Here is a 142,797-nt window from a genome sequence, read left to right as displayed (position 1 = left end):
AACTTTTTTTTTTTCTTTCCAAAAAAAAGCACTCTTTTCGCAGAACTAAAATATCTTAGTAAAATTCTTACTGTCTTTAAAGTTCTCGTCCAATATAGCTATAAGATCATACCTTAAAAATGCCAAAAGTATTAGCTAGAGGATCTCTGCTAGTTAGACACCAAGGCAACAAATTCACTGGTTGAGATTAGAGAGATTAGAGCCACTGGTTTTCTAGCCAGCTTTTAGATAAATCTTAATAAACAAAAGAGGGGTAATTTATTATATGATAAATGATTAAATATGTTAACAAACACAGCAATGCAACATTCTTTTTGCTTAGAGCTCTCTGAGAATAATAGCATACATATATATTAGGATAGTAGATTTGTACAATTTTTCTAAGATGCACAACATCATTATTTAATGTTATTTATTTTATTGAAGTATTGTATCAACTGGATTTAGAATTCAACTATCTATATTTAAAATACTATGAAAAGATTAGTGTGTTTACATAAGTATTTCTTAGTGAAATTTAAAGTATTTCTCCAGAGATGTAGAAAACAGAAAGAAGAGATTTTGCGACATTCTTGATCCCTTACTCCATTAAGGTTTTATCACTTTAAAGTTGACCTGGTGTGACCTTAGCAGTCGTGGTTAATTCTCTAATACATAGTTGGTAACTGGGTAGAGAATAGGCTTATATTAGAGATGACAACCAATAGCAAGACGCATAAGGAGCTAGGAAAATTTATCTCAGTATTTGTCTGGAAAAAAAAAATGCAGCATCTGAAAGCCTCGCATTGGTATGGGATAAGATTTAGCCATTATTTGTTAGCAGATGCCCATTTTCCATTTACTTATTTTTTAAAAGTTGACTCAAACGTCATGGCTGTGAAATCAGAATGTTTTTGTCGTTTTGAAAGGACGTGTACATCAGATTAGATGCAGACTTCAAACAGATCGATGTCTGTCATCATAATGAGCTGTACTTGGGACCTGTTGCTTGGGACCTCAGTGATTAGAGTAGTACATCATCATTCTGTGTTCTGCGAGAGTTTCAGTTTTGGGGTTTTTGAGGATTTTAAAATTAAATGGCTCTAACAGTGATGTTAGATTCCAGATTAGGTGGCTCATACATTGCCAGAGTTGCTCTTCCAGCAATGGAGGAGGTAGATCACAGAACAGAAGAGCTCAGTCAATGTGTCTGGTAGGAGTGGTGCAGGACAGAAAGGTGTGCAGAGCTGGTATGACATTAGAATAGTTTATTGCATGAGACTGATGAGAGTCAATAACAGTATTTACCTTCGATTAGACCAGAGAACTTGCATTATTTGTTACCTATGGCCTTCTTCTGCAGGCACAAATTTTCTGATCTCACTTTCCTCCCCCGATAAAAATATAAAGGCAGGTGATTTTTATATCAAGCTATTATCTTTACACTTTTAGACACATTTTTTGTCCATAATAATTTACTATTGGCTTAAAGATTCATTATGCAGAATTTTCAATGCTTCTGATAAAAGTTGGGCCATTTAGTAGAGACCTAGAGTACTGTCAACAGCCAACGCTGTAGGAAGGCACAGGACTTCACTGTATATCACATTTCTTGTCAGAAACAGAGGAACAATAGTGGTTTAAGGACGTTTTGTTCCATAAAAATCATTGCAAATGTTTCAGACCAAACAGACAACAGGTGATACCCTTGCTCAAGTTTTTGTTATTTTTTTCTTTTTTTTTTTTTCAATAAGACCCATTCTGAACAAATAAATAGCATCATATATATGCAAAAATGCTTACCATTTTTAGACCAAGAATCCTGTTAAGGGTTATATGTTGTCTTTGATATGTGATAGAGCTAACTTCAATTAAACATATTTATATATATGAGAGAGGTCTGTAGTCCGTCGATTCCACCTCTAGAAGGAAAAGTATTCTAGCAGACTTGTTGCTGCCTGCTGTACCCTCCACCCTAGGAAAGGGGGATACTTCACTGAGGCATTATAGCACAAAATGTGTCATTCTTCCTTGTATGCTAGTTTATTTGACCAGGACAGTCTGTTCTGCTTAAATTACCCTGCTCTGGGTTAAGCAGTCAGGGAGAGACTGTTTACCACAACACATTTACCATCTCAGGTCTGAACACTTGTACTTTTCCCACTCAACACCCGTGTTTTAGGCACAGGAATCCGAAGCAATCCAACCTGTGCTCGAAGGAGAAGTGTGTTACCGCCCGGGCTGCCTGCCCGGCAGCCGTGTGTCACACAGCACTGCCATATCTCGTGGCCCACGTGACACAAGCCGCCGCTGGCACCGTGCCCCTTATCGCGTGCTGCAGGGCCAGGGCACGCACAGGAGCTCTGGCAGAACCCAAACCCTGGCCGTGGGGAAGTACGGCAGGGACGGGCCTACGGCAGCGCTCGCAGGTGAAGGCGCGGACTGTAAAGCAGCAGGTGCTTGTTTGCTTGTTTCCTTATTTATTCTAAATGTACCATAGAGGATGTCAAACTTGCATCCAAAGCATATCACCCTAACATAAGCAAGTGTAACAATTACAGCCCCTTCACACTGAAATAGTTTCCCTACCTTAAATTTCTGCTTTGTTTTTCTAGTTCCAATTTCCTGGAGGGAAGAGCAGAATTTTGGAGTGAATTTTGAGTGAAATTTAACACTCGGCAGCTTTCTGAAAAGTTGGATTGTTTTTTTTTTTAATCTCTAACCACTCATGTTAGTTTTTACTTAAACAAATAAAATTGCTAATTTATATTCCTATTGTGTGGGGTGGAAGCAACAGCTAATCTTGAATTCACCTAAAAATCAGAATAATATAAATAATTTTTTGAGCAAAAAAACAAACAAAAAAAGTGATGTAAACTCATGTACAGTATTTGCAAACATTAGTGGAGTGGTAGGATCTAGAAACGTGTAGCTATTAAATCAATAATCCAGACATCGAGGGGATTCCCCAGACAGCTGTTGGATTTTTCCCCCCTAATCAGTAATAATAATCCAATGGTGTTTGAAATGGTGTGATTGTATATCAGAACGTATTTTTGTGCTGGTATTTTCTCATGTGTCTCTAATGGCTCCCTAAAATACAAAGATGACCAAGTATTATTAATAGCCATGTATTTCTTATGAAAAAGCTGTGAGCTGTTTGGATATATGAAGTCTTAAAAAAAAATCTTTAGACCTTACTGACAGATATCCTAAGCTGGTTTACATCAGTATAGGCTGATATCATTTTTTTTCTAGCAGAATGACCCAGATGCATGTCTGTTGCCTGTGTCTAGTTTTGTGTGGCAGAAGCCGGGGAGGTGTGTGGGAACTGAGCACGCAGATTTTGATGGGCAAGCTGACCTAAGAAGCCTATTCTGTCTCCAGTGTCTCCAGTTTTGCTTTCATATGGATGGTGCAATACAAACGTTTATTCTGTTTCTAGTAGCTGTGTAAACATATACAATACCTAGTTTCTAGGCCAGTCAAAGTTATTTTTGTATAGGTCTAACCAGCATACTTAGGCTATCCAGGCTGCTATTTAAAAATACAAATATTTTTCTTTGTTCTTCTCTGCTTTGCTGCACTATTGGGGCTTACTTATTTCAGTGTCATCCTTCCTAACCTAATCCAAACAATAACCTTGGCTCAACAATTTAAACATATTGAATCCTCAGCCAGAGTAGTTTTCCCTAGTAATACTCTGATTACAGCAGCTTTTATGTCTGAACAGGAAAGGACCTTAAACACTAAATCTCATCAGCACTGTAAAAAGTAAGTGGTGAGCATCAGTCACATTTTCTTGAAATACCACAAGTCTTTCTTGAGGCCTAATCCTTTAATCTCTGGATTTTGGGCACTTCTGTTCTGATTACTAGGGATCAAAAGGTTTGGCAAATGCTCTTCAGACCACTTTTCAAGGTGGCCACTGTAATATCACTAGGTTGTTATGACAATTGTATGATTATTTGTTGTAGTAGAACTGGTGTTTGGTTTGTTGTTTTGTTTTGGGGAGTGGGGGTGGCAACAAACAACCAAACCAACGAACACCACACAAAAAAACAAGCAGAGAAGTAAGTTTATCAGTGCAACAGTTTGCCGCATTGAAAAGTACTTTAAAAAGCACATGGTCTTCCAGTACTGTGGTTCAGAGGATTTCAGAACATGGCAATGTCAAAGAAAAAGGGAAATATCCTCCACAGATGATGGAAATTCCTCCTACTGTGTAAGACACAATATTTTTCTAATGGCTGTTACTCCTAAAGAGCTGCTGCAACATATACAAATGCTGTTTTCCCAGCTTGTTCCCAAAGCTGCCAAGTAATAATTCATTTTCCTGAAACTAGAAGTCTTATACCATTTCCTACTTGAAATACTATCATATGTGAAGTTACATTAGAACAAAAGAAAGAACTTGGCATGTCATGCATAGACCAAAATCAATACCTTAGACTCTGCTACCAGACAGTTTTGTCAAATGTTCATTGGTCTGTTCTGGAAGGACAGAGTTTTTCCCTAAATGAGATTATTTCCTCATGCTAGTTCAAAGAAAGTCTACAGACATTGAAGCAAAACAGTGACTCCTCCTACCCAAGTTTCATTGTACTTATGGCAAAATTAGAAATTAAGTCGGGCTAGATATTTTTCCCTATATTTGATCACTAGGACTCCTAAAGCCTGACCATTTACATGTTAGATCTCTGTCTGAAGACCAGAACCCCACCTCACTCAAATTTGAGAGATAAAAAGCTACTTTTAAGAAGAAATCACTCACTTTTAGGTAAGCTATTGACAGGGTAGATTTTGGAAAAGAAACAATCTTGTCACCTGGATGCTGAGCCCTGCAGTTATAGCAGCAGCAAGCACAAATCTGTCCGTACTGTTCCTGTTCATCACAACCTCCGTTACTCGCCTGCGTTTGTTCCCATCCTTGCGGTTGCCAGTAAGAAACCCAATCGCGTATTTAGTACCAAAAGCCTAGAGCCTGAAAGAGCCAAATCTTCTTCTGCTGTTTTCATGAATATTTTATTTGCATGGGTGTGTTATCACTTGTATCCAATTCCTCTTCACTTGGAAGATTATGTTCTGCTACATAGCATAACATTAATTTAGAAAATCCTTTCTTTAAACTGTTGCTTTCATGAGGCTTGCAACATTGTATATCTGAGCATGCATACCAGGAGTGAATGCAGATGAGGCCTTTGGAAGTTACTTCGCTGTGTTGACACCACCAAAACAGATCTGGCCTTTACTATCAACTTGCATATTGTTTATTAATTTTTCATTCAGTGCAGAGTAAGACATAATGGTTCTAAAATATTCAGTGAATATAGTGTGGCATCACCAAGAAAATGAATATTATGTAACAAGTACAAACAAGTTCTAACATTTTAAATGTGTCAATGTTAGCATTCAATGTTAGCCCAAAACCAGAATAACACATGTTTTGGCATTTGCTCATTCTATGTTGCTCGATAAAAGGAATGCTAATTCAGTCTATATTGTCAGCTCAGCCCTTGGCTTCCCTGCTAATGCCTACTCTCTTTTAGAAAACTTGTTCCAGTGTAGTAAAATGGGTTAGAAGTCAACCTACATGCCCATGTGTAAACTGCCAGTATGAACGCATTTGACTTCTTAGTGCATTAAAGTGCACTGGAAAATTATTTCAGCTTAGGAGAGGTAGGAACTTTTTTGCTAACTATAGTAAAAGATGTGGAGCTCAGTGTCAGCTGGGGCGAGACTGTTAGTTTGTTATCTTTTGCCCGTTTTCATAAACAAATGCCAACAGCGATTGTTGTTATTGCAGAGCCAGCAGAAATTCATAGGAGTTTTCTTTTGTTGTTCTGCCACACACAAAAAAGAGATGTTATTTTAACGACAGAATGTTTGATAGCTTTTAAAAATACAAGGCCTAATTTTAGGCATACTGAGCCCCCACAATCGCCACTGAAGTCAGCTCTTGCTGCAGATGCATCACAGCACTCTGAGGAGTCCCTCAGATTAGGGAACACCTCTGATGTGAGGATAGCCACCAGGAAAAGCACCGTGGTTTTTGCTTTCTATACGTGAACTCCAATTGGACTGAGTCTCTTGAAAGGCACCTATGTTGAGTGTGTTCATAAAATCTGCCAAGGTACCATCACAGAAATCAGCCTTAGTAGTGATGAGCAAGTTAGCTGAAATGAGAGCAGGGCTTCTCTGATGGGAATTGCTTTGTGAGAGGGAATGCAGAGGTCAGATTTGGACGTAACCACTGTGGGACAATCAGGTACAGTAAAACATCTGTCCTTTGAAGAAACTACCTGTGGCAAAAATAACCTTGGACTGAATGCTGAGCTACATTTCCAGGCTGGGTCCACCTGTCAGAGATTTAAAGGTTTCTGTTGGGTGGTCACTATATTTTTTTTCCCTTGGAGCAGCTAAGGTTTTCCCAGGATTCATGCCTCAGCAGGTAACGGTTCACAGATAACCCTGAAGGCCTTCTGAAAACAAACAAAAAAACCCCCAAACAATGACAGCCACAAACCAAAACAAAAATTTCAAGTCCCTGACAAAATCAAATACATAAATACAAAATGAATAAATGGCATATACAAAGTGGAAAAATGCCCTTACTTTGGCCCCATCCCTCCTTACTGTCCTCTTTCCCAAAGCTGAATCCCTACTTTAATTTAGGTGTTACGTATCCATTAAGTGTTATAGAACAGATGTACAGACAATGTAGTGGCAGGTAAAAGGCTGTTAATTCCCTTAACATGTATTGCCCACTAAATGATTAGCACTTTTAAATAAATGTCTATGTTCAAATGCTCTGAACTCTTGCTTAACAAGGTAGGAGAGAAGAAAAACTGGCTGATGTTAATTTTGAATGAATCAGCTTTTATGCCTGTGGCTGTCCTGAGTAAAAAGAGCGCTCTAAAGGCATGTAAGTTCAAAGACTAGGTTGTGGGTTCTTTTGCCTAAAAGCTGATCAAAAGAAAAAGATCCATTGGAACATCTATTTTGTTTACTTGGACTTAGATATTTTTCTCCAGTGTTGGCAACTCATATTTTGCAAGATTGTGCCAGAAAGTGGAAGGTAGAGATGAAAGCAAATGTTTGCTATTAAAGAAAAGTTGGATTCTCACTGTAAACATATAGCTTGACTAGTGAAAATATTAATTGTAAAATTATTTCTGGTATCAGTAAATTTAAACATATGCACATAAGCATTACGTGTAAAGTTACATTTAATCATTTTCAAATGCAGAGTCAGCATATTAAACAGCTCTGATTATAAGCATGATTTTGTAGCACTTCTTTTCATTGTATATTGAGTGTTAAATGGTACTTAAGTAGAGTTGAAACTCCAAAGTCAGACTGGGACAGCAAAGATAGGGCCGTTGGGAGTCCAGCACACCAGGTGTGGAAGGGCAATGGGCAGAGTCAGTGAAGGTTTGCCTGATGACTGTCTTTCAAATCAAGCACGTGGAAAGATGAAGAAAAGAATTCACTTAACCAGTACACAGTGGGAAATTAAGGACTGGAAAAATCTTTGTAACATATTGCTTATGAAAGAGAAAAAAAGCAGATAAGGCAGTGAAAAATAAGTTCCATTTTCCTTTTTATCTTTGAAGTTAATGCAGTGAGAACAGCAATCATGTACCCTGTCCCTGTGCTGCTCTGTCGCCATGACTAGGAGCTGGTCTGTACTAGAGAAACCACCTCCACTCAAGTTGTGGTTTATTTTCCATGCAGCTTTTCCAACTGTGTTGCCATTAATTATAAAGCTGCACATAGCATTATTCCATGTCATGTATAGTTGTGTTTTTCCTTATGTGGTCAGCTGTGCAATAGGAGATGAAAATAAACTACCTCTTTTCTGAGCCACATTGAACAACCGTTAGATGAGTGCTGACCGCTCCTGTGTCTGAGCATTCAGTTCTATAAAGCAGTGTCCAGGCTGGCATCACTGGGGTTCTACAAAGTTACCTGTGTGACAATGGCAGCTGCTGATGTGAGTGGGCTATGCTAAGGAAAGCACTACTTGTGTAAAACTGAAAACATATTTTTCCCAACTTGCATAATATTTTTGTAGATCTCGTCTGACAAAGATTTCAGTTTTGTTGGAGATTTTTTCTGATGTTGGAACTGTCAGGAAAGTGGTTAAACTCATGTATGGTGCTAAGCACGTGAGCTGTTATCTAGCTACATTGCTGAATCAGATTTCTAAATTTGTTTTGTCTCCTTTTGAATGGAAATTGATCCATCTTCTGAAATACTGCTTATGCTAATGGAAACATATTTATTTTTTCAGAAAGGCATGCTAGTTGAGTTAATATTTGCCTTTAAAGTTTGATTTCTTCTGGCACAGGGAATAGTTTAAATTATGTCAGGGCTACAGTAGAGTGGATTTCATAATGAATATATAAGAGATGGGAGAAGAATATCTAGCATTCCTGCAAGTAATACGAAGCACCCTATTTTATTGTTTGATCTGTGGCTATGCTGTACTGTTTGAGATTAATAAGATTTCCTCTTTAAGTCTTTTCCTAATGTTTCAATTCCCCCAAAAGTATTTATTCTTTAAATTAGTAACATGGTATGAAACCATCCTGTCAGTTTCCAAGGTCTTTTAGAATTTACTTTTATATACAAGTTTAGCTAGATTTTTTAAAAAGCATTCATGTTAGCCATTTCCAACCTGTACTCCTTCACTTGCCTTGCCTATTTTTCAAGATTTCCTTTTCTGCATGTTATTTTTATGGCAGAGACCATGATGCAGAAACCACCTTTGGGACTGATGCCATGTGGTCTGGAGTCTTCGCAATGTGCATTGCAGTCATTGACACAGGGTAGACCTGATGCTCATTAACTCAGGTTTCCACTTGGGCTGTGATAGTTGTGTCCAGGTGGCTTTAACCTTTCATGCTTAAAATATCTCATTGTTACCACCTCTGGTTCAGCTGCATGAGAGCACTGGTCTACAGACCATGCAACAACAAAGCTTTTGTGTTCTAGGTCAACAAGTATTCAGACATTCATCACAAAACCAGCCAAAATAGTGGCAGAAGTGGTGAGAAATTACTCCTTTGGTTGAAGCAAAAAACCTGAAGAATAGAACCCGTGTTTCGTTATCTCAAACACCAGAGAGTGCTGACACCGAGTCTGTTAGCACATGCACACGGTTTGAGAATAACAGCTATCATGCCCAAATTTCCATGGCATCTATTCATAACAGTCCCTCTTTCTCAGTAAAAAAAGCAAGGTTTTGGTGGCCTTTCTGAATTTGTTTTCTGCTGAAAACTATGTATCTTAAAATCTGGATGCAGCTGAACTCTGGGTAAGGCCGATTCTTTTGTTTGTTTGTACTTTGACTGAAGGATTACATTGACAGCTTCCCAGGATCCAAAATAGTATTTAGTCTGTTTACAGAGCTACATATGTTATTTGAATTAGAAAGAAGGAAATGAAAGTGGCTGTATCTACGTGAGCTGGTTCAGAGGAAGCAGCGATTACTGTCTTGCCTGCTGCCCCGGGAAAGCCCACCCGACTGCTGCGTGGGGCATGGACATGCAACACTGCCCCCCCAAGCACCAAAACAGCATCAGAGAGCAATAACAACTAACACACATGAGCAGAATAACAAGAATTAGAATAATTCCTGCAGGAACATAACTGAAGGTAATTTCACTTGCAATTGTCAAACTCAGCTAAACTGGCAGCTGAAGGAATGTGGATTTGTAATCAGCAGCTGTGCACTTGCAGCGAAGGAGCGACGCGGGCACAGCACGCTCAGGCACTATCACCTCTTTCAAATTCACTCAGCCTCTGCCGTACTCTGGCATTTTTCCTCTTTGCTTTTTTTGGTCACAGCTCACACATCTGTGAATCACTGAAGGGGAAAGTTTGAGAGATGCTATGTGTCAGGTCAATCCAGGTTTATTCACTGTATGTCCTTAGAAAGCGAGAAACACTGGTGTGTAAACAATGGGGGAGGGGAAGGTTTAACGAAACAACCAAGGTTAACCTTTTCTTTCAGTGTTGCACAAAATTTGGTTTTCTGATTACACACTAAACTAGAGTTGCATTTCCTTTAATTCAGTTATACAAACACAGCAGGCAATTAATATTCCTGCACTCTGTGTGTTGTGAAGGATGCACGGAGAAAACCTTTGTTATTTTTCTGGTGCTAAAGGAGCTGTTAAAGTTAAAGCATATCCTCTACACAGCAACAGCAAAGTAAATGACAGAATTAATTCCATCCAGAATGCTTGATAAATTGAGAGGGATTGTTTACCTAGTGTATGAAAATGTCTCTATGGGGATGGGTTTTATTGTGATCTGCATAGTCATCCATCTTCCTATACTGTCTGTGCTCATGTTTGTGAGTAAAACATATACAGTAATTTAGCATTCAGATAATCCCACTGCTATAATCCAGACAGATTTAGCTCAAATTTCTCCAGGATTTCTATTATCTAGATTTAGCAGTGTGGTGTTGACTAGATATTTTAAATTGCTGCAAATGCTTTTTTTCTGCAATAAACAACATATTTTGATGTTCTCATAATTGAGATTCTTTCTGGCATTAACCACATGTAAAAATGTATCTTTGTGAGGGCAGTGATTGCACAGCTGGAGCTTGATTTTAATGAATTCCAGCTATTTGACTACAGACCACATAAGATCATACAATGTTCATGTGAAATTCAATGTAACATATATGAAAGTACTAATGGGGATAACCTGAAGAATGTTTGTCTCCACACCTCACCTATTTGAAAATGAACTCAACTGCTTCAATTTTAATGTTTTACTACAGTATAGAGACAATACTATACTATAGAACCTGGCTCTCTTACAGCACTTTTCTTAAGTAGATCAGAGCTTTTATTGTTTTCCGATTCATCTGATAGGACTTCTAGTCTTCCTCGCTCAGCAGTTTTGAGGAAAAGAGGGAGCCCAGGGGGAGAGAGAGCATCATTATCTGCATGAAATGAGGGGATATTAAGTCCGAGTGCACTGGGCACCTTTCACAGCAGACCACCCTTTGTCATATGTTCATCTGATTAATTGCAAATGTATTCAAGGGAGCAGAGCAGACACTATAGAGAGGGTCCAAATATTCTTGTACCAAAAATGTCAGCCCTCCTACACTTGCTAGCACTGGTGGAGCTGCAAGAGTAAGAATGCTTATGTGGGAGATTTTTAGGAGGGAAGTGTACTGTGAGGAAAATTGTAAAGCTGCTTCTTTTGCTCAAGTAGCATGAGTGAGAGTGTCTGAATTGAGGCAAACTGCAGAGCAGAGCAGTGCATGCACTGTGCTCTGCTTAGTAATTGTGTTGCAAATGCATAAAATACATTATTCACCCCCAGGCCAGATCTTCTGGGAAGAGGCCTATGCGCACTTGGCAATAATTTGATGCTAAGATAATGTCATCCATAAGTGTCTGAGAAATTAAAAATAAGCAAAGCACTTGGAAATGTTTGGAAAACAAATGTTTGGAATGATCTGTGGGGTTTGGGATGCCTTGTGTCATATTTTTGCTCCCTGAACTGGAGGATTCAGATGCCAATTCACTAGGTGAATTCAGGTGCTGCCCATGAAAGCACCTCCATCCTGCTGTGTTCCAGATACCTTCTCTGACTGTGCAATATCGCCAGCACCAATAACTGTAAAAATCTTGAGAGATTTTCTGTGTGAAGAAAGAGGATTCTCATTTAATCAGCTGTGATAAAGCTGTTCCAGGTATGAAATTTATCTGGTTAGTCCCCAAATTACAGATTTGCCAGAACAATAGAGGAAAAAAAAAAAAGGGGGGGGAGGGGGGCATGAATGAGAGTCTTTTGTAGCTAACAATTATGCTTCTGGATAGGAATCTTCGGAAAGAAATATGCTGCGTCTATGTGGCAGTACTTGTGGTTTCATACCCACTCCAAGTTATTCTTTGCTCTACTATAGCAACTGGGTTTCAGAAGCAGCAGTGCTTATGCACTTGCAATGAAAAAGAAAAGAATCAAAGCATTCACATGCCTTGCTCTGATGCCTCTGCCACAGCAGCGGGTCTGCCTCTGTTGCACTGAAAGCTCCCACTTCTGGTCTAAGAAATTATACTTATGTTGAAATATCTATCAATATCCAAGCGTGATCCTGAGTAAGTCAGAACTATGAAGCTGTAATGCCAGTGAGGTGGAAAAGCAATCTGATAGCTCTTAAACTGCTCTTTCTTCCAGACGGTGCCTGGGGCACCAACTGTTTTATTAATAGTTGGTAGTTTTCAAGCCTCAGTTCTCTTCTTTCTGAAAAGGATTTCCTTAGACCCCTAGAAAGTGGTGTCAGAAAACCACAGATGATCAGAAGAGTTTAAGAGCCTAAAATGGACCTGACATGATTATGTCTCAGCTGCATCTTTATCTGAACAGAAGTATTAATCAATTTAAAGTTTTACAGTCAATGTCTGAGGAGGTTGCAAATGCACCCACAGGCCTTCTCATTGCTGCACATAGCTGCTCAGCTGCCTTTGCTTTTTCACTTGCTAATGCAAATGCATCTCAAAATATCATCCTCCTGTTATTAGACCAGGGCTTGATGATGCATACTGGTCTTAGTTGAAGTATCAAACCAGCAAAGAAAGACCAAGAAACAAAAGAGCACCATGTAAATATTGACAGATTGTTTTCATGACTAAGCTGTGATTATTCTTCATTGATTTTTCTATGTTTTCGGAAAGGAAGGGAGGAAATTTGAAAAGCAGAGTAGCATTTTTTTACAACAGGCACCTGTGTTCTGTGATTGTAGAATTTTATATTCAAGAAATTCCTCAAATTCAGGAAAAAAATTAAAAAAAGAAAATATCTTGCAGTGAGGCAAGTCTGGTATGTTTAAAAGTAACACCAGTGTGTTCCATGTCTGCGTCTGTAATTTGAGATTAAATACACTGTGGATAAGGTTAAAAACATAATCTTTTCTAACCACCTACCAGGCATTTCTGCAGTATATTGTTTCATTTTTGACAGTTAAATTACTAGTAGTAATAAAGGTCTGCATCTCTGCCATGACAGCGTTTGTCCTCTAACACAGTTGTGCAACTGCATCATCTGCTATAAGCTGCACCAGCACGAGGGCAGAATCTCAGCCTGTAGCATTCAGTTAATCATTCCACGTGCCATTAGCAGAGCTGACACCTTTGTGCCCCCTCCTCTACCTCAGTGCTGGAGGATAAAGCAACTCAAACTAGTCAACTGCTGCAATTCTGAAAGCAGATTTTCTGTGCAAGAAGTTGCCATCTGCACAATCATCCTTCTCCTCTTTGAGTTGCAAACAGCCAGAAGGTACCAAGCCCCCTTTCTCTGTTGCAGAGGGAAGAATCTCAGACATGGCTTTGGTAGCTGTGCCCTGCTGGGGTTTTTTTAAGCCATTGAGGTATTTTCTAAAGATGCTCTTATTTCCATGTGCTTGGCTGGTGTTATGGTGACCATGAGTGCATATATCAAGTTACTGGTATGGGAGTAGCCTTGCCAGGAAGCCAGAGGGCATGTTCAGTGCAAACTGTTTTTAGAAGCCTAAATAGGCACAGCTCTAAGTTGAGTGCCTGCTATGTTAATAAAATGTCTAAACATTACTTCTCCTACCTCTGAACGTGGACAGAACACAGCCTGTATCTGAGAAAAGGCTTACTCCTGGGTTGGTGTCACACTTGGCTAATTAGCCCTTAAAGCATTGCGTAAATAGCATAAATAGTATTCTTAAACTGGAGTTAGTCAGATTTTTGAGCTTGGGATCTGCTGGAATTTGTGACTTTTTAAAAGCTGAAAGGGGAGAAATTAAGAAAAGAAGCAAACAAACAAATTCCCCATCTGGCCCAACATGGGAAATTTTAATGAACAAAATGTGATCAACTCATTCTAGTAGAGGTTGAAGTAAAAATGAAAACCAGAGAGAAAGCTGCCCCTACTTCCTTTCTTCCTGGTGTTGAAAGAGATCTGTTCCTTGCTTTGTGAAGGGAGGAAAATTATCTGACTCAGGAAAATCAAGTTAGGAAGGTGACCTACTGATTTATTTATTTTACGCTTCTCATAGTGGTATAAAACATCCAGCTGCAAAGTGCGCTGGTTTGTAAACTGAGCTGTTCTGCTAGAGGTTATTCAGATTAAAACTGCTGAAAAACTCTCAGCACCATCCCAAACTGTAAAGTTGAGGACTTTATCAATTATAATCCTTGTGCTTTCCTCCTATTCTCAGATTATATCAGTTGTAAAATGGCAGCTAAATTTCCATAATTTCACTCATAGTATTTATTAAAAAGCTATTTAAATACATAAATAATCTCCTGGGTTCACTTAAGAACAGCAGAAGACATGAAGTGCTCTCTTGTACTGAAGTTTATACCTTAGTCTGTTTTTCTTTTGAATTGTTAGAGAAATGTTAAAAACCTGATAGTATGAGAATGGCTGTTTCTTGGCTGTATGTGGTGTTGGTTTGTAAGAGTAATGATATTGTAATTGTTCAACTAATTGGGACATTGATTAAGCATCTTGATACAGGATGCCATTCTCCTCCTATCTAAGCTGATTTGCTGTTGGGTTTTTTGCCAAGTCAACAATCCAACCCAAACACGTTGGTTAAGACCACAAAGATCCCTGTGGATACGGAGCAGCCTAGACCCACCACTGCTGACTCCTTCCCTGCCACGTTCCACTGCCCTGGGAACCTCTGCCCAGCCTTGCCCTTACACCCCTGTGCCTGCTGCTGTCTGCCCATGGACCAGGGTCCCTCAGCAGCTCTCTGGCTTCATCCCCATCTCAGTGGTACCTTTCCTGATAGCCTAATTTTGGCTCTGAGCTAGATCCAGTGCCTAGGTAGGATAAGATTTCAGCCAGATGGATTATGAACATTTTCTTTTCAATGTTCTTGGCTACAACCCACAGGAGATTGATTTAGCCCAACAGAATAAAACCCCATAGTTCGGGCAGCTGAGCCACTTGCCTCTACCATGCAATGTAATTATCCTATATGTTCCAAATAACAGGCATTCCATTCAGAGCTTCTGTTTTGTACCTGGTGTGCTGCTGAATTCAAGACCACACAGTGTGAATTTCCTTACAAAGGCAGATAGGGGCATTAAGAATCAGGACCCAGTTATAGCATCACAAATAAACAGTCTTTCATTTCTTACATTTCACCCTAATAAGAAAAAATAAAACCCATGCTTCACCAAGCTCTATGCTAGTGAGGAAAACTCACTGTGAAACTTATAAACCTGTTCAATGCAAATAGATAATACACCTTTTTTTTCCCAACTTGATTCAGATTATCAATGAATGCGATTTAGTCCACCTGTCCATACTGAATAATTCTACAATCACATATTCATGCTCAGGGAGACCTTCTAGTGAAATTATTTGCAGGATAAGTCTTTGCTACCTGTTAGAAGTGGGATCATTGCAGAGATAACAACATTTTCCTTCTACTTATCAAATGCAGCACAAATCTGCTTGGCATCTTTGTTAATTATTTAGAGTGTAGAAGACAAAAACAATCTTCTTAGAATTATTACTGCAAGAATTTATGATTTACTATGAAGTGAAAGCGATTTTTATATATGAGCAGTATTGGGAGGAACTGCCAGTGTGAAAACTCAAACCGGATCTGTGTGCATAATATTCTTGTCTCGCAGGAAGTAGTGGGAGTCATATGTAAAATCAGTATCCTTGGGAGCTCTCTAGATGACTTTTCCTGCACTTTGTGATACTCTATAAAAAAAAAATATCCTCTTTTCCCTTCTTTAGCCTTCTTGTGTCACAAACTGTGCACATAAAGCCACAGGCGTAACAACTCACACCATTCTTCAGCAGAGGATGCAGAGTAGGATCAGGTACATAACAAAGGTTCCGGTCCCTTATGGTGGTTACAACTACAAATCTCTGTGCAAAATAATGTTAGTCATTAAAACAAAGGTATTCTTAAAACTGTTTCTACTGGTAAAGCCCGATTTATCTTTCCATGTTATAATGCAATGAATGCCCGACAAGCCTTTGCATTGTCTTCACTCACAGTTTTTCTGGAATCATGAACAGTTTTCCTAACGAAGTCTAAAGCCTGCAAAAGATTTGTATTCCAAGTGTATGCGTAGACCCTGTTGTTCCAGGTTGTACTTCTTTCCTAAAGCATGCACTGACAAGCTCTTCAGTGTGTTTATTACTGTACAACACTGTGAGCCAACTAATGTTTATTACTGGCTGCACATTAGGTCAATCCAGGTTTTTACCACAACAAGGTAGGTTTTAAATGGGTTGTGCCTGAAGGGCACTATCCTTTATGGATCAGCTTAGTGGGGAGAAGAACCTGCATCTTAACAAGGGTGTGCTGAGCTCCCACCTCAGCCTCAGGGGAGAGTAGGTAGCGTGGCAAGTCCTGTCCTTGTATTCTCTAGGTACAATCCCCCTGGCCTTTTTCCAGGGCTCCGAGATGCAGGAAATCCTCCTCATGTTCTGCCTCACTCCGCAGAGCTACACTAAAGCCAACCGCAATTACTGGTATGTGTCTTATTTTGAATAAGTCCATGTAACATCATAAATACATGTGTATTATACCTAAGTTATGTTCATAATGAAGAGCAAAGACGCATCCATAAATACATGTACGAGACTGCTCTGTACATAGAGAACAGATGATATTTATTCTATATTAATTAATATTGCATGCAGAATTGCCTCTCTCTTTAAATATCTTTAACATACTTTTTTAGAATCTATATGCACACATACAGATTCTTTTGCTTTGACAGCTGACCACTGTATTTTATCTCAATTCAACATAGGTGGTCTTGGTTTGTTCTTATAAGTACTGTCTTGTGTATCTTCAGTCTAAATGCCATTATTGTAATTCTACTTTCTACTTAAATCAAGTTAATCAATTGATTTAATTAATTTAAAGATGGAAAGCAAACAATGCTACCAACCCTCCTGAAATCTGGGAGTTAATAGTTCAAGTTTCACAGGATTTGGATCTGCAGGTGTTGGTTTCGCTGGCCATCATCCTTTTGTATAGTTTGTGTTTTCTTAGCCACTTGTTCCAGACTAACATTACACGCAAGGATGAAATGCAGCCACTGCTGGGATTCTACTGTTCCCTGTAACTTGTTCAGAAATACTGCTTGAGACACGTGGTCTTTGCCATTGTAGTCGTACAGTGGAACATTTCTGCCTTACAACTAGAGCCACACATAGATGCGGCTAAAAACAAAAAGCAGTGGCACTATCATGGATATTCAAACAGCATTGCTTTAAGGGACACTTGAAACGAAACTAGGCCAAAAACTTGACCTATTTTAAAAGACATGGCAATCTGTTCTTTTAAAAAATCATTCACACTTCACTGAGTCCTTCTCTCTCTCCTATACCATGAAAAATATCATACAGTAGCAAGATTCAGAATTCTTCTATCTCTGTACAGTTTCCCATACAAACATTGCAAGCTGAATTCTCTGATTTGACAACTTAATTTTTCTCCATCGCTGGTCTTGAGAAAGAAATCATCTTAGAAATTAGCAAATGCATAAATTGAACTAATTAGCTGTAGCTAACTAAAATTGCTACATCACTGTACTTTCTCCCTAGCACTAGCTGCTTGTGGACCCATTTGACAACCAAAAAGTCTTAGGATCCATAAAGGATTTTTGCTCCTAGGAACTTCCCTGTTTTGAATTTGAAAACCAGGAGCAGTGAGCCATATTTCTCAGTTATTTTGTTGTTTGAAATCTGGCTGTGAAACTCTATTTACTTTGTGTTGGACTCCTGCCAGAGGAGGCCTGGTTTCAGCAGATGGTGGTGGAGCGGAGGCCAGACGTTTCCTGCTGCATCCTGATGAGGCACTGATAGCACCACTCCCAGGCACGGGCAGCGCTGCCTGCAGCAGCCACCGGCGCTGGAGGTGCAGGGACCGCTGGCCGAAAGGTTGTGAAGAGTCTGTGACGCAGCCCTGGGGGCAAAAGCCTTTGTGGTCAAGAGGGTCCTGTAGTGGTGCTCAGAGGTGGTGGAGGTGCCAGCCAGAAGATGAGCAGGGGCAGGGCTGGAGTTTTGACCAAGAAGAACTGAAGTGTTAAAACCAGATGGACATATATCAGTAGGAATGAGATGTGATTGCTTTGATCTTTGACAGGACACCTCAGTGCATTTTCAGGGATATAGAGCTACAAGAAGAACAACAAAATGGGAGGCTATGGCGTTTTACTGTTGTGTGGGTTTACCTGTCTGCTCTATGGGCACAGTGTGCAGGTAGCATTTTCCTTTCCCCCCATTTCTGGGGAGCAACTTCTATGAGAACAAAAATCTTCAATGTGTCCTCAGGCTGGTGTTTGATCTTTCAAGACAGTGCCTGCTTGCAAGATGGGGAATCAAAGGGTAGTGCCATAATTGCAAGAGTGTGTGTATTGCTGGATCACTGCCTTGCCAGTTTGCATACAGGAGAAAATGCAAACAAATTTCTCAGGAGGCTGTAGGACTTGGAAATCCTCCAGAATTCCTTCAGGCAGCAGTACGATTAAGGACATTCATAGTTTATCTGGGGATCCAGAGCTTGGACCAGCATACCTGAAATTCGTGGTTCTTGTGCCACATGGCTCCACCTTTGGGGACTGGGTGCTCTCCCATCCTCTGCTATCAGATGCTTGGAGCCACTGCATTACTGCGTGAGGCTTATTTAGCTCACGATTTTGTACAGGTGGCAAGGCCCCTGGGACCTGCAGCTGGCTCCTCCTTGCACTCAAGCCATTCTGCTGGTACACAGTGTTTAGTTTTGAACACCTGTGCCTTTCCAGTTTACCACTGGATCTCAAAAGGAAAAAAAATCAAGGAAAGACTGTAGTGTTGATTTCTTTGTTACATGAAACTTGCATATATTTCTCTCTCCTTGGCCTTAATTCTGTCAGAAACGCCCTAAAACTGAGCCTCTGGGTTAGCACAAGAGACAACTGACGAGATCAAACATGTGCATAGGGGTCTGACTGAAAATATTTTTCCCCTAACTTCTACCTTCAGGAGAATAAAACATTCAACAACACTGAAAATGGAAGGATGTCTCTCTTTAGAACCTCAGTCAAAGATCAAACTTTGGTATTTCTTTCAGTGACAACCCTTCCTTCCTACTCATCAGCCTTGTACAGGACAGTCTGAATCACCACTTTCATGACCTACTGTTCCCTTCTAAGTAGTTTTCTTAGGCTGTGGTAGTTGATGCCTTTTTCTTCCTTATTGACTTCTTCCAGCTTGAAGACAAGCATGCAGTGTATAGGAACATCATACTCATAACTTTTTCAAGCTGAGCAGCTGAGCCCATTTGACATTACATTGACGCAAATATTTATTTTACAGATTAATCAATCTACAGAAATGAAAAGTTTCAAACTACCTGTATCATCAAAGAGCCTCAATGGACCTTGGGAATTAATCTGCTTATCATGACTTATAAAATGCCAATGGTCTGTGTATTACCCCAGCAAAATGCCATACTCCTTGTCTGACCAACCATGGCAAGCTACAGCCAGGCTTGTGTGAGCCTGGGCCATTCCTGTCTTGCACCTGATGATCACCTACATCTGCACAGAGTAAGGGCTCCATACCCGTTTCATTAGTGCCTTAAAACTGCCTTGCAGAGATGCAAATGACTAAATGGATGGCAAAGCAGACAACTGGAACTGTGGTTGCCAAGAAAACTGCTGTAACTAGTTAGAGTGGTAGGACACGTGACCACAGGGCCTAACTCAGCTGTCCCTACCATTTTTTAAAATGTTTCCCATTATTTGCCAGGTCATGAGACTGCCCACCGCACAGCCCTTGCACCCGCTTAAACACATACTGCAAGATCCAGCAAAGCTTGGCAAACTCCCAGTCAAGCAGGCTTTCATTATCATTAAAATAGCTCCCTTCTCACTACCAGGCTTGAAAACAGCCTGGTTTCTCCTGTCAGTTGGTATGATATCAGTTTGACGATTTCCTAGGTAAACTTTTTGGTTTTGTTTTTAATACTCAAAACCATAAAAGCCAAAGTACCCATTAAAATTGGTTAGGTGAATTACTAGTTATTGCATTTTCATTTTACAGGTGCTATGCATGAACAGAGGTAACAAAACAAAGAGAACCAGAGGGAGATGTCTTGGGCACAGCTCAGGATACAAGGAGACAGATACCGCTAGGGAAGGAGAGTTGCAAAAAGGCATCAAAATGGGGTTCACTGAACCAGCGGTTAAAGCTTTTGGAAAGTATATTTCTTTAGCAAGCCTTTAGAGTCAATTATCCTCACAGAATATCTTTTATGTTTGTCTTGAGGATAAAGATAGCGAGATTTCATTATTTATCTGCCTCATACCTCGGGTTAGTCTCTGAGCGTGCAAGTCTCTGGCCCTGTGCTAGACAAGAGGTGGCAGATCCCTCTCCACGGACAGAGGAGTGGGAAGAACTCCCTCAGTCTGGCTGCTTGCTGGAGAAAGGGCAACAAGACATTCCTCCTTGAAAGCCTGAAATGCTGTATTCCCCAACTGTCAGAGACAATTCATAACAGGGAAGAAAGAAAACAAAACAAAGCTGTGCTGAAGTACGGTAGAGAAAATCCTGGAAAACAGGTTAGATAGTATGAAAGCACAACTTTTCCCCACTGAGAGGGCTTATGTTAGATCCTAAGCTCCAGAAATAGAGGGAAAATAAACACAACTTTTGGAATTAACCTAGCAAAATGGAGTTAGCTCCTACCTGTCACAGGACCACATGGTGGAGATTGTTTTCGTGCAGACAGCTGGCTCTTCCTTTCTCTTTTCAAGATCATCCTCTAATGAACGTATCTGTCTGGCACAGCAGGCTTCTAGTGTTTTGAGTTAGAAAAGACAGGAATTTTAGTGTCTAATACAGCAACATCAGCTTCTAGATGAGCAAACTCTGTCTGCAGAAGGGGAGAGGAGGAGAGAAAGCCCCTGGCCTACCTGCTCTGAGCTCAGCTGCTGCGTTCTTCCATCAAAGCATACATTTGGAAAATGGAAAAGAACAAGTAAGATCCTGGTCAGGTTTCTGACAGGCTTAAACTTTCACACCTGCTTTCATTTACAGTAATGTGACTTAATATTAACTCATTTTTATTACTTTTTGTGTGTTTGTTATACAGTGCTGACCAGGAGCTCCACCTCTGTGTCACGCGAAGGTGTTCAGAGCTGTTAGGTGCAAGAACTCCAGCAGATGGTTGTCATGGTCCTCAGTGGTCATTCCCTGCAGGTCTTCAGTCAGTCCATCTGAGTTCAGGTTTGCCAGATGATTCTCCTCAGTGTCTTCAAGTTAATTCTGTCAGCACAAGTTCTTTGTTTACGCAATTATTCTGTTTGTTCTTTGCTTTAGTTGTGTATAATCAATTAAACTGCCTGTAAGATGCAGCCGTTTTTCTTTCAGCCATTTTGCACAGGAGTCAGCTAAAATGCCCTCCATTCATAGGCCTACCTACTGCATAATGGGAAAAATTCCTCAGTTGGCATTAAACGGGCCGGGCCCGTAACAAACCTGTGCCAAACCCCATGCTCTGTTGCACTGAGGGAACACCAGGAAAGCACCAAGGGGGGATTACTCCTAATACAGAAAAGGCTCTTGAAGAGCAGAGTGTGGGCCTCTGCTCTAGCTATACACAACACAGCCCCATTTATTTCAAGTATCATGCTAGGGAGAAAATGTTAAACTTTTCTTTACTGCTAGGCCTGAGAAGGAAATTTCTTTACACAAAATGGGACCCTGATCCTATTTTGGGCCTCTGTGCCATCTTATTTTGGGCCTGCTACTGAAACCCAGTAACAGAAACTGACTAACACTTCAAAGGCTTCACACCAAAAATCCCACAGAAAAAGTAGTGATTTGTTTTGTTTTGTTTTGTTTTAAAGCTGACTTGATGGTGAGATATGGAAGTACAGACATAGCTTTTGAGGCCCAGTGACCACTTCCACCACAAAAATGCAACCTTGAGTCTAGCCCACTCATTTAATCTCTGTGTCAATTTAATCACATTCTAGGAACTAAATTGATTATGAACTAAATAATAAATTTGTCTTTCAATTCCTGGTTTAGACTGAAAGCAACACTGAAATGATGTATATTTTTCCAATTTATTGTAATAGACTATTACCCTGTGACTATGATGCACATCTGTTGAACTTTATTCTGGTATGTAGGCCCCTTCATTTTAGTCTGGGACTGATACACACACTGGCCAGAACATTTTTAGGTCTGGGATCCCCATGGGTTAAGCTCTGGACAGTCAGATGTCACAGGGTCCAACAGAAGATCTCAACAGAGGCAACCCCAAACCCTGGCTGTGTTAATACCATTGGTATTAGGTGGAAATTGCCACAAAACTAGAAAACATCACCAAGGACATTCACCTCTGTCTTCCTGTGCCAGTTAACATGCTTATTGATGTAGTTTTCCTGCAAGAAGCATAGCAGTTAGGGATTTTAAATGGATTACTTTTCTCTATTTACTCCTGATTACAATTTTTACTGGTATTTTTCTCTTACTTTATTTTGGATGCCCTTCAGAAATTTTAAATTTAATTTTAAAAATGCTTTTAACAGGAGGCAGGAACAAGAGAGCTTAGTTTTTGTGATTCTGATGAGAGGTCTTATATGGAGAAGAAAATCATCATTGTCATAGCCATTAATGTTCTGATTTTGGAGCAGTGGAAACTTAAGCGAAGATGTATTTTTGAAGTCTCTCTTTGGTTGGTGACATAGTGATTTACAAATACTTGTCTCCTAAATTTAGCAGTGCCATGTCTCCATGTGTGTATTTACATTATTAGTCATCTTCAGGCCCACATCTATGATCAGCGTACGGAGGTCAGTCCTCCTTCCTTGCGTACCACTGTCAGGAAGGGTACCTGTGCCTCCATCCCTTTGCCATGTGCTGCCCCAGCGGGCTGAGCCCAACAATTGTGAATTCCCACCAGAATGCTACCAGAATTGCAGTGATTGGGAAAAAAGGGGCAACACAGGGAGAGGCTGAGCCGCCTGGGCTGCTCATGAAAGCTTGGGGGTCAAGGCCCGTGGGACTAATGGCACCACCGACCCACTGATGTGCAGGGGACACACAGGAAGGCAGAGGACAAGGGGTGGCCCTGCCCCCACCCCGTGCCATGGCTGCCTCCCTCAGGGTCGTGTGAGCACCGAGGAATTCATTGTTTTTTAACAAGCAAGCACTTCAGGAGCGCTGCCCGAGGTGTGAGGCCGGGGAAGGCGCAGGAGCACCCGGGAGGAGCCGGGCGGCTGCGGTGCAGCCCGCTGATGTAATGCTGCCGCAGCTTCACGTGTCTCCGTGCGCAGACCAGCGCTCGGTGCACTCTATGTAAATCATGCACAACTACGTGTATTATGTATATCTCTATCTATAAAAAACGTACACACACACGTATGTGTTATTTTCGCCGCCAGCGCGCAGCGGGGGCCACCCCCGCAGAGCCGGGCCGCTCCGGGAGGAGCCCACCACCCCGCGGCGGGGGCCCGCAGGCCGCGGCCCGGGGCTATCGGAGGGGCCGCCCCCACCGCCCCGGCCCCGGCTCGCCACCGCCGGCCGCGCCCCCGGCCCCGGCCCCCTCCCCGGCGGCGGCGCGGGGCGGCCCGTCTGCTCGGGCAGCGCCGAGCCTGCGCACTCGGCGCCCGGGCGGGCACGGCGGCCGCGGGGCGAGGAGCGGCGGCGGCGCGGGGCGGGCCGGGCCAGGTGCTGCGAAGCGGGGGAGCGCGGAGCGACCCTGCGCGGGGGCGGCGGCCGGGCCGCCATGCGCCTTGCCGAGGGCCGGGCTCGCCATCCTGCGGCGTAGCGGCGGGACGCGGCTCGGCTCTCCGCCCGTGATGTCCCCCGGGCAGCGGGGGAAGGCGACTCACTCAAGGGCTGCGGCAGAGGCCTAGTGCGCCCAGCGCCGCTCCGCGTCCCCGCGCCCTCATGGCCGAGGAGCAGCAGCCGGAGGGGCAGCCGCCGCGGCGGCTGGCCGGCACCCCCGCGCCCGGCGGGGCCCTGCCGGCCCTGGTGCCGGGGCTGCAGGGCTGCGAGGCCAGCGCGCTGCAGCACAAGATCCGCAGCTCCATCTGGTAAGGGCCGGGCCCCGCTGCGCCCCGGGCCGGCGCTCGCTCGGGTGCACGGGGGGAGCGGAGCGGGGGTGGGGGCGCTGCGCGGGCGCGGGGGGGGCGCGGCCCCTTTGTGCCAGGAAGCGCGGAGCTGCGCGCGGAGCCGCCTGCCGGCCCCGTCCCGTCCCCCCTTCCGCGCGGAAAACACGCGTGGCCGCGGTCAGGTGCGCCGTTGGGCGGGCCGGGGCGCGCGGCGGCTGCCGTGCCCGGTGCTTGTTATTTTCCAGGCGTGAGGCAGGCAGGCAGGCAGGCAGGCAGCCTCCGTGTGCCGCCTGCGTGTGCTCAGCGATAATGGGAGCTGCGGAGCGGCTCTCCTCGGGCGGGCGGGCGCAGGCTCACCTGCTGGAGGCATTTTAATTACTCGGCATCCTATACGGCCCGCTGTTTTTACGTTTTTTTTTTTGACGTTCACATGAGACCCCCCAGCACAATGTTGATGCAGCAAGGAATGCAGAGTGTTGCAGTAAGGGTGCGTTTTTCCAGCCTTCCTGTAAACCTCTGTGCTTCTGAGTGTCCAGTCTGGCAATTGAAATGCAATTTTGACTGAAACTTGTGATGGTGGTTTGCAAGTTTCCGCACAGGAATCCGGTTTGTTTTGTTTTTCTAAAAATAGAAACAAAATTAATAGTAAACCAGCATTTTATTGAAGAATATTTGGGGGAGGTAGATTGAGTTTAGCTTGCCCTGCAAATAAAATATTCTGCTTTTAAAAAAATATCTGAGAGAGCCTGCTGTAGCATTTATATTTTCTGTATGTTTTTAAAAGCTGCTTTTGGCTGAGAGGGCTGGTAAAGTATTGTGAAAGTTGGGAGTTATAAATATAGGTTGCTCATATGTAATGTTTTCCTTTATATATACATACCATATATATGTTTACATACGTGTGCTCATCCTCATAAGAACATACTGATCTAGCTTGCATATTGCTCCATATTACAGTTAGATTTGATGGTTGGATTGATGTAGCTATGAAAGAATCTAAATATAATTTTTCCTTCGGATTCTTTTATTGTATGGCATACTGAATTTGCATTTGTTGTTTGGTTGTTGGCTGTTTTTAATTCATTGTCCTTAATCCACACTTGCTACCTTTTGTTTTGGTTTTCTCTGCAATGTGACTCAGAGAAGGAATACAAACTGCAGAGTTTCCTGTCTAGATCACACAATCTTCACACCCTCCTAATTTATTATGGTATTCAGTGGTGGCCTTTTTGTATTTTCTTCTCTTTCCATGAACGTGCTGTTTGGAAATGAGCCTCAGAGGGCATGTTTACATTGCATTCAGATTAGGTATCATGTCCAAGTTGAAGACAAAATGGCTACGAAGTAAAACCTCTGCTTTTATTATGGGTTTTCTTTTCAAGGAAAAAGAGAGTGTATGTTAACCTTTTAAATGAAAGCTGCTAATGTAATTCAGGTAAACTTGATGAGTAGCTCGAGCCCGCGCTGGGTACAAAGGAATGCAGCGCTTTGGGGGTGTCGGTGGCTGTCCTGGTGCCAAGCGCCTGTGACCAGCAGAGGTGTTGGCAGCACCTTGCAGCCCTGTCCCCTGCTACTCTGACAGCCGTTCCTCTCCTCCGCAGGACTGTTCCTCCCTGGAACTCACTTCCTGCACTGTGTTGCCACTTCCTTGCTGCTCGCAGGCAGTATCCCTTCCCTGCAGGTTATACTGGTGAAATGCGGTATTTGAAGATAAGATTATTTATTATAATAAAACCTTTTATTTGATACCTTAAAATCTTTTGTCTGGGACTACTAGAAATTCTGTGTTGCAATCAAGCGGTCTTCATTTCAAGCTGGAGTTTAATGTTAATTTGCATCTTCACATAGATGCGGTGGTTGTTTGTGAGCAGCAAGGATGAGGAGCATTGCCAGGGAAGTCGTGCATTCCATGCTTGGAGTAAACTGTGGAAAGTCTCCTTCTGTAGTTGCCGTTTGGATCTGCCGTTCTGTTCAGCAGGTGCTGTGTGCTGGTGATGCATAAACAGTGGGAGAGATGGTGGAAGGCTGCTTGTGAAAATGGCAGTGCTCTGTTGTTAACAGGGACTAGGTGTAATGTGCCGAGAGAGCTTCCTCTTTTCTGCCTCCCCTCCTCTTCCTCTGCTCTTCCCCTGCCCCGCCGGTTGTGTCTGCTGGCAGGTTGGTGCGGTCAGTTCCTCTGCTTCCCAAAGCATTTAGCACGTCTAGATTAGTACTCTTCCGTATTGTTTCCGCCCCCACCTCTTTTTTTCCTACAGGTTTGTGCATACTGGATGTTTTTTAGTTCGTTGTTTTCTGGTTGTGTTCTTATTTTTTTTTAAGAATGGTTTCAGTTTTCCAATTGTCTTGTCAATGAAAACAGTAGTATAGCAAAATATAGCAGCTACTGAAATACTGGACTTGAGGATCACAAACAAGTCTGTGCTTGTCCTTCCACTCTACAGACGAATATAAATATAGTGTGTGATGCAGACCTCGCATGGAACAATGAGTTACTTGTTATCTCAACTCATACTTAATTTATTCTGTTTATTAAATTTAAATGTAGTTTGATAGAAGTAGCTTGAGTAATTGTGAACATGTTGAGTGCCTTAAAATGAAACAACAGGTTAAGTCCTGCTGGTTAAAATTGCAGACGTGGCCAACATATGTACTGAAGACTTAAAAATGTTCTTGTTAGGAGTCCAGCCAGTCTGGGTTTTGTGTTTGGTTTGGGATTTTTGTCCTTCTTTTTTTTTTTTGCATATCAATTGACTATTAGTTTGGACTGAGGTGGAGAAGATAAGAGTTACTTAGCTGTTCTTAAAAACAAATCAGGAAGTATTTATTTGCATTGTAATATCACATACAGGTATTTAACTGCTGTTTGGTTACAATAATTGAAGTTCATCACTGTCTAACTGTATTTCTTTCCTGTCTGTCCTACTTGTACCCATCCAGCAGAGTGGTGTCTGTTTTTGTTTCATGTTGCGTACATGAGTTGCTGAGGCAGTCAGATGTGTTCTTACGGTGTCAATGAAACAGGCAGAAATAATATTAGATGTCTTTTCCCATTGACGGAATAGCAGTCTAGACGGGAGAACACGTCTTTGGAAGCCCAGCCGGGCTGATTAGTGTCAGGTTGGGTGGGTTTGTGAGTTGCCCTGGTCTCGGCTGGCCACTGGGCCTTAGTCTGCCTGATTTTATTTCCCTCTAGATTCATTAAAGCTTTCATATTTATTAATAGCTTTTTGTCCAGACGTTAGAGCCCGAGGCGGGAAAATGTCTCCAGTCAGCTGTCTGAGCCTATAGACTAATGGGGTTTCAATTATTTCCTTCGGGTGAGGGTACTGTATTTCCAAACATGTGTTATTTGTATATGATGTTTCTGTACACAAACACGTGGTGGTGAAGGCACAGTCTACTCAATATTACATTAAGTTGCCAAAGAATATCCTGTGGCTGAAGACAGCCAGTGATGTTCGTACCTAGAAGCAGTGTGGCACAAGGACTGAGGTGCGGAGATGACCGAGGGAGGAAGGTGTCGTCTGAGGGTCTGCTCTTGCTGGCATGAAAAAAAAGACCAACAATTCTAGGCAATTTAATCCCTCTGCTCACTGTTCTAATCTAAAATCCAGTCTGTAGCAGCGAACACTGTAGGAATGGATGCCTTTGTTTTCTTGCTCACTGTTGTGAGTAACTGGTGATGATTCCTCAATGAGTACTTGTTTACTGTTGTAAGTAGTGATCTCGTGCTCGCATCTGTGTGCGGGTTGGCCTCAGCTTCTTTCACCTTGCCTGCATCTTGGCTCTTTTTGTCCCGAAGGCATCTGTTAGAATTTGAATATAATAATTCTGCTTGAGAGATTAATTTCTCTCCTCCCCCTCCCCAATAGCTCATGTGTAAACCAAGCTGAAGACCAGGTGGCATGGAGTGGCAAAGACAAACCATTGCTTTTGCAGCCATTTCAGCTGGATGTGGATGTGGGTTTCAGATCCATAATTTTTATCCTCAAATCGCTCTTCTAGCTAGAAGTTGTACTGGAAAACCACATGAGCTAGGCTGCACAGTGCCAAAATTATGTGTCCTAAGGCCCTGTTTGTTTCATGTTGAAGGGGGAGTAGGAGATGACTTGTGCCCTTGTTTTGGGCTCTTGGTATCATGCTAGAAAACCAAATTAGCTGTTTGTAACACCAATATTTTAAATTTTTGGAAGACTCTGGTCTTTCTTATGACTTAAATAATTCCTGCTCCCTCCCGCAATCGCATCCATCACTTCTCATTAGGCATTGTCAGCAAGTGTGGATTGTCACTTAGCTGTTGGCAGAGCAAATGTTCCACAATTTGGGAAATGCCATTGAGATTTTTCATAATAGGAATTGCTACTAATTTGTATGGTTAGGTCAGCAGAAGAAATGATCAATAGCCTTGATATTTTTAACAGAATACCTGACAATGAAGAGAGAAGCTCTAGGGGTATGTATTTCAGGCTCTTTGCAAATGCAGGTGCAAGCACCTTTCTGGTAGTTTTCTTCTGTGGTTGAAATTCCTGTAACACCCTTTATGAATTTTTTAAAACTCAGATTTCTTTGAGTCAGTTTGGTTTAATCTGTAGACCAGTCCATCTGCATTTACTCTTTTTCAATTTTCTGTAGCTGAGGAGAGGGAGAAAGGGAATAAGAGCAAAGAAAAAAAACCTCTATATTTTGTTAAATGATCTGTCAAAATTGACTGGAGAACTTAAAGTTTCTTGTAACTGATTACAGACTCTTTGTGGTTATTCTATGTCCCCAGCCCAAAATGCACCAGCCACTATTCCTTCCTTCATCCTGGTTAATTAATTGTTGGAGATGGGAAACAAAGCTTATAATTCTTCAATAACAGACTACTAACTACTGTGAGGAAGAACTAATAATTATCATTGACAGGCATACAGACTGTACTCACTTCACTAAGTCTGTGTAATGTCAGAAATGTGTTTACCTCCTTTGAAAACGTGCTTTGAGGCTCTTGGCTAAGAGATCCCGTGTAAAACTGCAAGAATTTCTTATCCCTAAGCCAGTTTTCCCTGGCTTTATGGTTCCATTGTTCATGGGTGATGGTGAGACTTGCCTGTCCTGAATGTGTTTCCTGGTGTGGTGTATAAGCAGTCAAATATGTAGGAAAAAAATTGAGCTGTGGCCCATACTTTAGAGTAGTTCTTGATGATTTCGGGGGAGGTCAGGCTTCCTTGGGCAGAGCATTTAGCAGCATGTCATTCTCCTTCACACTCTGCTTCCCCAAATGGATAGGAACAGAAAGTGGAATTTGTTTCATTTGGCTCCATCTGTTTCTGTACAAGTTGGTCAAGGTAGCTCCTTTGTAGCCATTGTGGAGAAAAATGCACTTCTGAGGTGAGGGCCATCTCCTAGAGAAGACATTTCCATAAAACAATCCATCCGATCACTTTATTTGCCTAATTTTCTTTTATTATAAACAAATTCTAAACTGCGTGCCAGGGCCAAACCATCTGTGGTGCAGATCTCTCGAATTGGGTGAAATAAATCCTGCACCATTTGTCGTTTTTTTCAACTTGATTTATTTTCCTGGAGGATGGCCGCCGCGTCCCCTCCATGGGTTGTTTTGGAGATCTTCCATTCTCTTGAACGAGGTCCAGGTACACCCTTTATCTATCTATGACCACGCATTCCTGTATGGAAGTAACGCTCCTTTTGGAGGGAAGCCCCCATGGAAGAATTGCTTCTCACCAAAGTGGCTTAAAAAAGCATGTACTGTTCCTTGCTGAAATGCCTCCTGTTGCTGGTGGGGACGCTGTCCCCCGTGCGGGAGCGGGCAGGTCAGCAGCCGGCACTGCCAGATCGGCGTGGGAGGAGAAGCAACTTTCCAAACCGGGGCACGGCCACCACAGCGGTAGAGTTTCTAGGTCAGCAGGTGTGGAAGCCAATTTGGTCCACAGGCATTTTTACACGGTTAGAAAATAAACCTGGATAAAATGAACGCTAACCTTTATGTAACCTTTTGAGAATGGAGTTGAGGTTTTATTGAATATCCTGGCGCGGAGTTGGATGGAATAGCTTTGCAGAAAAAAGATCTTTGTAAATGTGCTTTTAGGAAGAGTGAATTTTTTCACTCTTGCTCGTGGGTTCTGTTTGTCTGTGTTTCTTGAAACAATAGGATCTAATAAAGTATACGAGAAGAAAAAACAATATTCAGGTAATAAAAGGTTTAGCTAAGTTTTACTGCTGTTTATTTAAAATGCATAGGGTGCATTAAATTGTTGACTTTCCAGCATCAAACATATGTAATTCCTTGTTTCATAAACATTTCCACTGCAGGAGTTCCCTTCGTTGAAGTAAGTGAGACGGTGTGACATCATGATTCAGAGCAGCATTTCTAATGAGCTCTTAATAAGATCAGAATTGCAGGAGTGTCATCCCAGGCCCCCATAGCTGGGTCGCTTGCCATTTAGGACAGTTCTGTTTGATTTGTGTGTGTGTGGATGCCATTGACGGGTGGGAGTCCAACTGTCTACCTGAAAAGAACACTTAGAACCACCGCCCCCCCGCCCCCCCCCCAAATTTTCTGGGTGCCATATAAATTAATCAGGAAAAAATACTGTAACTGGGTTGAGGTGGCAGTACTGTTCAGGTTTGCGTGATCAGATTTCTACTGAAGCACTGATTAATCTTTTAATTAATTGGGGCTGGGTGTGGTTTTGTTAGTCTTTTTGTGTTTGTGTGTTATGTGTAGTTTTGAGAGCAGGGGTTGAGCTTAATGTTTTTATACAGATCCTATAACTTATGTATGTTGCCTTCTCTTGTTACTCCACTCTGCCGCTTGCCAAACAGAAGTATTTGGAGAGAGGCCAGAGCTGCAAAATTCAGATCAGGATCCAAATTTGGATTTTTGGTTCAAGTCTTTCTAATATCTAATATTTCAAAACCTCATAGACAAAAAAAGGAACTTCTTATTTTTAAACTGTGAAGGCGAGGAGGTGAAGGTAGCTTTCTAGCTTGCCGCTGGAGCAGTCCAGATAGAATGCTGGACTGCATGTTTGAAAAGTTATCAGTAGGTGATTCAAAAGGTAAATTGAATAGATGAAAATGCAGCGAGTGCTCTGTCATCCAGAAAGAGCCCAACCAGAAGGCCAGCACAGATTGGTACTTTCAAGCCAGTGAGAAGAATCCTCCAAAAAATCTAAGAATTCTGAAAGCACTGGGGTGTTTTGTTGTGTTCCCTCAGATCTTTGGGAATTTTGAGGGTTTGTTTTGTTTTGTTCTAAATGGAGTTAGCTGGTATCTCAATTTTAATGCTTTCTTGATTTAATGGAAAAAGGATTATCTGTCATCAAGTAGGATGCTTGTTATCGGCTGCTGTGCCATCAACAGGCTTTCAGTAAGCTGCCAAGTGTTTTCTGCTGTTGAATGTTTAATCATTAAGACAGTGGAAAAAACATTCAAAACTTCCCGGTATTTTCCCTGTTGCTTGTTTTCGATTGCTTGTGGTTGCTGCAGCGACATTGTACCAGTCGGAGGGTGGAGAGGCCGGGTGTTGCGGCAGGCGGGACCCAGGATGGGTCTGTATGTAGCGCTCAGGCCGTGTGAGCTCTTATTTTTTCTGATTATAACCTTTAAACACACTGCGGGACACAGTGCGTGGCGATTGCAGAGGCGGGGGTGTGTCTACAGACGTGGGTCTCTCAGGGTGTACCTGTGCTCCAGAGCGAGGGGTCCTGCTTAGTTTTTCCCTGGAGCTGGCTTGGGATGGTATCACTTACTGATTGTCAGGTACTTCAAGTTTGGGAAGAAAATCTTGTTCCTGGGAAGAACTCATTTATTAAATGAAGCATCTTTGTATCTCCCCCCGAGAGGAAATTAAAGGTTAAGTGTCAAAGTCTGTGATTTATTGTGGTCCTTTTTGATGGATGGTCTCACAGGCATGGAGGCAATCTGTGTTTCCCAGTCAAACATTCCTAAGTGCCATTATAAGGTTGTTGGGACTCCTGTAAATTAAAAAGCTGGATTGCATGGGACAGCAAGAATTACAGTTCATTACTTTGGTAGCCTTTAAAGCAGTGATTTAAGTTATTTTTAAAACTGTCAGTGATACAGACTATTGGAGCTTCTTCTTAGTATGAGGTTGTGTGGCATTGTCTGCCTCAAGCAACCTTCGGACAAACAAGAATTAGCTTGTGAGCGAGATGTGCTGGATAGTAAGATGGGCAATTTGTTCTGTTGCATTTTCCTCACCTTCTTCTTGTCCTTGTTTAGAAATCACCTGAAAATACTTAGACTAGTCTTTGTAACTTCAGTAAAAATACTCCTGTGTACTTTATTAAAATAAAGACTTAAAAGACAGTTACTCACTACCACAAGTGGTAACTGTTTGAAGGCCTGTAAATTGAAAAATTTTAATGTTTGTTTATTTTTTTTCATGGATGGAATTTTAAGTGCTTTTTAATCTGCTTTGAAAAATAGGGACAACTCCATCCTCCAGAACCACATGCTAGTTTTATTGCTAATTCAGTGCAGAAAAGTACTCGAGAGACTTGGATGCTTATTAAGCCAAGGGAAGAGCTGGGGAAGGTTCTTCTGGAGGCAACCTGGAACTGGCACTTGAGGCTTCTGCTTGGGGGCCAGGTGTGCTGTGGCAGCTGTGGTGTGGGTGTCCCCCAAGGGACGGGTGCCCTGCTGAAGTGAGCTGTGCCTCTTGGTACTTACACAGCATCCTCTGCCTACAACCGCTGTCTCCCACATTATCTTCGTATTCAGATGCTCTGTGCTTCTCACAGTGTTTCTCAGTGAAAGGTAAATGATTGCTCTGTGATCCTCGTGCTGATTACACGAAGGTCGAGGTCAGCCAGCCGGCACACAGCCCTTGCCTGAAAGCTGCAGCTCTTTCTGCTGCCATGGGGCTGTCTGAAGCAAAGGCCAAAAATGGTTTGGAAATAGTCTTGCAGGACTTAAGAAACGGTGCCACAGGAACCTTTTATCCAACCTCTGACAAAGTACGGTGTTCCTTTCATAAGGGTATGTGAGAAATGTGCCTGTTTTCTTTATGGCTTGATTTTTTTTTTAATTAAGCCTGTTAGCATTTTAAACAACAAGCTGTATTAGGGCCTACATTGCTATTAGTGGTCATGTAAACTAAATAAATTAGCTGATATTTAAAAGACAGTTAAATTACTCACTGGCAGTAATAGCAAGCTGCACACCTGGAACCACAGTGTGCTGAAGAGCTAAGCCAGCTTTTGGCTTCAGGAGACTCTTCTGCAGAATTACCTTCATTATGCGTGATTCCAGTGGTATAGTTCAATGATTAACTCATAAAAAGTTGAGAAATTAATTGGCAGTCAAGAGAAAAGTGTATTTGCATCTTCCATTCAGCAAGTGAATGAAGTGGGATTGATGGGTCTAGTTCTAAAAGTATGGAATGGGATATTTTGAACAGAAACCGTCAGTTGTATTTAACAACTAGAGATAGCTTACTGAATCAAATAAAAAAATCCCAAGTAATCAACAAATGTGCTGAAGACATATTTCTTTTTACAGTAATTTTGAAATGCTAGTTTGTGTGCTTTTAATTATGTTGGACGAAAGTTTGTCTAAATGCAGTTTAGAGTGAAATTTTGGGTAAAAATTAATCTTATAAATTATCATTTTATCATGCAAAAAATGCTAAAATGCTGATCCTGAAGATTAGGTAACCTATATAAATAAGTCCCTGATCCATGAAGATATTCAGACAACTGTTATTCCTGTTATTTCTGTTATTCCTTACTTCCAAGTAGCAGCTAGGTGTCTGATTACCCTGTAGATATGTACCTGGATGTCCACTATGAGTAGTCAATTTTCCTGGTTAATAATGGCTAAAAAAATTGTAATACTATTGATCTCTCAGGCTGAGAATAAACATGAAAAACAAGGTAATTTTGTGTTTTGTTTTGTTTAGTACTAATAAGTTTAAGCAGTCCCTGTTTACCTTTCATTGCAGATATCCCCATGGACTGCATCTTTTCCTTGCTAGATGCTTACTTCACTTGGAGGGATTAAGAAAGTGATGTTCATGTAGCATCATTTGTATGTTCAAGTTGGTGAAACTTGTAGGTTAATTAAAAATAAAATTTAGATTGTGTGTACAGTGGGTCAGTGTGTGGAAGTCCTGTCTCTGTGAACACCTAGACACATGTGTGTACTGGGATGTTGTCAGTCGGTAGCTCCAGATGTTCAGGGTGAAAATATTTATAATGGGTGTTTGCAGCATGGAACCTAACAATTGTTATTTGTCATTTCACGGTGATTCTTGTCACTTGAGAAAAGTTCTTAGTTACCACTGAATACTTCAAATACCAGTAGCGTTGTGGCAAATCAGGCCCAATGTAGGATCAGGAGATAACTTGAGTAGATTGTATTCTTCTGGAAGAGATGGTCCTTCCTAAATTCATCAAACTTCGAAAGGTGAGCTGCAGTTTTGGCTTGATTAGTTCAGCTGCTTAGTAAGGGAGTGGCAAAGCAGCATGTAGTTCACCTTGAAAATGGAAATCAAACTGCGTTAATAATCAGGAAAAGACATTTTCATTCCCTTAATGCAAACATCTGCTCTCCCACTGGCATGTTTACGCATGATGTGGTTCACAGGAATTAAAATCCAGGCTGATCAATCCCGTACTGCTCTCAGACAATGTCTCCTTCTGGAAAGACCCATCGGACAAGTAATTGTGGGTAACATTAGTGTGAAACTTTCATACAAGCATAGGTCAGTAAATTGTTAGATGTGGAAAGATGTGAGCCAGCTACGTGCTGCAGCCTACAGGTGAATTTTAACAGTGCACTTATCTCTCGGGGAATATTGATTTAGTACCTTTCTGTCTGCATCTATCTTAAATATAATTCTCTGGTGCTATGATTTTTGGAAAGTCAGAAGTTTAATGCAGTTTTTCTGGAATCTGTTCTTTAATCAAAGGCAGCCTTTTCTGTTTCTGAGCACTTTACTAAGTAAGCTGTGGTGTAACATCCTGGGGATGTCTGAAATGGATATATTATGAATAAAGAATCCATGCAGATGTTCTGCAAATTGTCTTACTAGGGTGCTAAACTCAGTGACCTGCATGGCTGTGGCTTCAGTACTTGGCACGAAGGCAGGTCACGTGCCCTCTGCCATGTTTTTAAAAGAAAACCATGAAAGCTTTAAAAATAGGTATCAAAATGCTTATGGACAACATTGTACCTACAAAGTAGGTATGATACTTGAGAAGAAGAGGGCGAAATTCTCCATTTTTTTGGTCGTGTCCCCACTAAGTTGCCTACAGAGGTAGGATAGGCTGGCAAAGCCAAGCGCAGCACAGGCTGTCTGCAATGAACTGGCTGCGTACGTTGCACTCTGTTCCGAGGAGATGGAGGTTCGGTGCTGGTCATAATTTCCATTAATAAATTAGGTTTTAGAGGAAAGAAATAATGATAGACTTGCTTGTTCATTCATCATGGCTGCAGAGGCAGCCTAGCAGTGGAGGAGTGAAGTGACCGAGTGGACGGTTCTCGTCTGCCCCACGCTTGTAGTTTATGCATGGTTGGCAGTGGAATTGTCTGTTCTGGCCGCTGTGAAGCTGCACAGGCCTGCTGGTTGCCTCAGCCAAAGAGCTGGCGAATGTGATCTTGGGTTTCAGCACCTGGTCCTGCAGTGCAGGCTTGTGCAAGATGCTAATTGGACACAGTTAAGCTGCCACCTAGGAGCGAGGGCAGCTGTGTTCAAACTCGGCTCTGTAGCTGCAAACTGAAATAGATGCATGTAGGTATGAACTGACATGGCTTTAACTTAATTAAATTTTGTGCAGCTTTAATTTTAAGCAAGTGCAGCTTACAGGTTTAGACAAGCTCTTGAGTCTGCAAAGTAAACTAAAGTTCACCCGGGTTGCAGACAAGGGGAACTCAAACTTCCCAAACTAAATCCTTGAGAATTGGAGTAGCACATGCTTGCAGTTTTTCTGAAGATCGTAGTTTGGAGACCAAAAACGTTTTAAAAGATACCAGTAGGATTATTATTTTTACCCCCAGAAACAGAGGGTGGCAAACTTACGGTTTATACTACTTTAATATTTGATGAAGGGACCTTTAAGGTAGGCAAGAGACTTGGGACTGCTTGCAGACGTTCTCTGTGCCCGGCGTGGGTCGAAGCCTGTAAGCAGAGGTGAGCGAGAGATGCCCCACGATACAGGTGCAAGGCTGAAGGATGGAGGCCTGAAAGAACCTGTGGCAGCTGAACAAGAAGGAGGAATTTTTTGAGATGGGAAGCTGTATGACTGTCACCATCAGGCAGCAGTGCCATGTTAATCCTGAATACGTTCAGCTTTTAAATTTTACACCTCTACAAAAAAGTCAAGGACTGGAGTAGGGTTATGGGATGTACCAGTGAGCAGCATAGCGCAGGTCAGGAAAAGAAGTTGCCTTTCCATGTCCATCTAGCACAAAAAAGTGACCATTTTACTAGGAAGATGCTTGGAAGGTGTTTGTGGATACTCAGAGCATTACTCAGCATGGGGAAGCCGAAGAGGTTGCAAGGATTGCATCCCCTGGGAGTTACCAAGGTCAGCACTCGGGTACAGGTTCCTCTTCAAGTGGAAAAAAAAGGGTGCAGAGGAGCTCTGTGCTGGACAGCCATGGGAGAAAAGGGAGGAGCAGAAATGCAGATCCAGAGATTGGAGCAGAAGTGGTACAACCAGTAGCAAACCTGTTTCTTAGCAGAAAGTAACTAGGATGGCCGTGGGTCATGGAAATGTCAAAGGAAACAATGAGAAATGGAGAAGAAACACACCTTTCATCAGCAGGCTTCAATCTGCCATCCGTGCACCTGCGCTAGCATTGGGAAACGCGTGTGGTAGGAAAGCACTGCTGTGGAGCTGCTTGCACTGGAAGCTTTTATAGTGGATTCAGCTGAGCTGCATGTAACTATGTGCAAGAAGCACAACCCTATACAGATTTGTACATTCATGGGTGCTTGTTAAATGTAAGCAGAGCGTAGAACCATTCCTGTCGTCTTGTGAGCGTGTTGTTTCGCTTTGCCCTCAGCTGTCTGTAGCCACCGTTTCTGCAGGGAAGGGCAGCAGAGGGCCGGGTCTGTGCCCTGTGCAGGCTGTGACGCACAGCGAGGTGCTGCCGTCCTCCTCGTCCTGGGGCTCCACAGGCATGGAAGTGAAACACCTTGGTGCTCATGTGTAATGTAGCTGTGCTTCTCCCCCCCACAACCTGGTTTTTAAGTGCTGCTGAGGAGTGTCACTCCTTTAATTTCATTAGATGTCCTTTCTTAGAGCTAGGTGGGACAAAGGCTTGAGAAAAATCTCATCATGCTTTATAGCATCTCCAGTTCAGACCCTGTAGAAATACTAACCTTAAATAATAATGTGGTTAGGCCTCTGCTGACCATGGCTGAAAGTACCACAGCAGATCTTTTAGCAATCTGTAGACTGAATTCAGAAGGAACCGGTATTTTTTTCTTTTTCATAATTAGTTTTAAAACCAGAAGTTTTCATTGTGAAATATGTGAGCCGTTGCAATGGATGATTTGCCGTTTAGCCACAAACCTGCCTATCTGGCAACTGCATCCATTCTCTTTTGCTTTTAGTGGTACATAGTTTAAGTTCCTACTTGAGCAGCCTTTCTTGTAATTTTGTTGAGATCACTCTGATTTTTGTTTTTAGCCTTTCTAGGCAATTGACCCTTGCAGACTGATCTTAGAACAATGCCCTGCAGTGCCCCATGTAGATTGTTAGTAATAAATGTAGGATGCAGCTCCTCTGAAGTCATATTGTCTCCCCATAGAATGTACAGAGGACATCGCATCCTTGGAATAGAAAGTCCTGCCTGAATATAACAATATGCACTGATTTTAATTCAGAGCAAGGCTGAAAGAACTAGGGTGAGAACTATATAAAAGCATTTTCTTTGTCATTAAAGTAACTTATGGCAAAATACTGTATTCAAATAAATGTAAAAACCCTCTAAAACTTAAATGACTGTCTTGTAGCTGGAATATAGCACCTGGCAGTGTGTGATTGTTACAAGTTCTTCCCAGTTATTTTAAGAATTGTGGAACAAGCCTTTAGTGTTGAATACAGCTAGATTTCTTCAGAGACCTAAAAGAGATGTTTATAGACCTAAATTTCAGACATAGGTATTCTGATGTCTGCTGGCTAATTATTTCTTGGCAGTTCTTTACAATGGGCTACATTTGAGGCTTGGACATTTCATTAGCAGCCTTGTCTTTATTCTTTGTTCAGCTATTTGTATAGCTGGCATTATTTAATACTCATAAAATCACATAGTGTCAGAAATGGTGAAAGGATTAAATCTGTATCCTATATGAAATATTTAATTGCATTGATTTTAGTAATAAGTGTTGAAGTAATGTGTTTGACCAATTTTAACCTGCAGTAACTCAAGTGTTGTGGCACGCTAAACTCTTCCTTTTTTCAGCTCTGTGATGCAGCATTGCTCCTCCTTGTGTCTGGTGGGAAACCAGTCTGGCTTATTCTCTTTGGCAAGTGGATGGAGGTGGGTTGGGTTACAGGGAAGGCTAAATGGCTGCAGCTTGCCCTTGTTGCACCATTTTATCCACTTGCTGTGCTTGTTGCTCCCTGATTCTGCTGAGAAGAGTCTTGACTTGGATTGAGTTGGAGTCTGCCTTCAAGCTGAAAGAGCCGATATTTACAAATCGGTGAATACTTGCTTTTTTCACTTTTTGAGGCCTGGGAGTCGGACACTTTTTGCATTGCCAGTGGACGCAACTCTGGCTATTTTTATGCGCTATGGAAATAAAGATACTTCATGTGCTTCCAAGATGCAATTACAGTCCCTGTAGCTTTTATGTGGAGTAAGAATTCATCTGCATTTGAATACTGGAAGATTTAATTTGTCTTTTGTTAAATGTTTTGCCTCTGTTTGCGCTAGGTTCAAGTGCTGTGTCCCTGAGGCGTGACAAGGCATTGTCCCCAGGGGAGAGAGGAGTGCAGGTGGGGACAGAGCCCCTAGGTGGCATCAGAAGCCACCTGATTTTTGGGTCCTGCCTGCTGAAGGGTGGGAGTCCTGCCTCTGGGGTGCTGGGGCTGGGTGTGCTTGCTTTTCTCTGTAACCCGTGCTAGCAAAGGCTCTTACTCCATTAGCTGAGCAGTATATATAGTCATCATTTCACTAATTCAAACATGTTTCAACCTTTTGCAGCTCTGCTTTCTAAATATTTAATTGAAATGCTTTTACAGCCATTTTACTTCTTTATCAACGTAAGCCAAGCCAGACAATGTAACATGGCATATGTTAAGATGTTAATTGAGTAGCAGCACACATAGGCAGCTGTTTCATAATTTTCTCCTTAGATGATCCTTGGCTCCAGTTTAACATTTCTTTGTGCTTCTGAATGGAAGGTTATATAAAGATATATTTAGAGCTGTTAGTCTAAGAAAGAGAAGCATTAATTCAGTAAGATTAAGAATTAAGGGCTGAATCCTGCAGGCACTGCTGGGACACAGTGCTTGTCGTGGTAAGGATGCGATAATAGTACGTTTCTGATAGTACCACTTACTGTAATAGGGTTGGTAATCCTTTTATTGAGTGGTTCCTCACAGCATGCAGAGTAAATAAATGTATTTTTTTTTTTAATGTTGCCTGATGAGTTGTGGAAGAGATGTTGAATGTTTCCAGAAGGATGTGTGGTCAGTTTAACAATGACCCTCCCTAAGGTGGCTTTCAGGAAGATGGCTTTTCCGAAGCTGTCACTGTTGGTATTTAGTAGTGGAGTGTAGCTGGCTTTCCTCGGGAGCAGGATGGGTTTTTGCAAGAGGCAAAGAGGCAGCAGGACACTGCACAGGAACAAGAGCTCCTGCCACCAACACCCAAATACCGCCCGTGCCTGGGAGACAAAGGCCTGGCAAACGCTGCTCCTGTGATGTTGCTCCCCGCAGAAGCAGCTGTTCCAGACTACCTGTAGACCCTGTTGTTAAGCTGTTTGACAAACCACCCTTGGAAATTGTGTGGGAGAATGGTTGATGCAGTGGGAAATGGAGGCTTTCAGGGCTGTGTAATTTTTAAAAGACTGTGTGGCCGAAATAGTTCTTCCTTGGCAGGCAGCTCTAACTGCTGTCTCAAGTATTGTTCTCATACAGAAGGCTTGTTTTCAGGTATCTGAGTAAAAATACCAGGGCAGCAGTGTGTGGCCATACTGGGCTCGGGTGGTACCTGGGGCCAGGAGGGCACTGTCAGGGGCGGGGGGGGCGGTGGTTCCCTGTGGCCCTGAACAGCCCCAGCTGCTCTTCTTTAGCTGAACCTGTGCTGAGCTGTTGCTGGTCTTGTGCTGAACTCTCAGAAGAGAAAAACTTATGGGTTGGGTCAGTTTTGGTTTTTCCCCTTCTCCAAAGAAAGCTTTCTTTAATAATAAAACTTGATAAACCTCATCTCTGTCTTGAGTAGTGGTCTGAGAGCATGGATGGTTTTCTAGCTGAGGTGGTAACTAGTTAACACTAATGATGATAAGTAACTACACACTGGGGTTTTCCTTTCTAGTTGCAACTTTTCTTACTGCGTCCTGTGTACCAGGTAATAATGTAGCATAATGCATGAGTAGTGGGAACTGGGGGCCCTGCGGTGGGGAACCCTTGCTGCTGGGTCAGGAGGTGGGTCCTGGCTTTGTGGTGGATCGTAGAGCCATTAGCAGTGATGGAAAGTGGTTCCTTTTCATAAATTGCATTAGTGTTTGGCAGAAATAATGTTTTTCCCTGGCTGTCCAAAATGTACCAAGCACACGGAACACAGCTACAGAGGCTGGTTTTGGGTGGGTATTCCAGTTTATGCAAATATTTGCAGTCTTGGACTGAACAGGATACAGAGTATCTGTGGCAACCTCAGTGTTGGTATGGAAGTTATAATGAAAAAGTCACTCTGGGCTTCCTGGGTTTGACCACCGAGTCAAATGATTACAATATTTTGCACAATAAATTGTAGCTCCACTCATGCCCTGAATTTTGCTGAACTGGACTCATTGCTGAGATTGACATCTCCCCCACTCGAGGGCTGAGTCCACTGCTAGTGCCTGAATGAGGAGAGCTGTGTCCCTTGGGACTTCTGGGGCTGGGAGGTCCCCTACGTGTGGCACTGCTGGCCTTCATGGGCCGTGCATGATCTGCATTTGGAATGCTGGTAAGGGTTAATTTCAGTGGCTGTGTAGGCTTGGAGAAGGCTTAGAGTTAATTAGGCAGTAGCTAATAAGTTTGAGGGCTTTCTTTTACCCCTTCCAACCACCTTCCTCTTTCTGGTCTCACAGGCATAAGGCTTCTCATATCTCATGTGTTTATATGGGCTTCTACTGTTTGCAGCTTTACGGAAATACTTGTGCTCACAGCAACTGAATTCTGCCACCTCTTGTAAGACAATAGTCTCATATTGCTCAGCGTAGCTCAGCTACCTATTCCTGAAAGAAAAGTATTGCTTAATTAGAGGAAGGTTGGCGGTATCTGGTTTTATGCCACTTGGAAAAAAAAATTACATCTCCTTGCCTTCTCCCTCAGTGCAAAGTAAACCCAGCTGCACACCTGGAGAGAGAACACACTCCTCATTCTACCTGTGCCACATCAGGGCCATTAAAATGGGGCTGTTTTGAGTAGAAGTGTATAAATAGGTCAGGGAAACAGATGCATATACTTTGGCTTAAGATAGAAGAGCAGTTTGAGGAAATGCTTTACTCTGATTTTCCCCCTCTCCCCATTCTCCCCAAAATACTTTCAGGAGTTAGCAAACGTGGCTTCAGCATTTAGGAGCTTAAATTACCGCACCCTTCAAAGTCACCTTCAAGATTCTTTCAGTGGTCTTGGGCCTAAAAGGTTGAGTCAAAAGCTGAGGCTGTTAAGATGGGCTGGAGGCTTTCTAGTAATGCTTTCCACTGCAGACCCAAGGCAGCCAATGCACGTTCGCTGGGAGGCCGTGGGACTGAGGGTCGCCGTGAAACACAGTGGCTTTCACAGGGAGTCACCCTGCTGCCCTTCACTAAACCACGGGATAAGAAACTCCCCTTTTCTCTGCTGTTTTACTAGTGAGAAGCTAGACTCTTGATGGGCTGATGATAGCTCTTCAGAGGTGAGCAGGTTGATCCAGACTGGAAACAGTCTGCATGGTGGTAGTATCCATCAAGCAATAGTTTCATTGTTGATTGCAATACTGTCTTTTTTTTTTTTTTTTTGGCTGAGTTTCGATATGTAGTTTTATACTCCCAGGTTCTTGTAGTGGGTCAGTGTCTGGTGCAAACTGGTAAATCCAAGGCAGCTGTTAAAGCAGCCGCCTTTGCTGTCACTTATAAGAGACAGCTACCCCCAGAATCACAAGAGGCACCTTCTTGTCATGGATGGAACTACTTGCAGTAGTCTGAATTAAGTTGTAGATCAAGTAAGTGAACTATTATAACTTCAGGGACACCGTCAGCATGAAAAGCTATGAAAGATTAGGTAATGTCAGCCGTGCAAGCCCCCAGGAGCAGCTCTCCAGGAGAAGCAGCACTGGCTGTTGGTTACCCCACCGTTTCAAAGTTTAGTTTTCCAATCGCCCAGGTCCCTAATAGATTCAGATGGTTATTTTCATTAGCGAGAACTTCTGTTGCTCCCGCTGCTCCCCTGCAGCTGTTCCTAGATGTGTAGCAAAGCGTGTGGGTAGCAGCCTCCAAACATTAGAAGTATCTCTGTGTAGGACCTGATTCAGCCTTGCTCTTGCGATTGCTGGTTGCAGTTACTGTGATTGCAGTAGTAATTAAGTAAGGGGTGCCTTTGACAGAGACAGAAGCAGAATTATTTGTTTGTAAACCAAATTTCAGCTTTCAAATACATTTGTCCTGTTAGTAAAGGAAGAAGTGGGGTGAAAGAAACAAAAGTGGCAAATACCTTGTGACTGGGATGGCTGTTCCTTTGCCACCTTTGTCACTTGTCCTTTTATCTCCGGATTTGATGGAGATGCATCCTGCAGTGTCAGGAGCTTTTCTGTGTGGTGCTCAGGACCACGAGGAGGTCAGTGTCCCAGCACCTTCCCAGGGAAAGGGCTGGTTCCTTGGGGTTGCTGTTGCTTGCCTTTGACATGGATCAGCTCCACTGAAAGGTAAATTAGAAGCATTTATGTCATTAGGCCCAGGCTTTATAGAATCAGGCCATGTTAGCCTGTGCTTTGGTCAGGATGAAAGAAGCCTTATTTGATCACTGACAAATTTTAACAATGTCTTCCCAGTATAATAGAGAGCATGGAGCAGGACATGAAGAAAAGAAAAAGAATATGTTAAAATAGACATCATGCTTATCCGTGCTGAAGCCATAGGACCTTTACCTTTTAAAATGTCACAAACTCTGCTTGCAGATTGGAGGACACAAACTTGACTATCCTTTTTGTGGCACCAGTTGACCAAAAGGAAACGGAGAGAAGGTGTATTTGCTGGCCTTATTGTTGCTCTTCTGCTGCGTCTTCTTGACGCTGTTGATCAGTGCTGTGGGAGCAGAGGTCACAACTGGGAGAGCCTGAACTAAATTTGAGAGTTCACCTTTACTGATTCAGACTGATATTTGGAGATAAAAGGACAGCTCCAGGGTTCTCCTGCCCAGCTGTCTCCTGGCAACTTGCTTCTTTCTCTTTGCAAGAAGACAATATTAATGCAAGTGGGTGCTCTTATCTGCAGTTTGGCAGAACCTAGCAGGAAGGGAAGCTGTGCTGGCTGAAGCGTGTTCTCCTGAAAAGCCTAGTGCACAATGTCGTCTGCAAGGCTGTAGAGTAGGGGCTGTATTTGGACTAAGTTTGAGCTGCTTGTACCCTGCATCTCCTCATCCTCCGTGCTCCTTTTCTGCAGTAAGCTACCCTGTGAAGCCATAGGTACAAAATGGGCACACGTGCCCGAACCCTGCTGCCTGCCGCTGTGAGTGCTGCTTTGTAGTAGAGGCTGTGGATCTGCAGCAGCACGAGGACTGTGAGGTGCTGCTGGTGCAGGAGTCCAGGGCGAAGGAAGCGCTGCTGGAGCAGCCGGCCGTGTCAGCAGGACTTGGGTCAGACACAGGGATAACTCTTAGCAGCAGGTTAACATGCTTAGTGTCCTTTGACTTCTCTAGAAAGACGGTGGTTTTTGAAGAGTGAGATGACATGTGGGTTCCCTTTTCCAGTGCCTGCGGTAGATGTGAGCATCTTCCCCCAGGCAAGGAAAAGCTCGCATTTTACTGTGCCAAGCATTCCCTGTTCTTATAGTTCCCCAACAGATCTGCTTTACTCCTTCCTGTTCCCAAGTGTCCACCCATTGGATTGCCTTCTCTTACACAAAGTCACCTGAAGTGGATGGCTGCTGATGTATCTACTCTGTGGATTTGTCATATATTTTTACCTGTTGGAGTTTTTTTTATTGTATTCTGTCACTATAGCATATGAAGTTTTTGTGTGGGAAGGAGCATCAGTATCAGCAGCTCCTGAAGAACAGATTTTTAGATCGTCTGGTTTCAAAGTGAGGTGATGTAGCAAAGCAGGACACCTGAGCTTCTGCCTCTTGGAGCATCTGATACAGCAGTAGATGCTGATTCAGTGGCCTTGGTTCCTGTCACCACCAGACACTTTGCTTGTTTATTACTTTTGATTTTAGTGTATCCATCAGATACCATACTTCATCCTTCTTTGTATGTGGTAGCACCTGTACAAAAGTAAAATAGCTGGAAATGAGATGTTTTGTTGTGTTGACAGGAGATTGAATTATGTTTTATTTTACTAGGGAAAGAATCGCTCCCTGAGCTCTGAAAATGATTGTTTAGTGCTTGTTAAGTAGGTGTCCAGCAGTAAAGGGTGTTGGGTTTTGCATGTTAAAGCTCCTGCTCCTCGTCAGAACAATAAAATGCCTTCAGCTAATGCAGTCAGACCAAGCATGTGAAATCCCGCACCCTTAAGAAACAAAAGCTGCTTATGGGTGTGTTTGTATGAAGTATAATAAGGTCCATACTATTTGCACTCCTTGGCACATGTACTGAGCTCATTTATGGCATGCTTTAACGCAGTCCCCACCCAGTGTCGTCTTAATAAGCCAACGGAGAGGTAGTGAGACTAACGTGGAAAACTCCTGAATTGCCTGTGGGATACCAATTGTTTGCTTTGCAGAGCTCTTTGGAAAGCTAGAAGTAAATGCCTTGAAGTGGTGGGATTTACTGGAGCATGTGGAGAGGAGGATGTTAATTGTGTTACAGATGAACAAGTAAAATGAATCTGAATTGTGGAAGAGCTTACAATAAAAGTCATGACATCCATCCTGGCTGCTTTGCAACTTGGGATAATAGCTCCCAGTTGCAATGATACTTCATTAAAAAAATACAGCTCTTCTATAAAAGAGCAAAACAGCAAGAATTCTAACAAACAGTTAAGTTTGGGAGTTTGGGATGAGTTTCTACAAAAAATAGCCAGAGGAGTATTCTTCCATAGACTAGCAGGATATTTCACAGCAGGAGATTAAGCCTGTAGTACAGTGATAGAAATTCTAATATGTAACATTTTTGTCATTGCTGTTTAGATTAATTCAAGATTTCTATTCTCTCTTTCTTCCCTCACGTCTAGCAAAACTGTACAATCTAAAGTGGACTGCATTTTGGTAAGTACAACTCCAGAATGCTTTTTAATATTTAATAAACTGCAAGACCAAAATAGATGGCTCTGGAGACTGACAGCTATTATGACGCCTTTCCTTAGCAGTGCTTTAAGGTACTGCTACTAAATGTGATCAAAATTAGTCCAAAGCTGCCAAAAAAGACAAGATGTAGGTTTGGTGTTTGTTTTCCATCAAAGTATTGACCTCTTGTTGCCAGCCGCAAGTGGCTCTGATTGCTGCTTGTCAAACTGTCAGTATAGATACAGCATAAAAGGTGACTTACTGCTTTTGTAAGCGTGATTTTATTAAATGCAAGATTGTTTGTTGCACAGATCAGAGCATGCAAGAAGCTAATTGTGCCTTCCATTCCATTGCTCCTTAAGCCTTTAATGACAATTATTGTTGCTTTTGTTGGTGGCTCCTTGAAATATTTAATTCATGGCCAGTGCTGCATTTTAAGGAATGAACAAGATAGAACTGCGTGTTTGCACAAAACCAGGCAGACTAATGTTCTGGTCTGTGAAAATCTTGCAGGTGTCTGATAATTATCAGTGTTTGGTTCTGTGTTGTTTATGAATCTTGCTGACTTCAAAATTTGCACATCATCTCAGGTACCTTCCCAGAATATGCAACTCTATAGGTCCTGTTGTTAGGTAGGCTGTATTACTAAGGAAAGGGAGATCATGTTTTTTGAAGAAGGAAAGCCCTTGCAATGCGTAAATGTCATCTTCCTTTGTGCATTAAAATAATAGGATCTAGACAGTGATAAGAGATTATTTCTAGGAAGCACATATTGAGCACTAACTCAGAAAGAGGATTTAGTTGTTTGTTTTTAATAGTGAGCAGGCTGTGAATTTCTTTAAATCGGAGCCTGAGTTCATAAATCTTAAGACTGGAAGGGACTGCTTATTCTGACTTTCTACCTTCAGCATTTCATCCAGAACTACCAGCGGGTAAGATAAAAAGATGACATAGACAACCATCTGGATACTATCAAGTAGAATCTGTTCAGCTGTATGGCTGAGCTAAGTAAGAATACTCCTTCAAGTCATATTATCAAAGGCTAATTCAGATGGCACTGAATTCTCTTTCCTTAAAATGTTGTCTTAATTCATTGTGGTAAGAGGTTTAAATAAGCTGTATTGTTGTATTGCAAACAAACTTCAAACCCAGTTTTGCCTATGCCTAAAAATTTTTGGGTGCATCCAACTAAAATAGCAATGCAAAAATGTCATTTTTGTCCATTTATTCCTCATTGACATTTGTGGACACAAAGCAGGTGTCTGAAGATCTTAATTTTTTTGTGAGTCTTCAGTGGCAAAGAAACAAATTGCACTTGTAAAACTCTTTTAACACGAGGTTTTTCCATAGCGAAAAATGGGAGGTGGGGTAGGTGTTCCTAAGTAGCATTGGAAAGGGAGTAAATAAGTAGGAGGTTAACTGGTCATCTGCTTCTTGGAAATCTGTTCTAAGAAAATGGAATTACACTAAGACTATTCTTGCATTAAATTCTGCAGATTTGTGGCCCTAGGGTACTGAGGTAGGGATGATCAGTTTGTGTGAGCCCATCATTTGTGTAGGTCTCATCCACTGGAAGGATGCGCTGTTTTTCTGAGTAGTGCTCTTGGAATCAAAGCATTCTCTACAGCCTGACGTGGAACAGAATCCTGATGTCTGATGGTCTGTCCAGATGCCCTGATGGTCTGATTTTCTGTTCCAGATGCATCCTTGTGTGTCCTGCTGATGAGTTCAGAGGAGCCTGTCAACAGTGGAAAGGCCACTCTAGGTTAGCAAAGGGAGATCTGATGCTGTTCAGGTAGTTTAAAAAAGAAAAATCCAAGACCAGAGTAGTTGGAGGAAATAAGAAGCTGGATTCTGGAAAAATGGTTTCTGGTTTTCCATGTGCTTTTGGAAAGCTGTGAGCTGCAAGACAGAATCTAACACTATGTTAAAATAAAAGGCTGTGACTATATAACTCCAAATAACTTGCTTGGAGCTTCCTTGCAGAGCTGTCCAGCTTTGTGCTGCAGAAAGGAGATGAGCAGGTTGCTTTGTGGAATGTAATGGGCTTGTCAGAGCATCCTGTGACTGAGGTACCAGCTGCCTGCAGGATCCAACTCCAAGCTTATGGGCAGGCCAGAACATTTCCTTTAAATACACATTCTCACATGTTTGGTTCAGACAGAAACATTTTCAGGGCCTTTGAATCAAGCCTCATGATGCATAAAGGGACAATGTCCTTTGTCTCCCTTCTTACTGTAAGGAGATTTGGGACTAGCGTTCAGTTATGTTGGGAGGTGCTGACAAGACGTTAAAGCATTTAAACTTGATCAGTTTGCTGGCAAAACAACAACAAAAAAATGCCAATAGAGAAAAAAATCAGACTACCATTGTTGCCGTCTGTGTTTGGTAGCACCAGTAACAGCCGCAGTGTGCAGAACCGCACACAAATGCTCTTTAGTACATACATATCCTTGTTCAACACAGCATAGTGAGAAAGAGAGAAATAGGAAGAAGAAACAGAGGTAATAGCAATAGGCTTTGTAGAGGGAGTAGCAGGACAGGACTACTGAAAACAGCTAGTATAAGGGCACTGGGACTGCAATTACTCATACAAGAGACCAGTTATCTGCCTTTTATTTGTTACACTGCACCACTTACATTCTGACATACTGTCAGTTTCTGGAAGATCATAAGAAAATCATTGTATGCTGTGCAATCCAAAAAAGATAATTAGCAAGAATTGTGGTGTAAACAGTCATTAAAAATTCATTATAACATCTTTTTAACTGTAGTAAACATGTCTAGCAGTAGATTCTCTTATGACTTCACTTGTTATATTTGCTGCCACATACTAAGTGAACTCTTGAACCCGCTGTTTAAAATGGTGTGCTCCATATAAGCGCTCAGCAAGAAGGTTAAGGTTTCTTTCCTTAGTCCTCTGAAAAGAGGTCAGTGCTGCGAGAGAGCCATGAAAACCGATGCTGCTGGTGGCTGGAGCAGGTGCAGGTGGGCAGGAGCTGATGAAGCAATGCGGCTCTGTCCTGCTGCCGAGAGGGTGGTCGCTTGTCACTTGTCTTGTTGGCCCTACAGGAGACAGGCAGGAGCTCTGTGAAGCTTTGGCAGCTGTGCTTGGACACTGTCAGTATAAAGCTGCCATGTGTTTTTAGGGCTTGTTTGGAATATTTAGCACCTGAAATATGTTTCTGCTTCTGTTTAGCTAGGGCATATCAAATGTATTTATTAGCAGCTTTTTAGAATAATAGGTTCTGTTTCAAGTATTATCTATTTCTGTTTTGATCATATTTCCAACAAACCATCTGACCTTGAGCGAATTATTTAACCTTTGCTTCTTGTTTCTCTATTCATGAAGTGGGGAGATGATTGCTTGACTACTTTGCTATTCTTAGCCTGGTTGTTAAATAATAGATGTTTGTTCTGCTGAAGTATGACAAGTTTTAGAACCAGTCTGCCAGTAGGTGCAAGTTACATTGCCATTGGCATAGCCTTTTTTACTTCGATTACGGTATAGTAATCTTTATAGATACTCAAGAAGTGGAAATATTAAGATCAGTCCCTGCTCTTTAAAATAGTAGTCTTGCAAAAAGCTTGCAGCAGTGCCTCTGGCCTCCTGCTCCCCTTCACTGGAACGCAAGGACAGAAATAACCTGTAATTCTGCCTTCACTGTGGAAATAAATAGTTCAAATTTGAATGCCGTTTTTCACTGTTTTCATTAGAGAAGTTGTAACTCTACTAATGGTTCCTTAGTATATTCTTCCTCTATCTTATTTAAAGTTTGGCCTGACTAAATATTTTCTTCTTTAAAACAATCCAGAAGCACATTCCCTGGACTTTTCCCATGGTAATCCCTTTTGACAACTTTAGGATTAAACTTCACTAACGTTGGTGACCTGACAGTAGATCAGCAGTCAGATAAAACCAGATAGAGAGAACCAATCCACCAAGGTCAGGACACCTTAAATGGGATTTTGTGATTCTGGAGACTCATGTTCCAGTCTCTGTGTTGTCTGGTTCAAGCAGAAACTCGAATAAACTCATGTTTCCTATAACACGGGTTAAGTCCTTAACGACACTCTGTGTTGAACTGATCTTTGTCTCTTTGTGCTGCAAAAAGTTTCAGTGAAAAGTTAGTGTCGCCAAGAATGGAACCGAATGTCAAAACCTGCTATTTTCATTAAAAAACAAACCCAAACAAAACCACAAAAAAGCCACAAAACAAACCACAAAAGAAAACCTCTACAAACCCATAAACAACCACATTTTGGCTGTCCTCTTTTATTTTAGAGCTGTTTATTCCCTTAATCAAAATGCCTGCTAGAATAAAATAGAAAGTTGCTTTTCTTCCTAGGAGATCCTTTTTCTCTTTCTTAGGCAGCAGAAGCACAGATTGATTTGGAGCAGATCTGCGTGACCACTGATAGTGCAAATATAAATGGAGCTCTGGTTTCATTTGTTTGCTACATGTTTTGTGCATTTCTTAAGCAAACTATATTTGGTAACTGTCAGAACAAAAATATCAGGTAGACTTCTGCTCCTTTGTATGTTACTGTTTGCTTAGCTGTAACTGGAAGTTTCTAATTCTTTGTCTTCAGTTTTTCTTTCTCAGAATATAAGATCACTCAGATACTTGGAGTACTCAGTGTATCTTTTTGGCTAAACTGAAGCCAAGTTGGGAAAACAAGTATGAACGCTGCTTGTTCCCCATCTCCACTGAATCTTCCTTCATTTAATGTGGTTCCAGTCAGAGTAGATAAATGTGTGAAAACCAAGGGTAACAGAGGTGGTGCTTTCTGACGGCTTTCCACCTCACTCCTGCAAGCAGTTTGGCATGCTTGCGCATTTTCCTAATGCAGCTTCAAGAAATACCGTTTATAAATAGCCTTTGGAGAGCTAGACAGTCTTCATCTGATTTGATAGAACCAGTCAATCAAGGTCAGGAAACTTGAAGTGTAATTTCTGCTTAGATACTTGTAAGTAGCAGAAGAGAATTCCCCAGACATTTTACATTCTGTATGGGTTTTAAAACTACTGTAGCATAAGCTTTAATGGGCTGCGCAAAGGGGAATGTGTCCAAGACAGTGCCAGTATTGCAATCTTCCTTTTGATGCTGTGACTCTCTTCCACTCTATTGACCTATTTTTTCCAGACTATTGCCCTGTTTGGGAGGTGGTAGTGGCGAAGGTTTAGAGTATATTTTGTGTGTTTGTTTCTCTTCCATATACATCCAATTTAGCACAAATAAAAACTCAGGATTGAATGAATCTTTTTCTTCTTGGTCAGTAGTCAGCCCAGCTGAAATGTTCCTCTGCTTTCCCAAATGCTTTTCTGATTACATTAAGAAATTTGAACGTTTTGATACTTTGAACAGTTGCAGTAGCAGAGTTGTTGCTGATTTCACCAGACCTTTAGCACTGAGAACTGGTGTGGATGTCAGCTGGGGTTGAAGAGATTGTATTTACTGAGGTTGTAAACCAAGATTTGAGAGTTTTAGAAATGTTTGGAGAAAACAGTTTATACTGTTTATACAAAACATAATGTTTAACAAATTTTTAAACTAAACAAAACATAATGTTTCCTGAATCCGCTTGCACTGACTGTCACACTCCATCCCTTTGCTGCCACTTCTTCAGTTTTAAGATGATTTTCTCTAAATAGATTCAGTCTCATCTAATAAGCTTAGGTTTATCTAATTATCACCCAGGTAGGATTACATCTGTGAGCTGCCTGTGACTCCTGCCTGCAGTGACCTCCAGGTTGGAGGCGGTGCTGCTGCCCGGGGCTGCCCCACAGCCGGAGCAGCTCTGCGGAAAGTGCTGCCTGTGGCCAGTTTTTTCTCTACACATACATTGCTGGGTTTTGTTTTGTTTTTTAATTAGAGAATTTGACAGACAGGGCCTGTGTAGCAGCCTCTACAGTTCAGGTAGGACCTTCCCCGCAGCCCCTTCCTTCTGTCAGGACATGAAGCACAAGTTGCTTCAACTGCCGTGGGCACTGAGGCTACTCGAGTATTTTTTGATGAAAGGTTTAATGTTGCTTCTAAAAACTTGCCCTTTCTGCTGCACTCTGGCACGTCAGATTTGGACGTGAGAGATTGTCTTCCACCTCAGTGTCAGAGTCATGGGGAATTTTTGGTTTTGTTTTGCCTCGGATGCTATTGCTGCATGGATTAGCGCTTACCGTGCAAGGGAATCTCATCCGAACCGTGTCCTTTGGAATGGTACTTTGGCATTTTCCGTTTAAAACAAAAAGCAACTAAGTTTCTCAAAGAACGGGTCTAATAAATAAGTGCAAATGTTTTTACAGTTGTTAAATTTATACTTTTTCATAAATTAATGATTAAGTTTCTGTAAATTCTTACTTTGAAGAAGGTTCATCTTTTCAGTAGTGGGTTTGTTAAAGAAAACCCCACCAGTCCAAATGGTGTGATTTATGCAGGAAGGGAAGAACAGAATTGGACAAAGTCCACCCATTAAGAAATGCCTCTCTGGGTATTTGGTGGTCTGGGCACCACTGCTGTGTAAGCTGCTGTAGAGCCACACAGAAATTGGTATCAGCAAATTTCAGGAGTTTGTCAGAGGAAGAAAACAAACCAAACCAAACCCGAATGTTGTGGTTTGCTGCAGCTTGTGAAAGCAGCGAATCCAGTGTCTGTTACCTGGCTGCTGCTGGAAGTGTTTCTCTTGGCTCTGAGAGCGTCTGTCGCGTTGCTGGTGGCCCAGTTCTGTGCAGCGGTTTTGCGGTGGGTGTAGACGGGGGATTAGCGACCGCAGGTCCCACTGGCCCTTGTCCAGCGTCTGGGGGGACCCTGCACTGGGCACAAAGCCAGCGGGGGCGGCGGGAGCTCACCTCCCCAGCACTGCTGTCAGTTCTGGGCCAGCTCAAGTGAGGTGGACCTGGACAGCACTGGGGCAGGCAGGGAGCCCTGGCTAAAATGAAATTTAGGTTTGTAGTTTCCCTGCTCTTTATTAATTTGTAGCTGATGCAAACAGCCAGCTCTCACTCCCTGTCAGTCCTGCTCTCGTCTTTTCTCTACCTTTTGGAAAAGCTTACATTGGCAGTAAGACACCAGTAAAGGAAAAGAGAATTAACTGTAATCCAGAAGCTGTATTCTGACATGAACAGACGTCATGGGAGGCTTTGAGTTTGTATGTGGCAATCACTGTTTGCATACACCAGGTAACCCCCCCCCTTGTGTCTGATCCTCAGCTGGATGAGTCCAGCATCACTGAGGTTCATATTAACTGAACGGCTTGTCTTCAGTACCTGTTCAGTAAGTCTGATTTCCAAAGCAAACAAACAAAAAAAACCCCATATGTATAGAGAGAGATTTTAAAATGAAATTGAATGAAAATTGGAATCTGTGACGCTTACCTATTAATATATAGTGGATTGCAGGATCAGGTCTGACATCCTGCATTGTTACAGCATAGCTGGTTTTTGATACTGCACTCTCAGAGGTGCTCCTTGTGTGCTCTGAGGAGATAAAGCTTTCATGTTACATGTCTGGTTACAGAAGTGATCTGTTACTGACATTTTTTCCAGATTCTGCTTTTGTTGCACGTGAATTTTGAAACAGTGACCAGTGATTTCTAATTTGTGATGGCGCGCCAATAAAATAGAAACTCACGTTTCTAGTGCCAGAGTGCTCACAGTCACATTATTTCACATATTGTCTTGTTTAAAATTATGTTATTTAGGAGTACACTGTTGGATGACAGTTTTTAGCTGTCGAGCTCAACTCTTATTGTTCGCTTTTTCTCTCTCTGCCTCCCCCCACCCTTTTCTTTTTAACCAAAACACCTTTTTTATCTAGCAAGACGTTGAGAAGTTTACAGACCTAGAGAAACTCTACCTCTACCTTCAGCTGCCTTCGGGTCCCAGCAATGGAGACAAAAGGTACGTGTGTGAGTGTGTAAGTGTGAGCAGTTAGTACTGAAAACTTACTTTTGTGGCACTTAACTGCTGAGGAACCATTCACATAATGTGTTTGGTAGCAGAAGCAGCCTTTTTTAAACATTAAGGACTCTTATTTTCCTGAAGATAGCTTTTTTTAAGCTTTTATACCTTTTGTGCGTGAATAGCTTGTAAATATAAAACTCCTAAAATACGAGAGTCATCAGAGAAAGCGTTTTGCAGCCGAAGTGTGATCGTTCCATTGCTTTTCATGTAGGAAGTGATAATACAGCAGCACAAACGTGATGGTGGGGAAATGAAGGAACTGCTGGTATTTCTGGTAACATTTGTTTGACAAAAGGAGGTCTAAGAAAAACAGCCTGCAGATCACAACATCACAGAGTTAGTGTGTGTTCCCACTTGGGTGGTTATAGGCAGACAGGTGCCTGCAGGAAGCACTCAGGGCTGCCTGTAGGCAGGAGGGTGAGCTCTTGCCCATCACTGTCTGCTCATGTCTGTAAATCAGTCAAGAACTGGAGTGTGGAGTCTTCGTCAAATTGTAGATGAAAGAGGGCAATAACTGCTGCCCAGGCCTCAAGGAACAGCTAAATGTGTGAGGTAATGGCTCATTGTCTCTGGTGTCTCTCCACCCGTGTAAGCAGACAATTATTAAGTCTTGTAACTGAGGAGGAGCTATGGAGCGAACTTTTCATCGGCACTGCTTCTTCTTTCCCTAGCGATCAGATCTCCATGTCGTCCAGCCGTGCCCAGCAGATGCACGCCTTCTCGTGGATACGGAACACCTTGGAAGAGCACCCCGAGACATCCCTTCCCAAGCAGGAGGTTTATGATGAATACAAGTGAGTGCTTCCCAACTGGATCTGTACATACGGCTTTAGCAAGTGTGGCTCTTTGACACTGGCTGTACTGGTACTCCACTGATGTACAAGTGCATATAGCAGAACGAGGCCTTATGTACATACTAGCTACAGTGAGGCAAACTGTGTTCGTTATTTCTGCCATTGAAGATAAGACTGTAGTGTTTAAATTGTGCATTACATATGCTGAAGGAAAGGTACAAGTATTTCTTAACAAGTAAATATCTGTATGAATATTGTTTTTGTTTTGTGGACAGAGTGGCACAGCTAAAAAGCACCATTTACTATCTTAGAGTATGTTTTTGTCTGCTTCTATATACGTACGTATATGACTGCCTTAAAAAGGATGAGGGGCTTAATTGTTCCTCCTGGAAATGCAGCTATTTTGCACATAAGATCTAGCCCATCACACCTTTCTTTCCAGAATAATGCATAATTATTGGACCTTTCTGCAGCAAACCTGATTTCTGCAGAGGCACAATATATCTGAATATGTATGAAACCAGTAACCAAGGCCACTGTGAGTCTGTGTTGTCAAGTGTCAAAGCTACCATGTAACGAGAAAGCGATTAGCAGCAAGGGAGAGGGAGCTGTCTGGAAGTTGGATTTGAATTCATTTACAGAACATTCCCCACAGGGGAAAAAAAGAATCATCCTCAGCCCAGTTGCCTGAAGATGAATAACAGATTTATGATCTAGTATGAATATTTCCATAATCTGGACGACTTCGGTAATTTGCAGCGAGCTGAGTCCCTTCACCTCCTAAGTGCCTACAGGATTCAGCCCTTAGTAATCGTTATTGTGGGGTTGTCTTCTGCGAATACCTGCTTTTAATTAACGCTCTCCGGTCAAGTTTTTTTACTCTGACTGAACTGAAACATGGTGGCATTCGCTTGCCTGGGGTTGATCAACATGCACACACCTATTTCTGAGATCTCGCCACCGACTGGAGCGGTGACGCAGCCGGGAAGTGCAGCCAATGCACAGACGTGCTGGGGTGGCCAATCCCCGGGCAGCAGCCGCTCGCGCAGACACAGCAACAGCGGCAGCTGCTGTGCGGGAGAGAGATGGAGCGTTATTCTTAAATATATTTCTTATTAAATAATTTATGGCCTGCTTCAGCAACAAATCTGCTTGGCTTCCATGCTGTGCCAAGCTGCAGATGCCCGGAAAAATCATCATCTACAGATTGTAGAGTGTGAAATTTGGATGGCTTTTGTATGTAGCTGCATCAAGTATTTGTGTATTGTATTTTTTTCCTAACAAAATAAGGGTGGTAAGCAAATATTCAGGAAAATATCAAATGTTTGGAATCTGTTCTCCTTTGAAAGCATCTGTTCTGTTTTTAAAACATTCAGTTTCTTTGAATATTTTCGTGAGTTATTCTTGCACACCAAAGGAAGAGTAGTCTTGGAGTGGGAGGTGGGGACAGGCATATAAATAGATAAGAGAGTTAGTCTCGATAAGTCTTTTTTCTTTGCCTAAGAGTGTTAAGACCTCTCAAAACTCACTTTGCCATATTAACAAGTTACCATTTCTCTCCTGCGTGTGCAAAGACAGATATTGCGTGAGTGCACAGTGAGCAAGCATATGCACTCTGCACATCTAAATCAAAGTTACAAGGCTTCAGAAGAGTGCCATGTCATACCAGCATCTATATTCCTACTGTAGATTTTAGTCAAAATAAATCTTGCAAAACCGTTGGGCTTCTGCATCACCTTTCATGTGTGTGGGTTTGATTGTGGGTATTTTTCCTTCTTTTTGTTTTTTCCTTCTGTGAAGAGGGATAAGTCAGCAGCTTAGAAGCTTGCGCTCCACACGAGTCAACCATTGAGAAGTGTCGATAGTGTTCCAGCTCCTCTACCTTTCAGTAGCCTTTTCTCGCTGCGCTTATTCAACACAGTGGCTCTTTTTTCTGTTTTCTTGCTCTGAAATTTAATTGTGAATTCACATCTATAAGTGGATAAAAATGAATTGATTCATCGTCCTTTTGAAAGGCATATAATAAATGAAAAATGCATCATAAGGCAGTAACAGTTGGGAAGGTTGAGAGCTTGCAGCTGAATTTCAGAAAGAAGGCAGATGAGAACTGGTTCACCTCTGGTTGGTGCTGCGACGCCGCTTGCACTGACAGAAGACGCTGGGCTGTAAGAAGCTGTGTTTCTGTTGGGCACACATGGTTCTGCCAGCTGCCTCTGGGAGCTATTTGGGGATACAGCCTGGAAAACACAGGAACTCATGGGGAGTTCTCTAAGGTGTTATCTAGCGTGCAGAAAGTAGATGCTGCTTCCCATCAAATCCTTTCAATGTTTTCTTGCAGGTTGGTTTTACTTGGGAATCTTCTCCCTGTTCGTAGACACCCTTCTGGAGGCAGCTGGGTGTAAATATAGCTGAGTGCAGGGAACTGGTATTTCAAGTGTAAGTGCAGTTCTGCAGTACTTATGCAGACAAAATCCCTGTTTGCCCACAAAATGATTTGTTGAGCTTTCATTAGACATTTGGGTCCTCTTATTTTGCTTCTGCTAGTGGTACAAGGAAAGAAAGTAATTCATATTTAAGTTTGGTACTCTGAAGATTCAATTGATATTCTTAATATAGACTAGGAGGTCTTTGAGTCAGCCTGTATCTCTTTCCTTCAGTCTGTAAATCATTGATCTTTGCTTTGCTGTCTGATGGGCCTGTTGATGCCACCTGATGCATAGATTACATGCAGTAAGTGTTAAGGATGTTAACCAACAAGTTAGAAGACTATTTGGAACCTATCACAGAAGAGGGCAGTAGGTATAGGAATACCATGTGAATCAACAGACACAAGATAGATACTGATCGTGTTTGATGGAACTTAATGCATGTATTTATATAGAACTCCCTGATAGAAACAGGGTGGGACCTATCATTGTAAAATCCAGTCCTCTGTCATAAACAACTACTATATATTCCTTTTAAAAGCCAATCAAACTCCATTTAAAGCAGTTGTTTCCCACCTCTGCTGCTGCTCTTGGGAGTCTGACCTGCGGTTTCATTCCTCTGATGGTTTTCAGACATCTGTTTTCCACCCTACCTGATTTTTAGGCCTCATTTCTGTGCCAGCATTTTTTGTCCATTTAATGAGAACCTACCTCTTCCTAAGGTTCTTCACTCTAACCCATTTTTAGAGACCAGTTGCTTTTCTGGATTGGATAAGCCAAGATCTTTTTGTCATTTCATGCAACAGATTCTTTATCATTTGCTATTCGTAGTGGTTTCTCTGCATAGGAAGCTATGTAAGCTGAGCCGCGTAGCCTGACTGTCTTCATTGGTGTTTAGGTTAATCTTTTTTGTGGTTTATTTCAGGTGCACTCCTAGTATAGTTTATGTCTCCAGTACATTAAATTCAAACATCTTAGGAAAAAAAGAAAAGGCCTTTTCTTCTTATCATATAGGGGAGCTCTGTACAAGGGAACATGAACAGCCGCGTGCCCGTTGTCATTCCTGTCTCTACATAGACCTTCCCTCCCCCAATCTGTTTCCCACCCACCCTTCAAATAAGCAAAACAGCTCCTGGGCTCAGCGTAGTGCCAAGAGTGCAAGTAGCAGAGAGAAGAGCTTCAGGGAAGAGACTCCTGGTACGTGTTGTCAAGTCAATGAGAGACCACAGATGGACGTGGAGGCTCCTCGGCCGCGCCAGGAGGAGGAGGGGCCATATGGGATGATCTGTCTGAAAACCGAAATTACATGATGATAATAATAATAATAGCTCATAAATCACAAGCTTGCAGGAGCTGCCAGTATGAATACAAGGGAACCACGTAACCGTGTGTTTTGCTGCTAGCAAGTAATTGTCTTGAAACAGGTGTGCCAGACTTGAGGGACTGAATTTTTTTCCGCTTTTTTATTTAGTTATTTTCTCTTAGATAGGGAATAATTTTAACTTTAACGCTGATTGATTGACAGGTCCCTAATCCTGTTGTTTTGCTGTGGGTTTTTTTTTTGTTTCTTTGTCTGGGTTTATTACAAGCTGCTTTGCTGACGTTGAGTTTTAGTCAAAGATACTGCCGACAGCGGCAGAGGAATTCCAGGAGCCCTCCTTTGCGTGCTAGCTGAGACTTCAAGTCCTGTAATCATATCAGTAAGTAATGAAGACCCACCTTTTAGGAATTTTCAGAGTGAAGTTAAAATCCATTGGAGCCTGACAAGATGCACGTGAAAGAAAAAAAGGCGCACAGAGATCTCTCTATTACACATAAAGCATTATCTGATTCCTGAGAGGGCGCAGCAAGGTAGAAGTCTTCCTTTGTGTTAACTTCAAAGGAACACATCCAGAATCCAGATTCTATGACTGACGTGCATTGAAATGGAATATGTTGGTATATAAATTGGATAAAGACTTTTGTGATGTCCCATACAGAAACCAGACTAATGGCTGACTGCACACCAGCTTGCGGGCAGCATCTCCTGGTTTGGACGGAGTGGCCCGGTAGCTGGGGGAAGCGGGTGCCACAAGCTCTGCAGGGAAATGTCAGAACCACATAGCATAAAACTTGCTGTTTACCATTATCCAAATCTTTGCATTTGTAGCGCTGCTTTCCACGTGCAGGTCACCTACATACAGCCAAGGTAAAAGCAGCAGATACTTGCTCTGTAATAACTAGTGTTTTTACAGAGAATATGAGTGGAAGTAGCTTAAGAAATATATACTGTTTTCTGTAGAGCTGCGGTTTTCAGAGAAGACATTTTGACTGGCCTATTTGGATGCAAATGCCGTTGTTAATTGTTACAGTTTTTACTAGGTGATGCTGGGACTGAAACTTCTGTCTCAGGAGTGCTGCTCTTTCTTTCTTTCTCTTTGTTCCTTTATGAGCAGAGATTTGTTTGTATAATGTACTTGGTTGGAGTAGCAGGCAACGTGGTCTACAAAGTTATTGTGTTTCTTGTCTCCTGGTGATGCCCACCCAGGACTGTGTACAGCCAGCTCTTCTTTTCAGAGGCAGGTTGTGTGTTGCTGGTAGGACTTCTCGTGGGAAAGGAGGTGGTTGCTATCTGGGGCTGACACTGTGCTGTAGGAAATCTGAATGAGAATGCTTTATTGTTATGTTTTGGGCCTTAATGCATTTTAACAGCTGTGAAATACTGCAAAAAAAAAAAAAGGCGATGTGGCATACATGTCTTTGTGCAGCCTTAAGTGCTTGCTGTGGAGGTAAACCTTCCAGAGCAGTTCCCACTTTTCTCTCTGCTTTCACACGTTTGTGATTTTCTGGAACATTTATGTTTTGCAGCGAAGTCAAAGACTCCTGTTCTCTGTTTTAAGAGGTATTTCTTAAATATCTCAGATGTTGAAGCATCTGAATAGGTGATGAAATAAAATTCCTTCTGCTGTTTTTGAGAAATGAAGGCAGGTAAAAGTGGCCATTTTACTAGAATAAGTAAATTTAGCAAATCAATTACCTTTTGTTGCTTTATTCCTCTGTATCATCAGGTTGTATACTCAGTTGCATGAAGATGTACATTCGCAGAGGCAGTTGAGATCTCAGTTAATTTAGGACTGTTAACAAATACAAGGATGTCTATAATTAAGCAGCTCTCGTAGTTCAGTAGTGATACAGTGGTAAGACAATTAGGTCCTCAGTACGTGTTATGTCACACCTGTAAAGGTGAAGCTGGTTCTCTGGGAAGGTATGGTTTATTAAATTCGGTTCTGTTAAGCTTTATTAAATTGAGTTCGTGTAGGCAGAGTCTTTCTCTGGACACTGACAAATGTCTTACCTACTGCTTTTCAAATATTCCTGCAGGACTTCAAGCCTTACCATGCTCAAGCTATACTTCTGTCCAGAATGTCTCTGATTTTATTATGTCCTAAAATAAGTGAATTGAAACATATGCTTCAAACTAAGTTGTGGAGTAAATCTTAACTGTGCTCTAGATAATGCCACTACATGTTATGTCTACGCATGACTTGTCTTTGAACTCAGTAGAAAACAAGGCAAAAACTATGGTATTAATAGCTCTGTTTATACATTTTTTATTGCATTCAATTCGTTGTGGATAGCTTCATTAATATTAAACGTGGTTCTAAATATAGGTGGGTATAAGTGTTTTCTTTCGAAAACCTTTGATGGAGTCTAGCATGCAGACTGGCCTCTTGTATTGACTTTGATTCCATTCACGCTTTCTTTCTCTTTGTTGCAGGAGCTATTGTGACAATCTTGGCTACCACCCATTAAGTGCTGCTGACTTTGGAAAGATCATGAAAAATGTCTTTCCAAATATGAAGGCCCGTCGTCTAGGCACAAGAGGCAAATCAAAATATCCTTTGCTAGAGCGCTTCTCAGTAACTTCTTCTGCACTTACCTGGAGAACATCTGTCGTTACGGCTTAACTACCAGCCAAGTGTAGAAGTAATGTTAAATTAAAAAATGCAGACACTTTCCCAGCATTTTTTAAAAATTATTAATTGCAGTAGTGTTAGTTTGCAAGATACAACTTTAGAAACGAGTACCTAAATTTCAGTTCTGATGCTTAGTTGTCACAGCAGTGAGGAATCAAAGAAACTGTATCATTTAGAGCAAAGGGAGATATTAGAATAAAGGAACGTTTTATATGTGCAGTAGCTAATATTTTATTGGTACTACAGCTCAGAATTATCAGAACATTTCTTGCTTTTATATTATACTTGTGCACACCAGTAACCTTTTAAAAGTTAGCTGTAAAGCCAAAGGTCCTTCTTAAGCTGTGCTACAGACAGTTCATAAAACCGCCCCTCCTCGACCACTGGTATTGCTAGAAAGAGAAGAGGGGACTGGGAAGTTGTCAGAAAAGCTGACTTCAGACTTGGGGACGGCACGATCTGAGGCTTGTCCTCCCATCAGAGGGGGCAGGTGGCTTCCTGCACTGCATGGCACAGACCTCCTGAGGCAGGAAAGACAATCCAGAGCAAAAGCTTCTAGGGTGAGCAGCGCTGTTTCTCTTGACTGCAGTCTTGTTTTCTGTGCCCAAAGCTGGAATCCACTTGCTTCCCTCCTTCCCTGTTAGAGAAATAGTCCATCCCAGAGGGTGTGCAAAACCACTACCCTATTCAATTGTAACTTTATACAAATGTTAAAGTATTTTTAAAATGATGTTGTCATAGTGTAATTAGATATAATTGCCACAGGCAGAACTATACATAGATCTTAGGACAGATTAGTTTACCAATCAATAGGCAGCCACAGTGAAGAATTGGGGGCAAATTCTCTGCAAAAGAGCCTGCTCATACTGCTGGTGGTTCTGCTGCTCCGGTATAGGGGCAAGGAGTTCTGCTAGGAAAGAAGCACGGTAATCAAGTCTAAAGGCTACAAGGGTGCAGCTTTTTCTCAGGTTTTTCTGAGACTGAGCTGTAGTATGTCTAGAGTTTAGCACACTGAGGTGTTACATTAAAAAAAATCTGTTGGTGATTTTCAAAATTGTTTTTTCATCAGCAAGAATTTTGTCTTTTCCAAGTTAAGAATTATACCTTCCCTTGAGAATCCTTAGAAGCCATCATGAAGTAACGTAATACCTGCTGCATCCCCCCAGGGGCAGCTCTTGCTCCATTCTGATGTGCGGCTAAGCCATTGCAGTAAGCAAGGGAGGGAGAGCATTAAAAGGCCAAAAGGCATCATGGTGCTTGTAGGCTTTAATTAAAAACCACTCAAAACAACTATCCGTAATTATATGGACTCACTGTAATACTGGCCTTTGCCAAGGTCTCGCTTGATCGTGCACTTACAGAGAATTAAGTGCTAGCGGGCAGCCCAGAATTATTTGTCTTCCACAGAGAAAAAAAGCTTCTACGTAGCAGTAAATGGAGAAGTTATGTGTCAGTTAAATTGTTTCATAAAATAATATTGATTATCTAGCAGTGGAGTCCAAAACCTAGTAGTGATGTTTTGGATAGAGCTCGAGAAGTTTTAAGCAGGAAATTGTATGACGTAGTTGTAGCACGAGCCAGGAGATTTTTCAGTTTGTTTTTCCCAAGCTTCTAATTCAGAATTTTTAACAAGTGACCTTATCTCACGCTTACCTAAATACCTAGCCTCCTTGCATTTATTTTACTGTATTCATGCTCCATCCATGTTAATGCGAGCAAATACAGACTCCATGGTCTAGGAAAGAGAACTACAGACATATTTACAGAATGTGAAAAATCGGTGATCCTGAAAAGGATTCGTGTGTCACAGAGGAGAGACACTCTATGTGAACTCCCAGAGTAATGCTGTGGAGTGGAAAAAAAGGCTGATCTTATTTTTAGACCTATAAACAAGTAAGTAAGAGTAATGGAGGGAGTATATTTTTCTGTACAGAGTTTTTTGTGTACTGATTTGATGAGATCAACGTATGAACAAATCTGGGTATTCGTGTCCATGTTTTTACAGATTAATAATTGTCATGGCAGGGGAGAGATCCACAAAAACTGTGTAGAATTTTAGGAAGAAGTGTCCTCAACAGTAGATTTATCTTGTCATCATGGGGAACTTCTTAAGTTTGTAGAAGTCCCTTGGGAGAAGCAAATACAGCAAAAAGAGGCAAAAATTAAGAACTTATAATAACGTAAAACTGAAATTTGGGAGCACATTTTTTAATAGCAATTAACTTTTGGAAGTGCATTTTCCGTCTCATTTTGGGCCTGGTTTAGGAAGAGAGTTTAGTCCAAATTTATGTTAATGATGTAGATATTGAGAAGCTAATTGAAAATACTCGGTGTGGCATAGCGGTTCTTCTGAGTCATCAAATGAAATTCATCATGCTGTTGGAGAAGTTTAATGACCAGCATCATTTGATCCACTGCATGGATGGAAAAGCCCAACCACCTGCCCAAGAACACAGCCGTTTATAGGCTCTTGATGCTGGCTGCCTATGAGACTGTGCTAATGACAGTCATTATTAGATCTGTTGTTGAGTTTGCTTAGAAAGCTTATGAGGGGTATCAGAGGAATTACTGCCCTTCCCTCCTATCCCCCAGTTAACAAGCAGAGACAATTTAGACCTTAATTCTTGTTCACATATTGCTACAGTGGACTGCGGAAGAAGGCTTTTGTGCATATGCCAACGCTGCCCAACCTTGACTTTCATAAAACTGGAGATGGGGTATGATATATACTTGCTTATTTTCATATATATATAAATATATATATATATATATTTCTGCAAATTAACATTTATCATGTTGTTTTTCTGTCTGAAGTTTTCAAAACAATGCAAAGGGCTGTGCAGTTTTTAAGATTTTTTTGCTTTACAATACTTACATTCTGAATCATTGTTTCATATTTTTCTGTAAAGTTCAGAACAAATTGCAGTGCTATTAAAAAACCTAATTTAGGAGGTGAAGCAGACTTTCACAGTGTTGCCACCCACAAACTATGTCTCTTCAATTCTGATTCTGTTGTGGTTTTACTGTATTAAAAAAAATAAATAAAGACAACCACGATGACAGGGAAGAGGAACCCCAGGGAAAGCAGCAGTTCCTGCCTAACAGCGGCTGCTGAGTTGACAAGACTGGCTGCAAGAAGCATCTATTGGTGGTGGTCCAGATATTAAGATTTTTTCAGAGATTTTCTCCCAGAAATGTCAGCTCCATGTAATGCCTTTGGAAACAACCAGTAGATTAACGTTAAGACATTTCCTGTTGAATGATACTGATGTTACGATTTCATTCTCTCAATTTATTGAAAATCTGTGAACATAGTTGCTGAACTTTTTGTGTTTCTGATCATCATTTGCTCTCAATTGTTGTTTTCAAGCCTTAATGACCCTTAATAATTAAAGTAACCTTTCCTCCGCTGTTTGTTTGTTTTAGTTGGACGGGGCAGAGCCGGCTGGGCAGCTGCAAAGTGCTGATGAGGAAGTCTCTGCGGCCTGCCGGCTTGTTTGTGAATGGGCCCAGAAAGTGCTGAGCCAGCCTTTTGATACGGTCTTGGAATTGGCTCGTTTCCTTGTAAAAAGTCACTATATCGGTACCAAGTCAATGGCAGCTTTAACAGTAATGGCAGGGGCACCAGCAGGTAATGAGACAACTTAATGCTGAATGGATTACATAAGGGATCTTTTTTTGAACAATAATAACATCTGGGTTTGAAGAAGCGCTCCTCTTCAGGGCAGACTTGAAACACTGACTCTGGGTGTTGAGTACGCATTTGTTATTTTAATCCACATTGCTGCAAATCACTTTTCTTGTTGGGAGTCTAGGTAAAGAGATCTGAAAATAAGCAGTTTTAGTTTGTGTTAGATTTAGTTTGTGTTCCTCCCACTCCTCCAGTGAGGACCCTGGTCCTTTAAAGCACTTCAGAGCATGTGTGTAATTGTGCTGAATTTATGTACTTTCCTAGATCGGGATTTTGGTGCCGGTACAGTGCTGGTTTGTAGACAAAATGCTGGTGTAGCTGTGTTTCTGTCTGATAACTTGCCCTAATTTGGAAACAATTGTCTGTCTTAATTTTCTCTCAAGAGAAGATTTTTGTGTAGGCATTTCTGATATGCCAGATGCAAATTTTCCTCAGATGTTTGATCAGTGTTCGGTAGTCCAAGCAAGTCAGCTGCTGTTATTATTGATCACATTAGAAGTAAGGGCTTGAGGGGCATTGAGAGGGACAGGAGGAGCCTCCTCCGGGGGCAGTCATGTGACTGAGATTCCAGCACTCAATTTCAAATCTTCATTAAGGGCTGAGTTAAAGAGAAGAGTTATTTTGTAGTTGGCTGCACCAGATGAATTCCTGTTGTGTATAGTCTGTAGGAAAGACTACTTTGGATGTGGGTTTTCATCTTCTTTTGTTTTCTTTGTTTCCCTCTTCATGGTCAAAATCAGTCAGTCCTTTAAAGTGTTTTTTTGTGGCTGTGAATGAAGTAAATTAAGAAAACGAAGGATGAGGAGGGAAGTGCAGGTGCACAACATGCCACCGAGACTTCCCTCTGGCAAGTCCTGCCCAGGACTGTCAAGCAATGTACATTTGGGTCAAGGCAAATCTCTTTACTTGAGACAGGCGATTTCAAATGGAAACTGGTTGTCAGGGCTGTAGGTTGGGGCGATGCCCTTTTGGATCACGTTCCCTCTCCTTCCAGCTCTCTTTCCTTTGTTGCAACTTGGAACTGACGGGTGGCAGTGGCATGTTTTGTTCCTTTCTTACCTGTTGTCGCTGGGCTTCATTGGTTCTGCTTACCGTGCTGCTGGAAGGACCGCTGGGTATATGGACAGCTCTTCAACTCATGCAGCTCCTCCGCCTTCCTTCAAGAGAAGATGGTTTCCTTAAGGAAAAGGGCAGTTGTTTCCAGTGCATGCCTCTATGGCTCGGATAGTCATTTCAGGAGAGGTTCTTTCGGGAATGGCAAATAAAATATTCCCATTCCTCTTTATCACAAGGAACCACAGTGTCTGAACTGAGCATTAACAGAGGAAAAAGCAAAATTTTACCCTCAAATAAAAATTCGTTTGATTTTTTTTTTTTTTCTCATAAATATTACTTGCCTTCAGTATTCGGCCCACATAGATGACTTGTTTTCCAGTAACTGCAATATATTTGGGCATTTAGCCGCTCTGTAAAGAAGGAATTGTGAAAGTGGAGACATGTTGGGATGTTCAAGCGCTCATGGTACACGCAGACTGCTGCTGAGGGGATGGGCTCACAGACCACAGTTCCTAAGCACATACTGGGTATCAAAAAACAAAGACATACTTGCCCTAAAATTGTGTGGATTAATTTGTAATTCAGAGTTATTTTTAAAACTGTGAGCAAAGTGTAAATGAAATGGTGTTGAAGCATTTTTAGATGAGCAGATAACTGGGTTAGTTGCTCACTGTAGAGCATGCTAATCCTCTTGACTGCTATTAAGAAAAGATCATAAATGTGATGTGATTTTTGTAAGGAAATTGGTAGCAGCTGCACAGATGAGACTAACCCCCTGTTGTTCTCCCTGGAAGCACCACTTGCTTGTGATCACCAGAGGCATTATCACCAGAAGCAACATTCTTCCATTCTAATTTCCATTGTTTTTTCACCTTTTCCTCCTCTTTTTTTTTTTCCTTTTTCTCTGAAGACTTCTCTTCTTGCCCTTCTTTCACCATTAGCCCTGAATCACACACAGGTGGTGATCTGTTCTGATATATGCATTGTGTTTAATGCCTTGGCCATTAGATGATATCATCTGCTCAGAGCTGCTCCTGTGTGATACAGATGCACAGCTGTCTAGAAAGATTTTTCGTTTTAAAAGCTTCCTCAGACATTGACAACAAAACAAAAACACAGGAGATGATGAATTTTAAAGGTTTATCTAAAACATGCACTGCCCTCTACTGTCAGTTAAATGAAATGCGTTGGTTTTCGGATTTTGTTGACATAAAAGTTGCAATTTGAGACTACTAGAAACGAGATGCCAGTACATGGTGTTGTAGCAGCTAATGCCAGCTTGTCTAACAGATAGTTTTTGCCACAGATATGCACATAAATTGAAACACTGAATAGATTTGAGCATGAAGTGGATGGGAGGACATCATGGAGGAGGTAGTCCCAGGATAGCTGTTGAGACGCCTACCGTGAATTCTGTGTGGTTAGATACAGAAGCGTCACTACAGCAGACAGGGTATGTGTGGTTATAGTTTGTTCTTCTTTTGCATTCAGGAATAAAAGGGATCCCCCAGCCCTCAGCTTTTATACCTACTGCTGAAAGTAATTCCTTTCAACCGCAAGTGAAAACTCTGCCATCTCCTGTTGATGCCAAGCAGCAGCTGCAGCGTAAGATTCAGAAGAAGCAGCAAGAACAGAAACTGCAGTCTCCTTTGCCAGGAGAGTCTCCAGCAAAGAAAACAGAAAGCACTGCAACCAACGGCGTGACCAGTATATCTAACGGAAGTCCTGCAATTCTGTCTCCTCCACCTATTGGCATTGTTGTGGCAGCTGTCCCCAGCCCAATACCGGTAATGTTCTCCAGCAATTCTGTAGGGAAACCACCTTATGAAAGGGTTTCAAATTGACAGTAACAAAGCAGCAGTGTCAGTGGGATAGAAGAACTGTTTCCATTCAAAGGACTGAGTCCCTTGTTGCTTCTCTGTCCCACTGACTCTGTTATACCACGTGAGTTACAGCATCGATACAGAGGCAGCAGAATACTGATCACAGAGCATACACTGAATTCATCTTTGAAGTCATTGTCAGTGGGATTTCAGCTAGCAATAATGAAGGTTATATTGGAAATAATTGCTCTTGAGATGGAGTTTAACCAGATGGGAGAGCTGACACCAGTTGTGTGGGTCACTGAGCCCCTCTTATAGAATCTAAATTGCATTTCATTGACCCAGTGCATTTAGCAGAAGCAGCAATTTTGGTTTTGGATGAATGTCGGTAGTATGGAACATCTTTGTCTTTCAGACCATACAAAACTGGGGTGGGGAGATAATTTGTTTCCAAGATGTTAGTTGTGTTGTCCATTTTGATAGGTAAGCCAGTATTTCTGCCTGATAGCGGGTTTGTATTAAACTCACTTTTGAAGCATTAACAATGAGCAGTGTTTTGATCACATCCTTTCCTCTTTAACCTTTGTGTGTCTGTCTTTTTGTCCCATGCGGTAAAGGACTGTATGAAAACGACCCTTTCATTAGCAGAAGAGCAGACTAGTGCAAAGACCAGTGCCTCATGCCTTAAACACTGAGGCCACATATCTGTCTATCAGTCCTTAGGCAGACAACTAGAAATAGTCTTGTATATAGTTGAAGAGCTTGTTTTGTTTCAAACTGACACTCACGAGCTTTGGTGTATTGAGCTGTGTTGTCTTTCACCTTTGAAATGCTTGGGGATGAAGTGGTCTGTGGATGTTGGGGACTTCCTTGCTTCATCACTACGCTTTTCCTCTCGACAGGTGCCAAGGACCAGGCAGTTGGTGACATCTCCAAGTCCTATGGGATCGTCTGATAGCAAGGTCCTGCCACTCAACGTTCAGGTGGTCACCCAGCACATGCAATCAGTCAAGCAGTCACCAAAGACTCCCCAGAACGTTCCTGCCAGTCCAGTTGGTGACCGCTCTGCCCGGCATCGCTACCCACAGATCTTACCGAAGCCAGCAAACACCAGTGCTCTCACCATCCGCTCTCCCACGACGGTGCTCTTTACCAGTAGCCCAATCAAGACTGTTGTGCCAGCTCCACATGTGAATTCCTTAAATGTGGTAAAAATGACAGCAATATCTCTAGCCCCAAGCAGCAGTAGTGTGCCCGTCAAGCAGACGCCTTCAGCTAGCAGTAATGCAGGAGCAGTGGAAGAAGGGAGGACTGGTCCACAGATCAAAAATGGATCTGCTGTTTCGCTTCAGTCTCCAGGATCCAAGCCTAGCACTGTTGTAGCTACACCTGCAGTCAAGATCAAAATGGAACCAGAAGTATTGCTGGATGAGAACTCAGTACAGAGCCAAGAGAGCTCTGAGATGTCTAAGTCCATAAAGGCAACCCCTGACCTGCCTCCTGCTCAACTAATTAATTTTGAGGTTGCAACCTTGAAGGTTTCAGCTGATGATGTTGTGGAGGTAAAACCAGTTAAGGGCTGTGATCAGGGAGCTGAAGAAGCAGGAACCAAATATAAAACACAATCTAATGAGATCCCGCCAGTTTCTTCAGTAGGCAATAATCAAAGCACTCTAAAGCTCTCAGTTGCCAATCAGAACTTGTCCAGCACCAGCATCGGTTCACCTCCTACTGGTGAGTCTGTGATTAAAGACAAAACATGCACTAAAAGTCCAAGAAAGCGACAACCTTCTACACTTCAGGATTCCCAGGTACCGCCTGTAAAGAAACCACTGGTGGAGCAGCTTTCAACTGGTAATGTTGTGGAGAGTCAAAAAGCAAATGGCGTTAAGAAGTCTCCGAAGGTTGGATCATTAGCTAACAGTGACAATACAGCAACACTTGCTCAAGTTTCCAGCACAATACCTGTACCTTCTGCAGCTGCAGCAAACTTGGCAACAGACCTTTCCGTGAGCACCGATTTAAATACTGGTGATTCTACTTTAGAACAGGAGCTTGCAGCAGTACCATCTCCAGATATAAAAGTAAAATTGGAAGGGAACATGTTTATCATAGAAAGTGATTCAAAATCTGATGGCAGCTTTAACCCAAGTACATGGCACCATATCACCAAAACCTCCGACTTTGCATCTGTGAATTGTGAGCAGCAGGATCTCAGCGTGATGGCAATTGCAGGGCACTCCGGCGACTTACAGGAATCAGCATGGCAGCCAGTGCACTGCGAAGATATACAGCAGGATGCGTACAGCCAGCAGTTACAGAGCCAGATCCAGGACTCCTCCTTGGCTCAGATACAAGCACAGTCTTCAAATCAGTTACCTCTGCAGCCTGAGCTGAAAGAGTTTGAACATACAGTCCCTCAGTCAAACGAAAACTTCTTTTCATTTGATGACGACCTTACCCAAGATAGCATTGTGGAGGAGCTGGTGCTCATGGAGGAGCAAATGTCCATGAATAATTCTCATCCTTATGGTGGTTGTCTAGGAATGGCGCTTCAGAGTCAGACTGCAGCTCAAGGAGCTCCCGTGTCATCTCATCCAAGCAGCGTGCACTTTTACCATTCGATCCATAACAACAGCACTCCGATTCACACTCCCACTCCCACCCCCACCCCAACTCCCACCCCCACCCCAACTCCAACGCCCACCTCTGAAATGATTGCTGGGTCTCAGAACATGTCCCGAGAGAGCCCTTGCTCGAGGCTGGCTCAGACGACTCCCGTGGACAGTGCTCTAGGGAGCAGCCGGCATACACCCATCGGCACACCGCATTCCAACTGCAGCAGCAGTGTCCCTCCGAGTCCTGTGGAATGCCGAAACCCCTTTGCGTTTACTCCCATCAGCTCCAGCATGGCTTACCACGATGCCAGCATTATATCCAGTAGCCCCGTGAAGCCGATGCAGCGGCCTATGGCTACCCATCCCGACAAAACCAAGCTTGAGTGGATGAATAACGGCTACAGTGGAGTCAGCAATTCGTCAGTTGCAAACCACGGCATCCTGACGAGCTATCAGGAGCTGGTGGAAGACCGCTTCAGGAAACCTCACGCTTTTGCCGTTCCTGGCCAGTCGTACCAGTCTCAGCCGCGCCACCACGATACCCACTTTGGCCGCGTGACTCCGGTTTCGCCAGTGCAGCACCAGGCAGCCCCTGTCAGTAGCACCACCAAGCAAGAGGGCTTTGCTGTTCCTGCTCCTTTGGACAACAAGGGAACCGGTTCCTCTCTCAACAACAGTCTGAGGTGCCGGAGTGTGAGCCCTGCTGTCCATCGCCAGCGTAATCTCAGTGGAAGCACTGTTTACCCTGTTTCGAATATACCACGCTCTAACCTGACACCTTTTGGAAGTCCAGTGACTCCTGAAGTTCACAATGTATTTGCTAATATCCATGCAGACACCAGTGCCAATAACATAGCACAAAGAAGCCAGTCGGTCCCGTTGACTGTGATGATGCAGACGGCCTTCCCGTCTCTTCAGAAACAAACAAACACTAAAAAAATCACCAATGTGTTGTTAAACAAACTTGATTCTGATAGCGATGACGCAGTGAGAGGTTTGGGAGTGAACAACATGCCCTCAAATTACACAGCCAGGATGAATCTCACTCAGATTTTGGAGACATCCGCTGCTTTTCCTAGTGCCAACCCACAAAATATGATCAATTCCAGCACTTCAGTTTATGAATTCCAAACACCAAATTACCTCACAAAAAACAGCAGCACCGATCAGATCAGTTTTTCTTCTGGAGATAACCAAGCACAATCAGACATCGGAGAGCAGCAATTAGATTTTAGCAGCACTGTAAAAGACCTTTTAGGGGAGGACAGTCTGCCAACAAACCAGCAGCTGGTGAATCAGGTGGCATCAGATCTCAATAACGTTGCATCTGTCTTTCCCAGCGACATCAGGTTGTCTTCCGAGCTCTCAGGCAGCATTAACGATCTGAACACTTTAGACACAAATCTACTGTTTGATCCAGGTCGTCAGCAGGGACAAGACGATGATGCTACACTGGAGGAATTAAAAAACGACCCCTTGTTTCAACAAATCTGCAATGAATCCATTAACTCAATGACTACATCAGGTTTTGAGTGGATGGAGAGCAAGGAATGCTGTTGAAATGTTGGGTTAATCTTGTTTTATAATATGTATGTAGCACACTGTATCTAAAAGACAGACGTATTGTATTTGTCTTAATGGAAGTGCCTCCCGCAGCAGAAACACTTGCTATGTATTGTGGCATTTTAAAAAAAGTTTGCTGTATCCGTTGCTCATTCTTCAGCAGGGAAGATGCAGTCTTACCAATTTTAGACAAATCTCTGAAGGTGATGGGCTATCAAAGAGCCAGTATTAAACTTTGAATTTTCTAGTGTTTCCCACTTGACATTTCTTACTGTAGCAAATAACGAAGTGGTTGACAGCCAGCCGGCAGAGACAGCTATGGCTGAGGCTTTGGGAGGGTTTAAGCTCATTAGTAGGCTTTCCGTACATTGTGTTGCTTGTTACTTCTTCGTAGCTGATCCTTACTGACCTTTGTCATTGAGGTTTGGAATGCAGGGTGTGTGCAGCCAGGCGGGTGGTGGGGGGTGGGTACCAGTGACCCAGGCGACGTGCAGGTGCCCGAGTGTTGCGTAGCTGTTGTGAGCGCTGCTCGGTGGGAGCTGGGGAAGTCTCTGTAGCAGTGGTGCCATTGACATCTCTACCAAAATGCAGAGAGAGGAAAAACTAACAGGAATGATCAAGGAAAAAGGAAGATGCACTAAATTTTTTATGTAAGAGAAATAAATCTATGTAGTTATTTTAGCCATTAATATTCATGGCATACTTGATATTTTAGTTCTCACTTCAATGTTTTTATATTAAGTAGAATTCATACGAAAAGATTTTGAGCACTGAGATTTAATCTAGGCATAACACCCTATTTTAAAGTGATAGGTACTGTTTAATTATTTATCAATGCTAGAGAAGGAACGTGGTATTTTCCCTCTCTTTTTTTTAAATAGAAGAGCTGCTGGAGCTCATTAAAATACTATTTTTCAAGATTAATTTTTTAAGTTTGCTCTTTCCTAACCTAGTGGAGGGTACGGGAAGATGTTATTTTCTGTATTTCACTAGGTTGAGCCTTTCTGTATTTCTTGCTCGCTCTCAAACAAAAGATTAAAATATTAGAAAATGTGATTGAACTAAATATGTTTTGTATAGAGCCATAATACTGCCAGGCACTTTACTGATACGCAGTAAGACATGTGATCTTTCTTTCGGTAAAACTTCTTTTAAACGTACTTACTGTTTTAGAAGCCTGAATTCCATTTTCAAAGTGATTGGACAGGATTGGTGCATCTAAGTTTTTTAGAAGTCCTTAGCTGCCCCTCTGGAAAATGAGATTTAGACTTCTGCCTCACTAGTTCACTTGAACCAAAAAAGACTTTTTGTTTTATCGGCATGGCATGGATCTCTCTAATGGTGAAAAATGAGAGGTACTGAACCGGCCATGGCCCTGACACTGGAAAGAGGACTTGCAGAGGCCAGCTTTTACAAGTGAAGTGCTGCACTGAGGATGCTAAAATACCATCCCTTAGGCTTAGTATGAGATTGATTATTTCTCCTGTGAACTGACGCAGAACGGAAAACAGCAGAAAACATTTTCTTCTCTTGCATCACCTCTTTGAACGAGCAGACATGAATTTGTGAGGGGTAGGCACAATATGTCCCCCTAGATTTACTTAAGGGGAAGATGCTCAGATTTTTCGGGTGATTCATGTTTGTTTAAGTGTCTTGGTGGTCTTCCGTTTCTTCAGTTTTTGCTAATGACTTGAGATCCCAGTACTGATCAACTCTTTTGGCGGTGCTGATTCAACCTGTGCTGCTGCATTGGCACTGAGGTGCTGGTGTACCATGGCTTCTCTTGCTCTTGCCCAAATTCACCACCACTCTGTGGCCTCTTCTGCAGGGACAAACAGTTGTGCCAAGCTCTAGCACCTTATGGGGCCTGACTTCACTGTGCTTGCATCGGACGTTTTGCTGCTTTGTTAGGAACAAACTTGGAGAGTTTGAATCCCTCCGTGAAGCACATGGATGTGCAATGGTGTACTTTGCATCATGTAAGACCAAGTGTCCGTTTAAGGTTTTGTTAAGGAAATGGGAGGAAATTAAAATCTGCCTGATAGCCTCCTGCTTGTTACCTTGCCAGGTGTCTGTTGGTAAGGCTTGAACCATTCCTCTTGTAGACTGAAGTCGCTGAAGGCAGGGCTTGAGTTTTGTACCTGCCTGTGGCCTCTTGCCAGAGATGTGCTGAATGTCCTCTGACCTTTCTGACTTCACTGGTTCTCAGAGACACTCAGTGCCTCTTTTTTTTTTAATCTTTTTTTCTTTTTTCTTTTTTACATTTTTCTCTTTTTTCTTTGTTCGTGTTTTCTTTTTTCTTTCTTTGACCCTGTGTGAAGTGCCAGCACATCTGTGAAGAGGTGACACCTGCCTTGGGGTGGAGAGGGCTGGCGAGAAGCCACACGTGTGCTTCGGCAGCCTGTGCATCTGCGTGACGCGCTGGCCTCTCCTCCAGCTCACTGACACTGACGTGGGCTTGCGGGAAATCAGCTTTTCCTTGACTTCACTAAGTTTTTAAGAACATTTCTCAGAAAAGCAAGAGTAGATTTGAAGCTGATGCGTTCTGAATTATGCAGCCGTCACCAAAGGTTATGGAAGTGCGTTTAATAGAATAATTCTTAAATACAAGCATTACACTGGGCCTAATGTGTGACTTAATTAGCGGAAATATTCTATAATCAGTGGATTTAAAGCAAAAATGTATTTAATTTAAGAAGTGTTAAATTCAACAAGGATTGTTTCAAGTAAAATCCAGGGCACAGGCACAGCTTTGTAGATTGGGATGTATTATTTTAGAGGTGTATGTGTGTTGGTGTTATAATTGATGAGGTTAGGTCCCTGACCTTAGCACTAGCGGAGTTCTTTACTATACATTGAGACAGAGCACTACTGCACACCAAAGTATGCAATACCCAAAGGAAAATTCTGTGATTCTAGCAAATGGAAGCCTGTCTGTGTCAGATACTCCAAAACTGAGAATTTGCGACAGTTCTGACCCCTTGTTTACATTATTGGCTTCCTACTAAGGTGATAAATAAATTATTTTGATAGCAGTTTTTGCTAAAGTATACAAACTAGTGAATTTGTACCCTGTGTACAGTATTGCAGCAAACACTTTAAATTTGGTTGGTTAGTCCAGCAAACTTTCTGGGTTCATATATTGCACTAAAATTCTGTTGAACCTGTGGCAGGCACATTCCTTAGGATAAATGCAACAAATACGGCCCACAGATTAAAAAAAAACTTTAAAAAGCAAAACAAACAAAACCTTTTTAATGTGTTTCATTATTAAAAGGCAAATGTCATTAAAAGTGACAGGTGAAATTGTCTTATGTAGCAATGTGCATTGATCTCAATGAGATATTTCTATTTCTTATTCTCTTACATGAGAATATTACAGCAGGAAAAATTAAGTTTAGTTTGCTTCACCATGTTAATACATGATCACAAAACGTGCATGAGTGTTAATGACTTAATCTTGTACAGTACTAGATATATTCCTGTAACCACTTTTATTTTTTTTATTCTTTTGCTGTATTGAAACTGGTTCAGTGTTAACCAGGTGAGCATAGTTATTCACAAGTTATTTACTTTTTTATGTTAACTAATTCAGCTTAGTTATTGTTGAATATGTTCTTTTCTTGGATTATTTTTTATTGTTCTGGTGTTGAAAAACATTTTTGCATCATTTTATCATGAGAAGAATTCATGAAGTAAATAATTTGCAAATAATTGCAATAAGCACTGACTTCTGAACTGAAAAGAAGGAAAGCGTTTCTTGTGCAGTGCATCTGAGGTTCATATAATAGTCTTGTACTATACTGTGCTTTATTTACTGCACCGTAAGGAGAGGGAAATCCCTGTTCCACGTTTTCATTTAGTGCAGGAAATCCAGTTTCTCCCCTCTTCCCCAGTGTTTTGTTGTCTGTTGTACTGCTGAAACTACAGTAGTTGAATATTGCAGTAGCATTTCAGTTATTTTTTTTATTGAAAGTGCTCAAAAATTGTTTTTTAAATGTTTTCAAAAACAATAAAAACATTTTTTATTAAAATGACTTCTGGAGGTTTTTTCCTTATATGGAAAATATGCATTAAGGTTGGCCTAAAATACAGAGCTTTCTAGTTTGTGTGAAGAGGGGTCTCTGCTGCCGATGCTGAGCCCAGTCACAGACACGGAGCTGGCAGGAAGGTGGATGTTCTGGCTGGGATGCCTTGGGCACTCTGTGCTCCCAGAGCAATTCCAAGAGAAACCGCTGGTAATGGGCTCCTGACCATTCACTTTATATTCCATTTCCATAGGTGTCCCTTTGAAGTGGAAAGTACTTGTGTGGTGATACTGGTACATTTGCGGGATAAAAGCAGCTGAATCTTACAGTTGAACCTGACAGTTCAAATTTACAATCAAACCTTAAAATAACATTTTGGTCAAAGCTGTACTTCAGAATGCGCTGGTGATAGTCCTGCTGGTCGGACTTGTCATCACGTGCAGCTCCTCTGTGCTGCAGATGTCCTGGTGTGGGTGCTGCACCAAGTCTTTGGGTCTGGGTGGTGGCTCTCACCATTGTGCTATCCAACATCCCGTTGCTGGAATGGCCATCCACCGTGGCGGTGCTTGGCTGGTTTTGCTTTTTGACAGCAGAACAGCGTGCTTACAAGGTAGTGTTATGATGCAGCTTGGCTTGCTGCCATAAAGGAGGAAGAAAAAAAAAGCTCTTTTGATCTACAGAGTCCTTTATTTGGGCTGTAAAATTGTATATAAACCCGGTAGCATTCCAAGCACAGTTTACGTGAATGTGATGGAAAAGTATTGCCACAGAACAGAGACTGGCTATGAGAAAACGAGGGTGAGGATAACTATTTAGGTTTTCATGCCAAAAAGACAGCACTGGTTAACAGACTCCATCCCAGACTACAGAGGTGCTGAGATGAGCTGGCAGGTGGCAAATTTGATGGTAGCACAAAATCTCTTCAGGTTCGTCAACAGAGAAGAATCATCAGGGAGACAAGTCAGGCAGCATGAATGAAAGCATCAGAAAGACAAGTTTATTTTTAACATGACATTCGAGTGTATGCTATTAATATATCCCACTGGATTCTAAATTAACGTGCTCTAAAAAGAGTTCTCTGTGAACAATTCGCAGACATGCATTCTCCAGGTTCCACAGTCATAAAAAAATGAAAATTAAAAACTCCTAAGGAATGAGATAGAATATAATTTTGTGCATATAAAAGGCTATTTTAGAAACTTGATAGTTCATCTGAAGTAATAATGGGTTTTCATTGAAACCTTTCAGCTGTAGACTGGAAAAAATTGGCCTTAATGGTTAATATAAAGGGCCATGAGAGCAAACAAATCTGACTGAATTGAAATGGACAAACAAGAAAGACATGTTGGAACTAAATGCATTACCAAAATAACTACCTCAAAATGTTGAAGTCATGAGCTTTGAAGGTTTCAAAACAACTAGGTGTTTATGTGTTTAATAAAGACATCGGGAGTGAATTCTAAATCGCTGCTTAGAAATACTTCTACATCTCCCGAAATATAAATCTGCATGTGCGAATGCAGCTGGTACCTCCCCTCCTAGGGTCATAAGGATTGCTGTGTTGAATCAGCCAGTGGTTCACATAGTCAGTACAGTGTCTCTGGCAGTTGATACCACTGTCTTCTCCAGAGAAAGGAGCCCTGCGTTATTAAGTGCTCAGAGAATAAATTGCCTCTGAGAAAGCTGCTCTCCTATACCCAAGAGCTGGAAGCTCAATCTGAACCCAACACATTAGAGCTGGGGTGGATGAATGAGGTGACCTCCGGAGCTTCCTTTCAACCTCCCTTGGTCAGCATGTGCATCAAGGATGGAGAGCTGAGTAAACCTAACCGGATCTGACTGTGTAGCGTGGCTGCTTTCACTCAGGTAAAGTTCAAGCGTAATATTTGATGATCATCAAGTTCATTTGACAGAAAACTTTTAATTATCTAGGCCTTCTCTGATGTGTAAGTCTGAGATAGCCAGCACTTGGTGTGAGTTAAGCTTGGACACAGAGAGGAAATACAAGAAAAATGTGTAGTGAGACTTACAAATTGTGGAATAACTCTGGAAAGCAATTCCACACTTAAGAAATGAACAGTGACCTGACTGTGCACTTAAGATGCTTCTGAATAATGCTTTTAAGGGAGTGCAATAAAACTTGCAAACATAGTGTTTCGTGTAAAAGTTTCATCTGCATAGTGTTTCTAATAGTTGCCTGTAATCATCCAGACCAGGAAACTGTTGCACATTGAGGAGTCAGTGATGTACGGAACAGTCAACAACCTGAACATGCCCAGGCCTGTGCTGTGCTGTCCCTTGGTTGTGCTGCACTTTTTCCCGGGCTGCAGGAACTTGGCCGGGTAACCACAGCAGAGAAGCCTTCAGGCAGCTCCCGCTTGGTGCCGGCCATTACGCCACTTGTGTGTCCTTGCCTTTATCTGAAAGTGCAGCAAGAAGTTCTCATGTGAACATCCTTTCTGCTTGACAGTAGAAATGATGAACAGATTTGGGTTTTTGTAAGAAAATCCTGCAATAGTTCAAATGAACAAAATGGAGTGACCCTTACACAGGCGGGATCTGCATGTGGATCAGAGGCCCATTCAATGCTGCACAGCTTGGGGATCTGAAGGGATGTAAGATTTTCTATACTGTCCTTCCTTTTTTCTGTAGTGCTACTGCTAGCAAATAGCATTTTAAGCAATCTGAGCACCTTTGTTACTTCTGTCATAATGAAGCAGCACCTCCTGCTTAGAAAACATACAGGGCTAGAAAGACAGCAGTTTCATTCTGGAGACTGCAGCGTTTAAATACCCCAAATAAAAGATCACCTTGATATATAATGCGGAGTATATAACCAAGTGATTACAGTTCCTGATAGGTCATAACATTTCTGCTATGTGCTTTGAATATGTAGGAGATATCCTACTACTGATGTAAGCACTTGAGATGTGTTGCCTTGGAATACTTGCACATCTGTTCTCCAACGGCTTTGCTGGGGTTCCTGCTGAGTCAGTTCTTCCTGGGCCTACCTAGCTGTTTATGGTAATGCTTTAGCTCTGGAATGATTTAAAAGGTCCATTTTTGTCCCTGTAGGTCATCTTTCCTCTGTTGTCAGCTTCCTTTTAAATAAACTGCTTTTATATGGATTATGGTAAGTTCTTTATCACTGGAACTTTACCTATCCCACTACCTAATTAGATGATGCCCATTAGAATCAAATTTTCAGTGGAGCTCAAGATGCTGTTTCAAATAACATCAGCAGTGTGCTACTGATCTGGAGCATACTCTGTTGCACATGTAGGGGTTTTTGACACAAATGTTAAAATTGTACTTGAAAAAACTGGCCCAAGGATGGAAATGAGTCTCAGGAGCTTGTGAGAAGATTCCATTTTAACCTGCCTACCCAGGCAAATAACCACCTTTGGTACAAATATTTTCAAAGTAGTACAGAATTATACCAAAGAATCTAAATTTATTTTTAGAGCCTCCATGTATCTTAAAGGTAGGAAAAAGGAGATGTATAGGGAGCTGAAAATACATCTTCATTTATTCAGGAGCCTTATATCCAGTTATTAACCTGTTGCTAGTGGATTTTTGTGAAGACTAAATTGAATAGGGCATTTCCTGACTGCTGCTGGGGCTGAGTCCATCTGCAGCCCCAGTTTTCTGAGCACCGTGTGGAGGAGAGTGGCCAGTAGGAATCAAGAGAAGAGGCCCCTGCAGCCTTCCTCAGGCAGCTGACCTACCCATCGCTACAAACCTGTGCTTCTCTACATACTTACTTTCAAAAGCCATTGGGCGTCCTCATCTCAAACATTCTTCTTTAGTTTTTAGTATGGATGGGAAAACATAGCTATATAACTGTATTACATTATAAACAAAATGATGAGGGTTCACTCGTCTCCTTTATCAAAAATACCCTTGAGTGTTCCACTTGCCTGGTCAGTGTCAGTACTTCAAAAGGACACTTGTTCCAAGGCCTGTGATGATCAGTTCCCAAAGAGATCAAGCCCAATTCCTCCGTGCTCTGAGACAAGAAGAGGCATTTTGAAATGTGCTGTTTAAAAAGCTGTGTATAAGCAATGATTATTTCTGACTGGAACAAAGTAATTAAAACCTACTTATAACAGCAATTATTTACTATTCCATTTTTTCTAATGGAATAAGGGAGAAACACCATGAGAGGAAGCCTCTTGTGTCAAAAAGAGAGGCGTAAACATGGGAGTGGATGAGTGCTGCTCAGTCCCAGGCCTAGTCAGAATAGTCTTATAGCTTCTTCTGGTCTTAGCGATGTTTTAGGCGCTGGCAAAGAGCATATGGCACATACTACTTCATACACATATGGAGAATGATAACCTCAAGGTATTTAAAGAAGAAAAGCCCAAATACGTCATCCCTGGAAAGAACTTCTGCAACACTGTGTTGGGTTGAGCTGTTAGCAGAAATATCCACAATGACTTTGTTAACCAAGGGATCACTGGTGGTGAATTAAGCTGGGAACAGCGTGACAGCAGTTGACTGGAGCTCAGCACCTCCGGGTTTTTGTTCTGGCAGCTCTCCTCCCCCTCAAGCTGAAAATAGAGAAAGATGACATGAGTGGTGGTGATTCAGACAAGTGTTTACCACTTCATTCAAATGCATATGCACCAAAAGAGCGTGACTTTCCACCTCCACCGCAGTTGCTCTTCTTACTATGCAGGTTTGCTCATCAAGCCAGAGAGATTTCCAAAATAAATTGCTTGTAAACTGTTATACTCATCACAGAAATTAGGAAAAACATTTCTTACATCTTTCCCTTCTCCCAGCCTCCCCACGTGAGAGCTGGAGATCTCAGTAGCTTTCCTGGGGGACAGGGATCTTGCAGGGGGACGGAGGGAGCTGGCCCAGGGCAGGTGTTAGTGTCTTGGGAACACAGACCCATGCTTGGGGAGCAGCGTTAAATTTTGTCTGCAGGCTGCCCTGAAAAGCAGCTACTTGTGCAGAGAATTACTGTTTCACGTTCGATCTGTCCCTGGGGGTGGTCACACCTTGCTGTCCTCCTGCAGGGACAAGTAGTGCTCAGGGTTTGGGGCAGCTGGAGGCAGAAAGCAACACATGCTCTAGCAGAAGTTGCTTTTAAGGGAAAGAAAAAAAGTCGGGGAAAACTGAACCAGTGACTTTGGAAAACTGAGGATGAAAAGGAGCAATAAGGGGCTGCCAAAAACCTGAGTGTGAGCTAACAGCAGCCTAGTTGTAATGGAGACACAGCACTCAGTCTGGGGTGACTTCTAGCAGATGGAATGAAATTCTTGCTTACAAAATTTAAACGTTCAACTTTGTATCAATTTTGCATCTTGTTATCATGGTGTTTGAAATCTAGCATTAAGCACCAGGATCTAGTGCATATTTGCATGTAACCACAGAGCCAAGAAGAATGTTGTGAGTTGGGCCTTAACTATATCTCTGGCATTAGTCTCATTAGTGAGTCATTGCCACGATAGTAGAGAAATTGAGATTATGCTATCAATAGGTATTTACTTCTCTTAGTCAGAGTAATGACTCACTAGCAGTATAAATTTTTTCTATTCATTCCCTCTTGTATGTAGTTTTCCATTTACCTGCCACTGTGACATTGTGAGTGGTTCATCATAACATTTTGTATTGTATTACTCAGTAGAACAGAAGACAATAGAACAAAAATCCATTTGTGTCATTTGCATCCGGACTTTTTGTTTAATTGCGGTTAAAATTACTTCTGATTCCTTTAGTTTAAACAAAGAGCAGTGAAGATAATGTATCTAATTTGATTTAAAATCCTCTGTAGCAAAAGTGTGTCCTATATTTAATAAGATAAAGCATGCTTTGATATCACTTGATATCCCAGCTTTTGTAACTTAACCATTAATATAGTTGATATATATTCTTAAGATAAAGATTATTTTATTATGATAACCCTTTAGGATTCTGAAACAGATCTCCTTTTCCCTCACTTTATTTCCTCCTTTAAGAATAAACACTGCTTTGTTTTTTTCAAAGCAGTTCAGTATTATAGTGTATGGATTCTCTTCAGCTTATAAAAGCATTTGTGATAAAGAAAGATGCAAACATTGGGTCTATCAGGCTGAATGCCAGAATCTAAGAGAAGGAAAATATTTTAAAAGTTTGTAATTTTTTGATCTTTCATGGGACTGAAGGTTAATTTAGACAGCAGGAGATGTCAAACTTCTTTGTTACCAGATGAGAACTCACTATTGGGATGGAGTAATGAGATAAAACATTTTTAATGGTCTTGATATACAGTTAAAGTGTTCTGTTGCATTCAGATGATCTAAATGCAGGTTGTGGTTGTTCTCTGCAACTGAAAAGCAATTATTTGCAGAAAGAGGAAGAACTCTCAGAAGAGCCCTCTTTCACTATTAGTCTGTAATTGCGTAAGACCATGAAATATTAAATGCTGGAGATATATATCTTAAATGAGAACTGATTGTTTGTTAACAGACAGATTGTGGTTTATTTTCTCCTGGTTTTAAGTAAAATAATATTTTAATTTTAAATTCTTCTAATTTGAATGCACTTCTAGATGTCTTGCTGGAATATTGAAGATAACAATTGATCCCACTGAAAATGCACATAGAGCTGTATGGATGCCTCTGGGTAACAAACCCAGAAACACAAGCCTTGTTGACAGCAGGTCATCTACGTATGCATTTGGGATTTGACTGTGTTGTAACTTCTGTTCTGGACAATCAGTGGTCTTTCCACAGAAAAAAATGAATCAGTGAGATCTTATTTTGGGCTGTGTTATACTCTGCTTATAAAAAAATGCAATATAACAAATTAGGTATCCTAATGCTCTGTTGTAAATTTTAAAAGGGCATATTTCAAATTTCAAAGTTATTGAAATGACATGTTACTTAAAATTTGATATTTGGGTTTTGATGTCTTACAAAAAAGTCCAGTAAGTAATGTGCTAATAAAATATGCACAAATGAAACCTTTGTTAAACAGGACTGCAGGATGCTTGAGAGTCCTTAGAGCCACTGAGTGTACAGAAAAGTTGAGGCTGAGACTGCGGAAGAACAGATGAGCAGAGTTCACGCAAGTGACAGTAATGTTGTAGTAAGAGATTATAGGGGGAAATAAATCAGTATCTTTTATTAGGCTAACCAACGCAATTTTGAAAACAAACAAACATTGTTTCACGAAGTAACTGGACCTGGGAATCATTCCTGCTGTAACTTAACACAGGTTTATCCTTGCTTAGCCCTCACCCAGGAACCTTCCCACTTAAATTTGGACAAGCTGGTGCTGGGACAGTGCTGTAGGCAAGGCTGAGTGAAGGGAACTGGAGAGAAACGGTGGGTGTCCAGAGGTGCGATCCAGAAACAAGGCAGTTATTTCTTCTGAATTACCCAAAAGCTTATCTGGGTCTTTTTTCCAAACTTTATCAGTTGGTTGAATAAAAGACATTGTTACTCCATGTTCACCTACCTCTTCATATTTTTAGACAATCATGACTATGAAGACACTTGCATGAATGCCACTTTGTCTGTTTCTCAGACACTCACCTGGTTTTTCATAGGTAATACACTGATTTTGGAACATGCACAAGGTGAAGTTGCTGTTGAGATTGTTTCTCCTTGGAGCCCCCTGGGAAGAGAGCACCTGTGTGTGACAGGGGCACCGTCTCTCCCGAGCCCTGCCGGGGAGGTGTTGCTCACCTGGATGTTCTGTGATCCGCCTGGGGTGCAGTCCAAAGAGCAGAGCCTGGGTCTGTGTTTGTTTTGGGAAGCTGGGCAGCAGCACTGAGCAGCGATTTGGGAATGACCTCAAGCGTTCTGCCGAAATGTTGTCCTGCTCCCTTACCAACATGTTGCTGTTCTGCTGGTAAGATTGAATGGAGGGGGACAGATTTTTCTTTTGAGAAAACTGCAAGTCTTCACGACATTGTTGCTTTGCTTTCAGACAAGGCTTTTACAGTTTTTATTCTTCTCTGCTCTGGCGTTCTCCCTGCTCGAGTATTGTGTCTGGTCAGCTGCCCAGACAGCAGGGATGTACCTTCTCATCCCAGTGCCCTGGAAGGCAGCACTACCCCGTCCTGTTGGGCAAGGTCCTTTCTGCACATTGACAATTATTATTTTTTCCTCCGTTTTCCTCAAATTTTTGCCATTTCAGAAGGTTCCCTGGATGCAAGGGGTCTAGGCAAGAGATCCCACAGCTTGTGGTGGCCCTCAGAGATGCAAAAAAGACCCTCACGACGTAAGCCACCGGGAAAAATTTCAGATGAACGATTTTATGTTCAGGCCACGGCCTAGCTAAGCGCTATCTCTGGGGCAGGGTGGGCAGGTGCTGTCGTCCCTGGCCCCCGCGGGCCGGCTGGTCGCGCTGTGGGCCGGCGCAGTCGGGGGGGCTGCCCGCACGGCGCGTGTCTCCGGGCGTGGCGCGAAGCGAGAGCCAATCGGGAGGCGCTGCCATCCTCCGGGTGGGCGGTGGCGCGGGCTCCTGCACCAATCAGACGAGTCGGGGGCCCGGAGAGAGGCGGGGGGCGCGCGCTTGCGTTCGCCAGTGCTCCTGGGCGGCCGCCGCTGGCGCGCGCGGCGGGCTGTGGGCGGGGCGGTGGGCGGGGCCGCGGCGGGCCGCGCGGCGGGGCGGTGGCGGCGGATAAACACGGCGGCGGGGAGCGCGCGCCGCTCGGCTATGGCGGCGTCTCCTGTGGAGGTGTTCGGGCTGCCGGGAGAGGAGGTGAGGCCCGGGACTGCCCCACCGCTTCCTTGCTCCGCCGAGGGCGGGCGGCGGCTTCCTCGCGGGGCAGGGCCGGGCGGGTTTCCCCTCAGTGCGGGGGTTTCCTGCGGGCCCACCGCGGTCTGGCGCGGTGGCGGGGTGGGCCAGCGGGGCTGAGGTGAGGTGAGGTGGGGTGGGGTGAAGCGGGATGGGTGGAGGGGCGCTCCGCGGGCCTCCCCGGGGCCGGAGCCAGAGCCAGTTCCTTTCCGCACTGGCTGCCGGGCCGCCCCTCCAGCCCCCGCGGCGGTGGGAGCGCGGTCAGCCGGCGGTGGCCGCATCTCCTGCCCCGGCGTTCCTACCCCGGGCATCTAACTCGTGACGGCGCTGGCCGGGCCGAGCGGGGTCTCCGCTCCCCCCGCCCTCCCCGCACTGGAGAATAAAGTCTTTGTTCCAGGCTCGGTCACAGACAGTATTTGAACCGCTGGGGCGGTGCGCGGAGTACAGTTGTGCAGGAGGTGGTTCGGGGCCTAGGCGATGGTGCTGTCCTGCGTTCTCTTCAGCGAGAGTGTGGAATCCTGTGTGCGTTTTGGTGGATTTTGCAATAAACTTCTGGGTAACTGCAAGTGACGTCCGCAGTGGCTACTGTCATGGGGTGGTGGTTCCGGAGCACGTGGGTCTTTGGGAGGTGGCCGGTACCATGTACCTGGTGCTGTGTTTAAGTGGTGACAGGTGGGGTGCGCTTGTGCATCACAACTGTGCCGTGTCCCTAGGGCAGAGTATTAACGGAATAGTTAACTTTATCAGGAAGAAAGAAGGTCACTTTATCTTTAATTGCAGGTACAGGAAGAATAAAAGCTGTGTGGTGACCTGTGTGAAGTGTCAGTAATGTTGTCTTTGAGCCAACAGGATATTTTACCACGACTGTCTTTTGTGTCCAGGCAGTGATGATCTGTGTCAGTGCACACTTGTTGCATCCTTAGCAGGGATTCACTTCGTGAAAACTGAAGTATTAATCCTAGTCTGTTAGCAAGGCTCTCTCTCTCGTGTTCTGCTTTACTTCTGGAGAAGTTACTGTAAAGGTATCAAAGGAATTTTTTTCTTCATCTTCATATTTAAATTGTGTAGAAGTTCTAATAGAAAATTAGCACAGCATGCTGTAAGCTGCTGTTGCACAGCACTTCCCGTTGCAAGATCCTATTTTCAGTTGCTAGAAAATTTTTGAGGCTAATAGGACTAACATGTTCCATGCTTCAGGCCATCTATTTTAACTTTATTAAACTTTGGTCACTTTACTTGTTTCTTAGCCTTCCTTGCTATGGGGGAAATATTTTGAAATCCGGTCAAAATTGACCAATTCTGATCTTCCCTCCAACCTTTTCAAGATGAAGGTATTGTTTTTGAACAGCTGGCGGAAGGGGAAGAAAGTTTGACTATGTTACAAATCTATCAGATCCAACTTTTTCCATAATTCAAAAGATTAGCCAAACTTTTCCAAGTTATAAATGTGAAAAATGTGGATTGTTTATGATCAGAGACTGTTATTCAGTTGGTGCAGTTCACTTGTAAAGAACTTGCTCAGTATTCTTCATAGTGATCTCAGGGTTGTAAGAATACTGCTGCCAGCTGCCTTTGCCCAGGGTACTGGAATACAAACTAGAGTTCTGCCTCCCTGGATTGTCTTTTTTTAAATATTCCCAGAGTTTAGATCTGGATGATTGAATACACAGAGTTGAAAAAAACCACAAAGTCATAAACCCAAATAATATAATAAGTAGCATCAAGGAGTGTTCTGTAAAAGCCTCCCTGTACCATTGTTTTGCAGGCTTTTCATGGTTTATGTCTGTCCAGTGCTGCTTCTCCAGGGCTGCTCTGTGATCTATTCTGCAAGATGGATTTGTTTGGCATATGAATCAAAGTTGCCTGTTATAAGAAAGTGGTGTTATCTGTGAAACCTCTTTACTTGTTGCAGCTACTGTGTACGATTATGCGGTAAATATAATAACTGTAAATAAGATAATGAAGGACAGTGAGAAAAAGTTGGTCTAATTGTTGAGGCAGTTCAATGCAGTGTTGGAATGTGGATTTTTTCCTCCCCTTGCCCCTCTGCTCCCCCCCCCCCCCCCGCCCCCCCCAAGTTACGCATTTATTCCAGATTTCCAGTCACTTAGACTTAACAAAGGATTGTTAATGTGATGTTGCTGACACAAACAAAATGATGAAGAAGCTGAGATGAAAAGGAAGCTGTAGCTGAGGTGATTGTATATACAGTGTGTTGTTGTATATGCTGCATTTAGGCATGTGAATTTCAGTGCCTGAATCTAGCAGATGCAGTTGTCCTTGATTTCTGTGGTTTAGTGTTTCATCTGTAAAATGGATATCATACCCTTATGTCACCCATAGGACTTCTTATGACTTACTTGGGTATTGAAATAATAAGCACGAGAAAAGTCAATGGGGAAAAAGAATAATTCTGTATTCGGAGCAGGGTCTTAGCAACATGTGAAAAACAAGTTCTGGGGTCACATGCTGAAAAATGAAGACGGGAGAAAGTACAAAATATTTGTGTTTGAGTAATACCAATTTTGTTTACTTAGTAAGTTGTCTGTTTCTTAAAAATAATTTATGGTCCTATCATCAAGAGTTCTAGTGGAATGAATATACAATAACAGGCTAAAATGAATATAATAAATGGACCAGTATTAGATTAAAACTGAATGCTGATGACATTTCTGAAATATTTTTTAAATTATTTTATGTTGTGGGATAGTATCTAGAAAAAAGACAAATGCACAGATTATGTACCTTGCTACAGCTGATCTCAATGTAGAAAAATGAAGAGCTCTGATATTTTTTTAAAAATTGCTTTCATCCTCTCATTAACTTTTTTTAAAGAGGAAAGCATTTTTCAGTGTTTTTCTGGGTTTAAAATGTAATTATTAAAGATCTGTCCAGAACGACAATGCATTTATTTCTGTTTTCTATTAAAATACCTGTTTGCTCTGTAGGGCTTTGGAGTGGCTTTTAATAAAATGATGCCGCTTGTCTATATACACGTAATTCATAGCAATTTTAATTTAAAAAATTCTATGTGTCAGAGTTCTTACACCCACAGCCTGAATTAAGGGTTTTCTTATTTTGCTTAGCTCTTTTTACATTGCCTACACAACAGGATAAGTTAGCTAGCTTTTTTGATCTGTTGTGTCTGTTATGTTTGATCTGTTTCAGGGGTTAAACTAGCAATTGGAACCTCTCACAGGCAAAACCACACTTCCCACTTGTACACATTTGCCTTTTCAGGTTTCTCAGTCAGTTGAGAGCTGTCCTATGTAAAACAAGTGTTCTTGTTTTCTGCAGGTCACGCAAGATTTCTCTTGAACATATGGTATTTCATTTTGGAAAGCTTTAGGTATATTGTTATATTCCTGTAGGATATACTACTGGTGTAGGTTGCTTATGGTTATTTAGCTTGCTGCTGGTGAACTGAATGTCTTGAATACATACTTTGTCTTCACTACTTCTGCACACTTCTCACCCCACAACCCTTCTCATATTGCTGTGTTTTGGAGATAATGCTGGTGACCAGAAATCTTTACTTTGGCACCTGGAATGGACTAGTCTTTCTCTGGATTGCTTCTGTTGAAAACAGTTTTGTTTGGCTTGTTTGTGCCTTAAGGCAGCCCAGTGCTTCTGTTCCTGTTCAAACCCTGTGGTTCCCCCAGCACCTCTCTATGAGATGTCTGCTCCATCTGGCCCTGTTCTCGCGTGGGGCTCTCAAACAGAAAATACAGATGTGCATGCCTCTGTGCTTCGGAAATGCTCTGAATTTATTGTAGTCTGTGAAGGACTTTCTCATTGCAAGGTGCGATCTGGAATAGTTCAGACACTTGTAGAAATGATGATGCTTGTTGGTTTGGGGAGTTTTTGTTTGTTTGGTGTTTTTTGAATAGTGATATAATTTGTATAGATCTGATAGTTTCTGGCAGCTGTCTTGTACCTGGGTTTGTTTTGGTTTTAAAGCCTTTTTTTCATGGTGAACTAACAAATGCTGACTCTGACTGTTGTGGATATTGGGTTGCACATGTTGAAAAGTGGTTTGGTGGTGGTGGTTGTTTGGGTAGTTGTGGTTTTTTTTTCCTAAAGTAAAATTTTGTTGACAAGTAGATAACTCCATTAGTGGACCCTTGTCTTCTTGAATCTTTTCCTTGATTTGCAATTGAGCAAGGGTGTTAAATAAAATCTGTAGAAACATCCAGCATTTCTTGAAGGTTGAGACTTCCTTATTTATGAACACAAAATTCTTCTGTGGTACAATTAACATTTAAGTTCTTTTAGTGAGTTAGTAAGGCTGGACTGTAACCAGCAGGTGGAAGCTGATGACTTTCACTATGTTTACAAGCTTGATTAATGTAGTTCTATAATGGGAATCTTCCTGAACCTAAAACTTGCTTTGAGAGACTTTCTTCAAAGAAAAATGGTTCAGCTCTGGTTGCCACAGAGTGGGGGAGAATGCTCTCTGCATTATGAAGGAATGGTCAAGATGGCGAAGTCTCCTTCCCAGTTTCCACCTCCTGGTGAAATGAACTGCTGATGCTTACAAAACTTACTATAATTTAGAGACCACCTAACATGTATATCTGCCTCAGGTCTGAATATTGCAGGAACTACTTTCCTTCAGCTAATGCTTGCCATTCTGTGGGAAATGCTTTCTTTCAAATGCGATTGTAGGTTTTAGCAGTAACTTAATTTGCCCTGTTCCGCATGCTGTCAACTTTGTCTTTATCTCCTGCTGGAATTGCTCAAGCTGAATGTAGCATATATAAGTGCTCTTAACTTGCCTGATCTTATAATTACGTGTTACACTTTTTTGTTTAATATCTAAAGAATTTTATTTAAAATGCTTAGTACCTCTTTCTCTAGAATATATGAGGAAGGTCTGTTCTTAAATGTTGTTTTTAAGGTTAGACAGGTGAAGAATGTCAATATCTTCTCGACTGCTTGAGGGAAAACATTCTGTGCTAACCTCGGTTTAGGTACGTGAGAGCCAAATCCTTAATTGTTTAGACTCTGAAAGGTTTATTTGAGGTTAAAAGTCTGCTTATCATTCCGGTAAATGCCATTAAGGAATTTGTTTTTATTGTGAAACACTCAAACATAATTTTTGTGGTCACTAATGATCTCAAGGTACAAACAAACAAACCCCCCAAAACCCAACCCACCAACAAAAAACCCTCCAAAACAAGCAAACTTTCAGTGCAATTTGAAATAAGTGGTCTTGGATGGGAAATACAAACTAGGAAACTTGTTAACATAAGGGTTTTTTTAACTTATAGAAACACAGCAGTGTCAGCTACTAAAACTGACCAAGGGAAGAAGCTATCTATTCAACTGAAATATGTAGTCGCTTTAGCAGTAAGTAGCTTTCAGCATTGTTTCCAAGCTGCTCCTGGCTTCAAAGCCCTCTGTGTGGTGGTGTATGTCTTTAATAAAAAGAATTGTGCTTGAAATACAAGCTGCTAGTAGAGTAAATCTGAGTACCTTGAGTAAGATGCTTCACAGATTTGAGAAGCATGCTATAAAAGAAACTATGCGTTCATGATGTGTAGCTCTTATTCTAGTATTCATTCTTTAACAGGCTTTAGTTGCACTTCTACCCATGCAAGTGTCCCAACTTTTCTTGCTGTTTATAGCTATTCCTTCACAAGGTCAGCAGTCTGTTTAGATATATGCTGCAGAACACTTTAGAATAGTTGATAATATATATTTTATATTTTTTTCCTTGCCCTCTACTGATGTTCTGGACCACAGTACATGGGATGGGAGTGGTTGCTCTGTCTGCGACACAGAATATGATTAGCCTGTTGAACATCCCTTCCTTTTTATGCTCTTTCGCTGGCCCACATCATTTACTGGTTTCAGTTTTTGAACTTTTGAGACTATTGGTATATTTCAGCTTGCCTTATCTGCACATACCCAAATCTGAGTTTCCTGTTTTCTTTTTACATGTAGACTATTTGCAGACATGGTATGAAACTCAAGAAAACCTTAATATATAATTCCTGATATTACTAGAGTCTTAAAGTGTGATGCTGCTGTACTGTTTTGTTGTAATATCCTTTCATGCTCTTTTCTTGGATTGTTTTAGTGGTAGTTGATTCTTGACCTATCTAGCTAGAACAAAAGAATAACAGGATGTTATTGCCTAGAGCAGTTGTTTACTACAAAGTGTGCTCTCTCTGTTAGGCTGCTTGGACATTTTTATATTGGCTTCCTCAAAAAAAGGTGTCTAGTAGTCCAGCAGATACTACCATTTTATGTTTTACATTAGATTAACCATCCTGCTTTTGGTGTTTCCTTACACCCTGTGTGAATCTTTTCTCTAGAAGCATATTGAAAAAGTAAAACCAATGCTTGAAACAAAGATTAAAATAGGAAAGCAAATACGATTAATTTCTCACTACTAATCAAGTATGTACTCTGAGGAACCCTTCTTCTAATTAAAATCCGTTATTTTTTTATTGCTATCACAGAATGTTAGGGATTGGAATGGACCTCAAAAGATCATCTAGTCCAGTCCCCCTGCCAGTGGCTATACAGTTATTTTATCTGAATTTTATGTGTCTTACACATGTCAAACTGCTTTTTCTGTATGGTAGCTTATCTGAGTCTCACTCCAGTCAGTCTTCTGCTGGAGGTTTGGGATGTGTCAGGAATCACTTTTCAACCTGAGAAATGGATTGAACTTGCTGAAAACTCTAAAATTGCTTGGACTTGAAATGTTTACATTACCATCAGAGAGAGCCTTATTAGCCACTGAATTAGATAATCGCATGGTACATGTTTTGTCTTACCTTCAAGTGAAAGAGAACAGTTAGTTGTTGGTAGTTGAATCATTGGATGTTGCAAACATTAATGACTGGCAAAGGTAAATGCCTTTTGCTGGTGTAACTTCGTAGTATTTCAATGCACAAAAGGAGACATTTTGAACTTCCCTTCTCAATTCAGGTATAGGCAGCAGCTAAAACTTTTAAGGTAACAAGTTACAACTCCTTGTTGTAATCTTGTTGTGAATCTCGTGACATTTGTTTTATGTAGGAAATATTTTATCATCTACAGTCCATGGCGCTGGTAGCACACCCCGCGTGCGTGCATATGTTGGCGTATGTTCACACACGTGTGCGCACACACACGGACTGGACTGCCCTTCAGGGACTCGCTCCAGGATCACGCTTCATCATAGTTCACTGTTTTGTTCGGTGTTTTGCACCGTAGTCATCGCTGTGTCACCATTTCTTAATATGTGCCTTCTTTCTCACCCTTTCTTTCTGCATATGCCATTTCTTCTGTTCTGCCTTGCACTTCCACCACTCCACTGGTACTCACTCTCCCAGTTGACAGTAGCATGTGAATTTGGGAAGGATCAGGGTGGAAAGAACAGTAGTAGTACCTGTCCTTTATAATGGTTGACTATAAACAGCTGTAACCTAGGCAAGACCATTCGATTCTGATAATTTTGAGCAAGTTTTAAACCCCTTAAAATCTTGAAATTTCTTTCCAAATGCTGTTTTCTTGCCCAAAATGGCAATCTTAAGAACTTCTCACCTTAATACATATTCATCGAATCTGGGTAGATTCCTAGTGACATTTATGGAGATTCAATACTATCCACTTCTGGAAGTGCCACTTTATTAGCTTGACTCCTGTGCTGTGTAGAGAACATGTTTTAAAACTGTTTGACACCTCTTTTAATAGGCACACATAAAAAGGTTTTCTGTGTTAACGATCAGTTCAAAGTATCATAGGCTGGCAGGCATTGCCTTTAAAGCCTTAAGTTACTGATTGTCTACACATTTGCTCAGAAACCCTGTATTTCATCATCTTGTTACATACTATCTGTTAGTAAACAGAGTCATTGTTAGACCTTGTGAAGATGGCATGCACTAGCAGACCTGGCCAGTGAATTGTCAACATGTACTCTAAAATATACTAATATGATTAAAAATAGAATAATGATAAGTCCTGGAAGTCCATAATAAGATAACTAACTTGCTGCTTCAGCTCCATAAAGGATGTTTTTCCTGACTTAATCAGACCAAGTCCAAGCAACTAAATGCAGATGCAAGAAAAGGTATTTGTCTTTTAGGGCAGTGTATCCTACACCAACATCTGTTCTTGGTCTTTTTCTGAGGAGACGGTGAGACTGTTTCTTGGGCTGAATTCTGTCTATTGGGTGCCATGGGCTGTGTCTGAGGAGCCTTCTCTTGTTAGGAGAGAACAGCGATGCACTGAGGGAAGTGCGCAAGTGCTCAGTGAGCGTGGAAATGCACACATGGGCCTCTTCAGCTTGAGTAATCTTTGAAACTCACTGATATCGAATGTCACTGAAGCCAAATAATGGATAGAAGACAAATTGGGTGCTGTTTTGGAATGTAAGACAAGGGTGGGTATTTTAGGATATTTGTGATATATAAAAAATATTAACAAATGCCTGTTCTTAATTTGATGCTAACATAGTTTTATACTTACTTTTTCTTAAATCTGGTCAGTTCTATTGCTGTCATAACACATATTAGTGATGTTATATGCCTTAAAGCCTGATCATGTCTGAGAATTCTAAGAACTCAGGACACTTACTCACGGTGAGTGCTGGGTTTTTCTTTTCTGGATTGTTAGATCTCCTAGTAGAAGACAATTTTCTTTGAGGTGAAGGTAGAAGACAGGCTTGTGATTTGGCTGGAGTTGTCTTAGCCAATTGACTGCTTTGTCCGTAGTGGATATTGTAGATGTTCATGTCAGTCCCCTGGCAATCACCTCTAACTGTAGAGGGTGGGAGAAACTTGCTTGCTTTAAAAAAAATGTGTTTTTTTTTTTATTTAGTGGTTTGTTTTCAGCTCTCCCTTGTTAGCCAGTAGTCTCTGCCTCAGGATTAGCCTGCAGTTCTCTCCGTTAGCTTTACAAACACTTCCAGTTGGTATTGGTGAGGGAGTCCAGCCCTGTGATTATATAGCAGACCAATGATAACACAGATTTCCTGAGTGCTGCTGGGTCGCCTTTTGAAAGTACTTTCAATCATAGGTGGAATCCAGGAAGGCCCCAGGGACAACATCTGCTGCTTCACCCATTACTCTTGGTATCTGTTTAACTCTTTAACCACATAGGCTGGATCAGCCTCGCTCACAAGTGTCGCTGCATAGCCATTGCCTACAAACAGTCCTTCATCAGCAAAGCTTTTTGCTTTCCAAGCAGACAGTGCTCATTTGTCGTCTTCCTCTGACATGGTCACAGATGTTGGGATTTTTTCCCCTCTTGAATTTAGTAGCTTATCAGATGAGCTGTGTAAGCCTCTGCACAGCTATAGTAATTAACAGGAGGAATGCAGTCACGTATGTCACTCCGGTGAAGCTGTCATCTGAATAATGTGTAACTGAAATAGTTTTTGGGTTTGTAAAATTCTTATACCCTGCTGACACATTTCAGAAATCACAATATTTTGAGTGTGGCCTTTCTGTGCTGTAAAATAAAAATAGATGTAAGAATTCTTTATTCTTTTCTCTTTCTGGAGTTCTTTACTGCTTTATTAATCTTTTTTAATCAATTTGATACCCTTTTATTTCCTCCCAGGAAATAAATTTATGGTCAGAGTCTATTTCCCACCCTCTGATGAATGCTGAGATACCATTCTGTAAAGACTTGCACAGTCCATACACATTTGTCTGTGTTTAATGCAACTCACTTGAATAGCTAGTGAGATGTAAATGGCAGCACACTCCTTACTTGTTAACAGATCATGCCCATGTGCACTAAAACTTTTTATGCTGTTCAGATCTTGTTCTCATAAAGGTTCTTGCGTACTCTGTAGAAAAGATGGCTAAGAATGGCTTGCTCAGAACCATGAGAACTGTTCCCAGATGCTCTCCTTCCTGGGAGCAGCAGAACTCACTGGGCTGCAGGAACTGTGGCAATAGCAGCTTGTTCAGCGCTCTGGGAGATCTTCATGTGTGTGCTCTGCAGTATGTATGCGCTGCACCTGGTCTGATACAAGTCCATTGCAAGGCTTGCTGGGGAATGTGGTGACTGCTGCTGCCACAACAATTCAGGATTTGGGAAAGAAGGCTGGCAGAACAGGTGTATGCTGTTAACAATCATGTCCTGTGGAATTAAGCATCCTAACTCCAAACAAAATCCCACTCCTTTAGAATGCCAAGAAACAAAATAAAATGAATTAAAAAAACCCAAACCCTACTGTATTGACTTATCCAGATTTTTGAATCCTGCATCTACCATTATATATGGATAAGACTTCGAAAGAGAAAAAGCTAGAATAAATTTACTACTGAAACTTAGAGTTGTTTCTATCAGACAAAGTAACCGCACTACTTAGTCTGTAGTTTTCAGTGTAAATTCAAAATTATGCCAATAATTGCTTTTAGCTTTATAAATTAAAAATAGATCTGAAAAATGAATCTGAATACATCCTGAATATTTTACTTTGTATTTTAGGAGAACACAAGAATTGTCAGGGTGAAGGTTATAGCTGGAATTGGCCTGGCCAAGAAGGATGTCCTAGGAGCCAGGTAAGAATACGTGTCATTAAAGCACTAGGGGACATCTACTTCTTTATTTTCTTTCCACAGCTCTTTAGATCTTAGTAAATCCTGCTGTGCCTCTTTCAGAAAAAATCAGAACTGTTTTAACTGGTAACCTTATAAAATGATCAGAGACTATATAAACATGAATATATCTGATTTCTTGCCCAAGAGTCACTTGGACGCATGTTCTGCATTGGCAAAACACTGTGTGGGAAGGTTTAATTCTCTGCATGGTAAAATAGTTCTGCCATGGAGAATAGATACATATATATATTTCAGGTAGACTGTTGCTAAAATAACAAGAGTTCAGTTATAATCAAAATTGTCTCATCTGTGCCTTAAAGACTTGGGATGAGCACAACAGTAAACACTTGTAGTGGCAGGACTATTTAAACTTAAATTATATACTGAGGAACAGCATCCGTCAGTTCTGTAGATGTGGTAAACCAATGCCAGCGGCTGCAGCCTCTGGGAATGTACAAATTTAAAAATTAACCATCTGTGTAAGAGAAGAAACAATTGAAGTCGCTTAAAATGTACCACAGGAAAGACCAGACTTTCTAATTGGTAACTGAAATGCTTTGTAGGATCTTGTAGAATTGGCAAGTGGCAGCATGCAGCTTGTACTAAAGCTACTTTTTCTTTTGGCCCATGTACAGAGGATCCAGTTAAGTACTGATGGGTTTAGTACCAGTTCAGCTGTCAGCTGCTTTGGCATATGTACAGGAATGCTGTTATTTTAGCACTATCAAAATTCTTATCTGTGACATTGGTTTAGCATTAGAAAAATTTCTCTTGTGATACTCATATTTTCCCTCAAGCCAGGCAGTCTCTCATCAGTTTTTTTTCACGTGCGATTTTTTTTTTTTACTTTAAACAAAAATATGGCAGCTTTTCTCATTGTAACATAAATATGTGAAAACTGTGTGCTCTTTTTCCATGTGGCAGACAGTCTTGGTCACCTTTTGTTGCTAGTCTGTTTGAGCAACTGAATGCCTTGACTCTGTTCATGGAAAGTAGATATTCACATAATCTGTTGTTTATTGCACCACAGGAAAGGAAAAAAAAATCTGAGGCAAGGGGCCATTTTAAGCAGCCGTATTAGGACACCTTCATTAACAGAAAAAATCAGGTTAAACTCAAACTCTGTGAAACTGATAAAATATTTAGTAAAAATATTGCATATTCAAGGAAGTGCTGCAAAACCAGGTATTATAAATAGTTAAAAACCAGGGATTTAATACTTCAAGCTTTTTCAGTCACAACTGTTTTTTTATGTGTGCCTTGTTGAAATGCAAGAGGATTTATTAATTCTGTTCTCATGAAATAAGAATGGTGAAGGAGAAGAATCACCTTGTAGTGATGTACAGAATATAAAATGGCATAGCTAGTATGGTCATAATCACTAACTATTTACATTAATTTTAGAGATAAAACTATTTAGGAAGTGATTGTAAGAACAATGTATGTGATGTTCATAAAGTAATTGTAACTCTTAGTCTCATAGCTTCTATTAATTTAAGCCTTTTAAAATTCAACTGCTAATAATGCTGTCAAAAGGATATATAGCAGCATGCTGATCTTTTTCTTTCCCCCTCTTAGTGACCCATATGTGAAAGTGACAGTGTATGATCCAGCAAATGGAGTCCTTACCAGTGTTCAGACAAAAACTATTAAAAAGGTTAGCTGTCTTATCTTTGTGGGTGTGATGGTTTTGTTTGGGGTTTTTTAACAGACTCTAGAGGAAAAGGTAATACTCCAGGAAACTGGGGAATTAATCTGTCACTTGAGTGAATGGACAAGGGGGAAGGAATGTTCCATGACCTACGCTGTGTCTCTGTTCGTGGCATTATTTTGGTATTTTCCCTTAAATAATTTTAGTGAAAGGTAGAGAAGCACTAAAGATAATGAGGTGAGTACTGATTCAGACTACATAATTCATGGAAATACCGGATTGTTCTGATTTTTCTGAGATCTTTAGTGATACAAGAATCTATCTTGCTGTCCAACTTTTACCTCTTGTGTTTGAAACACAAACGCAGTCTTTTGTGTTTCAATATCAAATTGCACAGTTCACCTGAATCATGATGCTACTTGTTTCTCTAGAATACCTGCAGGAAAAAGTCAGTCTTAGTACTAGTAACTTACATTAGTTCAACTAAAAATGAAACAGTGTATATGTGAGAGGGAAAGTACTCTTACAAATTGTTGTTCTCAGATAGTGACTGTGATTTATGTTCTGAGATGACTCATGCATTTTCCTTTCATGTTGATAATTGTTAGTTTAGCTATGATGAGAGCTCAAAGTATCTGTAGTATTTGAAAAAATAGCCACAATGGGAAGATGCGTTTAGTTGAGCAGGTTGTATGGCGTCTGGCCCACCTGTGCCTGGTCTGTCTCAATTATGTTGAGACATGTGGCGTTTGCCAAGAGTTAGTAATTTCAGGATTAGCACATGTTGGTATGTAAGCAATGTAGATAGTGGACTGAGGAGAAGGTAGTGATTATTACTGAAGACATACCATAAATAAACTGATTTGGACTGTATAATGGGCCCTTCTCTGCATCCATGGCATTAGACAAAACCTGAGGATACTTGCAGAAATTGTCTCCATTCTGCACTGTATTAACAGTATAAAACTCCCATGACTTTTTCCTGCAATAGCAAGGTTAAAGCTTTCGTACATTTTTCTTAACTGGATTGTTACATGAAATAAAACAGATGTAAAACATCAAAAAAACACCAATATAGAATTGTCACTGTAACCAATGCTGCTTTTTTTTTTTTTCCTTCCCTGTCCCCAGTCCTTAAACCCAAAGTGGAACGAAGAACTCTTATTTAGAGTAAGTGTTTTTAACAGCCTTATTACCTATGTTGGATATTATATTAACACATTAGGAAAAATCTTTTCTCACTATTTCAGCTTAAAAAATATATCTTTAATGTTCTGAAACCGCTCACACGCTGCTTTCCTCACAAGTACGTTTGTTAATGTTTTTGTTTGTGCCAGGGTTAAATTTTCAGTCTTGATGCTATCTTCTTTGTTCTGTGAATGCTTAAAAGCATGAACGTGGATTTAAAACCAGTTTGGGATAGCACCAGTCTGGCACACTGGTTCTGATAGAGATGTGATGCATGGTGAAATGGCAGCAAGATGTAGATTTGCTGTTTAACTTAGACCTTTCATTTAGAGATTCTGCTGAAGATGAGTGCTGGAATTCAGCACATGTTTTAACTGTGAATGTATTTCTTTTTCCTAGGTTAATCCTCAGAAACACAGACTCCTTTTTGAAGTATTTGATGAAAACCGTTTGGTAGGTCCTTCTATGTTAATATTGCACTGTATTAAAGACTTGAATGAAAGTAAGTTCATTCTGATTCAACATGGATCAAAAAAACACACCAAACCACCTTAACATCTATAAAACCTAAAGCTAAAGGCACACCTGATTCATTTACTTATTTGACATTACCACACTTTGTGATTCTCTGAAGCAGTTATATTATTATTCTTTACTTCTAATGTTCTTTAACTCGTAAAAGTGTAATTCTTATATAGTGCTTTTTAAATGATATGGCCAGATTCTTTGGTGATATTGAAAGCTCCACATCAAATGTTGATTTTTCCCACGAAGTAGTATTGACAATGTAGGTACCTCCATACACGGTGTGAGAAGCTTCTTCAGTGTGTGAGCAGTAGCATCAAAGAAAGCGTGTGTGACTTTTCTTTGAAAATCTGAACAAGTGGACAGTGAATTGGGATCTTGTAGATAGGTGTTGCTCTCTGAATGGCAGGTCATAAGTAAGATAAGGATAGATTGTGCATTTATTTTCTCAGTGAAATCAAAACTAATTCTCTGACCGTGCTCTCCTTTTGTATGTGAAGCTGTCTAATTACCCGTCTTTCTATCTGTATGTTTTATTGTAAATGGATAAGGCTGGTAGCAGTACAGTCACAACACTCGCATCCTAGGGCCGCTTCACAGACATCCCTTACCGCCTTTTTCTTCTGCAACAGTTTGAAACTAATAGGAAGGATTGGATGCTCTTTAGTTTGTGCTCCACAGTTTCATTCTGATAGCAGTTTTAAAAGATCAATTTGTGCTTGATTAGTGTGTTAGCTATGAAAAGCTATTTTTTTTTCCTAATGCTTTCTGCCTATATTCAGAAATCCATTGTATCTTTTAGGGAGGTGCTGCTCTGCTAAAGTTGGGAAGAGTAAAAGTACATGTAAATATAAGTACAAACTATCTAGAATAAGTGGATTTGAGAAAGAGGCTTGTTTCTTGGTTATAGGCATGACACAATCCCCAAACCACTTACTTCTGGACTGGTGGTATTACCTGACCCACGTGTTTCAAATATGGTGTCTCTTATGTTTTTAAAAAACTATTATAAAGGAAATCACCAGCATTTGTGGCTTACATGGCGGGTTAAATGTGATTCTTAAGATGTTCAGATGTTCATCTCGGTGTGTGTTAGGGGCCATGATGTATTCTCCGTGAAGTCAAAGAACTTTGTCTTTTAGTCATTGGAACGTTACTGCCACCTCCTGGAAGCCAGGAGATGTGATTAGAAGTCTGATTCCTGATTGTCTTGGGAGAAGGACAGTGCTTGCTTTGTGGTTTCCACCAGAAGAATTCCTTAGCATTCTTCCTCTAACCTAGAGTAGATAAGTTGTTTGACCTGTTTGCCTTATGGGAGAAGAACAAATGAAACATTTTATTGGCATCAGCTTGGAAACGGTGCTTTGTTTCCTATGTATGATTATATTTAGACCTCATTACTCACGGTATAAAAATAACACTAGTATTTTCTGCCTTTTCCATGTCATTTGGTGAAGCCTGCTTCTCTTTAGCTTGCTCTCAGAAACACCAAGTTTCTATCCCAGTTGTCTTGAGCTGTTTTAAATAAGTAAAATCGTTGCCTTAGCTGTGACTGTTGTTTAGCATTGACAAGCTCCCCCATTTGTATTAACTCATCTTCACATGTGAGAAATCATAGGTGCCTTGCACTCTTTTTCTGGCTTACACAGCTGTGATCGAAAGGTGTTTCATCTGCCGTTGTTTTACTGGGCTTTAGTGTTAATCATTCTTCCTTACTTCTACCTATTGAATGACTGTTTAAACTCTAGGTGTGAGCAAGCTGATAAAACAGAAATTCTTTTGCATTTGTGAGACCATCCTCCCAACAGATAGTTTCCTCTTTACAAAAATTTGTCCTAACTGCTTTTATTTCCTGTAATTTTGGGGGTTAAACTGAAGCCTGAAATATCTCCTGTTTGTTTAAGAAATGTTTCTTTCTTGAAAATCAAGCTCGAAACTTACCTTCTTCCGTGTAAGGGTTCAATTCAAAGTCTTTTTGTTATAGCTTTAAAACTTGTCAAAGGTCACCTGTCTTGGATTTGGTAAGAGAACACTAAATCTGTTTTGTTCTGCTTATTTGTTTCACACCATTAGTAAAGGGCTTGAGGAGTTTGTAGAGTCCGCAACTATGGTTGTCTTTAAAAACACCATTAGAAAAATCCATCAAGAAGGACAATGAGATCCCTTATGAGATGGACTAATTAAGGGACTAGATGACTTTTTGCTGTCTCTTCCTATCTTACAATAACTTGTCACAATTATGTATCTTTCAAATGAAATGCCGAAGCTGGTTATTGCTACTGAAGACGTCAATGATGTTGATATTTGAATGGAACTATTGGTACGTAATTTTTTAAAAATTTGTTTTTATGTCAACTCTAATTCAGCAAGACAGACTTTTGCATTTTAAAAGCCATTTTATATTGGCTAAGGAAACTGTATTAGACTGGCTGTACTTATACAGTTATAGCTAAGCAGGAGTGACATGTTGAGAAATCTCGCTTGAATCTTAAGCCTGAGTTACCATAACATGTCAGCTTATAATTCTCTTAGAGATTTCTTTAGTAAAAGTGAAAAACATTTCAGGTCATCTGTTGGGGGAGAAAGTGTTACTTTCTTTTACTAAAAGCAGTATCTCTAAAGTGGTTGCAATTTATTGCGTATCACACTAACATGTTAGGAACTGTGCTACTAATAACTTTGTTGGGGAGAAAAGGAGCTTTAAGAAGTGTTTTGTTTACTTTTCACTCCCATATCTTAGGGTGGTGGTGTAGGTTTGTTTGTTTGTTAATATATTGCTTAATGTTCAAATTTAACTTTTTGAAACTGTGACCAAAAAAATATTGTGTGGTATTTTCCTTTCCTCTTCTCCCTGTCCCAGTCCCCCTTCAACATATAATGTTAGTTGGTAAAGGGTAAAGAAATAAATGAACTATTGTATTTATTACCTTTTATGAATAACCTAGTATTCATTTATTGCTGTATTCTAATAATGGAATTCAGGTAACAGAGGTTAAGTAAGCCCTGGAGTATAATTAGAAAACAAGTTCCTTGCTTGCAAACAGAGTACTGTGGATTTGATTCTGGGCTCTTTTTTGGGAAGGAGGTATAAATGTTGATTTTACTGCCTTCTAGCTTAAAATACAGTAAAGGTTAAGTAAATATGGAGCAGGAAAAAAATCTAGTAGTATGACCTATAAAAGTATAAATGGCCCAGTGTTCTTTTCTGTTTAGCACTTTTTCAGCAGCACTAAGTAATTTCATCTTAGCGCAGTAGTGTTTAGTGCTGCACCACTTATGACTTCTGTATTTAAAAGTACCTTCTTAGCCAAAGGTGTTTTAAAAAACAAACAAACAAACCAAAACACACACAGAGGCAAAAAAACACACAACAAAAAAACCAACACCAAAACATACTTAAGAGCAGGATTCAAGATTGTCTTTTTTTGAAGGTCCCACTAGGTGCCAGCAAAGGACCTTTTCAAATGATATGAGCCAGTGAAACATTTTGTAGGAATTCTCGGTCCCATTACTCACGTAAGAGTTGACAGTAAATTAACTTAGTGACATGCCGATCATTTTATTAAAAAAAAAATTAGCTATGAACGTTTGTATAGAATTATACAGAATAGCTTTCTTCTGTAGTTGTGCTTGGTAATCTTATTTCTCTGTGCATACTTTGTTCAGTGTTTTAAAAGTCTGCATAGTTGGTCATGTATTTGTATGCTACACTGAACTCTAATGAATGTCTGTTTATTGTTGGCTTCCAGCAGACAAGATGAGGTAGTTCAGTTTGTAAGAATTGTTTGTGTTTTTCTACCTTTAACAGCTGTAATTTTGAAGGGTTAAAATAAAAAAATAAAAGGTTAAGATGGTAGGCTGAAAACAAATGCCAAATTATTAATTACAATAACTTGTTGTGGTTCTAATTCAGTTGCACATCACTGAAAAATATGAATTATTTGGCAGGAAAGGCTTCTACTATGTGCAGCTCTTTAGAAGGTGTGATTGCTTAACAGCACGTAGATTGCGAGATAATACCAGATTTCTTTAAAGTTTTATTTAAACAGCGTAGAAGCACTTCATTTAAGGAGAAGGCTTATTTCACTGGTTTATGCATTATTCAGACCTCAGCAGTTTGCTAGCATGGCTACTATTTGGAAATTCAATCCTAGACTTGATACTCAATTATATGGGACTTCATTCCTACCAACTTCCTGTAATTCTAAACCTATGGGTAAAAATATTAGTAGTCATACGCTGCTGAGGAAAGTGCGGACACATTGACTCAGCTAGTACAGCTGCAGCAGGCGTTGCTGTTTTAAACTTGGAAGTACTGGAAGTTTATTATTGTATTCATGCATGCAAATTGCAGCAGGTATACTTAAAACAAGGTCAGTAGCATTTGTCAGTGTGTTGCATTTGAGGTCGCTGGAACGTAAGTGCTCTGTAAATGAATGCTTTCTGACTGCAAGCAATCAAAGACGGTCCAGAAACTGCAGTTCAACAAATGGCTGACTTATTTCAAGAGGTACAGTGTGGGTTTTTTTAACACTAGTATCTTGTAGAAATTAGGACAAAGACTGCAACTTTTATGGGCTTTTACTGTTGTGATGTACTAGCACTAGGTTCTGTGCAGCTGCCTGTAGCCTTTCTGCCGAAGGATCTTTGTGGTTTTCATTTGCTAACATGCATGGAAATGAGAACAAATGGCACGGCGGTTAAGATTGCATTTTGCTACCCAAAGAAGCAACACGGATCCGTTATTGGAAACCTCTGAAGATGTTTTGGATAGTAATAATTGTATGCACTTCAAAAAATTGCAAAATTCTGCACCTAGTGTTACACAAATGAAACAGACTCCTAGACAAGTTGCTTATGCACCTGTAACGCAACAAGTAATTAATCAAGAGGAAAATGCAGCTATTTCTTCACTGCAAGTAAAAAAGAGCACCTCACTGCACATTTCTCTACAGACTAGAAAATATAGTGGCTGTTTTCGGTCTGGTGATGCTGTAGCTGCTGGTGAAGACACTTCATTCATTGGTACCGGTAATGAAGGAAATTGTGACGCTAGAATTGTGGTTGATCATCGATCTAACGACAGCCTTCTGAGCAGCGCTGCTCTGTGCAATGGCAGTCTCAGCAGTGCCACAGCCAGTGACAGTGGATCGTTCAGCAGCGCTGGCAGCGACTACGGATCATGTGCAAGTACCACAAGCGATGGAGGTTCATATTGTAACAGTGTCGTCAGTGACAGTGGCATTCTTTTGACAGGTGACAGTACTTTCTGTAGTACTGTTGTTCATGGTGATTCTTCATACAGAAGCACTGCAAACAACTGTAATCCCTACAGGAACAACTCATCTCAGGAAATTCTGTGTACAGGTAATACTACTTTTGACCAAAATGCTTTGTCAGTGAGGAAGAAAACGAAAATTCCACTGCGACGTTGTTCATCGCTGGTTATTTTCCCTAGGAGTCCTTCCAGTACTCCTCCAGCTTCTCCAGTAAGCTCAGGTCAACTACCACATCGAGGCGCCTATCAAACATCCCATAAAATAATTATTTCTCCTAGTGAGCTGGCACAAAAAGAAGATGAAACCATTTCCAAGGGATTCCTTTCAACAGCAGTCAATGGACTTCGGCTGTCTAAAACAGCTTCCTCTTCTGGCGAAGTCAGAGACGTTCGACCGCTTTATTTGAACACGTCATTACAGGGCAAAAGTAAAATTTCGAGTAGTTCTGAGCAGGCAACTTGTGAAGAAGTGTCTGATGGCTTCTCATCTATTTCGGTTCATCTCGCTCAAAGAGCGTTTGCATCAAGCAGTGAAATGGTTAATAGCTGTTGCAGTCCCGAGTTAAATCTGAACTCCAGTGCAAAATACCCTCATTTAAAACTGGCACGTAGCACATCTGCATGTTTACCCTCAAAAATAGATTCAGAATATGAGATTAATATAAATGGACTAGAAAGACCAAACGCACAGGTGAGCAAAACCCACCATGTTTTGCAAAGAAGTGTTTCATTGGAAGGATCACGTCAAAAAGTTTCTTGCTGTTTATCCAGCCTTAAATACAAGTGTCATAGTGCAAGGACGTCTCAGTTGCACATACAGTTCAAACCCGGGAATGAAGGAAAAACAACTGGTGTTAAGAAAAGATATGGAACCTCTAAAAGGGAAATGTCTAGCACTTTGTGGAGGCCCCGTAAGGTGAGTGTTTTGGTTTATAGAAAAATTGACAGCTGAAATTTAACCGGAAAATTATAGAATTTACAACTAATACTTTGACATTATGATTTCAGAATTTCCTGATGGTGTTAAACTGTCACCATTAGGAAGTAAATTTTTATATTGCCTGCAGGAGTTGGTTTTAAATTTGTTACTTAGAATATGGGACATACAGTAGCATGGGTGAGTAGGTATTACAGTGAAATAATTGTATTTAGTGTGTTCCAAACACTAATTTCCTATTTACATGAACTCAAAGGGGTTTTCTTTTCTAGTTATCTAGACATGGGAATTAATCAAACTTCAGATGAAGTTTTGTAGTTTTAAATATGTAACTTTACTTCTCAGTAAATTAACAGAAGTTACTAAAATTGCATGCAAAATGGGTACAAATTAGTGAATTACTCCAGAGTCTTTTAGGTTTATTTCATATAGGCTTTATTTTACAGAACAGTGCTCTATGTAGAATTAAAGATAAGTAATATTTGAGCAGAGAAGCTGTAAATACCAGTTTTTTCTGTATACACCCTGAACCACAGGAATTTTCAGAGTTTCCTCTCAATTTTTTTTCCTTCCAACCACTACTTCAGCCTGAGCAGTACACTGTAACTTAATACTTCTCCTAACAACATCGCTGTTCAAATTATAGTACTTGGGTCTAGAAGGCATATATTTTTACTTTTTTTCTGGTAATGAAACTCACATCCAACTAAACTGCAGAAGTGTGTTTGCTCTTATTAACTCTTAAGGGAGTTCATATTGTTTGTAAGGCGTAAGCCACACCTGTTTAAATAATGTTGTGAAGACTTGAATGATCTGAATAGTATGTATTAGTTTTAATTGTGAATGCTGATAAAAGTGCAATAATTAATGTTTACCAAAATTTAAGATCTCATTCCCTATGAATTGACACTACTGTCATTTAACTAACACCCTTGTTTAAGCAAAAGGCTTTATGCCCAATATCTTTTGTTATGAGAGTCCCTTTCTAAACTAGTAATATAATTACTTTGGATGTATTAGCCTGTAATTTTCAGTCTGTTGTTGCTCTTGGAGTAGTGCCTGATGATTTTAAACTTTTTTAATTCTTTGGAGTTTTGTATTACTTTTTGGTTAAAAAAAAAGTCTGAAGAAAAATGCACTTTCCTTCTTGTAAACTGTGACCTATGTTTAAGCTTCCTTTTAAAACTCAGAGTGGGTCACAGGTAATCACTATGGGTATTGTTTAGTGATTCCTCATCCCAAAATCCAACTGTAAAATTGATGGTAAATTCCACAGTAAGCACAAACAGATTATGACATATTTTAAGTAGTCCGAATCTAATTATTATTTACAAGTATATTGTAAAAAGGAAAACATGTTGAGTCATGCACTTCAGGTATGCTTCTCGGCAACTTGCACCGGTAGCCTCTGTGTTTAATGACAGTTGATATGTAAGAGATTTTATATTTTAATATTGAGTAGCTTTTAATAAATTCAGTTTAGATAGAATCCCAGTTCAGGATTAGATTGTTAGCAAACATTTCCAGAAAACTTTGTAGGAGGCTGGACTGACAGTGGTTTGTTTCGCTTCCTGGGAGTGGTGTTTACAGTAAATTGACATCAAATCTAAGGAGATTTAACTTTTTAAAGCGCTTGGTAGCATGCATCTATGGTTGTTGAGCATTTTTACTGTGTTAATGGGGCAATTTTAAGCTTTCTGGATTCTCAAGATTTTTGTCTTCTGACTGGAAGATGGGAGAGACAAGTTTAAAAAGAAAAAATAATTTTAAAAAAATCTGAATTCCAAATTGTTGCTGTTATCTTGTACTTTTCATGTGTTTGCAAATATTAGATTTGTGCCATGTCTACATACAAATTCAAAAGATCTCTCTTAGAAAACTGGACATTGAAGGTTTTATAGCAGTATACTTGTTTCAGATTCCTTTATGCAACAACAGACACAGGAGCCATTCTGCCCTGAAATGGCCCACTCAGTCTTTATGTAAAATCAGTTTTTAGAAAATATCCTGTAAAACATGTTACCAAAAAATGTAAAAGCTTCCCCCACCAAACCAAACCGATTGTTGACTTTATAGCAGTTCAGCAATTCACTGGAATAAAAGAAATAAATATTATTGTATTTGCTATTACAGTTTTTGTGACAAATGCAATAGATTCTATGGCAATCATTTAATTATGTAGTCCAGTTAATTATCATGGTGTATTGTGACTCATTTAAAAATAAACAACTCCCAAAATATTTCTCTTGACTCCAGTTAGTCTGGCCTAGTATATTGATATGCTGAGTCTGGGTTCAAATTTAACAAGTTGATACTGGAGTAGCATTTAGTAATGTCAGCTATCTGCACAGAGCAGTCATGAAATCAAATCAGCGCTTTGCTCAGGGACTGTGGAGTCTGAAGCAGCGAAAGGTCTGTGCATTCTTCTCTTTCGTGCCTAGCTACCAGCCTTCAGCCGCCTCCTATCACATTTCCTGCTTTCTATAATCAACAGCTTGTTAAAGGCTGACTTAAAAAAAAAAAAAAATCAAAACACCATTTCTGCAACAACTGGCCTTGGATTATTTTTAATTAATTTGAAAAATGTGGAGTGGTGATGGCTCACATACCACTGCTGTTCTTTACTGGAAACATATTGAATGGGTTCTGCAGTAGATAGTGGAATTTCATGTATGTGAAGCAGGAGGAAGAGGTGGTCTTGGTTGCAGCAAGATTGTCCTTGACTTCGTGTTTCTGTTTTTATTGGGTTTTTTTAATGCATCTATCTCTTGCTTCTGGTAGAAATAAATCTGCAACTAAAGCACTTTGACAGCACAGGTGTGAACTGAGGGGTAGGAGTACGGGAACAGTTTACATGTCATCTTACGTATGTAAACTTCAAGAGGTGTAGAGGAAGGCGGAAGCAGTGACTACAGTTCCACTCTTAGTATAGACCATAAACAAATTTAAAAAAAAAAAAAGCTGTGCTAATCTCTTCCACAAGTATAATATTTTGCTGACATCTCTGCTGACATTGGCCATTCCTTCCCTGTCAGTATCACTGCTGATTAGATAATGTGAATATCGTAAATGTACTTGTCTGTTTCAGCAACTGTATACCTTTAAAGTCATTTGTTGTACAATTAAGGGAATAATTGTGTTATTGTCCTTTTGTTTACAAATAATTTTACTCAAGCTTTGTCTCTAGCAAATGAAATAAATGTTTTGAAGCAAAAAAACTTCAGAGGAAGTATACAATAACAAAACATTTTTTTACTGTTAGGTTTGTGTGAGGAATACCTTTAGGTGGAACTCTCAAGCTTTTTAAATGAGGTTCTGGAACTCTGCCTTTTGTATTTGTAAAAGGAGATACTATTTGAATCTTTCAGTACTAGATTTACATTTTGGACGAACAGTAATTGGAGGGTTTGTGTGTGAGGATGTCTCTCTGCACTAACTTACTTCCCAGCTGGTCTGAACGTGCTGAGGGGACCAGAACCAGTGCTGCACCAGACCTTAACACCAAATAGTCTGAGGTTGTCCTCTTTCTTGCATCCTCTTCAAGTACTGAGCTTCTGTCTCAGCAAAACTCTTTCACAGAAGATAATGGTCCAGCCAGTGAGAAGTGCCAAGAGAAGGGCAGGAGAGCTGTGGCCTATCGCCAGCCAGCTCCATCTTTGCATATCAAGCAAAGAGGCTGCACAGGTATCTTTTTCCCAAATCTGTGCAAGGAGGTGACGTGGGAAAGGGGCAGGTGAAGCAAAAGATTATAGAGGCAATACAAGGCAAAGCACAAGTTGAGATCTCTTTATGCTATTGTGTTACGATAACCTCATCACCCAATAATTTTCATATTGTTCAGTATTGCGTATCTTGAAGGGTCATGTTACAGGACTGTCTATGGCACATTGCTGTGTCATGGTTGATCAGTTCAGCCATGGAGAATTGGGACTGAAGCGAAGGTGGGGTGTGTGTTTCTGAGGAATCATGGTAGCAATTATGTTAGATTTAAATCACATAACATGATCCATGTTGTCTCAGACAAATTTTAGAAGTTCAAATATATGTCAAAGCATTAAAGGGAAAATAGTGGGCACTGTTAATCACAGTAATTAACAATTTATAATTAGTTGTACGTGATCTCCTCCTACTTTCATCTGTTATATAACAATGACCTGTAGTGCTTCGATAATTTGTACCAATTTCTTCTATTTTCCATCTTCCTTAAATGCAGAGTTTTGTTACAGCTTCTATTCCATGTTTGTTTATTCCTTTAGCTTTTGATTAGCAATCTTCTTCAGGGGAAAAGAAAATTGCACACAAAGAATGTGATAAACCTTACAACCAAGACTAGCTGTGAACAGTTGCTACGTGGAAGCGTTAGTGAAGGAAGCAATGAATTAATACTATTTGGTACTAGCTCCATCCCTAAAATTTTTCTTTGTCGCTTTTAGCAAGTTGTATTTGGCAACAGTGAACCGTATGTAACTTTCAGAATATGATCGCACTATAAGGAACAGTGTCTGGGCTGTAGCAGAATACTTGAATAACCCTGCTTATCAAACTTCTAGCACTTTGTAGTCATCAGCACACGCTACACATACATATTAAGGAGGCATTTTACTTGATTGTGCTATGCACAAATTATGAAGAACCTCATCCTGTTTATAGTCTGCAGATGAACTGATTTTGGAAGGTTTCTCATGCCAACAAAAGAGGAAACTTAAGCTGCAAAACCATGCAAAGCAGAGCTCCTGAAACAGCTTATATAAATATTTAATTATCCAGCCTTTAGGTTGAATCAGGTCCTTTTAATCTGCCATGAGGGAGTGGGAAGCATTGATGGTGTGGCTTCTTCAGTATAGCCGCAAGCTGTAGTTATTCTGTGTCTTAAGGCTTAGTATACATTTAAGAATGTGTCGAAGTAAAACTTGTTCCTGAGGCAAGATAGAGACGTTCTTCCCTTTACTCCTGACTAGCCAAGTAACTTGCAGGCTTTCAGATATGAGATAATGATTATTGCTGTCATTTTTTTTTTTTTCTTTGAATGGTACATCCTTTTTGCTTTCTATGAGAAATTAGATCAATACTTTGCGTTAAACAAAAACATTTCTTGGGAAATGTTATAATGTAGAAATCATAGTCTTTGTAAGCATTATAGCATAAGACAGGAGTACTTAAAAAACTATTAGTACTTGAAGGTATTTTCCCAAGAGTTGTTAAGAAGCTCAGCTATAAGATTATTGAAATACTAACTGCTGTAAGTGATCTTTTAATCTATTGGATTCCCTTACTGAAGGAAAATGCTAAGCAGTGTGCCGGTATTTTTAAATGACCAAAAGGGGAACTACAGGCTACTGTGCCAGGCTGGTCTGGAAGGAGGAGTGAATGGAATAGAATTAGTACACATAAGACATGTTTTGTGTTTATAAGGAGGGAGACTGAGCACTGCTTGCATAAAAAGTTTTGTCTTACAAATCAGACTTAGCAATGACATGTGAAGATGAGTGACCTGGTTAATGCAGGGCACCAAGCTTTTCAAAATATTTGACAAAAATCCTATAGTAGAAGTTCTGAAAAATACTCTCGAGACATAGGTGCAACAAGAAGCTTCTTCATTGATGACTAAAAGATAAGGAAGAGAAGTGAGAATTAAATTCTCACATCTGAAGTTGCAGAAAATCTCATGGTAGTGAGTGACTAGATGGTAGAATGGACAGTTTGAAAATCAGTGTTGATAAATGTCAAGTACTGCACACAGAGGAAAACCAGCTAATGATGCCTGTGTGGTGATGGTCTCACGTACTGGTCAGGACATAGTTAATGTCATGGTGAGTGACTCGCTGAAAATATCAGCTCAAATCTTGTTGGCAGTTGAAAGGCAAATAGAAGGTTAGGATTTATTAGGAAAGGAATAAACTAACAAAATTAAAACCACCGTTATGGAGTTGTACAAATCCAGATATGTACATGGCTTGCATATTTCTGGTCATCCTTTTTCAGGAAGCATGTATAACAGACCTAGAAAAATACCAAGAAGGGTCACAAGATTGGGATAAGTTTTATGTGAGGAGACACTAAGGAGACCAAGGACTTTTCAGCTTTGGTGGGAGGAGGGGAAAAGTGGTATGAAGGTAGTTTTATAAAACTGTAGTTCAGGGGAGGTGAATTTAAACAGAGAATCCACTCTTACAAAACAAATATGTTCTGTTGTGTGTTGCTGAGCTCACTGTTGCAAGATGACGTGCATACCAAAAGTAGAAATGGATTTCAAGAAGAGGTTAGATAAGTTGAAGAAAGGTCCATCAAAGAGTTTTACATTCTCAATGTGTATTTTATGTCAGGATCAAAAAGTCCATGACCACTTATTCATTAGAAACTGGGGAATATATCAGTAGTAGTACTATTTTTAGCGGCTGCTTTTATTATTTCCTTAAGCACCTGCTCTTGGCCATTACTAGGGAAAGGATACAAGGCTATGCAGAGCGTTAATCTGACCACCAGGCTCTTTGGTGCCTGCTCAGCCCTCGCAGCCACCTAGGATCAAATGGTAGAAATGCTCTTTCAAGTTCTCCCCTCACCCTGGGCTGAGAGTGTTCTTCTGCGTTCCAGCACGTGTTTTCTCATTTTCCAGAAGTGGATGAATTTCACAGACCGAGCAAGCGAGCAGAACTGACTGGCCTTTTTAGGCGAGTCATTTGCTCATGACTGACTTTCACCCTGGTCTGAAGGAGACTGCCCCACATTTCTGTTAAGTGTCTCTGTTTCAAGTGAACTTTCTTCCTCCCTGCGATGAACAGAACCTGCTGATTTGGGAATGCAGCCAGCAAAATGTTTGTAACTCGTTTCAGTGTTAGTTTTAGGATCTATACTCATCTCTGTTTCAAGAGAGTACATCACTCTCTTTTTCTGTCATGGCAGTTTACAGTAAACTGAGAAGTCTACAGATAGATGCAGTTATTGTTTGAGACTGTGGGCCACTTTCAGTTGTATCAACTGGAACATAAGCAAACAGAATTTAAGGAGGACATCAGAAAGTTCCTGACTGAAATTAATTACAAACTGGAATTGGAGTCACTGAAGCTAGGGCATATTAAAATGCAAATGGGATACTCCAGCTACTCAGAGGAATGTAGGAAAAAAAATGTGGAACTGGATTCTTTTAGACCTAGATGATTTATCTTGTAATCTGTGAATTTTCTAGCGTAAGGGAGAAGGCCTTATTCAGCAACTTGAAAGAACAAGGGCTTTTTGAATATCAAGTTTTCCAAAATGTATTAGGACCATTAGTTACTTTTTAATAGTGCTTTTATCTTACCCAGCTGTTCTATTAATCATTGTTTCTAGTAAGTTCAATTAGGGACATATATTTAGCTCATAAAGAATAAATCTAATGTGGTTCATATCTGGCAAATTGTAGGCAAATAAAACCCATGTCTAATGTGGGAAATGCAGCGCAATTTTAGTAAGAAATGTTGAGCTTACCTGAAATAAATTGTAATACTGCTTTTGTTGTATTTGTTTTGTAGTTGCCTTGTGTCGTAGAGGTTGAGGCATCCAAGGTCAGTTCACACAGACTGGTTTTGGACAGATAGATTTCTAACTTGAGCACAGCACAGCTTAAGATAAACCGGTCAGTTCTGCTGTAGCTGGGTCATCTTGTGTGCAGTTAGGACTGGTAGCAGTGGGTCCAGGTCTGGGGCTGGGAGAGGTCACTGGGGAAGGCTTGGGGCTCCTGCCCAGCCCAGCCCAGCGGTGGCTAAGGGCTGATGCGGGGGGCAGGGGAGTGTGGGGAGCTGTGACGTGGCTGGAGCGGCTGCTGGCTCTGCACTGGGGCAGAGGTGCAGGAATCCCCCGGGTGGTGTTGATGTTGAGTTTGGATTAACAGGAGCTGAGAACAGTAGACTCAAGAATGCTTTTGAAAACTGCAGGACTAACTTTGTAGTAGTCTGAGGCCATTCAGCCTGCATCCCACACCTGCTGTAGGTGCATGTTCACAAAAACTTCTTAGAAGGGATCAGTTACTTGTACAGCCTGGGCTGACTGTTCAAGATTGTATTTCGGGCTGGGAGAAGCAGCCTCCAGGCTAAACCTGGCTTTGTGCATCTGTGTGGCACCGTACTGGGCCCAATGAACTTCCCAGGAGTGAGACTATGATGCAGAAATGATCCAACTGCCTCTCTGACTTCTGTCCTTTTTTTTTTCCCCAAGTTCTGTTTGTTCCCTCTTGCTCTAAATAACGAAAAGTTGACTGTGTATTGAGTCCTGTGGCTGAGTGTATTAATTAACCAGGGTGCTTAACATCTGTTGATCTGGTTTATCTGTTGCTCATTTCAGGGAGCAAATTATGTGTGCAGTTTAATGTTTGATAAGGTTTTACATTTTTTAGTGTTTTAAGCTTTATAGTGCTAATTGGTGAAGGTAAGGTAAAAGCACAACTGGAATTGTTACTACAAGGGTTTGTTTTTCAAACTTTATTTGAAGTCTTAAGATTTGGCACCAAATCTTCCACAAATAGATGCAACTATGAAGGTAGCTGACAAGATGTCAGGAATGGCTTGTTGAAATAGTACTTAATTAAATATTTGGTATTTGGTGGTTTGATGTTGTGGGTTTGTTTTGTGTTGTTGAGTGTTGTGGGGTATAACACAGGAGGCCAAATCTGGGTCAGCTCTTGACTTTTCATAAAATGCAATATTCCTGCTTTTCATATGGTAGCTTATTTGACAGATCTGTCCATAAAACCAAAGGAACTCAAATTTCTGATGAATAAAATACATGCATTAGTAGCTTTTGACTTGTTCTCTATTTAAGTTGTGCTTAAGTATGCTTCAGTTATATTAGACATCTTCTTGTTTTGCTGTGCCCTATATGAAAATGAGTTAAAGAAAAAAAACCAAACAACCTATCTTAAATTGCTTTATTAATGAACTTTTGATCACAAGTTCTCAAAGTACCAAACGTTGAGTGGAGTAATATGTGAACATTGCTATAAAATTACTGTAGACTAAATATGAACTTTTAAGGAAGCTATCTATAAGATTCTGATTCTATATAAAAAGTGTAAGCTATAAATGGAGAAACAGATGACACTTTTGCTCTAGTCTTTTTAGAGAAGCAGTTCACTGAAAATATCTTTGGAAGCAAGAGAGAATTGGTGAAAATAACTTGTGTCATTTCTGAAAGCTGTCTATTAAACAGATGGTAAAAGTGCTGAGGCACGCGGTGCTGGAACCTCGCTGCTGCAGCAGCCAGCAGGGTGAACGTGTTGTGTAATAACCATTGATCTAGCAGTATGGATTTGCTCTATTTGGTGAAGGCTGATAGGTTCTTGTTATCTCAGTATTCTAGGTAGTTGATCGTAGATGCCAACTAAAAAAAATGCCTACATCTTATTAAAAAAAAACACCAAACAATTTGTCATCTACCTATCTCCCTTAAAAATATGGGAGACTTGGACTTTCATGAATTCCATGCAACGAAGTATTTCTTGCTTTGCAAGACAGAGAAAACATTATTTTTAGAATCTGTGAATTTGGTAAGATCTTAACATGATAATTGAATTTTGCTTTTTTGAAACTGTTATTTTCCCATGATGAATAGCATATGCTGGCAGTATTTTATGGAAGAAAAAAGGCTCGCAATTCTCAATTCAGAGTTCAAGAGCACCAAATAATATACACAGCGCAGCATGAAAAGAAAAATACTTGAAGTTTCTAGTGTAGCTCAGGAAAGTCTTTTTTCATTCTCATCAAGCTTGTAACCAGTGTTGATGTTTGGGTGTTTAAGCAAGAAGAATTTTGGTTTTATAAGGGATCTATTGAGCCCTTGTTTTCTTAAGCAGCGATAGTCCGGACCACTGTTTGCTTTTTCAATTTGAATTGATGCTTTATGTTCCCTCCAATAAAAGCTGTATGCTTTCTTATTTTGCCATACAGCTGCAGATTTCTGTGTGGAAACTTAGTCAAAACTCGCTATCTAGTCAGAAAAAGACTTGGAATGTACTTGGGTTCTTATTCATGCACTAACACCGATAAAATTAGTCACAAAAGTTGGTAGAGAAAATACCTGTTATTTCAACATGCTGGTGTTACACAAGAGCTGTTTCAAAAGGCACTGTCGTGAATCCAGCGATTAAGAAAGGCATTAAATTCAGTTAACTGTCTTCAAACCCGATGTAATGTTCTCGGTACTGCCCTTCAGTGTGTGACTCAGATAAGCATGCCTGTTTAAAGTTTGCTTCTATCCAGTTTCTGATGAGAATTGCAGAAAAAACCTCCAAAATCTTTCCTGTTAAGGCTTATAAAGTTCATATTAATAAAATAGACAAAAATGAGCTTTGGAGTGGATTACTTTCTTTCGGTGCTTTTCCTCTTTGAGCACTCACTTCGGCATTGCACTAGAGTGCTTTAGATGTATTATATAGAGCAGCTGTCTGTCCTTCACATTTTTTCAATAACTTTCGATAGACTAAACCGATGAATCAGTAAAATAAAAGGCCTCTTTGTTAGTGTAGTGTATCATTAATTGAGGTTTATGCACTTATGGTTTGGCAAGCAGAAAGTCTGAGTTCTCTGGCTGTTAAGAAATTAGAAGTTGACAAGAACAACTGACCCATTTGTCTGTCTTGAAAAAACTGGGATGCCTGCTCTCCTGAAACAGGGATCCAAACAGTTTCAGCCCCGTTGGCATTTAATTGTTAGTGTGTGCGAAGTCTGTTTCAGAGCTTCTTTGGCACTTCTTTGAAGGCAGTTAGTCAGCTCATCATAGTGGGGCACATTGCTAAAGAGCATTCCTGCCATCTGATCCGTGTATTAGTTGTTTGGAGGTCAACAAAAATCTCCACTGGAGGATTTTACTCTGGCTGGAGGAGAAAGCACTGTTAAAGGTTGGTTATCGAGGCTAGCTCTGCTAAAAATAGCAGGAGAGACGGCAGAGTAATAAAGTGAATAACAGGAGCCTGTACTAAAATAATGCTGGTAACAAACACAATGTTCTGAGGTTTTCTAAAATACAGCGAACTTTTGTCCCACATTCCAGTAATTTATTTGAAAGGCATGTTCCACTTGAGGATTGCCAAGAACTTTACAAATACTGAGCCTTTTAACATGTCTAAGGTATGTGCTGTGCCATTTTAAAAAGAACCTCATAGGCAAAAATGATAGCTGTATTTTTCCGGGAGCTTGTGGTTTATAATAATACAGAAAGTTTTCCTTCAGCAATTTGGGGAAGCTTCAGACTCTTCAGGTATGAAAACCTGTTGTAGCTTTCTATCTCAAATGAGTTTGTGAACTAAAAAGGTGGGTATTTTATTTCCACTTCCCTCCCATTCAAATCTGAATATAAAACATACACGCTATTTATTCAATTTGAAGTTATGTTTCTCTAGATTTCTAGCATGTTATCATCTGTGATAAGCTCTGTGAGGTGCTGGTTCTCCATATGCAGGTACAGTTTAAAGATAAATGGACCAACTTAAGACAACAGAGCTAAAGAGAGAGGGTAGCAGAATTATTGAGGGAGAAAGAACTGCTTCAAGAAATACCTATGGCCTTCAACATCAGAGCTGTTTGAATGGAGAATGTCATCAATGGGACAAAAAAATAAGTGGAATTGGGCTGGACTTTTAATATGGTAAAACACTGGTATTGAAAATAAAAAATATAGTCATGCTAGAAGAAAGGTGAAACACATGGCATTGCCTTGAGGTGAAGGAAGATGGAAGGTGCAGATCCTCGTAATGGAAAGTTTTATGGAAGTAGGATGTGAAAATCCTTGGGTGATGACTGAATAAAAGCTTGTGGTACGCTAACAGATTTAGGAAATAAGAGGCACCAAATCTCCTATTAGCTGGAAAAATCAAGACAAGAAATCTTGAAGCTGCCCAGGCTACACTGTTGAAGACTTTCCCAGTTCCTTATGCCATCTGTGGAAAAAAAGCATAGTCTTGTTATAGTGTAGATTTTTGAAAAATGCCATAGGCTTATACATACCTTTTAAAAATTTAATGCCCTCTTGATTTTAGCACACAGGCAGTGGTATGTCTTCATGTTAAATGACCCATATAATACGTTTTCCTGCTTTTGCAAAGGCTTTCAAATCTCAAATGAATTTGAAATAACTCAGCGTATGCTCTAGTAATCCAGTGAGAAGTCAAGTAAAGTACTTGGACTGTTGGCAGTGATCATTGGCTAATACTGAAATTACCTGGGTAAATTATTAAAATCTTCATTTGGTAGACAAAAATCAATGATCAAAAGTAAATTGTACAATGATACCGTGTATTGTCAGTCCCTCCCCTGGTACTGTGTGTGAGCTGGAGTGAATCAGGGTGCAAAGCTGCTACATTCATAGTCTGGTTGTAGTTGGACAGTCCAGACATCCGGGTTGGGGCGGAATCTTTCAGATTTTAGTGGTTTATAGGCAATGTTTATAGGCAAATAGTATTTTTTTTCATATATAAAATGAATTTTAGCATATCTTCAGATGTCAACAGGAATATCAGGCAGGGGTTCAGGGAGGTGCCAGACTTGAAGCTCCTGCTGCCAAGCTTGGGACTGCTGGAATTGCTGAAACTTCCAAAGCACTTATCACAGATGAAACTTATTTTTACTTCATCTTATTTTTGACGGTAGCTGTGGTATTTTGAAAAGAAAAAATATTTCTATATGCCTGTTTTAAACAGCTGCCTAGGATTATAGAAATTTTCGGGCACTCCTAGGTGGAAGGTCTTCAGTTCTGTTTTAATCTGTGATAAACGTTTATTTGCTTAAGCACATACCAAGACAATTATTTTACTGAAATGGCCAAGGGAAATAGTGTCTTTACTCTTTGCCTTTTCAGACAATGTTTCTACTGGAGATGCTGCTGGTCTCAGTCCTGACGCTGAATAACTCTCTCCTGTTTGACCAGCATTAGTCTATGCGACTTAAAAGCAATCTAAATCTCCACCCCCAGCTCGCTCAAACTTCATTTATTTTGGGGAAGGCAGAATGGTCCTGGGCTCTGAGTGTTGGATCCATCAGCACTTGTTCTGTATAGAATGAGTTTGTTGTCTGTTATGTAAGACTGTCTTCACATTCTTTAAGTATCGCTATCCTGTCATGGTTTTGGAACAATGTTTTTAAAACACTTTGCAACTTTAAACTTTCTGTGTTTTTTGTTTGTTTTTATTCTCCATAGACTCGAGATGATTTTCTTGGGCAAGTGGATATTCCTCTTTATCAGTTACCGGTTTGTATTTTTTGTTCATTGTTGTTTTAAGAATGATTCTGTATGCAACTGTATTAGTCATCTAGGGAAGTTAACCGTATTGATAAGTGATTAAATTCTCCTGCTCTGTGGGTTTCTTGTTTGGTTTTCTTTTGTGGATTTGTTAGGAGCTTTTTAGTGCTGGTATTTACCGAAAAATCTAAGTTACCTGGTGTTATTTAAATAGTGGATTCTGCTTTTAGCTTTGTCAAGAGTGAAAATGTGAGGTTTAAAACAGTCTTGACGACAAGAAGAGATTGTGAATATTGTCATATTTCTTAAAACATTTTCTTTAAAATCTCCCATTTTAAAGATATTAAACTGTGGTAAACCAGGCAGTTGTTCTTCCACTGTGGTGAGAGCCGTGTCAGAGGTGCTTACGGAGAAGTCCCATTTCCCCCTGGACCTGGGGCGCGAGATCCCACTCAGGAACCAGATGGGGCTGGGAAGAGCAGCCGCCACCTCCCTCGGCAGAAAATCCTCTCAGTGTTTTCACTTCTCGCTACCGAGCTGCGCAGCAGTGTCTGGAGTCTTGAAAAATCGGGGCATTTCCTTTCTTTGTTTTTTAGCATGAACTGATTTATAGAGCCTCACTCAAGGATTTTTGTGGCTATTTTCTTACCTTCCTCAAATGTTAATTTTTCCGTGTCTCCTCTTTGTTTCCGTCTTCCTGGTCTAAATCCAGGGTATTTTATTGGCCCAAACATAGGTGGATTTTTTGAAAGTCTTTAATTTACATAAGTAAATATCTTGGGTAACTAAAATCACTTTATAAAGTATCTGTTACATGCAGATTTGGTTTTGCTTGGTACTACTCAAATGAAGACTGTTCGTAAGTAAAAGGAGCTGTAATAAGAGATGTGTAAAAAGGGCAAATCATCTGCGAGGAGAGCTACTTGGCAGATATGAATTTGTTCCTTCCAAACCCAAAATGTATTATTCCAAGTGAATCTAGCAGTGAATCTAAGGCAACTCTTGTTTTTGAAAAGTCAGAAAAATAATTATGAAACTTAGATTAAGGAAATAATATTTTTCTCTGTGATGTTTTGTGATTCCACAGTGTCTTAGTGTGCGTGTTGGTGGAAATAATGTAAGGTGGGGGGGGGACAGGACCCCAAAAACCCCACAAAACCAAAACCCAAGCTTAATTCCATTTTAACTTCAGAGAAGTACTCACCTTAGTTGTAAGACAGTTCATTTTATAGTTATAGAACCTGGTCATGCAGGTAACACCGGTGTGACACTTTATTGTTACAGGGTTGAAGGGCTGCATTTTAACTCAGTGAAGGTTGAACGTTTCAACTTGAGTGCAGTATTTCTAAATTGTATTAGTAAGAGCTTATATTGAAATGTCTGAAATACAAGTGAGCATTTTTCTTTCTGCGATTCAGTGTAATAGTCATCCCATTCAGTAAAACTTGGACAGCTTAATCTTAGGACTTTTTCCTAACAAAGCTCAATAGTTCCAAAAAAAATCCTAAAAATCTCTAATCATGTCCAGCCTTTAAATTCTGCATATTTTTTGTTGTTTTGTTCTCACCAAATGTTGACAAACATTAGATATTTTTTGACAATACTATTATGGAATTTGGATTGCATCATGTATCATTGTTATTAATTAAAACAAATATAGCAGTTGCAAATTTTTCATCATATTCTACAGTACTTCTTGAAATGCTTAAAATGTGTTCATTAATGAGAGTCTAGAGTTACTCCCCAAAATTTACCAACAGTTGAAAAAGGAAGAAATAAGGAGAAAAAAAATACTCAAGAAAGATATTTACAAATGTTCTTAAACATATAATATTGCAAAAATCAAACTTCGTAAGAATTGCAGAACTTCAGCTGGATTATAAATATTTATGTTAACCAGAAAAACAAATATCTTTGGGGGTTTTTTGTTTTTGTTTTTAATAATCCCTGGTGTGTATTTCTCTACCTGGACGTGAGATGTATATTTATAAAATGAGGTCTGTTTATCTCTGGGCTTCTTTCTGTTGAGCAACTTTGCTGCTGAGAATCGGAGCAGATCTGTTCTCAGAATAGATTCTTCTGTGATTAATTTTTATCCCCAAGTCCTGACGCTAGAAATGGCTTTTTATATATGTTCTGTGTAAAAATACTTGAAAAATATTGAGGGAAGAAAAAGAGTTGTGGTCGATCTTTTAAATGTGAAAATTAAGAATCCGTTTCTTGATTTCAGGCTAAACAGGATTTTTTTCTGTGCTTTAGAAACTGTAAGATATGTATATGCTGGAAGTTGTTTGTTTGTTTGTTTGTTTGTTTGTTTGTTTTTTCTTGAACTGGGAAAATAGCTTTATTACCAACATTAAAGCTGGTATTAGTTACTGTAGTCAGTCCTATAATTTAAATTTTATAATGTTATATGGCCTTTAAATAAACTGGTTGTAAATTTCTGATAATTTTCTTTAACTTCAAGTGTTTCATACAGATTTTTCTTGAAAAAACTTCTCTTATTGCAGACAGAAAATCCAAATATGGAGCGACCATATACGTTTAAGGATTTTGTTCTTCATCCAAGAAGGTTAGTAAGTACTGCAAAACAAATTCTAACTTCCAACTTCCCTATCTGAATAATGCTGTTATGTGGTTGCTTGTATGTGTGCAAACGTTGTCTAAATTTTTTTGTTTACCTCAAAGAAATATGAGCATCAATGGACTAAGATATCCGTGCTTCTAAGTTTTCTGCATTAAAAAAAAGGCAAAGTATTAGGCCTTAGTCATGTGGATTTTTTTTCTTACTTGTTTGAGATTTTAAAATCTTTATTGTAGTGAGATGATGTGCAGGTATCCACTTCACTCACTAATGATTTTACAGAGCTCTCTTTTTTTTTTATACCAGTAGTCAAACAGATGAGATAATTGGAGAGATTTCTTTACCAAGTGAAATTATTCAATAGAATCAATATGGGTAAATCCTGTTTTCAGGCTTCTAATGATGCAAATACAGAAAGACAGATGCTGAAGTGTGTAAGCTTGCTCTAACTAAAAGTTTTAGGAAAAGTAGTCCTGTTGGTTGAAATAATACTTGGTAGATTGTCTGCAGACAATATATTAATTACGTTGTCATTATCCTTATATTCTTGTTCTTTATTGTTGTTGGATACTAGGGAAGTTTTCGGAAGACTGAGTTGGAAAGACAGGTTTCTAGTTGAGGTACATAATAAAAAGCTGTGTTCAGAAGTCTAAAAACTCAGTACCATTGTAGAACTTAATTAATTTAAACTATAAAAAGACAAGTTTGTGCTGAGAGACTTAAGAATAATCCTCTAGCTGTGCTTTCTCGGCTATTGTATTTCCAGATAATTTCACAAGTGCATAATAAGAACATTTAACTTTCTCTTCTACAGCCATAAATCAAGAGTTAAAGGCCACCTGAGATTAAAAATGACTTACTTACCTAAAAGCAACGGGTCTGAAGAAGAAACCACAGAACAGGCTGAAGAATTGGAGGTGGGAAAAGTAGTATTTATTGCTGAAAAATCTAGAAAATGGTCGGTCTTCAGCTGTTAAGGGTAGTGACAGTAAAAATGAGTATTAGGAATCACTAGGCTGTGAATCGTTTTAGAAACAAACCAGTTAGAAGTGATTGCTTTTATCTTATATAATAGCTGTAAGTCAGCATAAAAATTTCTGAAGCAGTTTTTCTAACCAAAGGAGTGGCTTTGTCAATGTATCTAAAAAAGAAAACATACATTAGGCTTTGGGTTTTGTTCTGACACTGATTTGCCATATGTCTATGTAGCTTTTCTTGATTTAGAATTGATGGCAGGATCATCACCCAGTATTTTTACTGCTGTTCAATATTGTTTGACCTCAGCCAGCCAGACATTGACATCTTGCTGGTCTTAGAATTTCACCTCTCTCCAATTTATAGAGATATTTTGATCGTAACCATTTTACATTTATAATTTCCTGTAAGCACAACCAATTTAGATCAGTGGATTGCTTTTTAAGACCTCAAACAACTCTTGCCAGCATTCCCACCTTTGGCGTAATTAAACTTGCTGTTACAAAATGTTATGCTCATCTGACCAGTACATGTACATGCAGTAGATGTATGAAATGAATATATTTTAAAAAAAATCTGTTCTAGGAATGCTGTTTATTTTCCTGGAATAAACAACTTTTGATGCTAATATGTTTCAGGAACTTGAGTTACAAATAAGATTCTGCATGCATCACTTATCCTGTCATTTCTTGAGAAATATACACAATATAACCCAGAGCCAGACTTACTGGCATAAGGTGTAGTGGAATTGCACCTTAAAAGGGGGTTGGTTTAATAAATTGAGCTACTTTTTTATCTTTGGTAATATGAATTAAAGTTAGTTAATCTTGTGTCTCTTAGCCTGGGTGGATTATATTGGACCAACCAGATGCTGCTAGCCAGCCCCAGCAGCAGCAGCAGGAATCTCCTCCGCTGCCTTCAGGCTGGGAAGAAAGGCAAGACATCCTCGGCAGGACCTACTATGTCAATCACGAGTTCAGAAGAACACAGTGGAAAAGACCAACTGCTCAGTATGTCTTTTGGCCTGAAAATTCAAGTGTTTTAACTACAGTAACGAGTTCACTCTACTTACACTGAAAGCAAGGAGAACTAGAAAGTGAACAGCTTGAGAATAGTAGAGAGCTTTCCATAACTTAACCTTCAAGCCCACAAGTAATGGTCACTGGCTAGTGGTCAGTTTAACTGCACAGTACTCCTTTTCTCCAAGTATGCACTCAAATGTAGAGTGGTTGTGATTGTAAGAGACTAATATATTAATGAAAAGGAAAATATTTTCCAGCTCTAAGCCTGGTTCCTCCTTCTCAGCAGAGACTGCATTCAATTATTTACCTTGGTTATTTTTTTTTTCTTTTCTGTTTTTTTTCAAGATTTTTTTTTTCCCCTTAGGATGCAAATTACAGAAGTAATACCTGGGATGCAATCTGGTTCTTTAGTTTAACTTCATGTTGACCTGAATGCTTATTCTTTTTGAACAGTTTACATTAATTTTGATAGCTCACGGCTGTTTCTTTTTCTTCTGTTGAGAGGACTATAATGTATGCTTTTGCTGGTAGGCTAGCTTACTAGTGAAAGATAAAATATGGCTACTGTGCACTGACTTCTTCTCCCAACAGGGACAATGTAGCCGTTGCAGATATTGGTAATGTGCAGTTGGAGGCCCAGCATGTGTTCACTCATCGGCGACAGATATCGGAGGATACAGAAAATCTAGACAACAGAGATTCCCCCGAGGTAAAAACAATCTCTAAATGAGTCTGAAATGCAAGGAACTTTTAAATCTAGTTGAAAAGATTTTCTGAACTATTTGTAACTTGGAACTGCTTATTTTTAATGTTTTTTCCTTATTTTCTTTTTAAAGAGCTGGGAAATTATAACTGAAGATGAGGCAACAGCGTATAGCAATCAGAATGTTCAAATACCTCTCTCACAGAGTAATTGTGATATACAGACTCATCTTGCAGAAGAATTGAGTACGAGACTTACTACCTCTGGAAGTTCAGCTACTGGCCAGTCAGCAGCCTACACTGTAAATTATTTTTCTTGTTGTACTAACATAAAGAATATCTATAACATTTTACACAAAATGTTACTGCTACTAGAATTGGGTCCGTAAATACTTCATATTAACAATCATATTTTACATTTCATCTCAAATGCAGAGAATTTAAGAGGACTCTTTTTTACTATAGAACCTCATCTAAGCAGACGTTTTATTCTTCCCCACTTTGCTTACATGAATTTCTGCCTGAGATTAAAATAGACTTGGATTAACTATTTTTCAGTCTGTAAATCTACATCTTATTCTAGTGTCATACTAAGTACTGCTGAAAGCTACAGATGATGGAAGCTGTCTGTATCGGGAAAGCTTATTTCCAAGGGAGCTATGTTGGTTACTTTTACCACTAGGACAAGTTTTAAGATCACTCATTTTTCGTTGTGAACATTGGGATAAGGTTTTATGATAGGGCTGAGTAGACCTAGGGACTCCCTAGCAGTGAAACAGGGACCTCACTCATAGTTCCTTGAGGAAAGTCTGTAGAGGTGACCCAAGACCATCTCGTCTGTAAGATTTATTTGGTGCCTGAATAGACTCATTAGCTTTTGTGATGCTGAGAATGCCATTGCAAATGTGAATTTGGAATTGACTATGTTTTTTGAAGTTAGTACTAAGGCATCACCAGTGCTGATGGAAACAGCAGAGTGAGACCAACAAGACTTTACTTGATCTCTGCTATTCAGAATCATATGGATAGTAAGAAAACTGTTATTTCAGCTTGCTTGGGTGGCCTAAGCAAAGGAGGAAGCAGATGTTCAAATTATTTGCAAGAGCCAGCTAGAATGAGTCTTGCCTCCTTTCACCTCCATTACCCTCAAAAAAGTAGATTTAAAAACATAATCATGCCTCTTCTTTGAAGTGTTCTAAAAGGGTATGTAGGGAGGGAAAAATCCTTCAAATAATCTGGGAAATTCTGGAGTGAAATTAAACATGGTTGCTTAATTGTAGCAGATGAGGTCTAAATATGGTTCTAGTCAGAAAGGTGGATGCTTCTGCGAAGTCCAGGAACTGAACTACTCTTCTAAAACTGGATGTCTTAGACTGTCATATCTTATCATTATTAGCTTAATCTACTCTCTGAAAAGTTGTGTTAGCTCTGATACATCACAGGCTTTAGTCTACTGACAAGATAAGGCACTAAGTTCTATACTGTAAGTTCAATTGTAATGTGACTGGTTGCAATTAACTCTAATGTTTCAAGTGCCAGAACATCTATTGTTAGGGTTTTCAGAACTTTCACAAGCCTCTGTATTATTCTGGCTTAAGGTTATAGTAGACACTGTGAACTTCTAGCAGTGTTAAAATGATAGTTTCCAAAACAGTATATTAAATCAATGCCTCAAAACAAATAAGACAGTTTGTTCAAGATGAAAACTGTCATAGTGTAAAGTGTCATAGCCATTGCTGACTGTTTGCTGCCAACCTTGAAGCTGCAAAAACAGCTAATATGTCATTCCTCTTCACTACTTCAAGAACCATTCCAGCCGAAGGGGTAGTCTGCAAACATACAGAGTTGAAGAGCAGCCTGCACATCCCGTGGTATGTCATTTTTTAAAAAACAGGCTTGTGTAGCAGTTGTGTAGAAGTCGAAGGATTTTTTTTCAGGTAGAACTTTTTTTTTTAAACTATGTGTTATGTGCTGACATTTTAAATGAGATTTGGCTGCATTTTGGCAGCTATCCTGACAGAATTTGAGTTATGAATCTAGTAGGATTGGAGTTCAGTTGTAAAGCTTTCATGTTCCAACTTGGTGGTTTTGGTTTAACATTAGTTTAATATATGTATAGGGCCGTCAGGAAGAAGTAATCTTCCCATGAAGAGATGAGTTTTGGTTTTCAAATTGTTTGTTTTATAATTAAAAGCTGTACCACCATCCTGACATTCTGTTTTCATAGTGACACTGCAAACTTAGAATGATCTCATAGCCAGAAGCACTAGGCTGGATCAGCCATGCCTAAACCAGGTATATAAATGAGTCCTTGTAGATGAGGAGCTTGAATTTAAAAAAAAAACCTGTCACTTAATACTATTCAGTAAAGATCTAAGTACTGCTTTTCCATTTTATCCAGTTTGTGAAAATCATGAACCTTCTGGATTTTGGTTTTGTTTTGTTGTTTTAATTTGACATTCAATCTGACTTTTCACAGTCAGTTTCATAGTTTTCTTAACTGTTTTTCTTCTGTTATCACTAATACTTAGTTACTGCCTACTTCATCTGGATTACCCCCAGGCTGGGAAGAGCGACAAGATGAAAAGGGGAGGTCATATTATATAGATCACAATTCTAGAACCACTACCTGGATTAAGCCAGTTGTACAGGTACTGTCTGTCTTTATTTAATGTTTTTATTCATTTAACCTTTTAAACATCTTACGTAATAGAAGTAAAGTTTAGAGACCACTTTGAAATAGAACATGCAAAATGCCTAAACTAGTAAAGCACTGCATAAAATATCTGAGAGAATGCAACAGGAGTGAGGAACAGTAATAGTTATTGCAACTTGCTCTTCTAAATGTGCAGCAAGAAAGCCTTCTGGAGAGTGACAGCTGATTGAGAATCCTGAAAGACTTCTTCTACCTTTAGTAGCATAATTAGTAATTGTTAGTCAGTGGTGTTGATATTAGACTAAACAAATCTATGTACCATCTGGTACTTGGTTCATGAAACTGCTTTGGTGAATCAAAAACATAAGTTAACAGAAAAAAAATGTATTGCTGTACAGGGCTTTGATTTTTGTCTTTTGTCGTTTACCATAGATTGCTATGGAACCAGGTCAGTTGTCAGCTGCACAAAGTATTTCTGTAGGAAGACAACAACAAGCAACATCAAGTGATTCATCACAACAGTCTACTCACCAGCAGCCTGAAATGGAGCAAGGATTTCTCCCTAAAGGCTGGGAAGTCCGACATGCACCCAATGGGAGACCATTCTTTATTGACCACAATACCAAAACTACAACATGGGTAATGGAGAACTGCTCTCATGGACAGGAATTCTAGTTTCTCTCAGGTCAAAGCTTTGCTGCATTCAGCAAGCTTCTCTAGATTTCTTTAGTGCCAAAACAGCTGTATCGTGTCTGTTGAGGAACATAAGTGACAAACATAAAAAGTCATTCTACTTATGATAGATTTTGTAAATATTATGAATTCTGCAAACCATATTGGCATTTGGGAGTTTAGCTTGGAAGGATATAGGAGTCTGTTTCGTGAGTGTAAAGTGTCTCCTAAATGACACTGCTGTCATAACTGTAAAACTGCAATGGCTTATATGTGCCGTTAGCAGAAATCAGTTTTGTAATCTTATCTTCAAGAGGAAATCCATTACCTTGAAATTATCACGTGGTACGGTGCAAAATGCAAATTGTTGTTAATTTTTTTAAGAAAGCAGACCAGGTGCAGCTGCAATATGGATGAGGGAGTTGAATAGCTGTAGTTCCACAGAGTGACACTGTGCATCACTAGGCAGAGCTAATAGATGGACTTAAGCATTTAAAGAGTAGGTCAGTATTACTGTCAGGTGAAAGAGAAATAGAGAAATGCATGTAATTGATGCAAAATGAATATTCATTTATTCAGGATTATGGAAAGACCTCATTTAACACAAACACCTCCCTTTTTCCCTGAAAAAAAAAAACCCAAACCAACAGACCAAAATAACCCAACCACCAAACCCAGAAAGCACAAGGTTTGTCAGAAACCATGTGGAAAGATTAATTCAACTCTATTACACGAAAACTGAGTTGAATGAGGGATTTTTTAATATAGATATAATGAAGTGAAAGGTCATTAGAAGATGATTGTGAACTATTGGAGGACTGAGAATCCCAAGGAACTATCTGGCTGAAAAATATACAACAATTATCTGGTTGGTACTAGACATATTCTTACACAGTCATGAATACAAGAGGAAAAAAATACAAGAAAACCAAATCAACAAAAGGATTTTAATGTGCTGCTTGTTTTGTTTTCAAAGGAAGATCCAAGACTGAAAATTTCTGCTAATCTGAGGAGAAAGACTTCTCTAGATCCAGTAGACCTAGGCCCGTTACCAGTAAGTAAATGGCTTTATACTTGTTTTGCAGATACAATGATTTAGATACTTAAATTAGAGCTAACAAAGATGGTACATGAGAAAATAAACCTGCTTTTTTCTCACATAAAATACTCTAATTTGAATTCCAGTGCTGAGAGTAGATGGAGGGGCCAATGCCCCAGCTGCAGGTCATGTTGAGTTCTATGCGAACTATATAGTCAGAAATTTCTAACAAAATTGTCTCCTCCTTACAGCCAGGGTGGGAAGAGAGAACTCACACGGATGGAAGAATATTCTTCATAAACCACAGTATGTACCATGTAGTATTCTCTTATCACTCATCATTTTATTTCTGAACATTATCTAAATTAATGGAACTAATGAAGAAATATCTTGTAGATACAAAGAAAACACAGTGGGAGGATCCTCGACTGCAGAATGTGGCAATAACTGGACCAGTAAGCTTTCCTCATGTAGCTTTACATATTTTTCAAGAATATTGTTAATAGAATCCAAAAAAACTGTTGTAATTTTTCAGGTACTTAGTCTAGAAGATCAAACTTCAGGCATGTTGGAACAAAGCATTTTATTCCTTTTTAAAGACTGTTTAGAAAGCTTTCTGTAGAAGTGAGGGGGGGCAGGAAGGAGGGGGTGATTTGAAGTGGGTGAGAACCTTTATTTTTTTGCCCATGGTGTGTAAGATAAAACGAGCTCAATTCATGAAGTAAACTTGGAAAAAAAAAAGGGGGAGGGGGGGAAGGGGCAGGGAAGGAAGAAAAAGAAATAAAGCCAAAACAAAACACAACAACAACAGAATAGATTTATAAGGAATGAAATTAATTTCCAACTGAAAAATAATTATCTAGCCTTGATACTTAATCTGAAGTGCAAAATTACCAGGACTAATTGCAAAGACCGTACACATTATAATTATAGATGGGTTTTAGTGTTCAGCTGATATGTGTGTTTATTAATAGCTCACATATGTAAACAACCGTCTCTGTCCATGGAAAATAGAGGTGTTTGTAGCCAGGTCTGTCATGATACAGCAAGGAAAAGACTCTGTGTTACGTAAATCACCAGAGGCATTTTGGTCACTTTGATCGGGGGTGGCCAGATCGGTCACATCAGCTAATAGTAGAGTACAGGGTAAATTCTGTGGAACTGATCAGAACAGGTGTTCTGAACAAAGTACTTTTCATTCCAGATGTTCTTAACTGTCCATGTATTTATGAATTGAAAGTGTCCCCGATACTTGGTAAAACATGTATTGCTGTTTTCTCAGAACTTCAATGCATTGTCTGTGTTTCACAAATATGGACTGGTTTGTGGTACATTTATTGTCAGAGTATCTCAAGCAATTTTTTTTTTCTGAAGGCTGTGCCTTACTCCAGGGACTATAAGCGGAAATACGAATTCTTCAGAAAGAAGTTGAAGAAACAGGTTAGTAATAAGTAGGAATCCAGTAGAAGGTTAAGGAACTTGTGTCCCTAACCAAAGGAAAGCTTACAGTGAAAGGAACTTGAGCTTTGTAACCTCCTTTGGGAATGTGCACTTGCTTTCTGGTCACAAATACATTTGTGAAGCAGCAGCTTGGTGAAAATTAGCATTTAATCTAGCAGTAGGGTTTGTGACACTGTGCAGTGATGAGACTGCAAGCAACCTAATTGAAAAAGGTTGAAGTTGTGAACTTGGAAGTAGGTTGGCAGCAGAAAACTCTGGAAATCACTAATCTGGCATATAGTAGTTTTTGGAACTCAGAATATGGAAATAGAGGTTCTCAAAACAGATTTTTAGACTGTTCGGATAGAAATCTGTATTATCTTGCTTAGGCTAGATGACTGTAATAAAATTGTTATAGCCTTAAAATCTTAAGTTCACTTGCAACTGCTAGTTTGAATTGGTAGTGCCAGATACATTTATAGCACATAGCATAAAAGACTGTAAATAGCATCTGGATATTCAGATAACAATGAGTCTTTGCATAACTACAATCAAATTGGGTATTCCTGGGAGATATTTCATACACATAATAATGCTGTTTGAGTTTAGACCATACTTCAGCTTTTACCTGTCTCAAGCCTTTCTAAAATCTGTGCTTTTTTTGCTGATGTTAAAATTCCACACTATTATATGTGCACCTGTTTTTGTGTTCCTGGTCAAACAGGCTCAGCATTCATTCAGATGTCATTATCCTAATCTGAGAAGTGATAGACAGCTCAGCCACACAATATAATTGCAGTAATTTAAGAATTAAATGCATGTGTGGATTTTGAAGCATACATTACTGTTGCCTTTTAAGCTTTCACAATTACCTAAATGACAATTAAGGTAATGGATTGATTTATATAGATATTTAATTATTGAATACTACTTTAATCAGCTAAGTTTGGTTTTAATATTTTATTATTGTTTGATTTTTTTTTTTCTGAAAAGTTGATTTGTAACAAAAAAAAGATATATAGCTTTTAAGAAATTTATGGATATTTACTGCTTTCTGAAATGATGAAATATACAGCTCGTTTTCAGCCACCATGCAAATAGGGGATATAAGATTGTACAGTAGTTTGCAACTTGGAAAATGACAAATAACATGCCCCCCCCTGCGAATACTTATTATTTGTTTGTGGTATGGATCAAGCTGTTGTTGGATATAAATAGGCATTACATTTAAATGCAGCTTTTTTTTTTATTTGGGACATTAAGGATAGTTTATTTGAGGAGGATAAAAGAACAAAAAGGCAGCATATCTGAACATGTGCTCTTCAGATTGATTTATTAACTATTTCTGCATTCAAAAATTCATTATTTCTACTTAGTTTGTGACTAGTTCTTTAAAATTTGACATATACTAAGTTTCATTGCATCATATTAATCTAGGCATAGAGCAACACGAGTTGAAATTTCCTGTTTCCCCTTTCACAGAATTTCTTGATTTTGCCTGAAGTAATTGCTGAAATAAACTGGCTGAAAACATGCGAAATCAAGAAAATATTGTGTTCTCAGATAGTAATTTAATGGTTCAGGGAAGTTTTATTCCAGGTTTCTTAGGGGCTTACTCTGAAAGCTCAGCAGCAAATATGAGCTCCTTGGGTATATTAATTTAAATATTTTCCTATGTGGTAGTAAATACAAACCTTGTGATTTGTTCCTGTGACATAAAATGTTAAATGGATTGGTTTTTATTTTGCTATTGTAGGAATACTTGTGTGTCCTGTATATCTTAATAAAATGGGGCACCTCACCTTATAGGCAGAATTTTGAATGAGAAGTTCAAATAAGTCAGGCAAAATCATTCCAAAATAATTTTATTTATCAAGTCTCAGCCTTTTTTTTTTTAATCAAGCTAATTATATGATGAACTTTCAGTGTTAAAAAATCTTCCATGCCTTGCTGCATGCACAACAACTGAGCATATGCTCTTACTAGTAAGAACTTATTTTAACCCTATTTACTTTATATGAAATAGAATTTAGTATCTGAAATTATCCATTCTAGTTGAGTTGTGTGTAAATAGAGCCTCTTGTCAACATACTGTGTTATGTTTCTAAATTATTTAAGAAAATTATTTGTGTGCCATTCTTTGTTTACAGAATTTGCAGACTCGGCAAGGTGCTGGGGTTTGCTCTATTCTATGTTTTCATATTCTTTTTTTTCTGTTCTTTTTTTTAGAGTGATATTCCAAATAGATTTGAGATGAAAATTCATCGTACAACAATCCTTGAGGATTCCTATAGAAGAATTATAGCTGTAAAGAGAGCAGATTTCCTTAAAGCAAGACTTTGGATTGAATTTGATGGTGAAAAAGGTTTAGACTATGGAGGAGTGGCCAGGGAATGGTTCTTCCTTCTCTCTAAAGAAATGTTTAATCCTTATTATGGATTGTTCGAATATTCAGCTACGTAAGTAATAAAGGTCTGCAAGACATGAAGGCTATTAGGGAAAGCAGATCGATTGTATTTCTCATACCTACTTAAAAATGGAATTACCTCCCCCACTGCAACTGTTTAATTGTTAATAAGTGCCCTGTTCTGCACCTAGTTCTTTGTTTGACAGAAGAATAATGTAGAGACAGTACCTATATCTTTTTTCAGCAGTCTAACATAAGCCATGACATCTTTGCGTAGACAAGCATATGCTGCAACCATCTATGGATTACAGAAGCAGCATTATTTAAGAAAAACGTGGAGAGTGTTATTCTGACTACTTTAAAATTAGTAGGAGTTAAGCCCTTGTTGTTGGTAAATCTCTAGCTTACAAAGGTGTTTCAAAACTGTTATTTCAGCTATGCTAACAGAATCTTCTCTTGAGTGTTTGATATTAGATTAATGATTTATTAATCCAAATATGATGACTTTTCATGAAAAGTAATACCTCATTTAACCAGTGATGTCTTTCAGATCTTCAACTATGGGACTGTTCCGATAGTACAACATTTTGTTTTTCTTTCTCTTCCCTGCTACCTCCCTCAACTTCAGAGATAACTATACTCTGCAGATCAATCCAAACTCTGGACTTTGCAATGAGGATCATCTCTCTTATTTCAAGTTTATAGGTCGTGTAGCTGGAATGGCTGTTTACCATGGCAAACTTTTGGATGGTTAGTATTTATTTTATGTAATACAATATTTAGCTTAATATTGTGAATATTTTGAATTTTAAGTCACATACTGTTCAATTTTTTTGTTCTTCTTTAAAGCCTTTTTCATTCGTCCTTTTTACAAGATGATGCTCCAAAAACCAATAACGCTTCATGATATGGAGTCTGTGGTATGTAATTCGCTTTATTGTGTATACTAGGATTTTGTGTTCATATTATTTTTTAAATGTGTCTTTAATAACATTATGAAGTGCGTGATTCAAAGAAATTTTAGGTTACATTTTTTTATAAGTCTGTAAGTTGTACAGGAATTAAAACTTCCAATGAAAATCAGAGACCTAGATTCTGGTTTAAGTCAGTTAAGCTGTATTGAAAACTCGAGACTAAACTTTCTGTTATGTTTTCTTAAAATATTTTTACACACTAAGGTTCTTAAATGTAAACATCTTTGGGATCCCTATGGCAACCTGTTTTCTAAATTAGTTGTGTCTTTTGGTTATTAAAAAGAAACATTCTTATACTTTTAGAGACTGAATATATTAATGGGTGAGACAATGTAACAGTTTTAGAGGAGAACATGGCCCTTACAATTCTCTTGTTTGTTTCCCTGATAATGGCACTTATCAAGAGTAGTTGTGGGGGCAGGGTGGTTGGTTGGTTTGTTTGTTTTAATCCAGTCTCTTTAATCTATTACTGCTTTTGCTGTCCTACAAGAATACAGAATATACTCCCTATCTGGTTTTGAGTATTTGATTTATAGATGTCTTGATTATTTTGTTTTCCTAGTACTGTAGAATCATAGAATAGTTTGGGTTGGGAGGGACTTTAAATATCACCTGGTTTCAACCCCCTGCCGTGGACAGGGACACCTTCTGCTAGACCAGGTTGCTCAAAGCCCCATCCAGCCTGGCCTTGAATACTGCCAGGGATGGGGCATCCACAGCTTCTCTGGGCAGCCCATTCCAGTTCCTCGCCACCCTCATGGTGAAGGATTTCCTGCTTATATCTAATCTAAATCTACCTTCTTGCAGTTTAAAGCCATTACCCCTTGTCCTACCACTACATAGCATTGTGAAAAGTCCCTCTCCAGCTTCCTTGCAGGTCCCCTTTTGGTACTGGAGGCTGCTATAAGGTCTCCCTGGAGCCCTTTCTCTTCTCCAGGCTGAATGACCCCAACTCTCTCAGCCTGTCTTCACAGGGGAGATGCTCCAGCCCCCTGGTCATCTTTGTGGCCTCCTCTGGACTTGCTCCAACAGGTCCATGTCCTTCCTATGTTGGGGGCCCCCACACCTGGACACAGTACTGCAGGTGGGGTCTCACGAGAGTGGAATAATGGGGAGGATCACCTCCCTTGACATGCCAACCACACTTCTTTTGATGCAACCCAGGATGCAATTGGCTTTATCTTAATTTTCATTTCCTAAGGCTCTTTGTAGTAGTGCCTAACAATATAGGATAAATATAGGATGAGTCTAAAACACATTACTTCAGATAGTGCTGTGACATCTGATCACCATTCTGCTATGTGAGAGATTTTTAGTCCTGAGATTGAGTCAAGATTTCAAACGTCTTTATAGGTCTTTGTTTCTTCGTATAATTGCAGAGAGTCTGTATCAAATACAGGATTATCTAAGGTAGCAGCATTCACTGGGCTGTAATGGAGCCTCTTGTAGCTTAAAAGGTGACTACTCTATTTTATATTTACTATTTTGTAATTCTTTCTCTTAGGATAGTGAATATTACAATTCTCTGAGATGGATTCTGGAAAATGATCCAGCAGAACTGGACCTCAGATTTGTAGTTGATGAAGAACTTTTTGGTCAGGTTGGTATGTTTATGTGAAGTAGAATAGAGAAAACATAATCAAAGCATTTGAGCTGTGAAATTAGCTGATTTTTATCTGTATGATATGAAGGAAAACCCTTCATTTACAGCCCTGTTGGTTTATTCATTTAGCTGCTTCTTTTAGCTGGCACTTCCTCATGCAGTGCTCTGTTAGCCTGGCTGTGATGTGATAAAGGACTTGGAAATAAGCAGAGCCTTAAAAACTAGCTCATGCTTTTTTCTGAAAGAAATGTAGCTGTTACTGTGAGTGCAACTGAGACAGAGATATCCATAGTCCTGTTACTTAGTCTGGAGAACGGGTTGGTTTTATGTGATTGGCTAGAAAGGATGAGCTCTGGTGGAAATGGCTGGAATCATAAATTTCATTGAGAGATAACAATGGGGATTTTTTTTTTCCTCCAAGATGTACTAGAAAACTATGGAATAAACAAGGTTGTTGTGTAGAAAGCCTATCCAAGATAAGCCATGTAGAAATATGAGAGGTCTTGAATAAATATTTCAAGTTACAGATGCCAGCTAGATCCAGGTAGGATAATAGCCTTTGTGGTCTTGTGAAACTGAAGTAATCCTAAGTAGGAGCGTGAAAATGTATATCCATAATGAACTGAAAATCAGGTATTTGTATGCTGAGGTTCCAGTAGTATAAATCATTTGTAACAGGTATGCCGATTGATTCACTTATTTACTGGGACAGTTGCTGATTTTGTTCTGTGTTTTTCCTTGAGATTTGGTAAAAAAGGTGGGTCATTGAATATGCAGTTAGTGAAGTCCACTTTACTGGGAACTTGTGTGCAAACTTAGGTGACTTATTGTTGCAGGTCAGAAAAAGCAGAGCTTGCCCCAATGCAACCTGGCATCCCAGAATAATACAATTTTAAAACAATCAACCAATTTGTACTTATTCAGGTGACCTGTGAAACTGGTTCTATTTCTCATAGTTTTCAAATTCTGCAGTCTTCAAGAGTTATTTAATTTACCCAATATATACCTCATTTAAGACCTGTTCTATGTATTGCATTTAGACCCATCAACATGAACTGAAAAGTGGTGGATCGGAAATAGTTGTCACCAACAAGAACAAGAGAGACTACATTCAGTAAGTAGTGATCACTGTGTCCAGTGTGTCTGACTAGATTGCTTGTTTAGTAATAGTGGCTGTGTGTTAGTTGTATGAACAAAATGAAGTTGTTGCTTTGGATATAAATTGCTTTTACTTTATTTTTTTTAACAGTCTTGTAATTCAGTGGAGATTTGTGAGCAGAGTACAAAAACAAATGGCAGCCTTTAAAGAGGTATAGTCTTACTTACAAAATTAATTCTTCTAAGAATTTGTTGCATCTAATCTTAAAACAAGCTTTATTTGGACGTCCTGAGAACCCACAGATGATGTTGTTACAGGTATAAAAAAAGGCAGTGATACTGTTTGTAGTGTCAGCTTTGAATTATTTCAGACTTACTCTTTTTGGTATGTTTTTACTGACATGTTTAATTCATATGGAAAAACTTGCTTATTTCTCAGTCCTGGCTGACAGCTTCAGCTGTAGTGCAAACTGTTTAATGAGCTCTGCAGAAATGAAAATTAAATCAAACTATCTAGAATTGAATTAAATTAAACTAGCTGGTTTAGCCTTTTTACATATACAATATTCACACTTATATATTCACTGTTCAGTGTAGCACAATAAAGATGTGAGATAAATCAGAATTAAAAGTACTATAACTAAACTAGAGACTGCTGGTATCCAGAGATCTGTATTTGATGTATTGCTTTGGCTCCATTTACTAAAGCACTTAAATATCTTTATCCATGAATAAAAATGCTTAAATAATGTTGACTTTTTTTTTTTAATTTCCCTCATGTTTTTAGGGCTTTTTTGAGCTAATACCACAGGATCTCATTAAAATTTTTGATGAAAATGAACTAGAGGTAAGTGTATAATGGAAAAGAAAAATTATGTTGGAACTTAACGTTACTGACTTAAAAACTGGTGGTGTGTTGTGTTTCTTTTTATCTGTCTAGTTATTAATGTGTGGATTGGGAGATGTGGATGTGGCTGATTGGAAGCTACATACCAAATACAAAAATGGCTACAACATCAACCATCAAGTAATACAGTGGTTCTGGAAGGTATTGTGAAGTTCTACTATTTTTTTGACTTAAAGCCTGTTTGAAAGCTGCTGCCTTTCAGCTCTGCTAATTTATCGTGTGATTCATCAATAAGTAGGCAAATATTTGACCATTAAAACTCTTAAGAAAGACAGTAAGAAAACTGAAAATGAGATGTGTGGTAAGAATATAAATATGCTACTGATACTTGCTTTTACCAAAAAATCCATGTCTGACTGGGGTTAAAAATATTTCTGTGTAGGTTTTTCTGGCATGGGTACACTAAAGAGGTGGTAAACTCTTCTGTTTAATAAATTACAGGAATTTGACTGCTAGTTCATAGCATCAGGAGAGTTCAAAGAAAGTAGGGGCCAAATCTTCAAGGGAAGTATTTTAACAGCCTGCTAAGCCAGTAACCATGCCCTTGTTACAGTGCCATTTAAAAATTGTTCACTTCATAGCTTTTAGCAGCAGGCAGAGAAGTAGGCTGTGTGTCACTAAAAAAATACGTATGTATAAAGGATAATGATTTAGAGAAAGCAGATTTATTCAACACAGTTGCTAGCTTAAAACCTTAATTTAAAAATAAATCTTTAATTGTAATCATTATCATATGTAGGCAGTCTTAATGATGGACTCTGAAAAGAGAATAAGATTACTTCAGTTTGTTACTGGCACATCACGCGTACCTATGAATGGGTTTGCTGAGCTGTATGGTGAGTACTTAGGATTGTGTTTACAATTAAGTAATGAGAATATAATACTGGCATTGTCATGATGTTTGTCTTCAAACATAGGCCTATTAATTTTCAAATTTTGCTTTTAAAATGAGTATATGCTCACAGTTACAAGAAGCAAAGTTAGGAATGAGTCACTTAGATCACACGTTATCCATGTTCTATAAATACTTCATTTCAATTCTGGTTTTGGAAGTTTTTAAGTGTGTAGGACCTCTCAAATTGATGTGGATTTTCTAAAGAGCCACAAAAATCCCTGCTTAACACATGATTGAGCTTGAAGAAAATTCTCAGTTATCTAAGATCTGATTACAAAGACATGCTGGCATTGGCAGTTAAATTCAGATTCCACAACTGCTTTTATCTGCTCAAAAGCCGTGGTTGTACAGATACAATTGTTTGCAAGGATACATTCTAAAGGGGACCACTGAAATGACATGAGTCGAGCATAATGCCAGAAGAAAAGTAGTGAACCTACAATGAGGAGACTGAACCAAGCAGATGGCAGCAAGGAGCAGACCTGAATAACAGAGCCAAAAAACACACTGTGGTAAGACCAGGGGCAAGCAGAGAGAACAGCCCATGAAGGGTGGGGGCTGTTTTGCTTACGGGAAGTCTGTTTTCCACTACCATCAGCTATTATGTTTTCTGCTACACTACTTTATTAAGGCTGAAAGTGCTTGAGATCCTATGCAAGTAACTGAATAGCCTAACTTGTGTATTTGAATAAACATCTCCTTCTTTGTAAACAAGACAGTGATTTGTTAATAAAACACTAGAGTTGTGAACAAATATCACCCACCACAACATGTATCCATTTCTCCCTCTCTTAACATCCATCGGAAAGACTCAGTGTATGTTTTCCATTCCATCATTGAATGAGTTGTGAGTTCCAATGGCACGGACAGGGCCCCCAGCGAACTTGAGCCGTGTGTCTGCTGTTGCACCTAAACCTTGGTACTGTTGGAGTTACGGCACATGCTCGTCACAGCGGAACCCAATCAGACTTCTGCTGCATCTGTATTTCTGTTTATTTGTCTAAAAACGCTACCAGAGAGAGAACTAAGGAATGAGGAAATAAACTGTTGAAGCTCTTGGCTTCCTTCTGGCCTAGGACTAGGATATCCTTGGGCAGTCTTCTGGCCAGGACCCAGTTTCTATAGTTCTATTCACTCATGAAAAATTCATTTAGCTGTTGTCTTGCACACTGCTTTTTTTTGTTCTCTTAGTTATTTCTGCTTTACTCTGGCCAGCATGCCATCCTCACCAAGTCCCAGTAGTTATTACAATTACATTTCCAGTACCTGTTTGTTCTTGAAGAGCTGTAGGTGGTTCTGCGGCGCTGGTACGTGGCTTCGTGCTGCTGCCGGTGCCGCTGTTCCTGGGTGCAGGCCAGAGCTGGCTTTCCAGTGGGACATCTCCCTCCTGTGGCCCAGAGAGGCATTTCTGCCTGTAGGAAGGGAGTGAGCACTTGGTGTTCAAGATAAATCCACCCAAGTTTAAGAACAAGGACAGTAAACAAACCTGTGGTTTTCTTGTATTTCTTGTGTTCCCCCACCAAATTAATGTCATATGTCTAAAGGTACTCTACACACCACTTATACCTGCTCTCATTACTGCTGTTCATCTTTAATCTGAAACATGTTTCACATCATCCATTTCAGAAGCAGAAAGCTGCTCTTCCTTGGGGAGACATCTGCCTTGCAATACAATCTCTGTGTTGATGGTCTCCTTATAGAATAGTCAGAGGACACTCACCATCAGATAATATATTCTCTGACAAGATAGTGTTTTGCTTTTTGTTTTTTGTTTGGTTTTTGTTTGTGGTGGGTTTTTTGGTTTTGTTTTTAAATTAAACAACACAGTCCTCTCCAGACACACACAAATGCCTTTAGCAGCTTGAGGAAATGGTTACAAAATGCCCTTTGCATCCCCCTGGCAAGAGTTGAGAGGTCCAAGGAACTTTTAGATATAACATGCTGTAAGACAGCTGCTGAAGGCACAGGCATAGCTGGAGCTGCACTTGCTAGCCAAAAGTTCTCTCAGGTGTATATGTGCATCCCTGGAGTACACACATGCTCACAGTTTCAAAAATTTCTCAGTTACTTGGCTCTGTTGTTGCATAGGTAAAGGTGGATATTGAATACTTTCTGCTAGATTATATAACTTGGCATGCTGTGATAAACATGTCTAAATTTTTACATGGAAAATTTATACGGTATAGAACTTCTGCATAAAATTTTCAATGGCAACTAATATGTATATATATTTAGGTCTTAGACTTCGGAGCTTAAGGTGTAAAAGTCTCTTGAAATTAAGATGTAGCAAGAAATAATTAAAAAGACAAGTGAATTGGGATTATTGACAGAGTATAGACTGTATTTGATCCATATAGATAGCTCCTACTATTGCCAGAATTGGATTACAAAAAAACCCAAAATATTTCATAATTTGACTTTCTAATTATAAAAGAACCTCATAGTGGGGTGAAAAGTGATGTATTCTGTTCTGCAGGTTCAAATGGACCACAGTTGTTTACAGTTGAGCAGTGGGGTACTCCTGAGAAACTGCCAAGAGCTCATACCTGGTGAGTATTTAATTTAGGTAAATTATGACTTTTAGTAAGAGTGATACGATACTTGAGAGTTTTCATCTGTGTTTCAGCTTTAATCGCTTGGATTTGCCTCCATATGACTCGTTTGAAGATTTATGGGATAAACTTCTTCTAGCGATTGAAAATACTCAGGGTTTTGATGGGGTTGATTAAGACACCGACATAAATTACATCAGTCCAGTGCTGCAATTTCATTTTAAGGGTTTACAAACAGATTTGAATTTTCCAGGGACTACCATTGTATTTAGTTACCCGGCTTTTGAATCTTCATAGTATCACTTGTAATGTAAGTATTAAAAATTCACTAACTTTTGAAAATGTGTTTTGCCATTTCCACAGTTTTGTATACTTTGCTAATAACTATAATATACACATTGGATGGGCCAGTGCCAAGTAAGTCAAAAACTAAAATATTTTTCAGCAGTTTCCTCTTCTATGGTATTTGACCGACTGTCCTGCAGTACACTACTGAAGTAAAACTGTGAAGAAATTTTTGCAGAGGGTGTAAATTTGAATTGCTGCTTTAAAAGGAACAACTGAAATTGTTAAACTGTTTAAACAAAAAAAATAAACAAAAAAAACCCCAAACCAGCAAACTTCGTGTAATGCAGCGTCGTAATCTGTGCTGCTTCAGACTGTTTGCTACAGATCTGTCCAAAGCACCTTATGATTCAGCGCATTAGGTAAAACATTGGAAAGCATTTGTTTGTATTATCAGCCATCTGTTTGCAGAACGTTGACTTGCTGACACATTTTATGTGTTAGATTTCTGTTTTCAACTCACTTTTGTTAAAACAGCGTAACAAAACCAGGACTTTTATATAAAACAAGCAAGCAGCATAATTCTGAATTGTAGTGAAAAATTACATCCTTTTTTGTCTGAATTTGTATACTGTCATTGGTTTGAGAGTTCATCACTTTTTTGGATAAATTTGTAGTTCAACGATGGATAATATTTTCAATTCAGCCTTTTGCAACAAAGTAATCTTAAAGTGAAATTTGTATGGATATCACTCAGTATTAGTTACTGGTAGTTAGATGCCTTTATTATCCATTCTTGCAGTATTGCACTACATAACAATAAAAAACATGTTTACAGGGTTTTCTGAGCCAAATTCAGCAGTCTGGCATGTGCAAACTTCTCTGAACTGCATGGAGGTTATGCACATGTCATCAGGTGCAGAATTTGGTTCTGTAATATGTTTACAGGTTATGCTAGTTTCTATAGCTGCGTTTTTTGTATTTTTTTTCCTCCACTGTTAGTCTAGAAACCAAATTTGTTAATACGGTATAACCAAAGTCATAACCAACAATGTGCAATTTATTGTAGATCAACTTGTCATATAAATATTAGTTTGATTTATTTTGTAAATGTGGGTATTTTTTGTATTGCTAACACTTTTTTTGAGCAAGTGCTGGTTATAAAGGATTAGCAAAGTTGGTTCTAAAAGAAAAAAATGGTTTATATACCTGGATTGCTCAAATTTTAACATTTTATTACCAATATGATCTGAAGAAATGACAGTATCTAGCTTTGGCCAGCAGATTTCTGTTTAGTCACAGTCTCTATAAATATGCAAGAAGGAAGTGTAGCACATCTCTAAAGATATGTAAATTATGTAACAAATGTAATGGGTCTTAAGGGATATTTAAAATCCCACTTTGTTTTATTCTTTGACTAGGTCATTAGGGCTGAGAATATTACATGTAAATAAAGGTAACTTATACAAATTTCCCAAATCTATATGCAGTTTTGTAAAACAAATGATATATCAGTAAATCTGTATAGATTTGAATGTAGCAGGTTTTGTTGCATACTTTAAAGTATAAAATAAGGATCCTGAGAACAATAAATAAAAGTTTATTCTAATAAGTTGTGACTTGGTTCTTTTTGGTGCAAATCCGTAGTCTTGCAATAGCAAGAATTCAGTCATTTTAGTACTCCTAGGTAGAGTGGGGTGGCAGTTCCACCTGCCACAATATGCTGCTACTTTTGTACAGGTGTTGGGGTGCAGCGGTGCTGTTTCCTCGTGTTCTGCTCCCAAGGTGTGCAGTCTTTGAAAATTTAAGACCATGTTTTTATAAAAGCTCTAGGTCGCTGTATGGCCAGCCTAGAAACGCTACACAGCAGACAGGCGAAGGTGGAGGCCCCACAGAAATGCCAGCTGACAACGGCTGAGGGAGGACAGGGCTCCTCTCCTGCTGTAGGAACACCCTTCTCAGCTGGTCGGCAGGTGCGCAGCCAACAGACAGCAGTGGTGAGTGTAGCAGGGATGCGAACGGGGCCCCAAAACTGCTGCAGGCAGCATGGACTACCCAGCAGTGATGGGGATGCACCACCGGGCTTGGTCCCTAGTGCCAGCTGCGGGGAGCAGCCCTGGCACATGGTGGAAGCTCCTGGAGAAGGGTGCAGCTGCCAGGTCCTGGGCTGCAGGGAGTACTGGTGCCTCTCCTGAGAGCTGAGGCAGAGCTGGCCTTGCCTGCAGGAGCTCTGCTGTGGGCAAGGCACTGAGTTAACCCATGAAAGAGCTATGGGAGAAGTGAAGAAGCCTTGTACCATTGGGGAGGATGAGCAGTGAGAGATCATAAGGGTCTTCACAGAGACCTTGTTGAGGCAAAAGACCAAACAATGCAGTGGGACTAAGAAGGGGCAGCTGGAGGTCCTACATGGGGAGGTGGTGGATGGAGATTCCCAAGATCCATGAAGCTGGAAGCTTGTGACTTCTGACATCAGAAGAAAGGCTGCTTTTCCACCCTTGGGTATGAATTTGCAAAATTGCTGTGGTGCTGTAATAGATGAAGAAAGGAACAATTTGCATTAAGGGGAAGGGTTCAGAACTAGATGGGCCTGAACCAAGCTTTCACACCAAGAATTTATGAGTGATAGAGTGCAGAGAGTTCCTCCTGTGGGCTTTAAACTAGGTTTGTTCAGGAATGGTGATAACACTTGTGGCTAAGCGAGAGAAGAGAGGTCAGTGGTACTCAGTACTGGGGCAGGGAGTGAGGCAGCCCTTGCTGAGGATGCCACAGGCTGAACAGGACCCACCTATGTGCCAGAACGCAATTACCGGCAGTTGGGAAAAGACCAGGAGGAGCAAGAGACATGGCTCATATAGCTGGAGCCACTGAGATGCAGGGAGATGTGTGGAAGGGGTGACAGGCTGGTACAGAGCTTTGTAGGTGTGGGTCGGAGGAGATACCAGCATGGGAAATGCATCCTGGTAAGGACTTGTCCTGGGCCACCTGTTTGTCAGAAAGTGGGCAGAGTGCTCTTTGAAGCATCTGAAGGAATACCAAGATTGCAAACCCTGGCTTTTACAGGAGACTAAACTCCCTGACATCTGCAGGAAGGCAACACGAGGAGATGCAATCTGGGAGGCTTCTGAGGGGCATTATGAACAGATAAACAAGGGTGCTGGCTTGGCCAACCAAGGATATGCTCTCCTGGATCTGCTGCATGTCCATTTGTACTTGTATCTTCTGCATGTCACTGTGCTGTGTTCCCTAATCATATATGCTTAGATTTTGGGGGACAAGTCCAAAGATGCTGCTATGAACACTT

General features: G+C 40.4%; 2 protein-coding genes and 1 long non-coding RNA gene across 6 annotated transcripts; 2 read left to right on the top strand and 1 right to left on the bottom strand.

Moving 5' to 3' along the window:
• Positions 1-23,563: 23,563 nt before the first annotated feature.
• Positions 23,564-75,620, top strand: RFX7 (regulatory factor X7). The gene is given in 10 exon segments (XM_065076950.1): positions 23,564-24,068; positions 45,645-45,678; positions 53,511-53,593; positions 54,328-54,450; positions 60,634-60,754; positions 63,469-63,549; positions 64,259-64,463; positions 67,071-67,366; positions 68,305-71,570; positions 71,572-75,620. Coding segments are annotated over 10 exon segments (4,377 nt in total). The 5' UTR covers positions 23,564-23,922; the 3' UTR covers positions 71,594-75,620.
• A 658-nt stretch (positions 75,621-76,278) lies between these two features.
• On the bottom strand, positions 76,279-84,023 carry LOC110365188 (uncharacterized). Its single transcript, XR_002424476.2, has 2 exons — positions 83,294-84,023; positions 76,279-80,164 (listed from the first exon to the last, which is right to left on the bottom strand). It is a non-coding gene; the product is annotated as an uncharacterized LOC110365188 (long non-coding RNA).
• A 144-nt stretch (positions 84,024-84,167) lies between these two features.
• NEDD4 (NEDD4 E3 ubiquitin protein ligase) lies at positions 84,168-141,108 on the top strand. Of its 4 annotated transcripts, XM_065076951.1 has the most exons (29): positions 84,168-84,314; positions 94,791-94,864; positions 96,482-96,560; positions 97,686-97,724; positions 98,142-98,195; positions 117,644-117,694; positions 120,196-120,257; positions 121,084-121,186; positions 122,085-122,254; positions 122,858-122,975; positions 123,103-123,270; positions 124,774-124,839; positions 125,500-125,619; positions 126,057-126,263; positions 127,273-127,350; positions 127,587-127,641; positions 127,732-127,790; positions 128,710-128,775; positions 131,005-131,234; positions 131,811-131,932; positions 132,032-132,102; positions 133,661-133,756; positions 134,800-134,873; positions 135,009-135,069; positions 135,645-135,704; positions 135,798-135,905; positions 136,504-136,600; positions 139,136-139,208; positions 139,286-141,108. In XM_065076951.1, exons 1-29 carry the CDS (start codon positions 84,270-84,272, stop codon positions 139,386-139,388), a joined length of 2,709 nt encoding a protein of 902 aa, XP_064933023.1. In that variant the 5' UTR covers positions 84,168-84,269; the 3' UTR covers positions 139,389-141,108. The 4 variants fall into 4 exon arrangements, with proteins under 4 accessions (XP_064933023.1, XP_064933025.1, XP_064933024.1 ...); XM_065076953.1 differs by lacking the exon at positions 96,482-96,560; XM_065076952.1 differs by lacking the exons at positions 94,791-94,864; positions 96,482-96,560; positions 97,686-97,724; positions 98,142-98,195 and having other exon boundaries at positions 84,211-84,314.
• The last annotated feature ends 1,689 nt before the right edge of the window (positions 141,109-142,797 follow it).

Source organism: Columba livia, chromosome 11 (genome assembly GCF_036013475.1).
Source record: "Columba livia isolate bColLiv1 breed racing homer chromosome 11, bColLiv1.pat.W.v2, whole genome shotgun sequence".
Taxonomy (NCBI): Eukaryota; Metazoa; Chordata; class Aves; order Columbiformes; family Columbidae; genus Columba; species Columba livia.
Note: the sequence above shows the minus strand (reverse complement) of the source record. Positions and strands in the feature narration are given on the sequence as shown.

Coding starts and splice junctions, on each gene's coding strand:
- NEDD4 (XM_005511158.4), top strand. CDS start 102,956: ATGGCACGGCGGTTAAGATTGCATTTTGCTACCCAAAGAAGCAACACG. Junction 134,874..135,008: donor AACAAGAGAGACTACATTCA/GTAAGTAGTGAT, acceptor TTTTTTTAACAG/TCTTGTAATTCAGTGGAGAT. Junction 135,906..136,503: donor TAATACAGTGGTTCTGGAAG/GTATTGTGAAGT, acceptor TATCATATGTAG/GCAGTCTTAATGATGGACTC.